The 141,442-nt window shown below is 37.4% G+C and overlaps 3 protein-coding genes, 1 long non-coding RNA gene and 1 other non-coding gene across 7 annotated transcripts; 2 read left to right on the top strand and 3 right to left on the bottom strand.

The window, feature by feature from the left end:
* Positions 1-626: 626 nt before the first annotated feature.
* LOC134657740 (MIP18 family protein galla-1) lies at positions 627-4,323 on the bottom strand. 2 transcript variants are annotated; one of them, XM_063513313.1, is made up of 3 exons: positions 4,093-4,323; positions 3,748-4,011; positions 1,948-2,196 (listed from the first exon to the last, which is right to left on the bottom strand). In XM_063513313.1, exons 1-3 carry the CDS (start codon positions 4,235-4,237, stop codon positions 2,099-2,101), a joined length of 507 nt encoding a protein of 168 aa, XP_063369383.1. In that variant the 5' UTR covers positions 4,238-4,323; the 3' UTR covers positions 1,948-2,098. The 2 variants fall into 2 exon arrangements, with proteins under 2 accessions (XP_063369377.1, XP_063369383.1); XM_063513307.1 differs by lacking the exon at positions 4,093-4,323 and having other exon boundaries at positions 627-2,196; positions 3,748-3,889.
* Positions 4,324-6,394: 2,071 nt separating this feature from the next.
* LOC134657756 (small ribosomal subunit protein uS17) lies at positions 6,395-9,639 on the bottom strand. Of its 2 annotated transcripts, none has more exons than XM_063513331.1 (4): positions 9,561-9,639; positions 8,592-8,708; positions 6,943-7,148; positions 6,395-6,539 (listed from the first exon to the last, which is right to left on the bottom strand). In XM_063513331.1, exons 1-4 carry the CDS (start codon positions 9,570-9,572, stop codon positions 6,416-6,418), a joined length of 459 nt encoding a protein of 152 aa, XP_063369401.1. In that variant the 5' UTR covers positions 9,573-9,639; the 3' UTR covers positions 6,395-6,415. The 2 variants fall into 2 exon arrangements, with proteins under 2 accessions (XP_063369401.1, XP_063369394.1); XM_063513324.1 differs by lacking the exon at positions 8,592-8,708 and adding an exon at positions 8,755-8,883 and having other exon boundaries at positions 9,561-9,601.
* A 502-nt stretch (positions 9,640-10,141) lies between these two features.
* LOC134658783 (S phase cyclin A-associated protein in the endoplasmic reticulum) lies at positions 10,142-78,230 on the top strand. The gene is made up of 21 exons (XM_063514428.1): positions 10,142-10,307; positions 11,680-11,846; positions 11,955-14,669; positions 15,440-15,611; positions 16,303-16,378; positions 16,553-16,655; positions 17,271-17,360; positions 17,865-18,023; positions 19,095-19,265; positions 26,581-26,742; positions 28,056-28,183; positions 29,333-29,921; positions 31,877-31,986; positions 32,832-32,952; positions 37,627-37,760; positions 63,945-64,074; positions 64,476-64,661; positions 73,356-73,464; positions 74,559-74,656; positions 76,589-76,750; positions 78,103-78,230. Exons 1-21 carry the CDS (start codon positions 10,223-10,225, stop codon positions 78,199-78,201), a joined length of 5,766 nt encoding a protein of 1,921 aa, XP_063370498.1. The 5' UTR covers positions 10,142-10,222; the 3' UTR covers positions 78,202-78,230.
* On the bottom strand, positions 26,222-26,294 carry Trnak-cuu (transfer RNA lysine (anticodon CUU)). The gene has a single exon. It is a non-coding gene; the product is annotated as a tRNA-Lys (tRNA).
* On the top strand, positions 40,943-41,785 carry LOC134658831 (uncharacterized). The gene is made up of 2 exons (XR_010097743.1): positions 40,943-41,468; positions 41,697-41,785. It is a non-coding gene; the product is annotated as an uncharacterized LOC134658831 (long non-coding RNA).
* Positions 78,231-141,442: the final 63,212 nt, after the last annotated feature.

Raw genomic sequence — 141,442 nt, forward strand, 5'->3', positions numbered from 1 at the left:
ATGGTATAGCAGGCGACCATCAGACGACTGAGTACATATGATAAAAATGGTTTCATAATAAAATAACTATACCTATGTATAGAACGTTTTCCAGCAAAAAAAGGCAATTAGCCGGGTCCACAGAGCGAGCATACGCGCGAGGCAATTTCCTCGCGTACAAATGTTCACAAAACGGCCAGTGTAGACGTGCCTCGCCCGAGCCATTGATAAAATGAAATATCAAAATCTTTCTGTGTTAGATACAACCCATTATTATTTTCTTTTATATATTCATGTTCAGTTGTCAGTCCCTTGTTTTTGCTAGAATAAGTTCTAGGTATAAAAATAACATTTGACGGAATTACATTGGCCAGCAATTAAAATATGGACAAGTATTTACTACCAAATTACTGCAATCTAATTTACATATTGATATAATAATAACATTTAACTATAGCAGTAAACCAGTACATATATAATTCATTATTTACATAAAAAGTTACCAATAAATTACATTATATGAAATTCAAAGGCTTGAAAAAACATAAAAAGTGTAACAGGGCAGTTAGCCCAAATTTTTTAAGTGAATTAAAATTAACAGAAAAAAAGATTTAGTTTTCGGACTTTTTTCTATTTCATGTTATAAAAAACAAATGCAGTTCTTGAATTTTATATATATTTTAACCTTTACAGCAGACTGCAACTGTTACACACTCATTATTTTTGCTACCTTGTTATTCACATCAAGTAATTTATACCTGGCTTAACATTAAAACCTTTATAGTAACCATTCAATATCAGTCTTTTCCCATCACCAATGTTCCCTAGTTCCCACTCCATTCTGCCGAACGACACATCTCAGCTAAAAGATCGTCAAACTCTTGCACGGAACTCTCATACAATTCCAAGTCTTTAGATAAATCATCATTGGTTTCAATATTTTCCTTAACCGATTCAGAGCTCTTAATAGAGGCCAACTCATCAGCTAACTTCAAGTGAGGAGCATTAAAGAAATCTTTGTAAAACTCCGCTAAATCTCTAATGGGGTGGTTGTCAGCGAAAGGAAATTGAAGCAATTTCAATGGGGGCTCTGTTTCGCTTCTGAAACCGGCAAATTTTCTAGGAGGCATCTCAAAAGATGTTGGACTCTTTGAGAGAATAGTTGTGTCCAAGTCCTGTGTGCTCTTTGATTCTATGGGGTATACTTTAGGGGGCGTTTTGACTCTGGGCCTCTCCCTCTGCCTAAACCTGGGGATAGGCATCTTTTTAAAGAACTCCTCTATAGCTCTCTGAATAACTTCTTCATCAACAAAAGCAGCTAACCGTAATGGTTTATTCAGGTCCACTTGTTTTAATGGCTTGTATTCTTTGTCTTTCTGTTCTTTTTTCTTTTTGCACTCAAATATTACGTGCTTAGGACTCAGTTCAAAGTGATCACTCTTTAAAAGTAAGGTCTTACTCTTATCTGTTCGATTGGGTGATATTGAGAAGTTGGTTCTGTAAGCAACGGAAAAACATAGGCCTCCTAGAGGAGTTTTAAGAGTTCCAGCTTGGATGTTTTTCACAGAATCTCCTAATGATTTAACTTTAGGTTCTCCATTATATACCCTGTAGAATATAGTGAAAGATTCCATTCGTTGTTTTCGTGATAAATGATAGGCTGGCGTTATCCTTGTGATAGTTATTAAGGACTTTAAAAGTATGCCCATTCGGAAATAAACAGTGTTCATTGCTTTGAGAGAAGTATCAAATTGTGTCTCATCAAGTCCCAAAGTCCACAGTTCCAGTACCATTTCATCACCATCTTCAGTTTGCACTGATATTTCAACATGCAACTGTGATCGTATGGTTTCCAGTACTCTGTCAGATGGCAGAGCATTTTTCGTAGCTTGGTTGACTTCTGGCGAGTCTGGTATTTGGAGATTGAACCAATCAGAGTCCGAAGTTAGTGGCTTACTGGTCAGCTCAATTTTTACTCCTTTCCTAGATTCTACTATGACCTGAACGCCTTTATAGGCGAGGAATCTAGTGAACTTAGTAAATTCGTTCTTGTCACTGAGGTTTGAGAATGCTGCGTCCGGTGCCATGGTAACTACTCTAAAGTTTTTCTAGTAAACTTCTATTCTTCGTCTGCGATACAGTTCTCAACAAGGTTCCTTAAATTTGGATTCTCCATTGCGGCCGCAATACGCTCCTTGTCGTTGATCTGTTTGTTGACTGAAACAAGAAAAAAATTCTTGTTAATTAAAGGTATAATCCCAATAAGGCCTAGTTTTTCCTTTGGGTCAAATGGTAGTTATTTTCGTAGTGCCCACACCAATTTTAGGAACTAAGTTGCCAAAGGACCCTGGGCTCCTTTAGAGTGTAACTCGGAAAATGCTAAGATGGTCTAATCAGTGGTAACTATCTCTGTTGAGTCTAGAGGGTGCATTTGGTATGAGTAAATAAATGAATAACATAACAGAGAAAGTGACTCATTGTAATAGAAAAGAAAGTTGAAACATATTCAGTAGCCAATGACACTGCCCTTGTTACAGACAAAATAAATATAATTTGCACGCAAATCAAAGTATTACTCTGTTTGACATTGAAACAACCTCCTCACAAAAGAGACATGGCAATTGGCATTAGGTTTGCCTTTTGTAAACTTTGGTTTGATAGGTACCCAACATACATACTGGAACTGGAACTCATTCATCAACTGGGTTATTTCAGTACATATGATGCTGATGTGCCATCAGAAAGTTTCCAAAGTTGCGAAATATTCACATGGATATTTCAAAACAACTTCTCATATTTTTGGATGGGAATCGAAACTTTCCTTCATTTCTTGTGAAAGTTTTGAGATTTTTTCCAAATAGACTGGCAGCTCGGCAGCATGACCAAGCATTTGATATATTTTAATATATCATCTGTTGACCTAATGAATAAGATAACAATATCATTGTTAGAGGTTTGAAGGTCATGGTGGTAAAACTTAGTATTTTATACATATGGAAGTGTCTAAATTATAAAATATGTCAAACTATATTATAAGACATTTCATTTGTATCTGCAATAAACTTTAAGTAAAAATCTATCTCTAATCTGCCTTAGCCTTTGTTGAGCAGAATGTTTTCCAGCTGATATGAAGATGATCATGTTCAACTACACTTATTTTCATTTTAACTATTTTAATAGATCAAATAGATGCTAGCAAAAACAAAACAATTGTCAAGCTAACATGTGTGAGTTAGTAACTTAGTATAACGTCAAGCTGACTATATGTAAATCACGACTTTATGTTTCTACAACTTATAGCTAATTTGTTTGTAAATATAAAGGTGCCACAATAGGCATGCATACAGTATACAATGTTGTTGCAGTGATTTGAAAGCATACTAAATTAATTTTAAAAAGTTAGAATACTATAAATAAAATTTTATGTTATCTTGTTAATTATCACCACTTGACCTGTTTATCAAACATTTACTGCTGATAAACACAATTTAAGCAAACATTGCAAAATAGTGATAACTTTCATAGTTTACTTAATGGAGTATAGCACTTAACAATGTCAACATAAAGGTAATGGCAACGAAAATAACCATATAAAATTGTATGGTTTGTAAAATCTATTCAGACATTATTTTGATTAATATTGAAATGTTTTGAATGTGAGATATATGTGAGATATGAAAGAAATTATAGTCTAATAGATATGAGTTTTAAGTGCCACAGGAAATAAATATATAGCAATGAGCGATCTGACCCGAAGATTGTACTTACTTTCATCTTCAGTTGTATGTGCGCCTTTTTTGATATAAATATCCAGTTTCACGGGATGGTGCAGCGACCGCAGGATCTTAATCCTTATACACAGTCCTATGAGGGTCGCCAAAGAGCAGTGAGGCACTGTCGGATTGTATTCAACGCGAATAACAGGCACTTTGTCTTCCGTTGGGTCCTTCACAAAAATCCCTTCTTCGTAAACAACCTTCAAGTCTTCAAGCGTATTTGGCTTCTCGGGGTCTCGTATGGTCCGCAAAAAGTCTAAAAACACCACAGTTCAGTTAAATAATCACGTGAAATAACAAACAGTCTAATATCCGCATATACTTCATACAAACAAACCATAAATTGTCTCTCTCAAGTCATTCTCGTCATTGTATCCGAGCTCTTGTAAACTTGCACTTTTGTCCATATAAGCTGGCTTAGCAAGCTCCACTGGTGGTTTCTGTGTGTTATTTAAAGAGAGTTTGGAAAAAAACGATATCATATCGTTTGTGTTTTGTATTTAATTTATACCTTCTCTATTATGCACAAGTCGGACATGTTTGTGTTGTCAGGCGCAAAGTGCAGGTATCCATAGACAAGCTACTTTTTTCTATGATATGTTAGGGATTTAAGGAGCTTCTAGGCGGTACAATCAAATTGACAATGTCATGGTAGGGGAGCTCAAGCGAGGATTTTTTGTACTTACTCGACATCGAGCGTGTCAGTAAGTGATATTTTGCTACCCTTGGAGCAAAGAGTAGTATAATATATATATGAGAGTGCCATGCCTTGGAGTCTACCTTAACCACTTTTAGCCGTATATGTTGGTCCGTTATGTACGGCGGACCATCTTACACACGATCGAACGTGGGCCGGACCCAAAGAGTAGTATAATATATATATGAGACCGCATCAAGGTCGCAGTTTGATGTGGCCGTCTGTACACACTTAAAAAAAAAAGGAACGTAAAAATGACATTGTTTATGGTTCCTAGTTATTCTACTCGCTGGCAGATGGCGCTATTTACAATTTTTTTTATCAAATCATTATTAAATACATGGCGATGGCGGAGCGCAAGCGATTGTCACCTTGGCTTCATAGAGAAATGAAGACAAGAGTGCTCACTCCATACATCAGTTCAGACTATTAATTTCAGTGTCTACATCTAGCATCGAGTAGCGGAACTATCAGTACTGCTACTTGACAATAGATGTAGCGCCGACCGGAAAGTCTTATCTGAACAACATAAGACTTTCCGGTCGGTGCTACATCTATTGTCAAGTAGCAGTACTGATAGTTCCGCTACTCGATGCTAATAGTCTTTTTGTTACTAAAACTGATGTATGGAGTGAGCACTCTATGTATTTTTTTCTCTATGCCTTGGCTAGGCCGCCAGCGCGTAGAATTTCCTCCGAAATTAGTGCCGACCGACTGTACCATGCATGAGCTTAAATATATCAACCTACTAAGTGTTCAATTCTTGAATTTTATGGCTAGGATGCCGCTAAGCCATATCTTTTAGAACAAAACTAGAGACAGCTATAACCTATGCTGCTGGTGCCATCTATAAAAACCTAGACAGTTGCAAACTCTATTATTAATGCTAGTTTTGATACACAATTAGTTAGCAAGAAATATAAAAACTACGCGAAAGCAGGTGCTGAATAATCATAATTATTTAAAAAAAAAACAACGGGTTGCACTCAGGGAGTGCCGGCAGAAGTGAAAACTCAATCACTTTTAAGCACATCACTGTTAGTACTCGAGTTATATTAATACCAGTTAGAGCGAAACTCACTAGATGGCATTTAAATCAATAAAGAAAAACTCAATGACATTGAAGTATTGAAGTTAAAAAAAAATGAAATTGAAATTTAAGTTTTTCGATCAGGTCACGTGTCCGTCTTACGGTCACGTGACACATGTTACGAGTTTAACATTTTTTCCCAATCACAAAAAGTGCACAGCGCCGCTAAAGAAGTTTTCACTTCAATAAATCTTTACAAAACTTGAGTTTGTTCGTTGGCCTTCAGCAAACCGTCCTCACCGAATGATTGCATCCGTTGCCGCCACGCTCCGGATCGTCGGCGAACGCTCAACCATCCAGACAGAACCAATGAAAGCCCTTCATTCTCGTTCATTGGCTTGGTGTGTATGCGGCCAAATTAAGCACATAAAATAATAAGACCCGGTTTACACTTTGATCAGTGTTAAGTGCGAATTCGGTATCGTCTTGGGTTGTCCCATTCGTTTTTCGTCAAGTTCTTAAATTAGTCCTATTCTGCTTTCGTCTCCCATTCTACATTCGACACAATCGTCGGTGGCTTTCAATGTAGAATGCGTGACGAAAGTAGAATAGGACTAATTTAAGAACGCATCAGTCTCTGAACAAGACGTCATAGTGCCGCGCCTCCTAGAACGTCATAAACCAAAATAATCAAGACGAAAAACGAAACGACCCAAGACGATACCGCGAATTCATAATTTCATACATTTACTACTTGGCAATAGTAGCAAATGTATATATCCACACTTAATCAATGTGTACATTGGCTATAAGGGCCTGTTTATACATCGATTGATGTTGTGTGAGTTCATACAGTATAAATACGCTCCTGTTTAACACTAATCAATGCAAAAAGAAAATAAAGACTGAAAATACTTAATAAGTAACTTTATTTTAAAACTTTCTGAAGGATTTCTTGGAGCCCTTGCCCTTCGAGACCTTCAGCACGTTGAACCTCACGGTTTTGGACAGAGGTCTGCACTCGCCGATCGTGACAATGTCTCCGAGTTCCACGTCTCTGTAATTGAATAATTTCTTTGATAAGATTTGTCATTAAACATTTGCAAGACAAGTATTAATCTGAGAAATCAGAATTGGGTTAAAACACGATCATCGTCAATTGGTTATTCAGAAGACCGTCGTGTGAGTATCATCATTTGAGTACCAAAAGTATCCATTTTTATAAATACATACCTACTCCAGATACCAGCTATTATGGATTTTAAAAGTAGATAAATCTGCTGTCTGACAGCTACATTAAGATTCTCAGCTACTTTGAAGACTCAGAATTGAATTTGTCATATTTACACATTTTACATGTTGTACATGATGTTACTACCATTAGTCACTCCACATTGAAGTAGAGGAATATGTCAACTATACAATATGTAATTGTTATTTAAAAAGACATTCTAACTCACCTGAAGCAAGGTGACAGATGGACTGACATATTCCTGTGCCTCTTCTCGAAACGGTTGTACTTGGGGAGGTAATGCAGGTAGTCGCGGCGGATGACGATGGTGCGTTGCATCTTCATCTTCTGGACCACGCCAGTAAGGATACGGCCACGGATGGACACATTGCCAGTGAAAGGACATTTCTTGTCAATGTAGGTTCCCTCAATGGCCTGCGAACATAAGTAAAGGATTAAGTCAATAACTAATGTCAGGTAATGATTTTCTTCCACCACATAATGAATATTGGGTTAATATTGAAATAAAAATATGGATTATCGATACAGATGCGAGATGGAAAAATAGGAAGTTGTAAATCAACATTTAAAAAAATGTTCTACTTGGGCTGTTTGAAAGCATGTATCTTTTAGTTATTTAGTATTAAATATATCAATGGACTGTGTAATCAGAGGTTGGGTTAGAAACACGATTTTCATCAGGTGTTGATCAGAAGACCGTCGTGGGGTATCATCATTTTACACAGTCCCAAAAGTTTTATTAATTTCATTAACAGGATTAAATACTTCATTAATTATTTGTTAATTGGTGACAGTTTTGGGTTAGTAGAGTGATATATAGTTGCTCAAACCAATTTGCGAGTAAATAAGAACAAAAAAAACTATACTCATTGTTTTATTTTGGGTGCTAGTACCAGTGTAAGACATAAATAGTATGATTCTCTCTGTCTATATTTGAAATGAGACAGTCCTTTGACAAACTATATTAGTATAAGTACAAGCAAATTTATAAGAGACCTTTTTTGATTAATAACTTGCAGTTGATTGGTTGTAAATTGTTATTAAGAAGTTAAATGACCCATAACATAAGTGACATGTAATAAGGTGTTTGCTATAAGCATAGAGAAATGAGTAAGACAAGAGTGCTCACTCCATAAATCAGTTCAGACTATTAATTTCAGTGTCTATATCTAGCATCGAGTAGCGGAACTATCAGTACTGCTACTTGACAATAGATGTAGCAGTACTGATAGTTCCGCTACTTGACGCTAGATGCTAATAGTCTTTTTAGTGCTAAAACTGATGTATGGAGTGAGCACTCTATGTATTTTTTTCTCTATGGCTATAAGTAATTCATCCCACAAAGTAAAATAACATATTCAATATACATATGTTACCAGTTAGTTATACCAATAAATAATGGTTTTCAATATTTAGTTATATTATGAAACATGCTAGGTTAGTCCATTTAACCACAATTTTAACATGTTAACTGTCCCAATCCGTATTGTTAATCTTGGGGCTTTATAGGGCACGGACAGTGCACATGTTAATATTGTTGATGAGATAAAACCAATGAAAATATTATTCTTTACATTAACAGTTTCATTACATGTGCCATTCGGCAGCGAACAATTATTTCATGACACGAAAGGCGTGCCTTACGCCATAAAATATGATGACACGCCTGTCGTGCCATTCACACCGAATCGGTTAAATACATAGATAACAAAGTTATAACATTAGGATACCAGCTGTTAAATTGTTAAGAAAGCCATTCCCACACATCATATATGAGCAAAATGTCATGATTCCCTGTATATGAACCGTTGATAAGCCACCACCAGCGAGCACCAGAGACTGAAAAAAGAGCCAAACCTCACGGGGAGTCTTGAAGCCTAACCCAACATTCTTGGAATGCCGCATGTCCTTCTTCTTCAGCCCCCCCTTGCGGTTGAGGAAGACCGTAGCCTGTTTCTGAAACGCTTTCTCTGTCTACGAAAGAAAAAACACACATTAGCGGGCACACTACATGCGTTACCTCTCGGGGCGTCTTGAACCCAAGCCCCACATCTTTGTGGTATCTCAGAGGCTTGCGACTCCTCTTCACGCCGATGCCCTTTTTACGGTTCAAGAAAACCGTTGGTTGCTTTTGGAATGAACGTTCCGTCTGCAATTTTTAATTTACATTGTACATGTTCATTGCTATCATCTTAGTATAATAACGCATATTATTAGCTAGAAGCAAGAGCTGATGTACTTATCAGAACAATCTTATAATCCGTTATTATAATAAGGTAACATTAAATTTATTCAACTACTACATGTACTAACTACGGAAACGCCACTTAGATAATTTTGGAGTACAATAACATAACCTCATCTTTTGAGACTACTATCTGTTACCAAGGGATTACTTCTTTTTCGATAAGTCTTAGATAAAAATGCAGATACAACAACATGTAGGTAATTTAACTGCAATTTAAAAATATAATGTGGATTTGTGACTTGTGATGTGATAGTAGATTCACATCATTTAACTAACCTATAAGGATACATCACGATTAAAAATGATTGGCGTTATAATACAACTAGGCAATAAAATTAATACAAAAGTAAGGGTAAACTGGGAAGTATCAATTATAAAGTATTTTTTGCTCATAAAACCGGTCAAAAATCGATTCCCACGTGGATGAACACAATATGCACATTATCACTTCTAACACTTTCATTTTTCACAGTTATTTATTTGAAACGTGTTTGCACAACATTGATACATATTCTGGTAGTAAAAGTCTATAATTTCCAAGGAAAATTTATGATTTTCCCCAGAAAACCAGAACGTACCTGATCCGCCATCTTGCTTGACAACGAAAAGAAGGGTGATGTTGCTATAATACAATACTTGAAAAAGATTATAATATAGTTGCCAGTATTGTTAATCCCTGATTGAAAAAAGAATTATAGTTTGTCAAAGGACTGTCTCATTTCATACAAAGACAGAGAGAATCATACTATCTTTGTCTTACACTAGTACTATCACTCAAAAGAAAAGGATAAAACTATAGTTTGTCAAAGGACTGTCTTATTTCAAACATAGACAGTGAGAATCATACTATCTTTGTCTTACACTACTACTATCACTCAAAAGAAAAGGATGAGTATAGTTTTTTTGTTCTTATTTACTGACAATTTGGTTTGACCAACTATAGATATGATCGTGCTCACAAAATTACTTTTTTTGTGGAACTTGGTATAACTGGCAACATTTATAAACTAAACTGTCAAACGGGAATTGTTATGAAAATACCCATCGTTTTTGGTAATTCGAATAAAAACTGGAAATCCTTAAATAATCTGTAACCGCAATTACTTTTTTATACTTTTTATAACTACTGACGATTGCATAAAACTTATGGAATGTGCCCTTAAGCAAGGAAATCATGATCTTAGTATTGCCTTTTTGTTTTTGTTTTCTTCGATTAAACAGTGTTTCTTATTAGTTTAACATGGAAGAAGTGAGGCAATTGGTACAGGAAGAAGGCAGAGAAGCAAGGAATCTCGTAGCTTTTCACGTGGCAGTCGATACACCCAGTAAGTTTCTAATAAACCATCATTCTTTTGTTAGTTCTCAGCTTGAAGTTTGGCTACCTACTTGTAGTTTGCCGTGGGCGTAGGTAACACTTGTATTATAAAACGTTTTAGGAAATGCCATTTTGTAATGTCACGTGTATTGGTAAACATTATCATTTACATTATAATTTGCTTGCTATTTAACCTCTATAAGAATTACCTACACTGATTCTATGCCCTAATATCAAGCTTCAGTGAACATGACATATACTTCCATAAAAGAGATAATAAAAATGTCTGAATTTGACTGAACCATACTGCCTTTTTCCTCCATGGCCGTAACATGGTTGGTTCACTTCATAAAACTGTTTAAAATTGATTTAGGTATTCTAAAAACAACCGTGCATCTGCCTTCATAGAGTTCACATTTATTTTTATCTAGTATTCATGACTCAACATCTTTTCTTAAAATTAGTGAATAATGTTTATTTGATGTTATCCAGTAAACAGAGCATAATGCCATACAGTAAATTGTTTTTATTATATTATACTATAGTAAATTTTTAAGTTAATTCTTGCTACATGGCTTGCAATAGTTGCAATATGTGATTATGTAAAGTTATTTGGAGCTGGGGCTCTGTTGATTGATAAAGGCTAAAATATCAAAGCTAAAATAAGCCATCTGTAGTTGTATGAACGCTTAAAAGGTTTCAAACTCAAACAAAATGTTTAATTTGTTAAAAAATGGGTAGTAGGTCAAATAAATATCAAGTACTCCAGTTTTAACTGTAGGAGATATATTTAAATAATACCGGAGTGATCATGACAGCAAAAATGTAATTAAGATTATTGCAATGTGTAGACTGTAGTGTGCCTTTTTGCTATTCAATTACTTATATGATAAGTGTGATCAAAACATTATTACTCAATGTTGTCTTAATAGATATTTAGAATACCAATTCATATTTAATACAGCTGTGTGCATTATAATACAAGTAGACAATAAAAAAAATTATATTGGGGGAAACCATACTTTAGAAGTTTAGATCAATCATATTGAAACATTTTTAATCTGCTGCATTAATTTACCCTTCAAGTGTTAGACATTACTTTATATTTGTTGGAATTTGACTTTCTGCCAATTACATAAATTTCAATTAGACATTTCCGCTGCAGGAGTTTTCAAACAAAGGTTTAACATTATTCAATCCATAAAGTACAGCAATTATGCCATAGTGTTTACATCATGTCAAAGGGATAGTAATAAAATCACATCATCTTTATTTGTGACACTCCACGGGTAATGGGTACCTTATGGCGGTTGGCGCTTTACGTCGTCTAAAATGTATAAAGAAAAAGTTTGAATTGTGAATTTGACGTAACCGTGTTGCAGCCGCCCGTTTCGCCCGTAAACCTCCGCGCTCTACTCTCCCACCGCCCCGACGCGCTCCACCTCGGCCCGCCGCTTCGCGTCTCCGCTCGGCTTCAGCCGGACGCGACAAGCGCTCGGAGCTGCGTGCGAGATATTGGGCGCTATTGTTTGGAGACCTGCAACGAGCGGTAAGCTCCCTGGGATCGGTTCTAAGATTTCTTTGAAGATGTTAATTAGACCATGATATTCAAAACACAAATACCTAACATTGTTGCGAAATTTTCGTTTTTTCACAGGTTGGAGAAATATATAATACAGTAGAAGCTCACGAAAACCTAAATGAGTGCCAAGAAGTTATATTAGTGCTAGAAAATTATACAAGAGACTTTAAAGCCTTAGGAGAGTGGTTTCGACTGAAATGGGAGTATGATAATACTCCTCCTCCTCAAAGGCCTCAGAGTTTAGCTTGGGAGATACGAAAGACAGATTTTGTCCGCCCGGAATCAAGACGTGCTCATTCTGTTAAAAGTTCTCCATCTGTGTCAGGCAAAAATAGTCCTTGCCTTTCTGGACATAATACTCCAAGTGGCAAAAATAGCCCAAACCTAACTGGCAAAGCCAGTCCCAGTAGCGGCAAGATAAGCCCTAGAGTTTCCTCAGGACATGCAACTAGCCCTAAAGCTAATATTGAGTTCTTTAGCAATAAAATAGCAGCAGCTTCTAAAGTTACTACTAATACTAAAACTGAACTAAAACAAGAAATAAAACTAACAGATATTAAAGAGAAAGACGTTATATATGTTGAAAAACAAATGCCGGTCTTGCAGGTTCAAAACGAAAAGGCCGAGAAACTGGAACCGCTCGTAGTTGAAATAGGCAAAGCAAAACAATGTTCAAATGTTTCACCTAAACCAGTAGTTGTAAAATCTTCCAAAAATAAAGCTGTACCCGATAATGCCAAGAAAGTGCCTAATAAAGAGTTGTCTACACAAGCTAAGGCTACTAAAGCTTCATTAGATGCCATGGAGAATGATTTTCTCAGCAAGCAGTTGGTCAATAATAAAGTCAAAAATGATAATCTTATCAACCAAGATATAGATGCGCAAACAGAAAGAGTAATAAATGAAACTGTTGAGTCTAATATTACAGATAAACTGATTGCTAACGAGAAAATCAATGGTGCAGTCAACCCAGACTCAACGAAAAATAATGATGAAGTTGTTCACAAAAAAACAATAAATGACGTTATTGTAAAAAGTCTGTCAGTAACTGGCTCTGAAAATAAAGTTGCAATCGATGCCGTTACTGATAACGGATCTCCAACGAAATCGGAAGATAATTTTGCAGATGTTTCCAATGAAAGTTCGACAAAATCAATTGAAGAAAAGCACGATAAAGCTGACGAACTTCCTAAAAAAGAAGCAATAAAAAAAGAGGAAGTGGTGTCTAATCCAAGTGGGATGGAAAATAATACGGCAAATACCCAAGAAGTTAAAGATGCTATATTGGTTGAAAAAAAAGTTAATGATGTAGACTCCCAAGACTGTCCAGAAGTGAAAGATACTGTAAAAAATAAGGACGAGCTCAAGGATGATAAGGATTTTAAAAAACCTGAGCCGAAAGTTGATACAAAGACCTTTGTAAGACCTGCTTATTCACAAGCAGCTGCTAAACCTAAAGCAAATACTGCCAAAATAGAAATAAAAACGCTTGCAAGATCTACACCTTTAGCTAGAAGTAAAACTGTTGTAGAAATTAGACCAAATACAGCTTCTAAAACACAAAAAATATGTCCAAAGAGAAATCAAGCGAGCAAGTGTAGCTACCCATTTAATTTGACCACTGGTCGGACCAGTCTCTTTGATGCTTCGTCCAACGTCGTGAATAAAAATACCGTCCCTAAAAAAATAGTAAATAAAAATGTCCAAATGGGTTCAGGTGACTCGAAGTTTAATCAGCCCAAGGTAGAAGTGAAAAAACGTCCATTAAGGCCTACGAGTCTAAAAGTTAACGAAAAGTTAGATAAAAAAGAAAAGTCAACCTGTGCACTTGAAAACATTAAAGATTGCGAGGAATATAGTAGTTCTGATACTATTGTTACACAAATTGATAGGTCACGTCTAGAATCGAGTGAGAGCTTACGAACTCTAGTCCCAGATGATTTAGAACTAATTCACGATGCAGCTAACTCAGTAGAAGTGCTTAACATAGATAGCAATAAGCATGACAATGATGGCTGGCTTACTGTGAAATCTAGGCGTTTGAGTCGCGAATCGAAGAAACAGTGTAAATCACATTGGTCTAATAGATTCCATCAGCCTTCTGCAACTACCAGCCTGCCTACATTAAACATGATAGAGTCTCCTAAACAAGAAGTCAAGCCTATAATTAACGCAACAGCTGCTAATAAGGTAGACAGAGCTAAATCTGAGCAGCCTCAAATAGTCAAACCTGAAAAGGTTGTTACCGTATCTTCTAAGAATAGGGTTGACAGTAAAACCAAAACGAATTTAGCCATGATTAGACAGAAATCAGATGTCACTGGTTTAAAGAGATCAGCTCGAAGCAAAGCACTCTCCAAGAAAGCGGAAAAAGTCAAAGACACGCCTAAAGATTCCGAATCGTCTGAACTGACTAAGAACCGCCTGCATTCCTCATTAGAAAGTCTGACCACGGGTTTAGCCAGGTCCCAAGAGAGTACTGAAGAAGTGTTTGACTTTGACAAATGGAAGGCAGAATTTAGATCTACCTTTAAGTACCTCGAAGATGACGACCAGATGCCGAATCATAACGAGATATTAAAATCAGCTGATCCATCGGAAATGTCAGAGATCGCAGCGATGACGTCCCAAATTGAGGAAAACGAGAAGAAGATTAGTTGGGCGTTGGATTTCCAATCTGATGTAGACCAGAGGAAACTGTGCGAGGAAGAAGACCTGTTGAATCGTCAGATAATGGAGTTACAGCAAGTGTCGGACATAGACTTGGATACCGAGACGGATGATACTGAGGTGAGCAATTTTAAGTACTACATTAATATACAAGGTGTCCCAAGAAGTAGTGATATACTGAAGCTGGGAGGTAGAGGACCTAAAGGGCTATCTGAATCACCCCCATGTATGTTCCGCGATTTTTCGTATTTTCGGAGTTATGATTTTTTTTAATTTTTCACCTATCGCCGAGTACGATGAGATTTTTATTTATGGTGACGTCAATTATTGCGGTAGATGCTTGATTTGTTTTGTGTGCTAAGCTGATAGATAGGCCAATTCAGTATGGTAACATTTACTATCGTTAGATCTTTGAATGGAATTAAAAAAAAAATTAATGCCAAGAAAGATAAAATTACCCAGTATGTTTTATTTTTTTAAGCGCCCTTGAAGTTGTGAACATACTGGGTAATTTTATCTTTCTTGGCATTAATTTTTTTTTAAATTCCATTCAAAGATCTAACGATAGTAAATGTTACCATACTGAATTGGCCTATCTATCAGCTTAGCACACAAAAAAAATCAAGCATCTACCGCAATAATTGAAGTCACCATAAATAAAAATCTCATCGTACTCGGCGATAGGTGAAAAATTAAAAAAAATCATAACTCCGAAAATACGAAAAATCGCGGAACATACATGGGGGTGATTCAGATAGCCCTTTAGGTCCTCTACCTCCCAGCTTCAGTATATGACTACTTCTTGGGACACCTTGTATTTTCAGCACCTAAAGAATTAAGGGATTGGTTGGTTTCCTTTTTGATTAATATTTGTTGTCTATGTTACCAAGACGGACGCGGAGATTCTCTGTGAAGACGTGACGGCACTGGCGGCACCTGAAAACCTCGGTGCACTGGCGGCCAGCCTTGAAGATCAGTATGAGACGGCCTTAGCGGGGATGTCCTGGGCAGAGCGCGTCGACACGCTGGTCGTTTTAGAGGCGCTCGTTGCTAGGGACCCAGGTATGTTGAAATTGTCTCTTTATATTTCTACATCTTGGATTTGTCCTGGTAAGGGTGACAAATACCTACAAAGTTGCACCTGAAAACCTGGGTGCACTGGCGGCCAGCCTTGAAGATCAGTATGAGACGGCCTTAGCGGGGATGTCCTGGGCAGAGCGCGTCGACACGCTGGTCGTTTTAGAGGCGCTCGTTGCTAGGGACCCAGGTATGTTGAAATTGTCTCTTTATATTTCTACATCTTGGATTTGTCCTGGTAAGGGTGACAAATACCTACAAAGTTGCACCTGAAAACCTGGGTGCACTGGCGGCCAGCCTTGAAGATCAGTATGAGACGGCCTTAGCGGGGATGTCCTGGGCCGAGCGCGTCGACACGCTGGTCGTTTTAGAGGCACTCGTTGCTAGGGACCCAGGTATGTTGAAATTGTCTCTTTATATTTCTACATCTTGGATTTGTCCTGTGCAAGGGTGACAAATACCTACAAAGTTGCGATATTTGATAGAGATCAAGAACAAAAAATCAAAGAGCTGTCGACGGTTATGAACAAAAAATCTATTTGTTTCTCATATCAAGCTCCCAGGTTTATATTTCGTATACGTTAACCTGACTTTTGAAATACGCTTGCTTTAGTATCTTTAGTTGAATGACAAGAGAATGATCACACTAAAACTCGTCTTAAAACGTTAATGGCAGGTCGGGCTCAGCAACTTCATGCCAAACTCTCACAAGGAATCAAAAGACGTGGTAGCTTTCAGGATGCGCTAAGAAGGTAAACCATATTTTTACATTTGATAATTTCATGTTCAATTTACGTCCACAAATCACATAAAGGATTTCTCTATCGTATCATTCAACATTAGTAGAGTAAAAAGACATTTCAAGTTTCATCACTCATCACATTGGTCTTTTGCTGTCCAAATACATCTGTTCGTTAATTTTTCAGGCTCCAAGCTAAACAGGCGCGTGCTGAACGACAAAGATTGGAATACCAAACAGAGAGGGCTAAGAAAATACACCTACTGCTGGCCAGAGTTGAAGAAGTTAAGGTACAGACTGCGGTTTAAAATAATAATGTACAGCGCTAACGCAATTTGTTGTTCATGTACTCGTAGAATAATTCTTTGAGGTCTATAATGCTCTGGTTTCCTAGGATAGCGGTGCCGTCATATAGCGGCCGTCTCCATACAAATACTACGACATCCATATTTAGCCGTATTATTTAGTATGGAGACGGCCGCTATATGACGGCACCGCTATCCTAGGAAAACCGATCTTAAGTTACACGGAATTGCGTGCAACAAGCTGCGGCACGTATTAAGCAATAGCATAGAGATTTACTTATTTAAGTAAGACAAGAGTGCTCACTCCATACATCAGTTACTATTAATTTCAGTGTCTACATCTAGCATCGAGTAGCGGAACTATCAGTACTGCTACTTGACAATAGATGTAGCACCGACCGGAAAGTCTTGTCTCAACAGCATAAGACTTTCCGGTCGGTGCTACATCTATTGTCAAGTAGCAGTACTGATAGTTCCGCTACTCGATGCTAGATGCTAATAGTCTTTTTGGTACTAAAACGGATGTATGGAGTGAGCACTCTATGTATTTTTTTCTCTATGGCAATAGTAAATAATATATTAAATATGCTTATCTTGCAGGTAGCTAAGAATCAGCTGATTGAGGAGAAGCGTCTAAGAATGGAACGCCGACTGCAAAAGGCGACAGAAAACCGGGATCAACATTTAAAAGTAAGCTAAAGTACTTTTTTTGGGATATCTCTTGTTATTGTATAACAGTTAAAATACTTTTATATTTAGGTACAGTGGGTCAAGAAAGTGGTCTACCAGTTTTGACAAAAGTTTCTGCGAGATCTAACGATCGCTAAGGTTGACAATGAGACAATGACGTACAGTTGACGTACGTGTGTCGACCTTGTTGTCTCATGACGTTCAAACGAACCTCAACCGTAGGGTGGTAGACCACTTTCTTGGCCCACTGTACTTAGTGTATTTAAAAAGAAATAAATCAATTCGAATTAACCCTCGCCACCGGTGCTAAGCAAATTACTCGGCATGACACTTTTGAAGAAAAACGATATCACTTTTAAGGCATCGTTGCTTTTGTACCATCGCTCACACTGTTAACTGACAGTTCGTAAACCCTATTACAAAAGGCATACGGTCCACCGATGGACACTTAAGAGTGTTGTTGTTTGTACAACAGAGTAATAAACTACCATGTTTTACGTTCAGGATATCGTCCGCAAAGCGCACGACGAGGAAGAGAAATTGCGAGAGATTGCATTCATCAAGCAGCTAGAAGCGGAGAACAGAAGACACGAGTTCCTGGACCAATGTCGGACACACACCACTCGTCTCAGGCGGGTGAGGCGCGACCGGCTTAATAAACTGGTAAGTTCTAGTCTAAGGCAGCTGCCCGGTTATGCTGTCTGTCTGTCTGTTACCGCTTCACGCTTTAACCGCTGGACCGAAATAGATAACAACATTTATTGAGAGTTTAATGGAAAAAGACATGGGATAGATTTGTTCAATCATCATCATCATTCAACGCAGGGAAGTTGCGGGCAGAGTTAAGATCGGTTTTCCTAGGATAGCGGTGCCGTCATATAGCGGCTGTCTCCATACTAAATAATACGGCTAAATATGGATGTCGTAGTATTTGTATGGAGACGGCCGCTATATGACGGCACCGCTATCGGAGGAAACCAAAGCTTTAGCCATATTTACCGCACATGAAACGTAAGGCGTAGATTTAGATTCCGTGAGAATATAAGAGATGGTAGTGTCATATCATCTACAAGCGTCCAATACTGGACAAAGAACTTCGGCCTTCCCAGTCGGGCGCTGCACTCGTGCTTGAGATTTTTCATACCACCTATTCGGAAAAGAGCTTTTTCTTCCCTGTTAGGAGGGATCAAAGTGGCACTTTTCCTCCCTGCTAGGAGTCAAAAGTAACACTTCTGTTCTAGCACACTATTTTTAATTTTTTATGCATATTATATTTTTAGCTTAAATAATCTGTTCAAGCATCAGATTGTGTCAACACTAAGATTTTTTATTTTCCTCATAGTTGATGTGAAAAGCAGTATCTGTCACACGGTATCAAAATTATTTCGTCTTGGGCGTTAACACTTGAATCCCTCTTTACGCTCAGGATTCTATTGTAGAATCCATAGCTCCATTCAGGATTCAATGTACGCCCTTGACGGAAATATATCATTTTGATCCCTTGTAACACAAACTACTATTGACTAGATCAACGTTCCATCTTATTGGGAGCTTGGGAGCCTTCTCTTTGCCGCCGTAAGCTCTACGAGCAATGTGCCTCGCTCATTGTCACTTGAACTCTGAGTTACATTGATGACCTTGGTGACTAACGACTAACGCAATATGAGGATTATTATTTAACTTTGATTTGATTTTGTTTATTATGTTTGTAATGTAATATTTAAAAATTCACAGGAGCAAAAAGCAGCACGCGAGGCTGCCGTCGGCGCTAGAAGGCAGGCCCTTGAAGCAGAGAGACAGCGACACGTGCAGACCTTGTTAGAGCGTAGGAGGGAGCGAGACAGACGCGTCGATGGCCTGCGAGAGATGAAAAGGCAGGAGAGGGACATTGCGGCGAGAGAGAAGGTACGATTCAATATTTAAGGGTCCGTTACACCAAACCGCCTGTCACCGTTAAAGCCTTCGCAAAATGTTATTGTATGGGAATTTTCATAGTTCTCTGCCGAGTGATGTTGATCAGTCTGTCAAATGTGGTTGGTGCAACTGGCCCTTAAATGTCAGCATTGTGTAAATTCTGTCATAACGAATTTAGAATATTAAAGTTAGAGTCTGTGCGGAAAGAGAAGAGTCGTGGGATTTGAGGGCGCGCCAGTGCTATTTTATGGTTTATGCTATGCTGACAACACTGGTCACGTGATTATAGTACGACACTAAAGGTCACGGTACTTGAATCCCTTTCGTTCCGGTTTTTTGCCACGGCTTACTAAACGGAGCCTGGTGGTGGTGTCCGCTCGTCAACTCAATCCTCTGATTTAGCGCAGGCACTAGTTTTCTTTTTAAAACACACTCTTGTTTTTATGTTTCAGATACTAAAAAGTGACAGTGCGATTGACAAAACTGCTAAAACTAGTTAAAAATCTGCCCAATACAACTGTCATTTTAGTACCAAACAAGATAGAGTCTCATTTATGTACTGCCTAATCTGTGCAGTCCAACAGTTATTTTAATACAAAACCGGGTAGATCGGGTAGAAATTGTGCAATAGAACTGGGATATAAAAATAGTGCATAATTAGGTAGGCCTTATTGGGATATGTCCAGTTCTCTCATTTTGCGATATTTTGCTTCACCGTAAAGTCACTGCTAAATATGAAATATAATGTTGTAACTAACAGAACCTAGTAAACGAACTTACAAATAAAGAAATATATTATTAGAAAAAGTTGTATTCTTTGTAATCGAAGTCGAAGTGAATTAAAATATTCATCTGAGTTGGATGTGCTTGAATCCGGCACGTAGATTACAAATTCTTGCATATCACCTACATAGTGGTCTTTCATTCTGTTATGTATGTAGGTAGTTGTAGGAAAGGTTTTGACAGTTAGTTATTAAATGATCATCTACTGAACCACACCTAGTCTTTTATTTATCACTGGCGACGGGCTGGTAAAATACAGTTTTTTCGAAGTATTTCGCGTGTGAAAGTATGACAACCATCGGCAAGTTAAGTGCATTCGACATAAGTAATGGAAATTGGCGAGTATATGTGGACAGAGTGGAAATGTATTTCAAGGTTAACTCGACCGCAGACGACATGAAGCTACCGGTATTGATTTCGGCCATCGGTGATGCAGCATATGAGTTAATGGTAACCCTATGTAGCCCTAAAAAACCAGGGGAGTTAACATATGCAGAGGTTGTGAAAATAATGGAAAATCATCTCCAACCACCGACATCTGTGTTGGCAGAACGTTTTCGCTTCCGCCAATGTCGTCAGGGCAAAGGTCAGGCAGTAAAGGATTACGTAGCGGAGTTAAAGAAATTATCTCGCTATTGTGATTTTAAAACGACACTTAACGACAATTTGCGCGATCAATTTGCATGCGGGGTGAGTAACGATTTATTTCGGCAAAGATTATTTACCGAATCGAAATTAGACTTCGAGAAAGCTGTGTCTATCGCATCGAACCTTGAGGCGGCAGAAAGGGATGCACTAGCGGTGGAGTCTAGCGGGGGCGCGGGGACGTCGGCGGAGGGGGTGCATCATGCAAGTGCCAGCACAGCCAAGCCTAGTACAGCGCAATTTGGGAGCGCCTCGCGACAACAAAATCAACAAAACATGAGTGCAGTTCATTTTAAAAACGGGTGCACGGCGTGCGGGGACCGTTATCATAACTTTACGGAATGCAGATTCCAGAGTTTCGTGTGTAGTAGGTGTGGGAAGATGGGTCATTTAAGGCGCGTTTGCCCAAACCCGATGGAGCAATTCGGTGGGCCGGCGGGTAGGCGGCGAGATGGCGCTTCCACTGGCCGGGGCGCGCGGTCGCGGTGGCCGCGCGGGCGCAGCGGAGGCCCACGCCGGAGTGCTAATGCATATTGGCTACAGAACAACGATTATCAATCTACGGAGGAGGTGGACGAGTGCTCCGAGGACGAGTGCATTAATCTGATGTCCTTAGCAGATTACAAACCGGTGAGCATAGCGATCAGTGTAAATAATGTTCGTCTTATAATGGAAATTGACTCGGGGAGCGCTATATCGTGTGTTAGTGACAAAGTGTATGAGAATTTGTTCCAGTCCGTACCGTTACGTAGTTGTGATATAGTCTTAACATTATATAATTATGGTAAGATTAGACCCTTGGGCTATATTACTGTACCAGTGGAGTGTAATAATATTAGAAAGAATCTCGATTTGTATGTCATCAGGGGCGGGAACAGGACAAATTTGTTGGGCCGGCAGTGGATGGCACATTTAGGGTTACGGGCCGAAGTGCCTTTGCCATTAAACTTTGTAGAATCGGGAACGGAAAATGAAATTGTGAACGATATTTTTTGCAGGCATAAAGAGTTGTTTGACGGGGGCCTGGGTCGGTTCACGGGCGGGACGGCGACGCTGCGGGTGCGGCCGGGCGCCGCCGCTGTGTTCCACCGCGCGCGCCCGCTGCCCTACGCGCTCCGGGAGCGCGTCGACGCGGAGCTGGACTCCATGTTGAGCACCGGTGTCATCGAGCCTGTTGATGCCTCCGACTGGGCCACGCCACTCGTTCCCATACGTAAGCCTGACGGCAGCTTACGCCTTTGTGCCGATTACAAGGTAACATTGAACAAAGTTTTATTGGTCGACAAATATCCCGTTCCGAGAATAGAAGATGTGTTTAGTAGCCTCAGTGGTAGTACATATTTTACAAAACTAGATCTTTCACTAGCATATTCTCAAGTGTTATTAGATGATGAATGAAAGAAATATACGGTCATTAACACGCACCGGGGGTTATTCACATATAATAGGTTGGTTTTTGGCTTAGCTTCCAGTCCAGGTATTTTTCAAAGGTTGATGAGTAACCTTCTACAGGGTATTGATAACATTGTCGTGTTCTACGATGATATTTTGATTACGGGGAGTAACTTAAAGCAACATTTAGCAACGGTAAATACAGTTCTAGCTAGGTTGCAGGGGCATGGTTTAAAATTAAAAAAGGAAAAATGTGTATTTTTACAAGAAAAGGTTACGTATTTGGGGTATGTTATCGACAAAAGTGGTGTAAGTGTTGACAAATCTAAAATAAAACCGATCTTGGAAATGCCGTACCCTAGTAATGTCAGTGAACTCCGATCGTTTTTAGGCATGGTTAATTTTTATGCTAAGTTCGTCAAGCATCTCAGTAATTATTTGGCGCCACTTCATGCGTTGTTACAAAAACAGGAGATGGCAGTGGGGTGAACAACAGATTATAGCGTTTAATAGGGTAAAGAGTATGTTGTCAAGTGCAGAAGTGCTCGCGCACTACGACCCCGCGTCAGAGGTGGTGGTCACAAGTGACGCTAGTTCCTTCGCAGTAGGTGCCATTTTGGCTCAGCGTTACCCCGATGGCTCCGAGCGTCCTTTAGCATACGCGTCGCGCGCGCTCACTGCGGCTGAGCGCAATTATAGCCAAATTCATAAAGAGGCGTTATCAATCTATTTTGCGGTAAAACGTTTTCACCAATACTTATATGGTAGGCGTTTTTCTTTGCGAACAGATCATAAGCCCCTGGTTAGTATTTTTGGGCCAAATGTAGGCGTACCAAGTATGACGGCCAGTAGATTACAAAGATGGGCTTTATGCTTGTCGGCGTACGATTTCGACATAGAATACGTCAAATCAGAGCAAAACGTGGCGGATGTCTTATCACGACTTATTAAGGCGCATAAAGTAAGTGAAGTGGAGAATGAGAAAAGGGAGCCAGAACAAACTTATCTCCACTTTGCTTCCGACGCCCTGCTATTAGATTACAAAGTGCTAAAGAATGAAACTAAAAAAGATCCATTACTGTCTCGCGTAACAAGTTTTATTTTAGATGGGTGGCCAGATTCCGTAGAAATAGAACAATTGAAACCATATTTCAATCGTAGGAAGGAACTTTATTTAGAACTGGGATGCATCATGTGGGGACACCGAGTGGTAATACCGGGGGGCTGCCAAGAAAAGGTTATTAGGGAACTGCATGAAACTCATATGGGAGTCGTAAAGACCAAGTCATTAGCGAGAAGTTATGCCTGGTTTCCGGGCATGGATGAAGAGATCGAGCGGACGTGCGGTGCGTGCACCGTGTGCGCGGCGACGGCCAGTGCACCGCCGGCGCAGGCCCCGCGCGTCTGGCCCTGGCCGGAACGCCCATGGACCAGGTTACATCTAGATTTTTTAGGGCCCCTCGCAGGAGTTATGTACCTAGTAATAGTAGATGCTTGTTCTAAGTGGATCGAGGCTATCAAAATGACGAGTACCACTGCGGCCGCTGTCATCGCTAAGTTGCGAGAAATCTGGGCTAGGTTTGGTATACCTAAGCAGGTAGTATCAGATAATGGACCCCCCTTTTCGAGTCACGAATTCCAATTATTCATTAAAAGTAACGGCGTGGAGCATATATTTACAGCCCCATACCACCCTTCGTCTAACGGAGCTGCGGAGGGCGCTGTAAAAATATGTAAACACGTTTTGCTTAAGGCACAAAAACAGCAACTCGATGCGGAAGTAGCTCTGAGTAGATTCCTTTTAATTTATAGAAATACAATACATAGTATGACGGGGGACAGTCCTGCCAACATTTTACAAGGTAGAAGTTTACGCACACGACTGGATTGTTTAAAACCGGAGAGAGGGGCGCACGCGCGCGCAGCGCAGGCGCGGCAACAACGCGTTGCTGGCGGTGCGCACCGGGGTTTTCAGGCGGGTGACATGATTTGGTACAGAAATTACAGTTCGAGGAATGCGGACAAGTGGCTCGAAGGAGTTATTAAAGAAAATTAGGGTAGCTCTGATTACGCGGTAGAAACTATTACGGGCGAAATTGTTCATCGTCATGTCGACCAAATAAAACGGCGTTCGAGAAATACTTTGTTACTTTTCCCGTGTGACGGGGCACAGTCGGGGGCCGCAGGTCCGAGCAGTCCGGGCGAGCGCGGTGGCGCGAGCGGGGCCGAAATTTTACCGCCCGAACCGACTCCGAGGTATCAGCCCCCTAGAAATCGAAATCCTCCAATCAGATATGGGTTCGAGGAAGTATTTTTGTTTAACTAGATTAATTTCATTTTCTTTTCCGTAGTTAAGTTACTTTAAGGATTGTATGGAATACTTGCCATTGTAAATCTTTTTTTATATAGGTACTGCTAATTATTGGGTACATTTAAGTGTGGATGCCTAACATTGTTAGATTATGCATATATAGACTAATATTCGCAAGTTGGAATGTATGTAGCTGTTAACATTTAATTTTAAGATTATGCTGGTTACATTCCTAAATCTTATTTTGGTTGTAGCGTACCTACCGAGTAAAATTAATTTTAAAGACAACTTACTTACTCTCATTAAATGAAATAAATGTAGTAGGTACCTATGCAATTTTATAAAAAAAAAGCATTGTTATTGTGTACTTGTTAGTATAATACTCAGAAATATATGTATACTGTCTTTCAGTTTAAGATAATTAATATTTTTAAGTTTCTTTTTTTTTTTCTCTTCCTGTATTTTATTTGCACTAAAAGATTTTTTTTGTAAGATTTAGGTCAGACGATACATATCACGAAAGATTTTTAAGGTGTACAGCGAGGTAAACAAGTCGTGCGAAGGATAGTGGTAGTATTTGTTTTAAAATATACTAACGTGAATGTACCTATTGGGACTGACCATCATTAAATAAACTTATTAGAAAGTCAATCGTTTATAAGTATTGTTATACTGTCTACAAATTTCTATAAAATAACGTTGGAGGTGTTATGTATGTAGGTAGTTGTAGGAAAGGTTTTGACAGTTAGTTATTAAATGATCATCTACTGAACCACACCTAGTCTTTTATTTATCACATTCGAGATACCGTAGGTACTTTTACTCAATCCTGAAAAAAAAATTACATAAATATACATAAAATGGCAAGTATCAAGACTATTTGTCAGTTATTTTAAAGATCATGAATGACCTGCATATTTATGAAAATGAATATATTTTGAGTGAATATACTTACCGATTATGTACCGGAGACAAGTTACTTAGAGGGCTTATTAAATAGCTAATTATTTAATATTAAATACAACATCAATACCCGTGAATGGCGGAAATACGTTCCGCGACTTTTTGTAAGTCGATAGTCGGCTTTTAGCCGTTTTCTTCCCGCTGACAAAACCGAACAATGTTAAATATAATTTACAGTACATATGGGGCTACTTTTCCGCACTAGTGCGTAAAATAGCACTTTTCGTGCGTATGTCGAGACTTTAAAGTGCCATATGTACTGTAAAACGTTGTTCGATACACATGCGAATAGGTAATTCGCAACTCGCGTCGATTTAAAACACTCCCTTCGGTCGTGTTTTAATTTATCGCCACTCGTTTCGAATTTCCTCTTTTTCGCACTTGTATCGAAAATAACTATTTCCTTGTGGTTTTATGTACGGTTTTATCGTGTTTTCAAAATATTATATACATAAAACTGATAAAACTTGCGGTTTTTGCTAATAAAAATATACAATGACAGAAGTTTGTTTACTTTTTACAAGACAGGTGTCAAAGGTTTGATTGCCATATAAAATTGAAAATGTTAGTTCCCGTTTCTGCCACGACTCTTCTCTTTCCGCACAGACTCTACTGCGGTTTTCGTCTACTTACTTTTGCTTTAGTCGTGACCTAATTTTGGTACTAAATAAATTTCTGCCATACAATTCATTTTAAAAATTACACTTCATTGTTGCCGACTGTACTTGTTACCAGATTAGGTTGTAAAACACCTATCACTTTTTACATCAATCATGAAAGTAGGTATATCGCGTAATGTACAAAAAAGAAAAAAAATACAGAACCTTTGCGTAATTTTATTTCAAAAAGATTTCGCCCAACGTGGGGCTCGAACCCACGACCCTGAGATTAAGAGTCTCATGCTCTACCGACTGAGCTAGCCGGGCTGTGGGAGCTCCGGCGAAATTACGTAACACCTTCTTTCAGTTATTATTATCTATGCCTGTTGTGTTTTTTTTGGCAAGGTGACAATGCTCACAACAAAGGCCGGTTCTTACTCGATATAGAGGTTTTTTTGGGACAAACAATAACAAACTTAATGGTGTGATTTTAAAGTTACAAGTTCAATGGCAATGTGTAAATGTAAAACAGACCAACTGTGAACTGTGATATGGTTGTACTGAAGTATTTTTTTTTAAATATTTATTTGAGTTTTTTTTATTTGCTTTACAGGCGGAAGGTGTAAAGTCCCGTCTATCAGCCTTAGCCGCCGCTGCCGAGCTGGAAGCAGACGCCTTGAGGTCCAGGATACGGGACAAGCAAGATGCCAGTCAGCAGAGATTGGAGTCGCACCTACAAGCTATCAGAGAGAAGGCTACGGGACCTAGGCAGCCGGTATGAATGTTATTCTATTGTATTTTAAAAGGCGGAAGGTGTAAATCCCGTCTATCAGCCTTAGTCGCCGCTGCAGAGCTGGAAGTTTTTGGATAAAGAGTCATCCGACTCTAATTTCTATGTTTAAAAAAAAAAGAGCTTGAAGCAGAGGCCTTGAGGTCTACATTAGCGGCGAGGCACGTTTTTTAGGGTTCCGTAGCCAAATGGCAAAAAACGGAACCCTTATAGATTCGTCATGTCTGTCTGTCTGTCTGCCTGTCTGTCTGTCCGTCCGTATGTCACAGCCACTTTTCTCCGAAACTATAAGAACTATACTGTTGAAACTTGGTAAGTAGATGTATTCTGTGAACCGCATTAAGATTTTTACACAAAAATAGAAAAAAAACAATAAATTTTGGGGGTTCCCCATACTTAGAACTGAAACTCAAAAAATGTTTTTTCATCAAACCCATACGTGTGGGGTATCTATGGTTAGGTCTTTAAAAATGATATTGAGGTTTCTAATATATTTTTTTTCTAAACTGAATAGTTTGCGCGAGAGACACTTCCAAAGTGGTAAAATGTGCCCCCCCCCTGTAACTTCTAAAATAAGAGAATGATAAAACTAAAAAAAATATATGATGTACATTACCATGTAAACTTCCACCGAAAATTGGTTTGAACGAGATCTAGCAAGTAGTTTTTTTTAATACGTCATAAATCGCCTAAATACGGAACCCTTCATGGGCGAGTCCGACTCGCACTTGGCCGCTTTTTATGGAGATGTAGTCATTGTTTATGGTTCCGTGAATATAAAAATGTACTGATTATGATCCTATGTAATAGCCCCCCTACTTTATAGATGAAAACAGACTAAAAGTTCCCAAGTTTATCGCATACATTAAGCATGAAATTATTATTTTTTGACATTTTTTGTATAGTTTGTAGCTTTCTAATAGACCCCGAAGGCTAATCCTATTGTCTATTGTTAAGAAAAACCGCTCGTGCCACGTGCCACAACCACCTGCAAAAAAAATCGGTACTTCGGTTACTGAGTGCCGGCGAGTCGAACGCTACAGAACCACTCTAAAATGTGTCATCGAGATGCGTAACAAAGGCGCGTTATCGGAGAGCGCACCTACGCTGGTTTTTTGAGCGTTGGACTAGCCCGCGCTCAGGTGCCAAATAGAATAATTAGGACCCTTTTTTGCAGGTAAGTAGCACGTGCGGTTTTACTGAACAATAGACAATAGGATTAGCCTTCGGGGTCTATTAGAAAGCTACAAACTATACGTTTGTTTTTGTATGGATAAAACATTAAGATGTAATTTCAGACGACATCAGAGAGCCAGGACAACGACCTGGATGAAGCGGTGCGGCTCGAGCAGGAGCGGAAAGAGAGGGACAAGATAAAGGCGCTCAAGAAAAAGGCGAGAAAGGTCAAGCAGAAGCTTTTAGCCTCGTAAGTTAATTTTGACGGAGTGGTGGCCGCTTACCACTGACAATCCAACCTCTAGACTGAGCTTAGGCCAATTCTTTCATGACACCGATGCTGCCAAAAATACGGGGGTGCGGGGGGACGAGGTGAGCGAATCCCGTGCCGTGATTGGTCCGTTCAAAGACACGGACCAATCACGGCACGGGATTGACTCGAAGATGGAGTAACGCTACCGTATGTGTGGCAGAGGGGGTAGCGCGACTATGCTATGTCTAGAGGTTGGATTGTCTGCGCCGCTTACAGACGAGAGGAGTGCCTGGCGTCCGTTGGCTCGTTGGGTGGACGATATTCGGAAGATTGCGGGTCACTTCTGGATGAAATTGGCTCAGAACCGGGATAAGTGGCGTACTCGAAGAGAGGCCTATGCTCAGCAGTGGGCGATAAACGGCTGATATGATGATGATGATGATGAAGTGAATTTTGAGAAAAGTAACTTGTGTATGTCACTGAATCATTGTTTTGGAAATAAAAATAGACACAGATTATTAAATAGCGTGCCATCCACTATGGGGTTTTTTTAAATGCAAGGTTCGATTCTACCAACAAAACTGAGCTACTTTTATTATGGCATCAATCACGAAATTGCAAAAAAAAGTGAGAGCTAACATAGAAAATATCGACATCTGACGAACCAAAATGTGTGAAAAGCTAATGTTTTTTTTCATTTCATTTAAAGTTGAAGACACGTTGTATTATGGATTAGTTGTACATATTAGTAGTTTGCATTGTGCTAGTGTCAGTATTGTACAGAACGAACACGAATTCCGAAAACCAATTCGAATCCAGTGTTAGAACAGTATTTTACCGATGCTGTAAAAAAGCATAAATACAGACCTACAATTTATTTAATTACACAAACGGGTCTACCGCGATATATTTTCATTGTTTTTACCTTTAATTCCGACGTTCCGTGACCACAGCTGGTGCAACTCAGCTGAAACGTCGAAATTAAAGGTAAAAACAATGAAATTATATCGCGGTAGACCCGTTTGTGTAATTAAATATGTGTACAAAACGCGAGAGTTTAAAGTGTTATAGACCTACAATTTGTTAGGTTTTATGTTATGTTTGTACAAAGTTATCGATTTTACATTCTCATGTTCTTTTTCGCAGTGGAAACGATCAATCGGCCAGCGAGCTCCGCATACCCATCGACGCTTTCCTGTATCCCGCCGTCAACAAAATGTACAAGGTCTTCCAGCAAATCAACAACATTCTCTCACCGCTGCTGGTCGATAACGACGAACAGAAAACAGAAAAACGTGAAACAAACACTAAAGTAAATGAAACAGATGTCAAACAAACAAACAAGACAGAGATTAAAGTCAATGGAGATGTCTCTAAAGACGAAAAAACGGCTGAACAACCGGAAATCAAAGTAAATGGCGATGACGCTAAAGAAGCTGTCGAAAAAAAGAAATCTAAAAAGAAAAAGAACGTAGACAAGCAAGAATCATCGGAAAATAATAACAACAATAATATTGCCACAGAAGTAATAGAAGTTAAAGAAGGTAAAAAGAGCAAAAAGAAAAAGAGGGATGATAAAGCGAAACTGAAGAAGACTGAGAGTATTTGCAGCTCGCTCAGTGACATGAGCAAGACCAGTGATAAGAATGAGAGGAAGAATAAAGTGTCGTTGGACACAATGCATCTAGAGAGGTTGCTAAATGAACTACACAGGATTTTGGACAAATCGGATAAGGTAACTGAAATTAGATTTGATAACATGTTCTTTTGAAGAAACATTTAAATCCTCTTATATTAGAACTATTTGCTTTAAATATCGTCACATATGCGTGACGCTGTTTTTTTCTACAAAGTGAAAGTAGCTTAAAAATACCTACTTTCAAGATAATACGTACTTACAGACCGTAGTGCATAATTATATTCCATCGTATTTTCACGGAAACGTACGAAAGTGTCTTGCTATTTCAGTCAGTCTCGGTACAAATAGCATGACAAATACTAGCGATGTGACGAGTCCACTTTTTTTCAATTCGAATCATTCGAATTGATTCGGCCGCTGATTCGAATTCAAAATCGAGTTGACTCGACTCGACGATTCGTGTGGTTCGCGACAAGGTCACAGGCACAGGCGCGGAGCGAGTTGAGACGGCGAGTTACGCGGCAGTTGTTGTAAAAAGAACCTTCAGGGCACGGAATTAAGGTTTATTTTTGAATGGCCATACTAGCAGTGAACTCGAGTTGGGATACGAACGTTTATGAGAAAATACGATGGACACCAATTATGCACTACATCTGTACGTACTTTTAAGAGAATCGCCCGGAGAAAAGTGACAGATGTGAACAAATTCAGCCTCTAAATGTGTTCCTACGTACAGCATGTAAAGTTGCCGTCATTAGAACTTGCGAACTATGTAAACAAACAATGTAACTTTGTTTTGTGACAGTTTCTCCTTGAATTTTCACACTACCCCATCAAACACAATTCAAACTATACACATATACACTATTGAAACGGTCCGTTCCGTAAAATACATAAATATATAACTGTATCTTGGATATTTAATTAAAAGTTTAAAATGGTTTCATAAGTTAGGTTATTAGGACCAGATGGAATGACGTTTTTGTTTCTTTTAAATTCTACAATTGTCTATGATGGGTAGTGTTGTGACTAAAGTTTGTGATATAAACCCGTTACACACTACCCAACTCACGCTCTGTACCTACCGCCGCGGTTGTAAAATACATCAATACATCATTCTTAAGTACCAATTTGTCTTCTGATCGTGATTAAACAAATTAAAAATAAGTAACTACTTGTTTTTTAATTTTGGTATTTTATTACTCGATATGGTTCGACATTAGTAAAGTAGTACGTAAGAGTCTTGCCCATCACTAGTAAATTCATCATTCAGAGACAATTTCAATATGGCGGTTTGTTTACATAGTTCGCAAGTTCTAATGACGGCGAGTTTAGTATTATAAAGCTTTGGATTCCTCCGAAAACGGTGCCGTCATATGACGGCCGTCATATAGCGGCAGCAAAAGACGGCCGTCTTTACGGTGGCGACATGTGGAAAGTACCACGGCGTCATAACACACCGTCATCCACCAAGGTCAAAGCGGCAAATTTGAAAAATGTAGGCGCGATGGGATAACGTCCCATAGAAAATTTGAATTTCGCGCCTTTTCCTACCGACAAGATTTGCTTGATCATCTATAATTTACTTGGAGGATGAAATATCATCAGAAGAGGAAAATAATCGTAGTACGGAATCATTTATTCAAATCTCGTGTCATTTATTCAAAATGGCGTCACCGCTATCTAATAAAACGTTCACGAAACTATCGACAAGGTCATGACGGCCGTCATCTTACGTTACGTTGACAATCAACGTAACGTAACGCCGTCTAGGAAACCGCGCCATCTTGTTTACATGGACAACGTTCTAGTGACGTCAGTCAACGCTATATAGCGGCCGTAATATGACGGCACCGTTTTCGGAGGAATCCAAAGCTTAAGCGTCTTGAGTAGCTCAGTTGCCATTTATCTGAGCGGCCAAGGTGTTCACAAATATCTGGACATAGCCTCTATTTTCAAGAAGTTAATGTGCATGTTCAGATTATCTTTCCAGCGCCTTGGCAGCTTCGATATTTGATGGTGACTAATTGGTGTGACATTTTTGTTGGCAGCAAGCACCAGACAAGGCCTTGTTCAAGAAGCTGCACGGGCTGAAGGCGCTGGAACAGCTGCTGGCCCTGGCGGCCGAGAGAGAAGACCTAGCCAATCAAATCACTTCCAAGTTAGTATAAAACAGACTAAACACTAGCCCTAAAGGGATTTCACCACTACATAGTATAAAACAAAGTCGCTTCCCGCTGTCTGTATGTATGATTATAGATCTTTAAAATTACTAAACAGATTTTGATGCGGTTTTTTTTATAGATAGAGTGATTCAAAAGGAAGGTTTATGTATAATTTGTTTACAAATAAATGAATGATCTTAAAAAAGGTTTCTTCATATTATTGTTCCTAGTCACAAAAATTGGCTTGTTAATTATTAACAAGCCTTGGGACCATTGTATTTTCACGTAAACTTACGTACGAATGTGTCATGCTATTTCAGTCAGTCTCAGTACAAAAGAGCACTGATATTGACTGAGGTAGCATGACAAATACGAACGTTTCCGTGAAAATACGATGTCACCTTTGTCATCACCTTTAAAACTACTTTTTGAAAGGTAATTTTAGAGTGCTTTAAGTATTAGATGTCAGAAAGAAGTACCTAGTTGAAAAATGCCAGTTAAAAACCAGCCAATAAAGTAACAACTGCTGATTTTTTTAGCTCTTGCACTTCAAACGAATTGCCAGTACATACATATAATAATCGGCAATTTTTTTAGCTCTCGTACTTTGCGCATATCCCTTCAATTAGCGCCATCTTTAATGACAAATTGGCAGTTTTTTAACACCCTTAATCCACGCGAAGCGCAGCGCAGCTTAGTAATCACTCAATCGGACAAATGAATATGTTCTACCTAAACATCAAGGTTTAAAGTGCAGAAAATCTACGTATTACGAGAAAATATGCCAATAAAGTTGTATGAAATTCAGGCAGAACCACCTTAATGAGATTCTTGTACCCAGGTGCCTGTCCACGGCTGTGACTATATCGACGCGCGGCGCCGCGACGGACCCAGAGAGCGCACGTAACCTTTTGACTTCCAACGCTTCCGTCCACGTAGTCAAGCTGTTGGCCAACCAAATGGTAAGTGCAAACGAAATAGGTTAAGGTCAACCGAGGTAAATGCGTCTTTTAAAGATTTCTTCTAAAACGGAACATTTTAGAACTATCGCAACCCTCTATGTTTGAAGTGTCACTGTCACTGAACTTTTAATGCAGACGGCTATAATAGTTATAATATGTTGCGTTACGAAGATATCTTCAAATGACGCATTACCTCAGACGCATTTACCTCGGTTGACCTTACTACAATAAGCTGAGGGCACGCGTAACTTTTAATGGGTCACGTCACGAAACAAGTTGAAATGCACTGGTGTAAAAGGATTTATATCATGTCGTGCAAAATATCTGACATTAGCAATGTACCTATTTTAACTTCTTTTACTTCTTTTACACACTTATTTTAACTTCACTTGGAATAAAATAAACATTGTAATAAAATCTTGCAACTTGCAAATTTATTTTAACCTACGTGAAATAATAGCCCTATCGTTTTGATACTTTGTAAGTGCATATGTACCTACCTATATTATAATGACAAATATCTGGAAGACCGAGCTTTGCTCGAAAACATATAAAAACTCAAAAATGCGCGTTTTCCCAGAGATAAGAAATTTTGGCAGAAACTTATTATTTCCTATTTAGTTTTTACTACACTCTTTCTATGTTTCTATTAGGTAATGTGTATGAACATGAACTATTGGGGGAAAGCACCAGATTCTCGTTTTAAAAACTAGAACATTGACACAAATGTCAAGTTATTAGTTATTAGTTCCGATTTAAGCCGCAAATTGGCAGTACAATTATATCCATCGGTGTACATTATATCCACTGATACTGCCATCTGGCGGCTACTGCTGTTACGATGAAGCGCGTTTATGTTTCTATTTTATCAACATAAGCGCCATCTATACCTCCGTATTTGGTTAATAGGTATGTCAACTTTATGTAATAGGTGGCGTACCATGTTTCGTAAGTTAAAACCCGACATAATAATTAACTAACTAGTGGCTCTGTGAGCTGTAGACCTCGCGAGCATAGCTTATTGGGCACGATGACAGCGCCACACAGCGGTTTGATCAATCAACAATACAAAGATTTTAATTTATTTAAGTGAAAAAAAAAATACAAAAAGTTATGTCTTACTGGAGATCGAACCCAGACTTTCTGTGTGCAAACAAAAAAAGCGATTGTTTACAAAATGCGCCATGATAGTTCTTAGCTAAGCTGACGAAATTCGGCTACTCATTCTCGAGTACAAACTAAATATCTAAATACCGCCTAAACCAACAATACAATTTTTCTGCATTTTTTGTCATTTACTATGTAAATATGTCTCAAAAAGAAAATACTCTTATGATATCGATACGACTATTTGTTTAAGCGCGAGGTATCACAACTCCTCCATTTTTGAAAATTTCCAAAAACGGGATCGACAAAATTTTTTTATTTACTCATAGAATCTGGTCACAAGAATCGGTTGAGAATTGTGACCTGTAGAGGAGAACATCCGGACATACAAAAGCAAAATGCCCGAGTCAAAACGTAGACCTTCGCTACGCTTCGGTCAATAAAATAAGTGCCTCTAAATGCCACTAGTGCTAAAAATGCGTCACATTCTATGTGAAATGAGAGCCAAGTTCAATATTAAGAATATGTGTCGTTGTTGACTCGCCGACAAAAGAATTGAGATCTATATGGGTGCCAAGTTCTGTGCTGTGTAGAAAATCCTGAAATTATAAAGGATTTGTCTTGGCTTTTTCGGTACGTCTTGCGACCTCCTTGTCTTGTCGTGCCTGGAAAGAGACTATTTGGCCCAGGTAAACTATAAAGCTTACTATAAAATGTGACGTTTTTTTTCTAATCTTATAATATCTTTTTGGCTGTAATTAGTAGGAATTGGGTTCTAAAGCAATAAAACGTATTTCAGATTCAGCTATAAAACTATACTTTATTGTTATATCCATATTCCCTTTCCAACTTTTTCTATCACAGTGAAAGGGGTACCAAACATTACATGGTCGATTAGGTTTGATGTCCGCCCATTCTGACGGAGTCAACCTTTGCAAAGTTTCGCAATCTCCTTATGGACTTGATTGGGTTTAGGTTTACGACATCTGATCTTTAAAAGGGTTGAACACTGTTGACAAGCTTCTTCCTGTTTTTGTGACGAGCAAACTACCTACAGTTTTCAATAACTTATTGATTATTTTTATCTTTATGAACTATGACCCAAAATAATTTTTGGGCACATCATTGGCAAAATTTTGGTGCTTATTACGATTTTAAAGAACAGGCGAAAAATGTTTAGAGGGTAATTGGCTCCTAAGAGAAAATCTGGTCTACAGTTGGAATAATATTAGGCCTCTGTATCAGGCGGATTTGTCTTTTTTTTTTAATTTACGGTTATGCAGAAAACTTCATTGCATTTTTTCGTAATCAGCTACAATTAAAATCGTTGAAAGCGCAACAACATGAAAGATCTTGTTTTTGAAACAATCTAGGTCTTCTATAGCCTCCAGCTGCACATAGACCTAAAAATTATTGTGATTTGGATCTTTCTTCTTACAAATCAATATAGCATTTGTGTTGGTAGGTTTGTTGACGGCCAGAGAGCAGGAACCGTGACTATTGGCATACGTGTAATTTCACTAGTGCGGGAAAGTAGCACCATATACTGTAAACTTCTTTCCTTAATAAAAGGGTGTATTAACACCCGTAACGTATGTTCACGGCATTCGCCATTTTATTTGGTTTTCCTTTTTTCGTTTGTGATGGAATTCAAATTAACAAAATACGGTGCATGGTCCGACATGGACTTGGCCGGTTTTTAATAATCATTTGGCGTGTTCAGATTCTAAAATGTTCATAAAATATCTGAGACACATTTTACTTAAATCCTCTTTTTCATCCGTGACCAAAGTATTATATATTTTATAGTAAAATGCGGAACATTAATTTCCTTTTGAAAATAAATACACATAATCGGCTGTTCAAACAAGTAACATGTGATAAACAGTTTTAAAAATTGAAACTTTCTGAAATGTATAAAGCATGTAGGTACCAACTTAATGTTCTGTTTAAAAAATCAATTGCTATACTAATTAACGTATACTTTCCGTCATACTTTGTATATTGTAACGGGTTTCTCAATAAACTTGGTTTAATTAAATGAGAAAGCAGGACGATTAATGTAAGAGGTTCTGTCATTTGGAAGTTAAACAAATATGACAGTTGTTTGCGTTTATAAAGTAATATGACTTTGGGAATTGGAAATCTTTTGCCTCCTATTTTTAAAAGAGAAAAATATTGCCATTTTATCTTAATTACGGTGAAATAGTACTTTAATTTCTGATTTTTCAATGGTATTGTTAATAAGGTTAAGGTTGATTTTCAAACATTAGTTTCTGCTCATTTCCTTGAGTGTAAGAGCATTGCATGATGGCATGCCAAAAAGTCTGGAAACAAGTGCTGTTACTTTGATTAACTATATTTTAAAAACGTTACTTTTAAATCGATATGTTAAAAAGAAATGTTGAAACACGATCCAATAACTATTACCGTGACACCGATGGGATTACATTATAAATTCTATGTAATCCCATCTGAAGACGATTGTAATAGCCTATTGCTCTTTAAAAATAATGTAGAAATGTATATGTCGGCGGCCGATCGTAAGATCAGGCATATCGTGAAATTCCTAGGCATATCGTGAAAACCTAACGAACCTATCCTACCTATATATTGGTTTAATGTCACTATCGTCAAAACATTACACAGGAACATTACGATCTACCTGATCTTACGATCGGCCGCCGACATATATATTAGATAATTACACGAATTAACAGATTAACGTGATGTTAATTTGTATTTAACAGTCACAGTTCTCTGACCACCTGTAAACCCTGTTGCAAATGTTGCAATGAAATGTTTGAGGCCTACCTACTGGTCAGCTAAGTGTGTGTGTGAATCTAAACCTTACACAATAGATAATAATGAAGTATGTGGAGTGCTACTGTTCACCAATAATGCAGTCTATTTTTGTTATAAGTAAAAAAAAACATGCCGAGGATTTCTATGCAGTGCTGCGACAAGGCACTAAAGTGTACAGCGTATTTCCAGGCCAACTGTGCATCGACCGCCAAACGAAACTTTATGTGTAATTAAAAGCTTATAATAACTCGCCGACGTTAATTGAACGTTATCTGCGACGCCATCTTTGAATTGTCGAATATTTTTGTTTTATTTCCCCTGAATCATTTACTTTACGAGGGTTTGCTGAGATTGCAATCTCTGTTCATTTGCAATGTAATAGTTGTATCCAACAGCTAAGTAAACGCTCTTAGCGTTTAAAAAATAAAGTATAATTTAAATTTGATCCGAATTTGTAACTGTTGAGAAACGACCGAATTTGTTATCGAAATAGTCCTTTCACTTTTTACATTCGCAGTGGCAATAAACGGTACCGAAGTCCATGCAGTATGTATTTTTGAACATTTGGTCCATTTTTAAAACCAGAAAGTTAACCATGTTTACGAAATTTCATGTTGGATCCCGCCCGGAGATGAAGCTCTGATATTTTGTAGTTTTGTTGTCTAACAAAAATTCTCGGCTCCTATTATGATGGCACATGCAATTTGGACTTTACCTCGAAAACAATATGTAATTTTTTTTAAAGAGTTATCTTATTTGCAGGAGAAAGACCTCTCCGATCCCCGGGAGATGGAGCTGGCGTGTCTTCTACTGGACTGGTTGTCGGTGGCCCTGGACTCCGTGACGCAGATCGTCTCGACACCGGCCACTTGGGCGAGGGCTCACATGCTAGTCAGGTTAGTGTGGTGCGCACCCCGCCTTGGGAGCTGGACGCAGGGGTGCTGGCGGACAGGTACCGGCTGAGGGCGGAAGCCAGGGGGCGTGGGGAGCTCCCAGACGCGGAGGAGGCCGAGAGGGTGATGCGGGGAGCCGCGGAGCGCCTGCGAGAGAGATGGAGGGAGGCCTTGGAGGATAGCCACTATGGAACCCGAACCATAGGGGCTATTCTGCCGATAATGGACGAGTGGGTGGATCGGGGCAAGGGGGCCCTGACATATAGGGTGACGCAGGTGGTGTCCGGACACGGCTGTTTTGGACACTACCTGCACAAAATACAGAGGGAGCCGGGGCCTCAGTGCCACGAATGTGGCGCGGCGGATGACACGGCTCAGCACACTCTGGAGGAGTGTAATCGCTGGGCCGTGGAAAGAGCTTCCCTCAGGGCAGCGACGGGGGTGGCGGACCTCTCGCTACACAGCATAATAGCGGCGATGCTGGGTAGCGAGAGGAAATGGGAAGCGGCGGCCTCCTTCTGCGAAGAGGTTATGTCGCAGAAGGAGGAGGCGGAAAGGGAGCGAGAAGCGGCTGCTGACGCGCTTCCTCTTCGACGCAGGCGGCAGGGTCGAAGGCGAAGGGCATATGCTCGCCTCGAGCCCTAGTGGGGCCGGCGGGTACCGAACCTGCATTGCACGGCCCCACACACGTCGTAGGGGTGGGGATCAAGCGTTTCTGATCCCCCCCCTGCATTGTGAGGGTGCCCTGGCGATAAGCCGGGGCTGCCGGAGGGCGCCGTGGTGGTATGATATCGATCCCAGTGTGCCCTCACGAACGGCAAAGAGGATGAAACGCCGGAGTGGGTTTAGTGGGTAGGGCCAATTTCTCCCCCCCTCTCGCCAAGAGAGGGACAAGGAGCGGCGAGTCCCACACACCGTGCGTAAATGCATTCCGTCAAAAAAAAAAAAAAAAAAGGTTAGTGTGGTGCACAAGATACCTCGTAGACCCTCGGGAGATGGAGCTGGCATGTCTCCTACTGGACTGGTTGTCGGTGGCCCTTGACTCCTTGACGCACAACTTCTCGCCACCTGTCACATGGGCAAGGGCTCACATGCTTGTGAGGTTAGTGGTGCAGGAGAAATATCCCAATCTTCGGGATCTGGCGTGTTTCCTGCTGTTCTGACTAACTTAGACTAACTCTGGCCCGACTCGGTCTCGTAGATCGTCTACGCATGGGCCCACGGGCAAGGAATCTTTACATTATGCTTGGCAGGCGTATTATGCATGGATAAAAATAGAAGGATACTTCATTATCACGATGTCACGTAGACAAATATTATGGCCATAATATCCGTACAGGTCTACAGGTTTCTCATACAGTTTGGCGCGAAATTCCTGGTTTAAAACCCCGTTTCATGCAAGGTTACTGAAGTCTCAGATTGAATTCGATTGAATTTATTGGAAGATTTCATTAATTATAGACCGTAAACCGTAACGTCATTTTGGCAACAATTTAACGCAAATTGCAAACCTAACTTAGGCACAAACTACTGTCCGTGTCAATTAACAATCAAGTAAGCTCTAATACGCACTTAGGTAGCTTTTGTGTCACTTTTCGGGCTGAATTATGTATGTACAATTAGCATCAGAAAAAACGGAGCGAACTAAGTGATTGATCTTTATTTGCCTTTGTTTTTTGAACAATAAATTCGTTCCAAGATTAGTTTGAACGCCTCGCTCGCTAAGCTACTAAATGTACAGCGCCCTTAAATTAATTTTTCACTAGTATATAAAGATGCTGTGTTACACACATTGACATCTCAACACAACCTACAAAGCAACTCCCTCCGCCAACTCTCGTGCGCAGTCGGGTAAATATTGACACAGTTGGATGTGACGCTTCCTTCCTACCCTACACTAGAGGCCCACTTAAAAAGTGCTGTTATTATTATTGTATAGAATTTATTGATACTAATACATATAATCTTGTCGTGTCATCTCAGTACGAGTCATCGCTAAGTCTTTATTATTTACTGAAACGGAGCTTAATCGCATATTTATAAACACACTTGAAAAATACCTCTGACGTTTCGAGCGCACATTGCACTTTTGAATGAGAGGTCCACATCAACAATTCACCATCTTCTATTCGAACTTCGAACCACCGACCGGCATTTTCGTCTTTGGAAAAAAGTAAAAAAAAATTGAAACTTGAATCGGTATATGTAAGTCACCTGAAATAATATCTGACAGAATTCTTAAGATGCTTATATTGATGAAATTACTTTGAAGGACAATCAATCTAACCATCTAACCTTCCAACATAGAGGACATATATTCGGCCTTGTTAATGTATTTAATCGGACCGATTCGAACAATGCTTACAAGAAGTCACAGCGGTACGATATTGTGTCAAAAGTGACATTTCTTCAACCAAAAAGCGTCACTTTTGACACTGACTGATCGGTATCGTACTGCTTTGACTTCTTATAAGCATTGTTCGAATCGTACCGAATATCAAACTTGCAAAAATTAGTTACTATATGTATGTTTAGTAATAAGTAAATACATATTTCTGTCATCTCAATAACGCTCCAAAGCATCTAAAATCTAATAGAAGCGTATAATAATATTATGACGAGTTCTTTGCGTCATTCGGTTAGCGTAATGAAATTTGCGACGCACTTAGAGGGCGCGCGGCGTGTGGACATTGTAGGTAAGAGGCTGGGGTGGTAGGCGCATTGAAAAAATGGTGCCTTTAGGAGGCTCGTTTTAGTCGTAATATAAACAAATATAATAAAACATTTGAAAAACTGCCTCAATGTACGATTAAAATCAGAAGTAGCTATATGTGAGGTGTTCTTAATGATCTACACACATTCTTACTTTAATGAAGTTGTGTTCAGATGGTTTTGATTTTTGAACACCTCGGCTTTATAATAGTAGTGTATGTGACTGCTACATAATGCCTAATTATGTACAGTTACATACATACACTGCTTTATCTACATACATAGGTATTATAAGCTTTATTATAACTATTATAAGTCACGACTGCCATTGCGGCATTTGATCACATACTCGTACTCAATAAAACGTCATCTCGACTGATACTAGAAATGTGTTCATATTAAATTCCTTTCTTTTCAGAGATGTTCGAAGTTTGAATGTCATTATTTAATCGACATCAACGTTATTAATAGGTAACAGTTTCACAGATAATTAGGATTGTTCATTTTTTTTTTAATGTTCTATTTCGAAAACCATTTCGAGATATGAGGTTTTCAAACAGTTTCCGACATTTGCTGCGATATAATAATTGAGGATTGAAGATATTTCAACAAATATCCTTATGACCTTAGTTTGACCTTTCTCCTGGGCTGAATGTAAAGTCATCGCATAATAAAAGTTATCGAACCATAGTAAATAAATCCGTCACTCACGTAATTGTCAAAGTTATCATTGTCATCAATTGTCATAATTTAATTTTTCAGTTAAACCGCTCTTGGTTTGTTACGATTTGATTTATAACTGATACCTAAACTGTAGATTTGATTGCTTAATATAAATCAAAAACCTTGTTCCTACGTGTGGGAATGATTCACAAAAATAATAGTTCGAATCCGCGAGGACCTACTTACGACGTGAAAGATGGTGTCGTGAAGTAAACATGGAATACCTACCTACCTACTTCAAGTTTAACATAGTATTGCTGTGAGGATCACGTCGATGTAAGTATTAATTAATATTATTTACTACAATTATTTAAAAGCTCACTTTGTTAGTAGGGTCGTGGGGACCTATTTATTTTCTGTGGTAATGTAGCCAGAGTATCTAAAGGCAAACCGTTAAACAGAGATGGTGCCTACTAGAAAGAATGAATACACAAGAATACATGGTCATACTCAAAATGCAGCCTGAAACTGCTTATTTGAACAGATATAATTTCTAATTTCCAGGTACATGTTGCAGTTCAAGCTGCTGATATCATGGTGGACAAGACTTAAGTGAATAAAGATCTGTGAATAATAAAACATGTTTTTGTTTATCTACTTTTTTATTAATTTAGGAAATATGTGTTGCCCATAAAAGAGCAACTATACGTAAATGTTGAAACGAACATCCAAAATGCTCAAGTTTGTTCTGGGCCCAAGTGCCTTAACAAATCGATGATCTCCTTTGTACATTACATATCACACAGCCGTATCTAAATAGGAATCACACGATGACCTGAAATAATAGAATATAATTAGCTAAATTAGCATGTACCTAATCCAATATCCAAACAATGGTGACAAGCCGGTAGAAAGTATCCACTGGGTGTTAAGCGACCTTAGCAATGGACGCTTGTAACAATTTTAAGAATCCAATCTCCTTAAAAATAGAATCAGTGAAAAAATATATGATGTAACTTACATTTTCTATTTTTGTTCCCCTGATTTCAGCCAACTTATGGTTGGAGTTGGATGCTATAATGGATACATATATTTCAATAAAACGTAAGTTATATTATATAACTTAGGCAGATTTCTGGAATCAGCTTTCACAAATTTAGCGTATTTTGAAATTATTGATTCAGGGATTCAAATGAAACGAGTATTCGAGACGACATTATTTATAAAAACGCGTGACACTGACATTGTCGACAGTTGACAATTACAATCAATTGACAATGACAACTATTTTTTAATGCTTGTTGTTGCTTGTGCTTTATCCAATCAGCCACGACATGTAATTTACGAGAAGTCGTATCTCATATTTTCAATAAATTATAAATATTCAACCGAGCCACGAATTACTAAATCATTCAAATTGGTATCTTAAATTAACCTATATTTTCAGAAAATAAAATAAAAATGGGGGTCTAAAAAAAATGAACAATCCTAATTTGTTGATTTTGTTGAAACCAAACAGTTTATGCTAGCCGTAATTTGCGGTTTTTGAACGCATCATAGAGGGTTTATGATATTTGTGAAGATGTAGATAAAATAAGTAAATGTTTACTATGTGCCATTTTTAAGGGGCCTGTCTAATTCACCCTATCAAATCAACTAACTGATCCGTTTAATATGTTGTCAAAACATGACATTTTAAGTCAACCAAATAAGCACCAGCTTTTCACGATAATTTCTATTGTTCATAGAATCACCCCTAACACTAACAGGTGTTGGCACTAGAACAATGGGAAACCAACACCGAGCACATCATGATTAATTAAAAATACTAAACAAAACTGCCCCTGCAGTGCATTCTGCAAGAGCAGGCTCAGGGGCTTCCCCTCGGGAGGTCGCGAGCCCTACAGATTTACTAACCCAGTACATTATTAGGCCTAATAGATATAGCAGTAAACTTTCGGAATTAATATAGGTAAACCAGTCATAACCTAATTAGTCTAATTACTGATCAGTTCCTAACGTTAGGCATTGGAAAAAAAATGTGAAGAAATCCAATGGCGATAATAATCCCCTGTTTTTGCAATATCAAAGTGCCGCTTACGCTGTTTTCGGTGGTCTTAGAACACTCGACTGTATCTTCTGAGTGTCACGAAGAGCCGTAATTATCCTTTCGAAAAATCACATGTGGTTTGCGAGCCGCTGTTTACCGCCTTACGTTTATACATTGAAAAACATTCATAAACTTTACTGTCCTCGCGCGTCAGAGGAGGCCTGTGCCCAGCAGTGGGACGTTTTCGGTAAACTATAAATGCAAAATGAGCTCTGAATGATTTTCTGCTTGTTTTTGTCACTCAAAGTTAAGTTTATTGAAAGTGAAACTATACTGTTTTATGTTATTTTCAATATCCAGCGCGAGCAATATCGTAATTGACTTGCATGTGCCTCATGTGCGTCGCGTGACTGTATTTTCTATTTACATGTCTTCAAAAACCCGTGTTTTTCTATTAGGTACAATTTCTAGCAATCATCCTTTTCAGTTACAGACTGTTTTTTTAGGGTGTATTATTTGCGTTGTGCATAGTAATTGTACTATACTAACTTGGATGCTTGTAATGTAACAATTAACATAACACGCCAAATCTGTAATACATTAAAATCTCACGAATGTCATGTATATCATAATTTATTCGACCGTAACGTTCTATTAAATCAACCCTTCGGATGAGACAGTGATAAATCTCTCTAATTCTCGTCTGCGATCTCTCGTTTATTTTAATCAAACTAACGCTATGCGATTAAATCGATAATCACTTGTAATCTACCCGCTATCGATGTCACATGGCCCCAATTCACTCGGTCATAGATTAATAGCAATAGACTCGAAATTTTAGGGGAACCAATTATCAATGTAAAGCCTGACCAGTAATATAGTCAAGAGGGAGCTGTTATTCTCATGTAGGGTGACAGTTCAGTATAGTATGAAAAAATTAGTTCCAGTAAAATTGTGCAACATGGCGCGTGATCATATATTCCTGGTCAGGCTTTAAAAACGTACTTATTAGTGGTTTCACAGACAGACTATAAATACAAAATTTGACCCCTATCGGCGAAAATTAGTTTCGCAAAAACTTTAGTTTTTAAATTTATATAGTTTTGGTTTGTGTCAAAATTATGGGTATTCTAACAGGAACAATAAAGACAAATTAAAAGCTACTTCTATTAATGACAGTTATGTTTACGACCTTAAGTTAGTTAATTGATTGCTTCTCGTGCGCACGCCATCTTAACATAATTACCATTTTTTGTTTTTCTAATACCTTAAACTTTTTATAACGTAAATTTATTTATACAACTAAGAAGGGGCTACAATTTATAGTTTTTTTTATACTTATAAATGAAGGTTTATTTTACCTAAAACTAACTTGCTATTTCGCGCGAGACATTCTGTAATGTGCCTAATCTCTGACAGAGAAAGGGGCTGAACGCGTCCCATATGGACACAATAGAGTGTCGCTCGCACATGTTCTGACATCGAGTGTGTTGTGATAGAACAATTGGGTAGAAAGCATGCACTTTCGTTGAATCTACTCGCCTAAAAGAGTGATTGGACACCGCACATTTATAGCCGCGCGTATACGCTATTTTTAATGAGGCATCTTACAATTTACTGAATCAAGATTGTATTAACTTGAGGAAAAATGTTTTTCCTTTTAGTTTTTTTCTGGTTTAATTTCATTAATTCTTAAATTCAAGGACAATATGTCTATCTAATCATGGAAAGTAGGTTAGTATGTTAAAAATGTTAGAATAGTCATCTTGTATAGTTTCATTTAGTAAGTAGTCGTATTCTAATCTGTTCTGATTTTCAATAGAGTTCTTTAAAAACTTAATTATCCTTTGTCCATCATAGTTCTAAATGTTTGAATAAAAATTTAAAAAGAAAACGGAATTGATAAAAGTATACTGTATGATGAGAATCGTTTTGTAAAATAATAGCACTGGGAAACATGTTACGTATGCTTATGTTCTTATAGCCTGTGACTTTTGATTTTCTATAAACCCATCAAATCCGTACAGGCGATCTCTCATCCATTAGCAATCAAAGACACTCCACCTCGAGGACCATCGTTCCACAATCAACTCCTCTTCAAACGGAATTAAACACTAGCTATCCCGTGTAGGGCTCTTACACTGAAAGTACGAATGGTGGCGTACAGTCGATGTCAAATGTACCTATACATTTTTGGCCTTATCACAATGGAATAAAGTGCATAAAAGTTAACATATCTTTGATGTCTATTTCACGAAGACTTGCTGTGAAGAGTATTGAGCTTGTGGCATTTTGCTGACTGAAACAAAGGTATTTAGATAATTAAATAGGTATGCAATTTTCCTTATTTGCGAAAAGTGTTTATGATAGACCCGTGAGTATGCGCGTTACATAACTGAATATTGATTTAGCCTTATAAATAAAATTTATCCGGATGCCACGCTATGTCAAGAGTTATTTCTCTATTTTTGCAAAATTATCCCTCGAAACTTGAGTAGAGAAAGTATTTTATGCACTTAATGTGGCACATTAATTGGGACTTAAGGATTTCGACGTAGACAAACATATATTCTATCCGTGAAGAATTTAAAGATACATCTAAATAACCTCGGGAAATGAGAAAATGTAGAAATATGCACATTATATAGTTATAGTTTTGTTATAACTTCCAGGGCCCGGGAATATTACGAGCCACTTTGACTTGAGAGCCACAGAACCGCATTGAAGCCCCACTTCAAATCAAATTATATCCTAGCTTCGATTCCAGTTCTAGGGCACTCGATAATGCTATTATGCACTCTAAAATATGCTACGGTTGCAGTTTAGGTATTTGAGAACATGAAAGTTCCCTCAATAACTGAGTTAACTGACGGTCCGGTGCGGTTCCCCTTTCGCCATACAACTCCTGAGTAGACGTGTGCGCCGATTAAAAAATGATCGGCGGCGGCGTTTGCCGAAAAATCGGCGGCGGCGGCGTGTTTTCGGCGTGAAATCGGCGTGACCTTGACTTTCAGGTTTCTTAAGGAAAATCATTAATTTGTTATTTTTCTTGGTAATTTTATCAATCCAGGTTGCTGGTCAATGAACTACGTATTGTTTTGAATAGACTGGGAGTAAAATAGAGTTTGTAAATGAATATAGCATAGCTATAATAACGTAAATTTCTCTAGTAACTGGCTTGCATTAAGGGGTTACCTGATCCCAATGACCTTCGATCCGATCGGTAACTCTCAATATTCTCATGATTTCATTGGCTTATTTCGACAATAGTAGCACAGTGTGTTACAAGAAATAGCATCGAGTGACATGATAATATTGTTTTACCCATTTACAGCTTGCACATTTCCGCTGGGAAAGCATTTGCGCTTTTCGCCAGATTAACAGTGAATCCACAGTGTTGTCACTCTGTCTCTCTCTTCTCGACATTTTTGGCACACGACTTTTATTTTGGAAAGTCAGGGTCTCGAGAATTTTCGCACATCAATGTTCTCACTGTTCTCAGATTTTGCTTGACTCCACTACATGAGCCCTGTTTACGTTGCCTAGTTAATTGTAAGTCTTTTTATGATGGAGCATTCTACCTTCGTATGTGAGGCAATGTGAATTCCCAATTAACATGAACAAATCCTACTTCATAATTACAAATACAAATACAAATACAAATAATTTATTGAGAAAAGTATAGTACAGTGGTTGCTCTTAAAGACTAAGAATTTATAAAAACAAGTGATTTACAAATGCCTGAACTAGGATTCCCTGTGTTTCAGGCAGCGAAGGACAATATTAACTATTTATTAATTATTCACTTAATTATAAACTATAAGTAGTACACAATATAAGTCTTATTACCTAAACAAAAAAGTAGGTTCTTAAGTATTAAATATCAGAATACAGTAGGCAGTAGGTAATAATCGCTCCCTCATCTTTCTTGAATACTTAGGATTACTCAGTTACTTTACTTGGTGTGTCAAATAGTTTATGCAACTTGGCTATTCTGTTTTATTTAATTAATAACTGTAACATATATTATACAAAAAATCCATATTGTAAGCCAAATACCAACTCGGAATAGCTAATTAACAACATTCAAGGTCACGCCGATTTCACGCCGATCATTTATCGGCGGCGGCGGCGTGGCAAAAAAGGCCGGCGGCGGCGGCGCGCCGGCGCGGCGCACACGTCTACTCCTGAGTAGTCTTTTTTTAGATATTGTATACAATTTTGGTAGCCTAATCGAATTAATTCTGAGTTTAGATGTTAATAAACGAGTTTCTGAAAAGTTAATATGTTCGTAATAAAATACATTAGAAAGGCAAACACATTAGGTACATAATTAAGAAATTTAGGCGTAAAAATGAGAAAAAATGCACTAGCCATTTGATAACAAATTCGAGTTTCTTAAAATAACATATTATACCTACCTATTATAAAACCTAAATAATCTATAAATATTTTAGGTTAAATCATATTATTAAAACAAAATAACTAAAACATTTATGTTATAGCAGGCTTAAATTAATTTATTGGACCTCTAATAAATTGACCTCCCATTTGCCTACGACATTCACTCAGTAATTAGACAGCATGTCGCCGTCCGGCTCCGCCCACCGATTGCAAAATTAAAAAGTCGATGTAATTCTAAAATGAAAAGGACCCTGGCTTTAATACGCCCCTGTTTCGGGTTCCATTGGCAGCGGACCGATGAGCGACAGCGGAAGCGTCTAAAGGTGGGATCAGACGGTTCATTTTTTTGTTCATTTTCTAGTTTCATTATTCATCTTTCACTCAAAGTGACACGTCTGAACACATAATAAACCAAAAGTGAAAAATATATTCATTAGTGAAAGAATCCAACAATGTTTCAAAGTTTGTACTACGAAAATTAGTCGATTGGTCTGGATTTGGTGAAATCAAATGGATACCAGAGAATATTATAGTAGAAAAAATCTAGGTCTTTTGCCCAGGAGAATATGGGGATGACCGTCTATAAGGTAAAACCGTCTCCAAGCTTTTTTGTGGGTTTTAACTCTTGAGTTTGTACACAGAAGTCCGCTTACAGAAGGTCTCTTACAGACTGTGAGAGAGTTCTTGCCTTATGACGATGACGATCTTACAAAAAATATGACAGTCTTTTTCACATTGACCTTATATTAATTTAGACGGACACTTATCCCGCGCGTTGTCGCTGACAATGAGCCCTCGCATTACCGCCAGTAATATCACGAGGACATTTTTAATTCATTAAAATGGCGGGGGCTCGATGATTATTTGATATTCGGAGTCAATATTTGTTTTTTATTAGCGCCGACGTTTGCCACGCATCTGGACATTTGTGTGATCCTCTGTTGACTGCTGCTTTTTATTTTTACTCTTATTCATAATTTCTAACAACAACATTTCACGAGTGTGATATACGTGGGAATTATGGCCTCTGTAGGTATATTGCCGGTGACGACTGTTTCATCTGTTTGGTCTCCATTTTACGAACATAAAGCTAAAATTGTACAAGTCTTAAATAGGTACTCAACAATATGAATAATTAATACTGATCAAAAGGACAATGGGAGGTTTTTGTTGTTATTTTTTCTTTATAAAGCTCTCAGTAGGAGGTCCTGTGCGTCGGGCGTTATACACCTCATACATAAGTTTAACCACCAAAGTGGCCTTTAATCTTATTATTAGATACTCATCACGAAACTCGTAAACATTGTCTGTGTAAAATTATCATATCAAATTGTAAAACACGTTGTTGTCGTCACGCAATAAACAAAAGCATGCGTCAGAATTAATATCAAGTCTTAACTATTCCTTAAATAATATTTATTTTATTCAATACGCTTAAAAGGGTCACCCCTACGCGTAGGGGTGCCCTCGCATTCAATTTGTGTTTTGTCAATGATGCGCGCTCGATTTAATGGCAGGTGACGTTTATCGCTCTGGCTCGCCCCTATAGCAGTAGCCCTGCTAACTGTATAGGGATGGCACATGTGATAAATGTGGGTGTTGTGTTACGAGATGTACAGTGTTTGTTTTGAATATATCATTGTCTGTGACGTGTTATTTGGGTTAGTGTATTAAAATGTAATTTAGTCCTTTTTTTCAAGTGGGGTTGGTTTAGTTTAGATTTAAAAAAATACACGTAATACAACAAATTACAATTTGTATTTTTATAAATTGAATAAAAACTGCTATGCTTATACAATAATAGCTTATTTAATACACATACATTATTAATATTATTATTAAAAATAAAGACTAGGTTATTAAATTGGACATCTAAATGTGGTACGATTTAACTGACGATGGCGATGGCGGTGCATTATAGGATTATAGCCGCCTCTCCCTCTTAATTTTTACAAGTTGACTATATTTTATTACTTACTCTACTTCTAATGTTTCAATAGCATTTATCACTTTCCTAACCGAACATATGCGACGAGCAGAACTTTATCACATAACAATACAATGCCTTACGGCTGATTACTTGCTAAATCCGCCTTAATGCAATTCGTAACTCACCAAGTTAAATTTGCTGACGGTGAAACGGGAAACAAACTTCGATCATGCTGATTTTAGGTCTGTAGGAGAATGGTGATAGTTAACTTTGTTTTATTAAAATATTACTATAGATGTAGTACAGTGCATAATTGTTTTCCTTCGTATTTTTTCGGAAACGTTCGTATTTGTCTGATCTGAAACTATAAAATACAGAAACGATGAGCCTACCCTGTAACCTCGTGCCCAAAAAATATTGCACTATTTTTTTTTAATAACCTCTATGACGAGGCAAGTACTGTTGGTACCTACCCCTTCTCCTAAGAAAAGCGTTTGAATACACGTGATGGCTGAATTTTTTACATAGATCATACCTATATGTGTCTGGCTCTAATATTTTGTGTCCGAATCTTAGATGTGTTCCATCACTTAGGGATGTCTAGAATGTATTATAGTACCTACCTAAAGCAGACTTATTATTACAGAGCTTACTAAGTCACATGTGTGACTGGATTGATTATAATTAGTGTAATATTGTACCCTGCTATCTACTTATTAATCTTATTCTGCGACCAGCACTCAGGCAACTTAAAAAAGTTTTTGCTCTTACAGCGCCATATGCGGGTAGTGGCTGTGAAATTGAATCAAAACACACTCTAGTGGAGAGACGTAATAAAAAGTGCATCGTTAATAGACGACGGTCCATTTGGCCCGACGCTCCCCTTGATTGTGACGTCATATTTGCGAGCTTTATTCTGATTGATCATATATTTATGGCATGTGTTGTTATTATAATATTGCAAAGTACTTATTACACGCCGCAGATTTTATGTGCCGATGCTGATAACTTTATGAATTAATCCATTATATTTGTTAAACTACATTTTAGAAGTGTACTATTAGTCGAATGTGCTCAGAGACGAAAAAAGTCAACGACGGCGTTGCATGAACAAGAGATTTCCTTTGGCAGGATTGGTCCTTAGGACCCAAGGATGGATTTAAGAAGTGGAGCCACCCAGGTTTTTAAGCGTCTGCGACGTCTGAGGTTAATAATTCTTTAAGTTTAGGTTCTAAGTCAAGTTTAGTATCATTTTCAACTAAATCAAAGATGTAGACATAGATTTCATCCAAATTGGTTCAGCGGTTATTGAATCCCCATACAAATTTCCACCTCCCTTTTCACACCCTTAAGGGATTATTTTTGATATTAAAAGTATCCTATACCAAATTTCAACTAAAATGGTTCAGCAGTTTAAGCGTGAAGAGGAATTTAAAAAAAAAGTATTTTTTTCATATTTTATGGGTTTTTACTTCGGAATGGTGTCATTATGATATCATAAATGAATTCGGCATCCCCTATTTATACAACCCCCCCCCTAAAAATGTACATCAAAAATCTCGGTGGCTCCACTTCTTAAATCCATACTTGGGTCCTAAGCCACCAATCCTGCCAAAAGAAATCTCTTGTTCATGCAACGCCGTCGTTTAGGGCTTTCACTCTCGACTATATAGATTACAAGAGTGATAAATGTAAAGAGTCTACTATTTTTCTCTAGGAAATACAGGTTTAAATTCTGAATATGATTTTCTTTATTCATTCTTTATTTATTAATTCGCAATAAATCGCATTTGGTCGCATGTGATGTGATACTTCAATCGTAAAAGCGTAGCGTGATAGATTGGTTAATTAAATGAATAATGAAATAACTGGAATGTTGTCAATTACTATTAATAGCACAAGTGAACATTTTAAATTATAGGAGCACCAGCAGAAATAGGTAAAAGTTCAATGTTAGAAAATTTGTGTTAAAAACAGATGCCCTACAATTCTCAATTTTCTCATTCATTCGTTTCTAATTATCTATCACCCAAACCATATCAGTTTCAACACCAATTTAAATTTATTACATTAAAAAAAAACCGTCACAATTTAGCCATCAAAACTGTCACGCGTCGAGTCGCGTGCCGTGACGGCAATCCTCTCGGGTAGGGACTTCGATCCCGGCCAAAATCCCAAGCGAGAAATATAGCAGTTTTAATGTCCGTTAGAATTGGAGTCTTTTCCTCAATGGTGTTAAGTCGACTTCTCCATAACGGAGCGAGTTCCTTTTGGACTGGATAGAAAATATAGAAATCCCTAGCGATGACAATAACACGTGGCCGAACTTTGCCCATGTTCTTCTGTAAAAGTGACTAATATTATGAATTTGAGTTTTAAATGCGTGGGGTAGAGCTGCATATTCAATGTCACTGTGTGCCAAATTTGCGATTCGTACAATGTTTCGATATACATGTTTATTCAGATTTGGGTCCTAGGTATGAAATATAAAGTCGAGTTTTCCATGACTTCAAATCTTTAGTATGGTTTTGCGGTTGTTAAAATAGTGTGGGGGTTTTATGTCAACGTGTTAAGGGCAGTTTTTGAATAGGCATTGGTTTTTAGTTAGATTCGCTGTTAGTGTTAATTTTGGCAATAATAGAGACACGCGTCTGATAATTGAGCCAATGTAAATTGTTGGTTTTCTGTAATTTTATTTGGGTTTTGAATTTAATTGCCTATGTTCTTGAGATTCGCGTCACGTATATCCATTCCATTCGTTTTTGTGGTAAGTTCTAGTTATCACTTCTAACGGGGTGATATGGTTTTACATGTCTCGGGTTCTTCATTTAAATCTTATTTTTAAAGTGTCCCATTCATTGCCTCCAAGTATGCGTGGTTTACGGTTAATACACCTCGCAACAGACCTGGCCCTGTGGCACCTTAAGCCTGGTAACACTTAGGTCAATCCAGGACAATTGACATGCACCGCCGTTCATATGTATTAATACAGTTTTTCAAGGATTTGTGCTACGGCTAACTTCCGGCTTACGACTTAAACAAGATAAAATATAAGTAAAAATGATAATTCTAACTCCACATAAAAAAAGACCATTATTAGAAGGGTGGACCCGACGTCAGTTATATGTCATAATTATTTAATTCCACTGCGCAAAATTACCGTTATGGTCGCGTGCCGCAAATGTGGTTTCTGTGTATACTCCGGGGACAGGGTTCGATTACCGGCCCTTGACGTGTCGTCATGGCGCTGTCATGGGTATTGGAAGGGTAGAGCAACGCTTTTTGTGCAGTCTTGCCTAGGATAGAGCAATAATAGGCCTGATTGTGGAACAATGGAGAATTAAGTTGGGAATCACAGTTGTGTTTTATTTTCATTGATTTGCTCTACTTTTTAAATGTCGGCATACGTACGAGTACTTTAAAGTTATATAAAACCACATATACAGGACGGGATATGCAGATATTTTACAGAACATAGGCCAAACTTTCCCCAATTTTAAAGTTTATGAATTCACAATATCTACCAGGAACAAGGCAAGCAAGTTCAGCAAGTCAGTGTCCTAAGATGTAGATTTAACTTTATTTTTCTGTGTCTATTTTAACCTATTCATTGTTCTTAAATACTTATCTGTACTAATATTATAAATATGTATCATAAAAGCTCTGTCTGTCTGTTGGTGTTACCTCTTCAGCTCTTCACGCATAAAACGCGGAACCGACGTAAATCAAATTTGATATGAGGATAGTTTGAGTCCCGGGAAAGGATATAGGATAGCTTTTATCTCGAAAGTCAGCCCTTATATATTTAAGGGGGTGAATAGGGGAGGAGGAATTTACTATGGAAGAGGGAGGGATATGGAAGTAGTTATTCTACGCAGAGGAAATCGCAGATGGAAGCTAGTTAAATATACATACATATATATTTATGCTTGACGTTGTAACATTGAAATTGTATAGCAGAATTCTGATGTATATTCCCGTACGCGAAGGATCATTTGCTATGAAATTCTACGATATCCACTCACTCATATAAAGCTCCAAATCAGATGTTAATAATTTCACCCCCAATTGGGTACAAGTGACAAGTGCTGGGTCTCCCACGGCCGGGACTGAACCGCATCTGGTTACTCGCACGGCACTTACTCTAGGTTTAAGACGAGATGACAGATTTACTGATAATATGTATATGTAAACAGGCTAGCTTTAATAACTAGTTTAAATATGTACGTTTGCATTGTTTTACTCTTGGGTGCTTTTGTGACCTTGAGAACTTGTTGATTGAACTGTTTATCGTATTTGTTTTAGTGCGAGGATCTATGATTGTATGTAATGTATGTATGTACATAAATTACGTACTCGTAATACATATGCCTATTTTTGGTCGGCTTTAATTTTATTTTGGTACATAGATGTCTACTACTTTATTTTCTGTGTTTGAGTCGTAGATCAAGTTTCAATAAACACTTCGCATGCTTCTACCCGTCGAATTTATTTAGGTGGTGTTGAGGCATTCTACGTAGAACGTATGTGTGTATTTTAGCTTTTAGGTTTTGCAATTTGTTTGTAGGTTACCTGTATGATCTCGTCATAAAAGATTTTGCGTTTTGTGTTGGTCAACTTTATATGGCACAGTAATGCTCATGCTTGTGTGTAATTCTGGCACTCACTTAAAAGCATTTGTCAAGGGTCCGGGAATCAAACCCAGGGCCGCGTGAACGCCACCTGGACGGTCTCACAGCACTTAGCGCCGGGACCCCTCCTGCAATCCGTGTAATTGTAGCTACGGATGTCGCCTTTATATTAGGGAATTTGGTGAAACATTTGTGAGGACATGTTTTGAAGACATTTTTGATTGTTGCATGGTGAAGGCAGCTAATAAACAGTAACTAGCTGGGCATTCATAGAACTGTGTTTCCACTTTCCACCAGATTGCCAGTTTTTAGTCGACTGCTGAAGAACGGTTATTTAAAATAAGGAATATTAGGATAGAGCACATCATCCTGTAGTTAATGGTTTTAAAAATAAGCTGAATTGCCTCTAACGTTTGTATCCTACTAGTCATATCGGGAGGTGCTAGATCTGGGCCCTAGGACATTTATTTTAAACTATAACATTACATGTAAAATCATTTATTGAATTGCGATACATACGAAAAGTCTACTTTTTGACTCTTTAGTCGAAAGTTATTAGATATTAATAAATTTATATTTATGGCATAACAAAGAGCCTAACAATACGACCAAAGAATGAAGATATTCCACAAATATGTCCATATGTTATTGACGCTTAATCTTTAGATTGCGTTCTTACAAGTTAGCCAAATCGGGCCTCAGAGGATTGAATTGTTATGGCTAAAATCCCGCCTTCCACGGCAGATTACAATCATCGTGTACCTAAATCATTCTCGTAAAGCCACCACAGAGGCGCCCCGCGGGGCTCCCCGGCGCGCTGTTGTGCCCACACACTGCCCACTGCTTTATTTCCATTACTAGTAGGATATGCACACAAAAGAGAGGCGGCATTGTGTTCTTCAGTGCAAACTAGCCATCGAACTAAGTACCGCTTTAGTCGTGGACATTTTAAGTTTGCCACTTCTTTTAAAGTCGCTGATTGCAGACCCAAAACCAAAAGATTATATTTTGGTGGTAAGTGCCAGACTTACCGGAGGATTTCAAACTGACTTTCTTGGCTTTCGCGAAAAGCACAGAATTATCATATCAGATCAGTCTCGTTAGTCTTCCTACTATCTGTTCTAAATGAGTGGATCTAATTTATGTTGTTATTTTGTCCCGTAAAAGCCAACAGGCAACCACGGTATCGAGGTAAGTACAAGAAAAAGTTGATTGTCTCAGATATACTCGCAATCCCAACTGGACGCCCCGCCGCCGCCGCACGCACCGCCCGCTGTGTTTTTATGCCACCGCACTGCCCATTGGCTGTGGGCCGATTATGATGTTATGATTATTTTATCGACATATTTATGTATTATACCAACCTACGAGTATAATATTATTTTATCTACATCAATGCAAATCAAATCTTTCAACCGTTTATGTATAAAATCTTAACATACTTTAGGTATTTACCACCAATTTATTTTACATGATGTGAATTTTGACGCATTTAATTTTTCTATCATTTGTGCATTTTATTGCACATGTGTCATAGTTCATGATCCCGGCAATCACGATCTTGACCAGAAATGAAAAATAAATGTAATAAAAGTTAAACAAACTGTTCAACCACCTAATGCATACTCGTAATCCGAGCCATACCAAGCACATAATACGATAATTTTATTTTTTATCCAATAATCGAATCGGACAATCGAAAACAATCCTAAACATCGTGATAATTCATACGTCTAAGCTTTCGCGACAACCGTGAATAGGGTACTTTAGAGGGGTTAGATAGAGATGAACTTACGTTGACTTACCCGAGTGAAAAGGAGAAGGAAGCTGAGTGCATCGACAGATTGCCGCGCACATGTCGCGTTGCGATGCTCTTTTTTGCTAACTTTATAGGGAGGGATGTATTGATACTTTTTTTCTTTTAGTATCGCTCGAAACTCAAAAACACTTGACATAGTATGATCAAATTAATTAATCGTTGATAAAATTTAGTTTTTGTAAAATATGTACATAACATAACAAATACAGGTAGGGTGTGCATGTGCTGCACAGTGCACACCCTACCTGTATTTGTTTTGTTCCATTTTTAACCGACTTCCAAATCTAAAAGGAGGAGGTTATCAATTCGGTTGTATGTTTTTTTTATTATTTTTTTATTTTTTTTATTTTTTTTATTTTTTTTATTTTTTTTTATTTTTTTTATTATTTTTTATGTTTGTTACTCCATATCTCCGTCATTACTGGACCGATTTTGAATTTTTTTTTGATTGTATGTATGCATACAGATTGGTCCCGTTTCTGTCAAAACCCAGTTCTGATGATGGGATCCATGAGTAATCGAGGGAACTCCTCAAATCTTAAAGGCATACATATAGTGATTTTTGTGTTTTTATCAACAAATCAAGCATATACATTTAAAAAAGTGACATTTGATGAAGTGGAACTGCTGATGATGATCAGAACGGAACTCTTCAACGACGCATAGTACACGTTTGACGATTTGTCCTCTTCGTTATGTTTGTTAAGCAAGTTAAGTTTTTAAGCCACATTTTTGTCAAGCTCGAGTTCTGATGATGGGATCCATGAGGAATCGAGGGAACTCCTCAAATCTTAAAGGCATGCATATAGAGATTTTTGTATTTTCATCAAAAAATTAAGCATTTTCATTAAAAACTGTCGCATTTGATGCAGTGGAACTGCTGATGATGATCATAACGGAACTCTTCAACGACGCATAGCTCGCATTTGGCGATTTGTCCTTTTCGTTATGTTTGTTAAGCAAGTTAGGTTTTTAGGCACATTTATGTCAATCTCAAGTCCTGAACATGGGATCCATGAGAAATCGAGGGAACTCCTCAAATCTTAAAGGCATACGTATAGAATTTTATATATTTTCATCAGAAAATCAAGCATTTACATTACAAACTGTGGCATTTGATGAAGCGGAACTGCTGATGATGATCAGAACAGAACTCTTCAACGACGCATAGTACACGTTTTGTGATTCTGAATTTCGATTTTGACTTGGACTGGGCCCCGGACTCCGGACACGGACCCGGACCTTGATCCGGAAAACCACTATGATACCTAAACTAAACAAACCACTATGATTACCATAAAATGTATACATATTACCAAACTAGCTGTTGCCCGCGACTTCGTACGCGTGGATTTGTATATTGGTGGTTATGGTAATATATTCTACATTAGCTTAGAACATTATGCAGCAAGAGATTGCGGTAGGACGGTTAATCATTTGTTAATTATTAATATTATACAACGCATGAGACTTGTCTTTCACAACCTACGAAGTTTCAAGCCCCTAACTGAATAAAATTTTCCTCGATATAATCCCTCTAAACCCCCGTAGAAGATTTTCATGTCCTCTATTTAATAAAACCTAACTACCTAACTACCTATTTACGAAGTTTGAAGTTCCTAGCTTTAAATAAAATTTGAACCCTATACAAACTTTCAACTCCTTTTTAACCATTTTAGGGGATGAATTTTTTAAAAGCTGAAATTATTTTTCTTGTATTCTAATAATATGCCTTTATACAACGATTCAAGTCCCGCACTCAAAAAAATGTTTGGCCTCCATACAAATTTTCAACCCCTTTTTCACCACCTCGGGGGATGAATTATCAAAATCTCTGAAATTAGTTTTCTTATCTTTTGATAAAATACATTTTTACGAAGTTTCAAGTTTGTAGCTTTAAATAAAATTTGAACCCTATACAAACTTTCAACCCCCTTTCGACCCTTTAAGATATGAATTTTTATAAACGCTGAAATTACTTTTCTCGTATTTTAATAATATACCATTTTACAAAGATTCAAGCCCCGCACTCACAAAAATGTTTGATCTCCATACAAAATTTTAACCCTTTTTCACCACCTTGAGGGATGAATTTCCAAAAACACTAAATGAGTTTTCTTGTCTTTTAATAAAATACCTTTTTACGAAGTCTCGAGTTCCTAGCTTAAAATAAAATTTGAACCCCATACAAATTTTCAACCCCTTTTTAACCCTTTTAAAGGATGATTTTTTAAAAACGCTGAAATTACTTTTCTAGTATTCTAATAATATGCCTTTGCACAAAGATTCAAGCCCCGCACTCACAAAAATGTTTGATCTCGATACAAACTTTCAACCCCTTTTTCACCACTTTGAGATATGAATTTTCTAAAACGCTGAAATTAGTTTATTGCCCGTTTAAAATAATTCCTTTTTACAAAGTTTCAAGTTCCAAGCTTAAAATAAAATTTGAACCCCATACAAACTTACAACCTCTTTTTAACCCTGTTAGGGGATGAATTTTACAAAACGCTGAAATAACTTTTCCTGTCTTCTAATAATATCCCCAAATAGAAAGATTCAAGTCGCGCGTTCGAAAAAATGTTTGATATCCATACAAAATTTCAACCCCTTTTTCACCACTTTAGGGGATGAATTTTCAAAAACGCTGAAATTAGTTTTCTTGTATCTTAGTTTAATACCTTTTTGCAAATTTTTAAGTTCCTAGCTTAAAATAAAATTTGCACATAAGACGAAATTTCACCCTGTTTTTAACCCCCTTAGGGGTTGAATTTCCAAAAACGTTGCAATTACTTTTTTTGTAATCGGCTATTATGCCTTTCTAAGAAGTTTCAAAGCATTTGTAATGGATTCAAACTTTCAACCCCTTTTTAACCCTGTTAGGGGATGAATTTTCAAAAACGCTGAAATTACTTTTCCCGTCTTATAATAATATCCCCATATACAAAGTTTCAAGTCTAACACTCACAAAAATATCTGATCTCCATACAAACTTTCAACCCCTTTTTCACCACCTTGGGGGATGAATTTTCGAAAACGCAGAAATTCGTTTTCTTGTTTTTTAATATAGTACATTTTTACAAAGTTTCAAATTCCTAGCTTAAAATAAAACTTGCACCCCATACAACCTTTCATCCCCTTTTTAACCCCCTTAGGGGTTGAATTTTTCAAAATCGTTTCTTATCTCTTGTACACTTTATAAATTCAACCTAGTGTGCAAATTTCAACTTTCTAGCTTTTGTAGTTTCGGCTCTGCGTTGATGAATCAGTCAGTCAGTCAGTCAGGACACTTGCATTTATATATATAGATAAAGTATAAGCGCCGTTAAGTGGGTCCAGGCTAGTAGTTAGAGAAGTCGGTTTTTTCTATTAAAGATTATTACATATACCTACTGTCGGTTTTTTTCTATTAAAGATTATATGCTATCTGTTTCCCGTTTTAATACTTGTAGGTAATTTACCAATATTCTAGAAAAAACCTTAAATACTCGTAAGTACATTGAATACCTCCTGTCGTTTAGAAACATGCGTTTATTTATAGATTGCGATCATTTTATCGATAATATTTGGAAAACATCCCTATTCAAGCTGAGAGCGTAAGTGAAAGGGGAGCCGCGGGCGAACTGCAGCACTTGTTTGTGCGATTTAATTTCATTTATCAACGAATTACTTACTGAGAGAGAATTACTTAGCCGGATTACCCCGCCCTCCTCTGCACTATGTAAATATGGCGCTTTTGATCTGTACTCACTCTAAATGTATTTTAAGTTTTTTTTAGGCGAAGCGTTGACGCAAAGTTATTACTCAAGCTATGTGTCTTGAACTTGAAGATATGTGTACTTTCTTACATACCTAAAATCATCTATACGAATGTGGTTGACTTATCTTAGTGAGTAATGCTTAAGAATTCCTACCTTAAGAATTCATCAATCTATTTCAACATTAATACGGAATTGTAAGAATAAAAAACAATAGTAAACACCAATTTAAATAATAATATTATATTTATTCTATTTTTCAATCAACTGCAACCCCTCCCGCCCGAAATAATCCAAGGGCTTGAATTTGTTTAAAATACATTTGCATATTTATTTGCGTACATTAAAATGCAATATAGGTACCTATTTGATGTCTCAATGTATTATAACGTTAGGGATTTTCGCCTGATGTATTTCAACTACGTAAGGGCGTATGTTAGATGATAACTATGGTTTTTTCGTCCTTTTAGAAAAGTATTTTTGACGCGTGGATGATTTTATGGTCGTTTATGCCGTTTAGTTTATGGATTAAACACTTGTTGCCTTCGCTCACATATTGAATTGATGCATATGGATATTAGAATTTGACAGTTCTAGCGTGTGCGACGGTAAAATTTTATACTAGTTAATACATATCATTATTGTATCCTGTCTTAAAATAATATTAACAATTGTTTCTTAGCTTTCGCGCTTTTAAAAATTGCATTATTTCTAACGTTGAAATAATGCATGCAATCCAAATTGATAACTAATAATTTTATGTAGCAATCTAGCTGCTGAAAACGGGAAGGTCACTATAGTTATATGTAGTCTGTTTATGTTTATGAAGTTCATACTGTCTGTTGAAAGTAAGCGCTCATCTGTATCTTGAATAGAAAATGTATCGTGTAGGTAGTACTATAAAGTAAAAAAATACAGACTACAGTAGTTCCTTAGTGTTCAGTCTTAATTGAATATAATGTGTATGTTCAATATAGATAGATAACCCAATAATGTACTAATTCTGTCAGAAAAGTAAAATTTGGACCTAGACAATTCTCAGAAAACTATATAAGGTTGAAAATCACTACAATAAATTTAATGTTGACATAAGTACCGTCTGAACAAAATATGCGGGCAAAAAATATGTCCTATAATTATAAATTTAATAATGTATTAATTATTACTTAAAAGAAACCACAAGTAAGTTAGAGAGAGTATATGTAATAGCCTTGACGATATATCAAACATTTATAGAATTTGAGTATCACAAAAATAAATACCCAAAGTGCATACAATAAAACAACACTCAAATACGAAATTGAAAAAGGAAATGTTAAATCAGAGCTCACTGAAATTAAAATTATTTCACTCACGACGAAATTAACATACCTTACTTTTAAGATGCCACAACAATTTTACCGTTTAACCAATATAGCGTGGTCTCCTCGCGCTGAGAATTAGGAATGTAATTATTCTCGTTCCTGTAGTGATCGAGTACGTAGAAGGATCATGTTAATTTGGGCGTTTTAGTCTTCAAAGAGTATCAAACACGACACAATGTCGTTAATGGGAAAGCATATTTCACGTTGAAAGGCGCCGAAAAGCGCATGCGCTCGTTTATCTAACTGAAATTAAGGGGAACATTTTAAATGCAACTTGAGTGCTCGCGTCACAGTGTTGCCATGTGATGTGTGCTTTCTTCAATGTTATAAAATTTTAAATAATTTTTACTTGTTGGTGGCTGCATTTATACACCAATTAAATAAAAATCATTACCATTATTCTCATAATGAAACTACTTATACTTTTATTGATTCTATATTTTTTGTGGGAACTCAAAACAAGTCGTAAAAATATATATTCCTTATATGGAGTCAAAAATATACTAGAGGGTCTTAATGTGTATGAAAACCAGTCCTTAAACTTGCCTATCAGTTTGTGGGAAGCTTGTTATTATATCTACAAAGCCTTGAAACTCGAAACCCTTTTATAATTATTAAATATTTCTCATTCTGTTATGATACATGTTTAGCCCTGTTCGTTAATATATTTGGCAGTCAGCATCTTTGTAGAGGTGTATATCAGACTGATCATGAGTAAAAATATTCAATTTACCATTATCTTAACAGTGGCATTGGCAACCCTAAACAAAATAGATGCGCGGGCGCCGCTCGTAAGCTCGCGTTCCATTAGCGCGTTTGAATTTAGACCGCGGCGTGATTGGCTCTCGTGAATCATTATGACATTCTACAGCATAAGGTCACATGTTAATGCTAACTAACAAGATATGGGACTCTTCAACTGACTCAGCAGCATTGGAGCCTAAATACAGGGTGGCAAGTAGATTTTTTAAAGTTAACACGATGTTTTAAGGTTCTATTTATTTATTGCTTGTGTCTCCTGTTTTTTTTTGCGAATACTGCTTTGTTAGTTTGTGCATTATCGGTTAATTCGTTTTTATTATCAGTTAACTAATATTTACCTCAGAACATGAAATACGTAGCTACTTATACAATTTAACTTCTCTTCTTTGTCTTACTTATTGTCTACACAAAGTGTAGAAAAAGGCAGTTATGCTAGCTGGTTTATTCGACTTGTTGAATTAAATCAAACTTAAATATACGAACAAGAGTTCCTACTACATTATCTATAAATTGTACATTTTCGCACAGCCTGTATACTAGTGTAGGTATACCCACAAAGGAGATGTGTTGGATGGCACGCGTGCTGAGTTCTGACATGAGGTTACATACAAACAAGCGTGCAAAACGACGGCGATTCAAATCTTCCGGCGCAGCTGTTCAGACTGAGTACAATATATGGCTTACCGCTAAATCAAGAGGAGAAGGAAAATTGTTGACGTGAAATGAAAATCCGGAATAATTTTATCGAACACTTTGTTCTTGTTGAAATTCCTTTCGATATCATCGTCTGAAAGGCAGAAGTCCCCGATAACACTGACCGTAATTTAGTCCGTGTTGTACTAAAATGACCTTTACCAAGCACCGAATATTTAAGATTATTTTATCTTAACCCGTCACCGAAACTCGGACCTCCGGATCAACCAAATTATCGAAACACGTGATACAAACTTACTGTGTGTGGATTTAAAATCGAGTGTTCTTTGTTTTATCGGCTTGTATACGGTGGTAAAGGTTGGGTGACGAATCAGACGCCAGCATTTTCGAATTCCATCTTTGAATTGTTCACGTTCCAATGGCGCCAGGTTTTTGTTTTGTTTTTTGTCTGTATTTATAGCCGGCCATTACAGTATGGGAATCGGCCTGTACCTAGTAAAAAAAAAGTCAAAAAGGTTGAAATATTAAAAATAAAAAACAAACTGAAGAAATATCGCGTTTCAGTTACTTATTCAAAAAAGTACAAGACGATCACAAATCTGCTAATAAAGATTTAATTATACAGTTCAATAAACCTTCATTCATAATTTTTATTACTTTTAAAATATCAACAGCAACCCCTTTTATTCAAGGTCGTTTTTTGAACGAACGTGTCGGCTTGTTTTAATTGTGTTGACTGTACTGGTACAATCAGCAAATATTGACACAAATTATAATTGGATCCGGGGTTGAAGATGCTTACATCGCATAGCTCTTTTTAATTTCTGGTCTGATTGTTTGCACACCGGTATAAATTGTTAGTAAAACTTTGGAAACCCCTTACGTTTTTTCAATAACTCATTTTTGTTACATAAATTTAAGGCGAATGGAACGTCGCTAATTAGGTTGTATTATCACCATGTCATGATAAGATGATTGGGGAATCGTTAGTATGGGATTTCTCTGTATATTTCTAACATGTTGAAGCAAATACCTAAACATTTTTTTACCAGGACAATTTCAGTAGGTAGTTATAATAAAGCCACACGATTTAAAATTTACATATAATAACGGGTTGTTGTTGTTCATTTGTCCCCCGGCCAAGCTTACCGCAGAGTTGTCCGCAACCAAAACAACGCTGTTTACTTTCCATTCTGGATTCGTGTGGTGTGCATTAAAGGTAGCCTACTTATACCTATGTAGTGTAAGTAGGCTTTTTTAGAATAACTCTACTAACAAAAGTTGTGTCGACTTCAATTATATGAAATGCGTAGGTAGAATAGGTAGCGTAATATTTGTAAAATTACAATTATTAATATTTGTAAACTGAAAAAAAAAGGTTTTGCTGCTTGTTGCAAGAAGTTACAGTAGAACAGTTGGTAACTCAGAGCCTTGTTCCAGCTACCTCTGCCTGAGTGGCGTGGCCCGCGCGGACACCGTGGAAGAGGTTCACGACGGGCTCCACACGCTGCTCACCGTCTGCTGCATGCTGTGCAAGCCACGCGTAGAAGACGTCAATAATATTAATAATGTAAGTAGTTAAGTGCCTAATGCTAATGACTGAGGGTCTTTACTATTCCGCTATTCTTCGGCTCTAATCGTTCTCTTCCGAGGTGACTTACAAGCGAGTTCAGTGAAACATTTGGAAACTTTTTAAGACTTTGGAATTAAAATACCATAACCATAAATGCTTTTCATGATGGCAACTAGAAATCAACATATGTAGATTAACGTGCGTAGATATAAAGATTACAAAGATATATGTATATTAGTAAGCTTTAGTTGTAAAACATATTTTCTCCAATACAACAGAAAAATATAAGTATAGAAACTGATTTTAAATGAGGATTTGTCATTTAAGTGTAGATCAGGAGATTTTATCATCAAACAATTTTAATTTGTATTTTTTTCATATAATTCTTTTTTGTACAGAGTCCAGAGCGGTTAGCAGCAGCTCAGTCTCTCCACGTAGCCCTCGGGCGAGGCTTGTGCGGGGCGCGCGCCGACTTTTGCGCGCTCTTTAGTGGCGCGGAGGTGGTCGCGCGAGACTTCGTACGCGCCGCCAGGACCGGCCATTTGCTGCGGGTGATGGCCGAGCTGGATCATCAGCTGGTGCAGGTAACTTCAATAGAACAACAATATTAACTGCATACATATTTAGCACTTCGCCAAGGATTCTAGAGAAGCCAAATCATATGGATCATATGAATCTTTTGCTCTAAAAAGTCTAAAATGACAAATTAATGTATCGTTCTAACGCCTAATCTAAACCATCGAGATGACATATGGTATATTCTCAATATGACTTATTTGCGGTTGCGATCCTACTGCACCGACGAGCTCCACACAGATAAAAGTCAACGTATGCAGCTCGCATCTGCTGACCGGTCCTTAATTAACGCCGTATCGTTGACGTGTTTGCGCAGTAAACAGCGCTACCGTGCCCGAGACAGACCAAATAATCAAACGACTGACGCTGATTGTACCGTCCACAAATAAAAACGTAATAATTAGCTGCGTGTAAACGTGCGGACTAAACCGTACTTAATAAGACCACTGGACGGCTATTTATAAACCTCACCGAGTTGTATTGTAGACTGACCAGTGTAAGAATGCGCATGCTCACGAAACTAAGCTTCAAATTATTTGTGAAGAGATAGGTACTTTTGTTTTAAGCAAATTTGATTAAGATAGTGCGCGCTACTTAGTCGCATAATGTCGATGTCGATTAATTAGGCGCTTGTGCTATGGATCTGAGCCAATCAAACAGCTTCCTTGCGTTTGTATATCAAACATCTAATAATGCATTTTATAAACTGGTTATATCAAATTATATTATATTTCCCACGAGGAAAAGGTGACGGTATATGCGTTTAGACTGAGAGGTTGTTTGTGTGAAATTGTGTGGTTGTGCTGAATGAATGTTCTCAATTGTGAAGAGTCATATGTCATATCATATTTTAATAGTTGCAGTTTTTTGAAACTCCAGCGTTGGTTTATAGATCGGACCTAACTCTAAGTCTAATCCTTATTGATACAATGAACGTATTCGTTAGGTACTTATTTTTTATTATATGTTTACGTTATAATTATTTCTATGGACATGGAGCGTTTTAAATTTACAATTTAAACCGGGTCACTTTTTTCATTATTTACTTATTCAGCGCACTTATTTAATACATACAAGTCAATACCGATGGCGTAGGTATAGGAAAAATCTCGTACAGTCGGCAAACTAATTTGCGTCGTGATTGGCTTAACAAAGTTACCGCTCGGGAGTCGATCAATTTAAAACAGAGTAGCAAGGAGCCAATTTATATTGACTGCCCTAGTGCTGGGCGATATACCTCACATTTTATATTTCAATAGGTAATTGTTACGACATTTAATTCTACTAGTTTATGGTTAAATTTATAAAAATAACTCATGTTTACGAACAACAAAAGCTTTTTAAAGCTAGTTTTACAAAAAAAATTGATAGACATTTGATCCAAAATCCATAAATTAAAACCATAAACATAAAATAAATTTCACATAAATGGGGAAGTTATTATGATTTTTCTATTTTTACGAAATATCTTTTGTCATAGTTTTCGGGTGACTGATTGAGCAGAAATTTTCGCTCTTAAAGTGAAAATGCAGCATGCATGTTATGTAGCAACAGGGGGCCCGATTTGGATTTTGAAATAGACATCTATTAGATATCTTTTAGGGTGAAGTCACATCTATCAGCATCGAATCGCATTTTTAACCGACTTCCAAATCTAAAAGGAGGAGGTTACCAATTCGGTTGTATGTTTTTTTTTATTTTTTTTATTATTTTTTTTATATTTTTTTTATATTTTTTTTATATTTTTTTTATATTTTTTTTATATTTTTTTTATATTTTTTTTATGTTTGTTACTCCATATCTCCGTCATTACTGGACCGATTTTGAAAAATTTTTTTTTGATTGTATGTATATGCATACAGATTGGTCCCGTTTTTGTCAAAACCCAGTTCTGATGATGGGATCCATGAGGAATCGAGGGAACTCCTCAAATCTTAAAGGCATACATATAGTGATTTTTGTGTTTTTATCAACAAATCATATATACATTTAAAAAAGTGACATTTGATGAAGTGGAACTGCTGATGATGATCAGAACGGAACTCTTCAACGACGCATAGTACACGTTTGACGATTTGTCCTCTTCGTTATGTTTGTTAAGCAAGTTAAGTTTTTAAGCCACATTTTTGTCAAGCTCGAGTTCTGATGATGGGATCCATGAGGAATCGAGGGAACTCCTCAAATCTTAAAGGCATGCATATAGAGATTTTTGTATTTTCATCAAAAAATTAAGCATTTTCATTAAAAACTGTCGCATTTGATGCAGTGGAACTGCTGATGATGATCATAACGGAACTCTTCAACGACGCATAGCTCGCATTTGGCGATTTGTCCTTTTCGTTATGTTTGTTAAGCAAGTTAGGTTTTTAGGCACATTTATGTCAATCTCAAGTCATGAACATGGGATCCATGAGGAATTGAGGGAACTCCTCAAATCTTAAAGGCATACGTATATAATTTTATATATTTTCATCAGAAAATCAAGCATTTACATTACAAACTGTGGCATTTGATGAAGCGGAACTGCTGATGATGATCAGAACAGAACTCTTCAACGACGCATAGTACACGTTTTGTGATTCTGAATTTCGATTTTGACTTGGACTGGGCCCGCCTCGGCCGGACTCGGACCCGTACTCGGACTCGGACCCGTACTCGGACTCGGACACGGATCCGGACACGGACCCGGACCTTGATCCGGAAAACCACTATGATACCTAAACTAAACAAACCACTATGATTACCATAAAATGTATACATATTACCAAATAAAGTATAAGCGCCGTTAAGTGGGTCCAGGCTAGTAGTTAGAGAAGTCGGTTTTTTCTATTAAAGATTATGTAATACAAAAATGCAATTTTGTATGAAGATGCGTCCGCATTCATACAGCCTTTCGCATCGATTCAGCTTCAGCATTAAATGCGTATAAGTGTAGCTTCCATTTAACATACTGAAGAATGCTCATTCATGATAAAGCATGAGAACGGGGATGCTTGCGAATGAGAAAGGCAATGCAAATGAAAGGGGGAGGCGTGCGGGCGGGCGACCGCGTCATTATCACAACGTGTCCATCTAGCAAAGTGCACTAGTTTGTTTACTTGCAATAATTACAATATATGCATAAAAATGGACGAGGAAAAATTGATTTTGCTGGTGCAAAAATATCCTTGCCTTTATGACATGGCTTCAGCAAAATATATAGAGATTATGAAGAGCATGCGATATGCGAGCATACTTTAGCAGATAAAAGCATGCGATAGCATACTTTTGCAGTTAAAAGCATGCGACAGCATACTCTATCAGATAAAACCATGCGATAGCATACTTTAGCAGATAAAAGCATGCAATAGCACCCTTTAGCAGCTGAAAACATGTAACAGCATACTTTAACTTGCGATGCGTATAGTGTGTCCAAATCATCCAGCTAAATGCGATTCGATGCTGATAGATGTGACTTCACCCTTAGACATCACCAAGATACGGTAACGATATGTTTAAGATCTAACCTGTCAAATTAGAAATTTGCGCGATTCTGGAGATACTCCTCATACGTCTTTAGATTTTTAATTAGACAGCCGCATCCACGGGTATGTAATAGTATAGTTTTTGTTTACGATGGCCACAAAGATGAACAAAATAAACATAAAATACACACGGAAACATCAGTCCGTACTTAGCTACCGTCGCCATCCCTAAAGTTTGCACAGACTACCGCAAACATATTACCGCTCGCTGCTCTGTTTGCGAAACCGGACCTTCCTCAAATACGGCGCGCTGCACGTTTTTACGGAGCCGACTGTATCGAAAGGGATTGGATGTTTTACTCACGGGGAGAGTCACAAGTGGGCTTTTGTACTGACGGATGTAGACTGGCAATCTATAAATTGCGATATGTACTTTTTTCTACACAGAACAGAGTATAGTACACATGCACGTATTTTTATTTTTAGCAAAAAGGATCTTTAACCAAAACCAGTTATTGCACTTATAAAGGCACGAGGGTTTGCGCAACGGATCCGAAACGTATGGGAAGATCCGCGGATCCGGATCCAGATCCTGCGATCAAATGCCGGTTAAACTAATTGGTGTGTGTACACATCGCTAAATAACAGGATTTAATAATCAATAAGACATAAATAATACTGTACAAAGTGCATGGTTAGTAAAGCTCGGGTGGTCAAGTAGTTGAGAAGTTGGTACCAGTCAAGAAAAGCTAAAGGTATTAAACCAGTTAGATATAATTACAACTATTACAAGGTCCGATTATTGTCGATACGTAGGTACGAGGGGTGTTCAAAATATTCTCGGTATGAGAATGAAAACAAACAAGTACGAAAAGTTTGATATTTTTATTTTTCAATATACTCCCCCCCTATGTTCATACACTTAAAAGATCGATCAATTATTTTTTTTAATCCCTCGTAAAAATATTTTTTATCTTTCGTGTAAAAATGCTCCTCCACTGCCGCCTTCAATGCTTCATCGTCAGAAAATTTATTTCCACGCAGATCCTTTTTAAGATTGGGGAGCAAAAAGAAGTCGCTGAGGGCTAAGTCCGGACTATACGGTGGGTGAGTAACAGTTTTAAACCCACATTCAACAATAGCTGCCTTGGCAATATGAGCAGTATGGACGGGGGCGTTGTCATGCAGAAGCAGAATACCTTTGGTTAACTTTCCTCGCCTCTTTTCTTTAATTACATCCTTTAATTGACGTAGAATGTTAGCGTAGTACTGTCCTGTGATATTTACACCTTTTTCTTTATAATCGATTAGTAATACTCCTTCACAATCCCAAAATATCGTGGCCATGACCTTGCCAGCTGAAGGGATGACCTTGAACTTCTTGGGATGAGCTGAACCCTTAATGTGCCACTGCATGGACTCTTGTTTACTCTCTGGGTCATAATGATGAACCCAGGTTTCATCTCCAGTAACTATTCTTTGCAGCACCTCATCAGGATTTTCACCGCACAGGTCAATAAAATCGGAACAACAAGCTACACGCATGTCTTTTTGAAGCCGAGTCAGCATTCGCGGAACCCATCTTGCACTTACTTTTGACATATTAAGATGGTCATGTATAATATCATGTACGGTACCAATAGAGAGATTGGTTACTTGTGCTATAGATTTTACCTTCACTTGACCATCTTCCAATATAAGTTTTTCCACTTTATCAATATTTTCTTGTGAAGTAGCTACTACAGGCCGGCCAGGTCTAGGGTCATCTTCAATACTCTCCCTTCCGCGTTTAAACTCGCTTGACCACTTTTGAATGGTAGATAAAGAAGGAGCAGACTCACGGTAAACACAATCCATTTCCTCTTTTATGGTTTTTTGATTTTTACCCTGTTTTGTCAAGAATTTTATCACGCATCGATGTTCTAATTTAGTTAACATTGTCAATTCGCACATGATGTTCATGTTTGTTCAGCAATTGCAGAAAAACAAAAGACCATCTCGGTTCGAATTATACTTATTTTTAATGTCAATGAATAAACCTTAGCGGCCAGTAACGAAAGAAATTTTAGAAGAGGTCGTAAGATATCAATACCGAGAATATTTTGAACGCCCCTCGTAGGCATACAGTTTTTTTTCCTACATTTTAGCTGCGTCAGTTCTTAACTTCTTCAATCTTCATTGTCGATCTTCATTGGGCTTTCTTGCATGAAACACATATCCACATGAGACACCCCTCTCGGGTGGCCATCTTTATTTCCCTCGCAAACAGCGGTGCCCTCTGCCGTGTTTGATCAGTATTATTGTCTGTGGTAATTGTTTGTTTATGCGTTTGCAGCGTGTATCTGTGGTAAGGTAATGAGATACGGGGGGCGCATGAAGTTACTATGACTCAGAGTATCAATTGACCGGTCGAGCGTTTTAATTCTACGACATTTTAATGATAACGTGGTAGTTATGTGATTTAGAACCCAGAAACTGCTGGAACCTTTTGCTACGTTTTGCCCAATGGCTTGCTAGCCTTCAATTTGTTTTGGTATTAAAGAATTTTATAATATTTTAAAATCATCATGTATCGATTGTTGAGCTCTCACGCACATGATCCGAGTGGATTATCTAACTGTGTAGGTACGATATATCTAAGCTTGGTACAGTATTAATCCGTAATCCCACAGTTGTCACATCCTATCATACTTCTCTGTCCACCGCCTCACATTCAACGGGTTGTTCAATAGGCACGCGACACATTTCTATAAAAGCGTAGCGTTCACGCGTATTCGGTATAATTGGTGATTCTGCAGCAAGAAAATAATAGGTAATCAGTGTACCGATCGCTATTAAATCATAATATACCTACGGGTTACAATTCTCAAGCCTTAAACTCACCATCGGCGAACGCAATGATACTCCAAGCCAATCCATTAGTCCGGTATCGATTGCGATGGCCGAACCGCGGCGGGACCGCCTATTATACCTACCTTCTGTTGCCTGCCGACCTAGTGGCTAGCTGTAGCTATACTGTGCTTGTTGAACGATGTGTTCTAAGCAAAGTCTCTAAAAGCGCGGTTTGACGGGAAATTAAAGGCTTTCTGGCTAGTCAAAGCTTTCCGTTCCTTATAGATACATTGGTCTTGTTTACAGTTGCGCACAGGCTTCTAACAATTCTTGATTGATTGATTCGTCAGTACGATGTTGCTACAGGCTTAATTAAGCGTCATATCAACTAACTATTATGATTATGATCAATTGTAATGGATTATCATAATGAAATTAGCTCATGTTATGTTACTGTTTGCTCGAGGAGCGTTACTGACGTATCAATTTTAAGCAACTAATTATAAAATGCGAATTAAAAAAATATAACGTTTTTGTTAAACCTAATCAGCCCCTTACCTTGTCAACCCTCAGTCCAGGGACATCACACTCGTATTTCCCAATACTTCTTGTAAGTGCAGAGGCGGTTGAAGTTAAACTCTTCGCCACCTTACCCGATAATATAATGCGTAATCCCGATGAGCCTCCCTGGGAACTAACAATTTTCAAACACCATATCAAAAACATTACAATCACTCATAGCCAATTTGGGCCCCCACAACATCTGCGGCCGGCGTAATAAACTTATAATTGTGTTTAATGCGTATGCGTACCCCGCAAACGAGCGCGCACCGGGCCTCTAGACATCAAAGTTTCTGCGGGGAATCGAACCAGGGCCCTTGGGAGTAGCAACTAGATACGCCGGTGGAGATTTTTGTTTGATGTTTGCTGTATTGTTTGCTTTGTGTTGGATGGGTTTGTTTGGAAAAGTGAATTAAATAAAGGAAATAATGTTGATTAAGTGTTTAATTACAAAGTCGGGTTTTAGGGAGTGATTGTGGTATGGTATTTTTTGCATGATTGTTGTCATACCGTCAAAGACAACTATAATTAAAAATTCTATGATAAGAATTACAAGAAGGATAAAAAAGATTCTTCTATTAAGTGATAAATGAAAAGTCCGTCCATATCCAAGCACCTTCTGGGCAGGCTCGCTCCATCGTAGGCCACGTCTTAGCCTCGGCTAGTCTGTGGCCATGAGTAAGCCCATTTATAATATAAAAAAACTGTTCAAATTGTAGTACTTACCAAGTACTTACATACTTATGTTGCCGTTATACTGATTAAATAAATAAAGGAAAACAAATATTTTTAAAATTTGCCGTAGACGTGCACGGTGCACGGCTTAAACCGACTCTTTCCTTAAACTAAGCCATAGAGGTAAAAATACATAGATTGCTTACTCCATACATCCGTTTTGGTACCAAAAAGACTATTATTTTCATAGTCTACATCTAGCATCGAGCAGCGGAACTATCAGTACTGCTACTTGACAATAGATGTAGCACCAACCGGAAAGTCTTATGTTGTTGAGCATAAGACTACCAAAACTGTACCAAAACTGATGTATGGAGTGAGCACTCTTGTAGTACTATATTTCTCTATGACTAAGTATAACTTGACCAAAAGTTGTGGAGTCGGATCGCGTGCCACTAAATCAGTTACACGAAGCAAGTTAAGTAGTTTGCAGACCCCAACGGAATCTGGTTGCGTGAGGGACGCCAGTTACAAAGGTAACATGCTTCACGGGACTCGTCTCTGATTTCCGGACTGATTTTCTGTTTCTGACGGATAAATGGCTCCTCCACTGGTTGGGATACTGGATACATTGTATTTATAAAGTACAAATAACAATAAATTCTTTTTTTTGGGCAGTCGTGTAAAAATATTGATAGGTCAATGTGTTAATGTGTTTGCTAAAATCTTGCCATCTTTTCCGTAGGAAAAGGGTGTTACTCAGCATCCCTTATTAGGTAGTGTTCACTAGCCTCGTCTAGATTACGAGTACTTGAAGTTTACAGGAAACTGTCAGTTGAGAAATATTCTAAAGTTTTTAAAACGGGGTGTACATATTTACAATGTATAGATAGGTACTTGTTTTGGCGAGTTCCCTATATTTCAGTACCATTTTGTTTTCAAAACGCTACGAGTAATTCCACACAACATATGTTGATCCAAAGTATAGAAACATTGACTTTTAGTAATATACATTCATCATCAGTATCAATCATCATATATACATATACATCAGTATAATCAGCCACGTCGTCGAACACAACGAACACACAATTGTGTAAGCAGTCTCTGTCGTGTCGCTTTTGACAGACGAATGTAAGCTGTACCTAACCATAAACATTGCGTGCGCAGGAGTCGTTCATGGAAGGCGGGTGGGGCCTGGAGTTCCGTGCCGCGGTGCACCGCCTGCTCACCCAGCATGCGCCCAGCGAGAAGGAGGCACCGAGGACTAACCCTTGCTGTGAGTTTACTGTCATCCTGGCCATACGTAGCTGGAAAACGTTTTAAGTTTAATTTGCGAGCCTACCACAAATTTCCCGGTTCTGCCAGCGGAGTTTTTGAAACATCGTAGCGCTTTTTTTAGATCACAATACGGTTGAACATTTTAATTAGCAAACTTGAAGCCAATCACTAGTAGTTTCATCGATTCGAAATCTGATTTCTTGACTTTGGCTCTACAGAAAAAAAACACGAACGTGTTAGTATAGAATAAACCGCACCAAGAAAATTGGAACAATTTTGCACAAAAGCTAAAAATATGAAAATTGCTTCTTGCGAAATATGAAAGTTTGATCAATAAAACATATTTTTGATCGTACTCAACGATTGCTTTTCTTTTGTTAAAACTTACAAAAAAATAAAATTCTAAAACATGATATTTGCGATTCCGGGCACGCACAGTCATCTCGCTCACGCTTACGCTCAATGAGAGTGACAGAAGAACCTGAACCCACGGGGCCTTAAGAATGAGTACCTAGGTACTATGTTGCTTACTGATGGTTTTCCCATCAACTGAACTCAACTCAAACATTTATTTAGCAAATAGATACGCCCACGATAAGCCACAAGGGCACTTTTACACGATATGCATTTTGAATAAGTACAAATCAACAAAAATAAATTATTAACAAATTTCAATGAAATGTTATAATTATTAATTACTTAGAGATGTATACTCTAAATCTCGAATTACACAAAAATAAATAAATAAGTATTCATTAAATAACAAACAAACAAATACTATAAAATCTGAAATTGTGACACATTCAACAGACGGCTTCATAACGAAAACGTCCGTTGAAAATTCACCTGCTGGCTGCTAGCTATAATAAAGGACATGCAAAATATCTAACACTACTATACTATCCTTATATCCATTATGAGAGTTGTATATCATAAACCCACATTATATCTTGATAAAAACAAAATGTTAAGGCCATATAGGGAAAAATATTGCTTTGGGAGTGGGAGTTGAACGCCTTATCCTACAGATCGGCTCACATAATTCTCTGTATGTTACTTGCTTATAATGTGTTTTTGTCTTGTTTAATGTAGTGCAACAACCCAAGTTGGACGAGGCGCTGGCGGAAAACATGGTGATTGACCTGGTCGTTCTCATCGGGTTCCTGGTCGTGAACAACCCACTGCTGCAGGTCAGTGCCGTGGTTCATAGTGACACTCGTAGCTATTTTTTTATATCAGATTAGAAATTTTATAACCTCAAAAGTAGTGGTACTTAACTCTTGGGGTTCTTTAGGGTTCCTATGATATATAATATTGGGGTACAGTATATAGTTATCCGTGCCGTAATCGGCAAAGGCGACCCTAGCTATAATTGCGAGCGTGAGCTCTGATATGGCTGGCAAAGCCGAACTTACTTTTAAAAACTCTATCGCAGGTGGGGCAGTAAAGTTGACCAGAATTATTGTACGTATAATTATAGGAGGGTTTCGGCCGGGATTTACGTATCTGACGTTTCGCATCAAGATCAGTGAGATGAGCGTCTTCAAAGTTCTTTACGCTCAACTTAACGCGAGAACGCCATTCTGGCCGCTGAGAAGCAAGCTCCTCCCATTTGTCAGGTGGTATACCATATATTTCAGTGCATAAATAGTTACTTAGATTTGATTTTGAAGGAAAAAGTTAGCCGTTATTTCTATTACCCATTTTCTCAGCAAAATTAAACAAATATTCAAGAAACGTAGAAGTGTGGCCGTTTGTCGTTCCCATGCGGGCGACACCTGTGAGACACCTGTATTACATATACCTTACGTTTCCTTATTAGCATCCATTCATCGACTCAACTGCTATGGATTTTTAATTGGCCGCAGAAATTAACATCCATTTATAATTAACTAGTGTACCGTTGAGCTATAAATTTGTTAGTACACTTTAAAATACAACAGTGATCATTGCAAAGACCTTAAGTCGTGTGTTTAAGAGTTACATTCGAACGGCGGACTAATCATATTTCTTTTAACACGGTCGGTGTAATGGCCCCCAATTCCGATCGGGTACCTTATCTTATTATATATTCGTAATGGAATAATGAACATCTGAATATTTAACGCAATTTTAGCTGTTGTTTGATAGGTACTAATAACATAGTATTGTCCCAAGAATATCTAAATATGTTAAATTTGGAGATATTATGTAGAAATGAGATTTATCGGTTATTCTATGTTATAATGCTTAAAAGTAATTAAAATGCTGTATTTCTTCATAACTAAAATGCAGTTTCCTCGAATGCGAATTTACGGATGTCGTAAAGCTGTAACGCTTGCTTTTATATTGTCGGTTGTGAAAAGTTTCAAATACCAACACTGCCAGATGCCAGACATAACAAACCTACATGAAGTTTTCTTAAGTATGTATTAGTTTATTATATTTCTGTTCCTGCAAGTTTAAGGACATTATTAGTGAGAAATGCCCACAATGGTACGAGTCAAACGACATCCTGGAGCGATTAGGGTTCAAATAACGGTTAATGTACAATTTTGGTGTTTAATTGGATGAATGGGTGAATATTTACTGGATTTAGATCAGATTGGCGCAAATCTTTTGGCATACATTTCTAAGTTACAATCAAGAGCAATAAAAGTTGGTAACTTTTTTATCAAATTGGCACGCAAAGAGTCGCGATAGGTACCTACATCAAGTTTAACCTGTTGTGCTGTTGAATTGTGTCGTAGTTCTCACGGGGTCAGGTGTCCATTATTGGCCTGCGCAGGCCATAAAGCATGCGTGGACGCATCGGCACACAGGTGTGACAGGAAGACGTTCGCTGTCGTGAGGGATGTTTTAATCGTGTAATAGGGGATGACTTGTAATTTAGATATAAAACAATTGACAACTGGATGTCTAGTGGGTTCACCGGTGATTAGGTATAACGAAATATAGGTATAGTGTAAGTCACTCGCGCGACATGTTTCGGAGAGCCTAGGTCTCCTTTCTCAAGCATTAACAGTAAAACAAGTGAGTCTAAACCGTAAAATTATTCAATGTTAGCATGTCTCACAACAGTTTAAATTCGAGCCTTAGTGACCTTAGTGTAAGGTGGTATTATAGTGAAGATTTATTATCAGGAGACGGTCTGCTCGGGCTGGAGCGTGGTCCGCATGCTGTGCACGCTGCCGGCCAACTGGCTGGTGTCGAGCGAGCACTCGGCCGCGCTGCTGCCCACGCTGGCGGCGCTGGCGGCGCACCCGCCCGCCGCCGCCGTCATCCGCGCTGACCTAAGCCTGGAGGTGAGGGCACTGTTTGGACTAGTCTTTATAAGTCTCTTTGAAATATGTAGCCTGTGTCAAGTCAATTCTCTATCAAACATGCGGTGAAGACTTCCATAGACCTCTTGCGATCAAATAAGGTAAACGTACTAGTGACATGACACCCTGCTGTCACCTCTATTGACAATGACTTATATTTCAAGATGACATGTAGGTACAGTCGCATGTTTTAATTTATGACCCACTTTTGTACCTTGTCACAGTGAAAAAACATGCGACTGTACTGGGACCGCGTCGAGCACCAGTACATTTACCTTATATTTATTTGTTATATGCAAAGTGCGGGGTGGAAAAGTGATGATTTATGTACCCGTTTGTCAACAAGTGAAATTTCGTGTCAAATTATAAAACTACATATTTGACATACATGTTAATTAATGTCGACTGTCCCAAGTAATGCGGCTCATAGGTATCTGCCTTGCGGCGCCACAGTGATGCACATGTAATACAAACCAAACCAAGATATGAACTTTAAAAACCTCCAACTTGTTAGTTATCTACCTGTTCTAAGAACCATCATTCATGTTGAATCGCTTTCACCCACAAGTTTACTTCTTTACGTCAGTGGCACTTACAGCACTTACGTGGAAGTTAATTTGTTGAAATAAGTTTCCCCATAAGTTCGGGTGCAGCTGGGCGAAACTTCAGTAATTGTGTTGTCGCAGATGTAGACCCAATTTGTAGCTCTGAATATTTGATGCACCTCTTAAGTGCTCGCTTGTTTATGGTCATTGGGGCAATACGCTAGATTGGCTAATTTTACTTTTAGAGGGTTATTATCTATTAGCTACTGGTGTTTTCTGGATGTTTTGAGGATGATATATGAAAAGGTGATGAGTAGATATTTTAGATTTTTTTTTAATTATTATCGTAATGACCCAGGCAAATTAAGGGTTTTACCGCGGAATGAGAGATAATAAGCTGCAAGCTGGCATACACCTTCATTATAGCGTTCTAAAGGCTCTCCAAAGTTATATAAAATCTCATGTGCGCGTCGGAAAACCCATTATATCTATTTTGAACTTTTATTGATATTCCAAGTTAAAAACAGAATACCTAACTATTTCTGGAGTTCAAGAGGATTTTGCTTTTGAGGACCTTTCAATCTAATTAGAACCTTTCATGAACCAAATAGAGTAGCATTTCTTTAGTTCTATTGCTTTTTCCAACAAATGAAATTCATTACAATTTACTTATACAACAGGGTTCAAATTAAACATAGGAAATATTTGTCGAAATATATTTTATGAAACTACCGACGTTCATTTTTCTTATACCTAGGAAGCAAGAGATTCATACATCATTTATTTCAGATGCTGCAGAACTACTTGGAGAGCGAAGATGCTCAGAAACTGAAGCTAGTCCACCTCATCAAGCTGGGCCGCGCCAGGAAACCGCCTGGTAAGAAATAAAAGAGGAAGCACATTGCCGCGTACTTACGTATGCAAACATTCGCTTCATGTACATGTAGGTAATCTACGTTTGAACTTTGAACAGCAGGCGATTTAAGAGTCCGTGTACTATATTGCGTTGATTTCGCTTAACTTTATTTTGTGATAGCCACCACCAATACCACTTTTGTTGTGATAGAACCATACCTACGAGCATTTTATGGTTTCATACCTGACGGTTGCCAACGAAACATCTACTGTGCAGCAGCATTGTCAGTATCCAATTTAAATTGAGAATAATTTAGACAAATTGGAAAACTTCATGGTGACCACAATTTTGGTATTTGTAAATATATGTATCAAGTCTTGTATCAAATCCGAGATACCAACTGAATGTGTATTTAATGTCTTTAAATTCTTGACTTTGTTTTGTAGTTACATCACCAGGAAAAATAACGACCCACACCTATAGAAACGGATTAATCGCGTTGTAATTTAAAAATACATCCCAATACGTTTCATACTCTTTACAGCGTTCGTGGTCAACGGGTGATTTAATCCGGTTCCATAGTTTATTTCATAAATAATTATCGGGTTACCGAAGACAATATTAATTACCCACAGGTTACTTCAAATATATGTATAATGTATATGTGATGGGGTTAATATTAAAATTCAACATAAAAGGAAAGGAACATAAAAATAAATTAATTAAACATTAAAAAACACGACTGCAGTTTAAAATCGAACTGAAAAGCTAAAAATAATTTTTAGTTATGTTAGGTACTCAACTTAATGAATGTAAAATACAATATAAGTGTTCAGTCCGGGTCATAAACAGCAAACGGAAAAGTTTAGGCTCATTTAGGATCGTGACTGTACCTGCATATTTTATTTCTATTGCAGTCGGGGACCTTGATATATTGAAATTTTCCCATTCACAGGTCCCCGACTGCAATCGAAATAAAATATACAGGTACAGTCACGATCCTAAATGAGCCTAAACTTTTCCGTTTGCTGTTTATGACCCGGACTGAACACTTATATTGTATTTTACATTCATTAAGTTGAGTACCTAACATAACTAAAAATTATTTTTAGCTTTTCAGTTCGATTTTAAACTGCAGTCGTGTTTTTTAATGTTTAATTAATTTATTTTATTTTATACATTTTAGTGACCATACAAACCAACCACATTTTTTATGATTTAAGGAAATTTAGTTGCTTGAAGGAGCTTTCATCATGTTGATCTTTGATATGTTAGCATAAAACGTGCTTAAAAACCTAAATAGCTCGGACCCAAAAACCAGACGTATTTAAAAGTGCTATGGCTTAATATCTCTGTAACTACATAATTATTTCCTATTAGTTGGCTTTCGGCCTTCGCAATTAAGATACTTGGGGAAGCTGCAGAATGCGTGCACCTTTCTTACGCTCCGGGCCTTCGGCCCTACGCGAAGCTCGGCCTTCGGCCTTCGCAATTAAGATACTTGGGGAAGCTGCAGAAAACATGCACCTTTCTTACGCTCCGGGCCTTCGGCCCTACGCGAAGCTCGGCCTTCGGCCTTCGCAATTAAGATACTTGGGGAAGCTGCAGAAAACATGCACCTTTCTTACGCTCCGGGCCTTCGGCCCTACGCGAAGCTCGGCCTTCGGCCTTCGTGATTGAGAAACTTGGGGAAGTTACATAAAGGGTGCACCTTTCTTACGCTCCAGGTCTTCGGCCCTACGCGAAGCTCGGCCTTCGGCCGTCGCAATTAAGATACTTGGGGAAGCTGCAGAAAGCATGCACCTTTCTTACGCTCCGGGCCTTCGGCCCTACGCGAAGCTCGGCCTTCGGCCTCGCGATTGAGAAACTTGGGGAAGTTACATAAAGCGTGCACCTTTCTTACGCTCCGGGTCTTCGGCCCTACGCGAAGCTCGGCTTTCGGCCTTCGCAATTAAGATACTTGGGAAAGCTGCAAAAACCGTGCACCTTTCTTACTCTCCGGGCCTTTGACCCTACGCGAAGCTCGGCCTTCAGCCTTCGCAAATAAGGAACTTGGGGAAGCTGCAAAAACCATGCACCTTTCTTACGCTCCGGGCCTTCGGCCCTACGCGAAGCTCGGCCTTCGGCCTTCTCGATTGGGACACTTGGGGAAGCTACAGAGAGCGTGCACCTTTCTTACGCTCCGGGCCTTCGGCCCTACGCGAAGCTCGGCCTTCGGCCTTCGCGATTGGGAATCTTGGGGAAGCTACAGAGAGTGTGCACCTTGCTTACGCTCTGGGCCTTCGGCCCTACGCGAAGCTCGGCCTTCGGCTTTCGCAATTGAGTTATTGGGGAAGCTGCAAAAACCGTGCACCTTTCTTACGCTCCGGACCTTCGACCCTACGCGAAGCTCGGCCTTCGGCCTTCGCAATTAAGATACTTTGGGAAGTTACAGGAAGCACGCACCTGCCTTACGCTTCGGACCGTCGGCCATATGCGGAGTTCGGCCTTCGGCCTTCGTAATTAAAATACTCTGGTAAGTTGCAGGAAGAGCCCATCTATCTCAAGCTCCCAGTTTTTGCCCCCTACGCGGAGCTCGGCCTTCGTAATTAATATTCTTGGGAAATTTGGAAGCGCGCACCGAGCCTGTCTTATGCTCCGGGCCTTCAACCCTACGCGGAACTCGGCTTTCGACCTTTGCAATTTGAATACTCGGGGAAGTTGCAGGAAGAGCCCATCTGCCGTACGCTCCGGGCCGTCATCCCTACGTAGAGCTCGGCCTTCGGTCTGACACTTTTACACCTTGTTCCGTCAAAGTGGGTGCAGAGTTATATCTGAAGACGGACTCTACAATCTCAGACTCTCTACAAAGAACTTTTACACTTTTCTATTCGTTTAGCGCAATTTAGAACATATTGGCTTGGTTTCAAAACAAGTAAAATATGATTAATATAATACCTACCTATGTATAATTTTTTTTATGATCAGCGGTCAAGCCACTTCCTTTGAATATCCCAACAATAGGATAATATTTGGTTTTATAAGATTAGCTTTTCTTAACATATTTTGTGAATTCTTACTTTCTCGAAATTAGACTTAAACCCTCATATTGTATATATATTATTGATCGTCTTTCAAAGCGCTTCATTTTGATGCCCTACTCGATGGGTTTGCAAGATATTTTTTTATACATGTTTCGCAATATGGCGTATTTAGTCCGCCATATTGTTTTTATAATGACGTCATATAGCCTATGTCACTCGGGATGACGTAAGGATTCTAATGATACATCATACATCTAAATCGGTTCAGGCATTTAGCTGCTAGGGTGGAACAAAGAAACTTACATACCCACAAACATGAACGCTGAAAACAATACACTCCTTTTTTTGGGCAGTCGTGTAAAAATACTAAGGGCATATTTCCACATTCATTATTATTAAGTGCGAGTTCATACATTTGCCACTAAACGCAAGTAGTAAATGTAGAAACCCGTACTTAACACTCAATCAATGTGTAAATAGGCCCTAACGCATTTATTAAAAAGTGTTACTCGTTACATTACACACATTAGCATAGGAAGCATCGCTCAGTCGCTAATTATGTATGTATATGTGTATTGGACTTTTTACCGAGCTAGGATATTGACCGATTCACAATATTCGTACTAATTTCTGTTTTTCTACTCGTATGCAATCTACGTAAGAATATGATATGTTAAAAAAACTTCTATTTTTTCTGTTAAATAAGTTGTTGAAGGTTGTAACGATCAACTTAATTCCTCAACTGAATGTGATACCTATTTACTTGTAAATAAAAGGACAACATCTGTTTAACTGGAGTAAAACTATAAAATGCTTTGCCGACGATAAAAAATATCTGTACAAAAGTACTTATAATTAGATACTGATGATTTATGATGTTTTTGGTTGTAGATTTATAGTGCCAAATATACGAGCACTTTTACTGAGCACAAGGCAAGGTTGTTAATTTCGCAACATTTATATTAATGCTTGCATTTACCCAATAAAGTTACTGTGAAAATTTTAACTATATATTGCTTGAGTCAGGCGGAATGTGAGTAAATGTCTTGTGTTGTACTGATAGATACCGCCATAGAATACAGTTACTTTGGAGTAAATGAGAATCAAATGAATGTCCCTCCCTTAACGGCTTAACTTTACCTACTAGCCAATCAGTTTCATCTCATGGTTGATACTTCTTACTCTTCACTGTTTTATTATATCATCAATACAATATTTAAAATTAATTGTTAAGACATAGAATCTTAGTGAAATGTTACTTTTGTACCCATGTAATGTAAATAATTTATGAACTCTACGAAATAATCAAGCCTTTTGGTCGATTATGGCCTAAAGCTAAGGTCTAATAAATTTACTTGTCAAATTATTATTCGACAATGTAAAATGTACGAAAATAGGTACAAAATTACTGATTTTATTATAACGACGTCATCAGTTATTTGTCCCCCCTGATTTTTTAAAAGTACGGTTGACATTTTTGTATTTAGATCTCATATTTTTTTATTAAAACAAAACGGAAGCGGTTCTTATTTAAAACTGTTTAGACGACAACTGTTTCGCTCACTTTTATAGTCGCTATTGGCGACATGATCAATTGAGTAAAACCGTTGTCGTCTAAACAGTTTGAAATATATGTCTCGCGAAAGTTTAATCTCGACGGTTCTTATTTAGTTGAAGATGAAGAATGCCTTTCGAAATGATAAGAATTTAATAATATTGACTGCTAGCTGCTGTGCCTTGGGGAGTTCCAAATTTAAATGTAAATTGCGAGTAATTGTAGGTACCGTAAACTGTAACAATAAGTAGGTATTCGATAATTTTGGGAATGCTGTGATAAAAGTGGAGAAAAGGATTACTTAAATTGGTTTAACGTTTCATTGTGAATAGAAACTTAACAAAAATGTATTGTTAACATAAAAGCTTAAAAAGGCTTAAGCCGATCCAATATATAAAATATTTTTCTATATTATTTTCACTTTTATTTTAGTTGTTTAATTTTGTGATAAATTTCTTATTACTAAAACTGTGATTTAAGTATATTTTTCGTAATTATACTCTTACTCAAATTAATATTTTTATTGTAGTCTGTAATGTCACGATGTGTTCTAGTGATCCAATGTATTTTATCTGTGATTTCTTTTCATTAGATGTAGTAACTTCTCCGAGTGAAACTTTTCCTGTGTACTTCAGTGGCAAATAAATATTTGTGTAAAATTAAAATGTTTTATTTAAATGCATCTGCCAAGGACCGACACAAATCACGGTCCTCTAATTACTTAACTAAACAACTTTCCTGTCCTGTTAAAAGTAGTCTTGTGATCAAGCCGTCTCCAGTTAAAATATGTATAGTATAGTGTTAGAAGGTCGACTGCTTTGTGTTATCGGTGTAGAACACGCTTACACCAACGGTGGTTCTGCGACAGATGCGGCCGAATTGAGTCGTCAGCCTACTATAAAAGTAAATAGGTAAGTAGGTACTTTAAGTAACTAAATAAAAAATATTTAATAAATACAGGGCCAGTCTTACACAAATTGGCCTAATCCCACAGTAAGTTCAATAAGGCTTGTGTTATATTGTAATAGATAGATATACATAATTACATATTTATATTATGATACTTTTATACATAGAAAACGTCACTCAAACTCAGGAACATAACATCTGTGATAAAACACACATATAAACGCTCAGGATTCGGAGTCGGGACCTCCAGCTTTGTAGGCAGGGTCATTATCGATATAGACTAGACTAGGAGGCCGTTAAAAATTACTAGTTTTAATAATTACATAGGTATATGTACCGATTTAAAAATGCAGACTTATTTAAAGCACCATATTTTTATCAATAATAAACCCAGATTTTCTTTAAAAATAATTTCCTACGAGTATTACAGCATTAGGGACACATGGGTGAGCCGCAATGTCGGAGCGGTGGCAGTTTTGAGAAGCGATCGCATGGAAAATCATTTCCGATGGAGACGAATGGCGGTTTTCTAAATGCATTTTTCCTTTTCGAAGTACAATTTAAAAAGCTTACAATGGGTGATTTTTGATCTATGATGATGCATTGTAAAAGAAACTTAATAATTTTCGAATTTAAACTTTGTAAACTGAGTACCTTGAAATGTCCCTCTGCTCCCCACTGGATAATAATTATGCTCCAACTGGTTTCATATATGTTAACTATATCATAACCTCATTCATGTGTTACAAAATGATATGTGACGTCCCACGGATAAAGGTACCTTATGGCCGTTGGCGCTTACGCTATTATTAACGCCGCTCCGCCGCCGCGCGCTATTATTATTGCGGCGCTATGCGACGTAAGCGCCAAGTGCGATAAGGTACCTTTTGCCGTGGAACGTCACATATAGATAGTAATGATGGTCTTTTTTATAATATAATAATTTTTAAATTTAAATTACATTTTGAATTTGAAGCAAAGTATAGGCATAATTTACTGTAACGAAGAAGTGAGCATACACGACAGACATATTTATGGTACAACATGATAAAAAAGGTATAGATTAAACATACGTGATTTGTAATAAAAGAGATACACTAAAGAAGTTAACTTATTTCATCGTAAGAATACTTTTTTTTTGATAAATTCGTTGCTGATCCCTTTGTAAATTTTGAGACATCTTGTGTAGCCTGTGTAGGTACCTCATATGCAGGTAAGGTGAGAATACGAATTGTCTTTGGTAATAGAATCGTGTCTGGTCATGGGAACGTTGTCCAGTCGTGACTAGTGCCTGTTCTATTGGCTATTTATAGATCTGTCTAGATATTAGATGCATATGGAGGGCGAAAGGCGAGCTCTAAAAAATAGTACGTCAACCCAGCACTAATGGAGGATAGCGAAGCGGTGGAGTCGCGGTGAATTTCACAATCCCTTAATTTAATGTAATGTAGTGTAGGTCAAGAAATTAAGTAAAATAAATTATTTATATTCTATACTAAAGCCACTCTTGCAAGTTGGTCCGCATACAAGAGCATATTAATGAATTTGTTGACATTGACCAATTTAAGTAGTAATTTAGTAGTAGACGAATTAACGAAAATAGCGAATCAGGGAAAATTACTAGTAGAAAACAAACGAAGGGGCATAGCGGTGGTTAGCGGGGTTATATGCACATCAAATTGTGTCAAAATATTTTATTTAATGTACAGTGTACAGCAAGGAAATTGTACGTTTGTATGAAAAGTAGATTTCGCGCAGTCGTCCACTTTCGTCTTAAGTAAACTAAAAACACACTTAAAATTATAATAAGCGAAACCTAAAATTTTAAAAATTACGCACATGACTATACCGAAAATGACAGATACGAGTCAAAGGAATTGACCAATTAGGAAAATTGACGAATTAACGTAAAAACCAGGGAAAATGACCAGTATAGTACACTAACTCTTATACCTAAAGTTGGCCCTGACTATGGCTGTTAAAAGTACTATGTATATACTTTTCTCAAAATAATTAAAACATTATTTCTATAATCGGATGTCTCTAGGTCGGTCTTTGTGCTATCGAAATGGCTGGTGTGACTCGGCCTTGTACTCGTATAACATGAACTACTGATTTCATGCGGTATTGAACCACGCTCACTAATAATAATATTTTTATTTCCTTTATTTCATTTGGGTCTTAGGTTAGGGTTTTACAATGTGAGTATAAAAGTACAATACCAAAACACTTACAAAACATTACAAATAATTTTATAGATAGATAGATAAACCATTTATTAGCTTGCCACAATACACACATTTATTATTATTGTTTATTATTTTTTAGTTAACGCGTAACGTAAGTAAAGCAGCCGAACACTTACGTTACGTATAGACGTATTGCTATACAGGGTGCTTCCTGTAACAGGAGCAATAAATTAAACTGTAGGCTGTACTCCTCAAACTGACCAACATTTGTTCAGCAACTTTTGAAAATAACTCATGTTTTGATTTTTATTACACTTTAAAGTTTATTCTAAGACGCAATGTATTGCAAATTTTGTTATATTTAAAGCGTGACAAGCAACGTCAAACACACTGATGTCAGCGTATATTGAAGGCAATATTTATTTTGTATGAAAAAGAGGAAGTGTAAAGGATTCATAATTTTTAAAAGTTGCTGAACAAATCTTGGTCAGTTTGAGGAGTACAGCCTTTAGTTTAATTTATTGCTCCTGTTACAGGAAGCACCCTGTATATACCTACTATTTAGGTACTATATATAACTACTATCATGCTTTTATATACCTACTACGGGTAATAATAATTCGAGAGCAGAAGAATCTCATAGCAGAACTTAGGTGTAGCGGCTGAGGACCACGGATATCAAGAACGCTATATAGTACAGTCGACTACAAAGAGATGTATCCACTTTTTCACTTTATTACAATGCAGTAAGGTGAAAAAGTGGATACATCTCTTTATAGTCGACTGTACAAGGCTTCCGGCGGCAGGCGCCGCGAGAAACATGCGATGCAAAGTATGGACATCGCGCGGGGTTTTACCTTTTTTCTAAATCACTCTGAAAATACATTTCTGTTTTTCTATCGAGCCAGCTTTAACATTTTTCATCATTAGTTTCCGTGTACATTTTTTCATGGCATTTGCCCTTGATTAAATTGATTAAAACGTACAAAAATTTAATATAAAAAACTACAATTTTGTGTCACCCCCCTCTAAATATCAGATCAATAGATTATACACAAGAGACATAGGTTGTTGGTTCTCTTTCGGCGCACCCGTTCGTGGCACACCGTTCTAAAAGCTTTCTGTGGCAGACGTGCACATTACGCGTTAGTCTATTTTCCACTAGACACCGATATGTTTGATGGCTAAATATCACTATAAACATAAAATATTTTTCTGTCAAAACATTTTAGGTAGGTAGGTTATATTTGGCGTTGGTAATAATAAAAATAACATTCTACATGACATTAAAGCTCTCTAAAAGGCCTCTACGTGTTGGATCTATATCCCCACGCAAGCCTTACAAAAGACCGGGATTGATAGGCCCGTGAAATCCAAAACATAGATGATTATGACATAGTGCTACGTCGTAGGGTTATATATCCATGTTTTACGCTGCTATCAGCGTAACGTGGATTTTACTACTTATTTACTATTACTTACTGTTTTACTTATTTTACTATTTATTTGTATTTGGGTAAGATTGTTGAGAAATAATACGTATACGAATATGTGAAACGTAGTTACCTATGGCTATTTCTTTGAAACGGAAGTTTTTACGTTTTCTTACACAAATCAGTAGGTAAGTAAGTAAATATTGGCGTGCATTACTTGATTTTTATCGCCATATGTCAAACAATAGCCTCAAAATTGGTCAAAGATCTGTGATAGCACCCCATCATGACGCGGCCAATGATTTTATTACTGTATCATCTAATTACTAGGAACTCATGTAGATTCCTATCAGCAACACATGGCGTGGCGATTCGAGGGGTAGATTACACCGCCACATATAGGAGCCCCTTACCCGGGTTGTATCGGCGGGAAACATGGGCCTTCTTATGTTAGTTGAGGATCTACCACTTTTATAGACTTGTCAATCAATCTCACATACCTACGTATCATGAAAAATCTGTTCTTTAAAAATTCAGCGTGTAGTATGATTATCGCCATTTTACAGGAATCCGTCATCATCAGTACCTACTAAAATTTATCAACAGTATTAATTAATAAATAAGTCTTTCTCGCTAAAAAAACGTTAGAATAAAAAGGCGGACTTTACTCCATAGCACATTCTCCAGCAGCTTTTCATCTTATCCCTTCTGATAACTGATAAACTGACCCCGGTCTAGGAATCCGAAATTTGATGCCCTGATGGATGTCCAACATGGCTGCCGATATCCCAACCCGCTATGCTAAAGCATCAAAATGATCTTGATGCTAATGATTTTTCAAGTTTTCAGTGTAGTGTAAAACTTCCCAATTATCGCAATAATCGGACATGTATTGTCGTTTGTCGACCACCAGGTGACTCCGAACAGCAGTCATTATCGCCTATCGCGTGCGGGCCTCCCCCTGTAATTAACTAGATGGAGCCCTCGGCCTCGGATGCGCCCCACGGTGAGTAACGCGGGCGCGGTCAAAGCATTGACTTTTTGATTCCTAACATTCTGATATTTTAATAATTTCGGTAGATTTCCACGTGTCGCTATGTCGGCGTACACTGCAGAAAATGTCGTCTTCTCTGTACAAGATAATACAGACTTTATCAGCTTTTCAGTACTAGCTACTAATTAACCTATCTAATAAGTAACTTCTTCGCAGAAGTAGGAAGGAATAAGTACATACTAGCATTGGTATCCTAGCTAAGTAAACCCGAACCTCAACTTACGTAACAAAGGTGCACCTATCTGCCTAACTGAACCTGCGTGTCGAGGCAGCTGCTTTACTGATTACCAGTTCCGTTAACAACAAATTTTCAATCAGTTTTTGAATAACAAGGAAACAAAAACATATTAGGTTAGTGGGTTAAGATAAACTAATGGGACAAGGGGAAATTGTATAATAAATAGCTTTAACTTAAACATACTGAAGGACTTTCCTCATACGATTTCGCATCCCAAGCAAAATCAAGTATTTTTCTCTTACGCCACTTGACTTTACCTATTAAATTGCTATCTACTTTTATAACATACTTAATTATTATAACACAGTGTGTACCTAACACACAAACGTATTGTATAGGTATGAAAAATAGCATCTGCCAAAACGACTCCAAGGATCATCTGTTCAAAGAGAAACATGATACAAGGCAGATCCCACGCCGCGCCGAGTGTCTCGCACACAGAGGTGCTTGGGTCACCCCGCCCCGTTCGAGATACTTGTAGGTAGGTATGTTTACAGTTGCTCTACTACGACCCAGACGAAACGGTTAATATCATACTGCATGACGACAATTATATCATTAACATCTATCCATTAGGTACATCTATACCTATTTCATGGGAAATGGGAATAAAAATAAATAATACTCGTACCTATACAAATAATGTAATTCCATTGTGAGAGCTGAAGCAGCTTAGAAGTTGGCACTATAAATTCTTACTAGTCCATCCTAGGCTGGATAACTAATTAGCAGAGATCGGACAGATTGGCGTCGTTGCTCGCAATATAATGTGGACATGACTCCAAATTTGATTAAATAATTCATCATAAAATTATTTTAATTAATTTTTTACCCGAGATTTAATTTTGTCCCCTAGTCAATAAATAAGTAGCACTTAAATATATTTTTGATATAAAAAAATGAGTCCCTTCAGAAAATTTGGAATAAATAGGTACCTACTGATTATTTTTTTAATAAAGTTACATTATAAGAAATCTTTGTGTTATTTATTGATTAGGAATCAAAATTAAACCTCAGGTAAGAAATTAATTAAATGATTAATTATTTAATCAATTTTGGAGTCATGTCCACATTCTTGCGAGCAAATCGAGCAATGACGCAAATTTGTCCGATCTCTGCTAATTAGTAAAATCGAAATGATATTACGATCATCTGTACCTGAATGGATTAGACACTTGGACTGAAGTAGGTACCTACACAAAAGCAAAATATTGTAAGCAACTTCATTAGTGGACTGAGAACTCGTGATCATCTTAAGAGAACCAGTGCAAGAACCAAGTACAATCTGATAAATAAATAAGTCTATACTGGTTACATTAACTGATCCGTCTGAGTTAATTACTCGCATTAGGTATGCCCCGGAAAACGATGAGAAAAATAAAACTGGCGATGCTGCCAAACTACATGACTTCAGACAAGAGCTTATCTAAACAGAGCTCAGTCGTCCATTTACGTCCTTTGTAACGGAGGGAACACGGAGATTACCGCCGAAGGCGCGGCCGGCCGGGTGCGGCCGGGGTGCAACGCGACGCGAGTCTAATTGACGGTGCGTCGGGTTAACGTGCTTTGTTCGCCGTATTGGATACTAATTTGTGGTAACAGACTGTTTTCCATCACGCACATGTATGAACTCGGCATTCGTTAAAATTAAACTGTCCTCTAATTTACTATTAGAATTATTCGATTGAAAACATAGTTAATAACCGTATTTAATATTATAAATATTATTATTGTACGAGTATATTGGCTAAATCTATACAAACAGTTACGCCCGTCACAAAATCATTAACATAATTTCATAACCGTAGGGACATATATATTACTGTATAGCGACATGTCCTTTCATATCCTCTAACAAAATTTGGCTGGACCCTCAACCCACCTAATCCTAGCGAAAAGGCTAAAAATTTCATGCATCCACATGTCCCAGTGCTTAGCGCCCCCGCTAATGGTACATTTGCACCCTCCCGAAGGACCAACGGTGAGGGGGAGGCGGGGACGGGGAGGTAAAAGCATATTTATGTTAGTTTCTGATTGACGATGATGGCTTCCCCTTGGTTAGAGTCGGGGCGGGCTCATAGCGCCGAGACGGTACATTGTACAAATAATCCTAGTCATGTTGATATAAAATAAATTAATTAAACATTAAAAAACACGACTGCAGTTTAAAATCGAACTGAAAAGCTAAAAATAATTTTTAGTTATGTTAGGTACTCAACTTAATGAATGTAAAATACAATATAAGTGTTCAGTCCGGGTCATAAACAGCAAACGGAAAAGTTTAGGCTCATTTAGGATCGTGACTGTACCTGCATATTTTATTTCTATTGCAGTCGGGGACCTTGATATATTGAAATTTTCCCATTCACAGGTCCCCGACTGCAATCGAAATAAAATATACAGGTACAGTCACGATCCTAAATGAGCCTAAACTTTTCCGTTTGCTGTTTATGACCCGGACTGAACACTTATATTGTATTTTACATTCATTAAGTTGAGTACCTAACATAACTAAAAATTATTTTTAGCTTTTCAGTTCGATTTTAAACTGCAGTCGTGTTTTTTAATGTTTAATTAATTTATTTTATTTTATACATTTTAGTGACCATACAAACCAACCACATTTTTTATGATTTAAGGAAATTTAGTTGCTTGAAGGAGCTTTCATCATGTTGATCTTTGATATGTTAGCATAAAACGTGCTTAAAAACCTAAATAGCTCGGACCCAAAAACCAGACGTATTTAAAAGTGCTATGGCTTAATATCTCTGTAACTACATAATTATTTCCTATTAGTTGGCTTTCGGCCTTCGCAATTAAGATACTTGGGGAAGCTGCAGAATGCGTGCACCTTTCTTACGCTCCGGGCCTTCGGCCCTACGCGAAGCTCGGCCTTCGGCCTTCGCAATTAAGATACTTGGGGAAGCTGCAGAAAACATGCACCTTTCTTACGCTCCGGGCCTTCGGCCCTACGCGAAGCTCGGCCTTCGGCCTTCGTGATTGAGAAACTTGGGGAAGTTACATAAAGGGTGCACCTTTCTTACGCTCCAGGTCTTCGGCCCTACGCGAAGCTCGGCCTTCGGCCGTCGCAATTAAGATACTTGGGGAAGCTGCAGAAAGCATGCACCTTTCTTACGCTCCGGGCCTTCGGCCCTACGCGAAGCTCGGCCTTCGGCCTCGCGATTGAGAAACTTGGGGAAGTTACATAAAGCGTGCACCTTTCTTACGCTCCGGGTCTTCGGCCCTACGCGAAGCTCGGCTTTCGGCCTTCGCAATTAAGATACTTGGGAAAGCTGCAAAAACCGTGCACCTTTCTTACTCTCCGGGCCTTTGACCCTACGCGAAGCTCGGCCTTCAGCCTTCGCAAATAAGGAACTTGGGGAAGCTGCAAAAACCATGCACCTTTCTTACGCTCCGGGCCTTCGGCCCTACGCGAAGCTCGGCCTTCGGCCTTCTCGATTGGGACACTTGGGGAAGCTACAGAGAGCGTGCACCTTTCTTACGCTCCGGGCCTTCGGCCCTACGCGAAGCTCGGCCTTCGGCCTTCGCGATTGGGAATCTTGGGGAAGCTACAGAGAGTGTGCACCTTGCTTACGCTCTGGGCCTTCGGCCCTACGCGAAGCTCGGCCTTCGGCTTTCGCAATTGAGTTATTGGGGAAGCTGCAAAAACCGTGCACCTTTCTTACGCTCCGGACCTTCGACCCTACGCGAAGCTCGGCCTTCGGCCTTCGCAATTAAGATACTTTGGGAAGTTACAGGAAGCACGCACCTGCCTTACGCTTCGGACCGTCGGCCATATGCGGAGTTCGGCCTTCGGCCTTCGTAATTAAAATACTCTGGTAAGTTGCAGGAAGAGCCCATCTATCTCAAGCTCCCAGTTTTTGCCCCCTACGCGGAGCTCGGCCTTCGTAATTAATATTCTTGGGAAATTTGGAAGCGCGCACCGAGCCTGTCTTATGCTCCGGGCCTTCAACCCTACGCGGAACTCGGCTTTCGACCTTTGCAATTTGAATACTCGGGGAAGTTGCAGGAAGAGCCCATCTGCCGTACGCTCCGGGCCGTCATCCCTACGTAGAGCTCGGCCTTCGGTCTGACACTTTTACACCTTGTTCCGTCAAAGTGGGTGCAGAGTTATATCTGAAGACGGACTCTACAATCTCAGACTCTCTACAAAGAACTTTTACACTTTTCTATTCGTTTAGCGCAATTTAGAACATATTGGCTTGGTTTCAAAACAAGTAAAATATGATTAATATAATACCTACCTATGTATAATTTTTTTTATGATCAGCGGTCAAGCCACTTCCTTTGAATATCCCAACAATAGGATAATATTTGGTTTTATAAGATTAGCTTTTCTTAACATATTTTGTGAATTCTTACTTTCTCGAAATTAGACTTAAACCCTCATATTGTATATATATTATTGATCGTCTTTCAAAGCGCTTCATTTTGATGCCCTACTCGATGGGTTTGCAAGATATTTTTTTATACATGTTTCGCAATATGGCGTATTTAGTCCGCCATATTGTTTTTATAATGACGTCATATAGCCTATGTCACTCGGGATGACGTAAGGATTCTAATGATACATCATACATCTAAATCGGTTCAGGCATTTAGCTGCTAGAGTGGAACAAAGAAACTTACATACCCACAAACATGAACGCTGAAAACAATACACTCCTTTTTTTGGGCAGTCGTGTAAAAATGATAATGCACGGAAATTCAATCTGCGCGTAGGTAAACCTAATGAGAGACAATGAGAGTTATTATTGTTTTCTATGTTAAGTGTTGTTGTTTCTTCAACTATAATAAATAATAATATACGTAACCTACTTTAGAAAAATTTAACCCACACTAATTTGTCAATATTTCTCTAGAACTTAAGGTACCTACTTATTTTTGTTACTATGTTATGTTTTATATAAAGGTATTACTCAGTCACGTGGTGCGCCGTAGCAGGACTACGTCTACGTTGAATTTTGAATTTCCACGTCACGGTTCGGCGCAAGCGACCGGCAGCTTACGCACTTAACGCACTGCTCTCGCAGATTTTCCAGCGGCACCCAGCAACGGGGACACCGCTCTTCTCGTACAGACATAACTGTAAGGACGTTGTTGTACACATTCTCCATAGGTATATGTATACTCGTATATCCATATACGAGTATAATTTCACAATCCTGCACAGTGTGCTCATATATTAGAAAATACATTCACCGCTGATACCTACTTATAGTCTGCCCGCTTTTCTAAGATCAAGTGCGCCATAGTAAATCTATGACGATCTTGATTTTAGAAATCGGACAGGTTATACCTGTAGACTTTAAAATTTAACTACTACCTGTCTACCTACCTATGTTTTGATAGATTAAGTAGATACTTAGAATAAATTTAAAAGTGGAAAAATTACTGACTTTGGTGAGATTTGAACTCACGGCCTCTGGATCGATACCGCCAGGGGCCGTTAGTTGGAGTCTCACCCAAGATAGTATTTTTTCCACTTTTAAATTTATTCTAAGCTTAATAGCATCGTTCGCAGACGTTTCTGCTTGTTAAAAATATAAATAAATAGATACAATTATATTACATAGGTACACAATTTGTAGATAAAAACATCTAATTCGGATACATTTATTAGGTTAGGACAGTTACGTCAAGTTATCTACCTATTGGTTGTTTACCTTTACTTCAAATATTTTTTCCCCACTGCTGCAAGATACCTACGATAATTAAATTATTCTAAGTAAGTTTATGACATAAAAGACTTGTTTTTTATGATATCATTATTTTACTTACCTAGGTTAATTATTTATTCAAAAAAATGTATGACTTATGCATATGCAAGTCATAAATGGTGAAAGATATTCTCCTATTCCTTTGAACCCATATAGGTTTTAACCATTTATCACTCAAAGTAACTAGGTAGCATTATGTACCAAAATCGCCTCCAATCTTCCAGTACTTAGGAGTAATTGCTTATTAACCCTTCCCTGCCATAGCACGAAATGGGTTGGCCTGGGGCCTATTCGGGATACGGCCCGGCTGCCGGATTGTATGACTATTAGCTAATTGCTCGGTTGCCAACGAAACGTTTTAGAATGATGAATGTACTAAATAAACAATATCTACCTACCTATTCATTATATAGGTACTGATTGCTGTTATCTAATCTCTAGTCCGACTAGTTTGAAGCCCATTCAACGAGAAAATGTTTTCACTCTCATTGAAAAGTATCACAAACAACAACAGCAGTTGTAGTTGTTGCTGCATTTGTCAACAGCCAGATAAACAATATACAACTGAAAATAAATATTAGACATATTATATATATGCTTTCGTGATTTTTTATTGATTACAAGATTAAAAGACAAATTACTAGCTTGCTATATTTACCAATAATATCTGGGAGACCGAGCTTTGCTCAGAAAACATATAAAAACTCAAAAATGCGCGTTTTCCCAGAGATAAAACCTAGCTAGATCGATTTTTTGCCCCCGAAAACCCCCATAAAGCATATTTCATCGAAATCGTTAGAGCCGTTCCCGAGATCCCCGAAATATATATACATATAAATATATAAATAAATATGCAAGAATTGCACGTTTAAAGGTATTAGAATATTGATAATGAGTGGTAATGATAATGCATTAACTTCGTCGTAGTGCCTGTGCTATTCCTCTAATATTTATAGGAAATTCAGTAATGACGCGTATGCATTAGCATAACGAGCGCGTGTTATTAGTGGCTCCGAGTCAAAGTCATTTGTCAGTCTGTCTGTCCGTCCATCATTAACGCATTACCTATACATTTGTATTACCTATTGGACGATTGATGTATGACCCAGTTCAATTTAAATAAAATGTATTTGCCCTCTTTTTCATTATTAATAATACTTATTGTTCATCGGTCAAACATTTGTAAACGTGATGGGCTGATGGGTGATAGTAATGACGAATTTTATTAATTAAAAACTTTCCTAAAGATCGTAGGTAGGTACATTGTCATTTCAAGTTATTGTTTCGATTGACATAAAAATAAAAAAAAAATAGCGACTTGTCGAATAAACATTAAAAAAGAAAGAAAATCATTTATTTAACGCCACAACACAAAGAAAAATAAGACAAAGACATAAAAAACATGATACCGCTTTATCAATGCTAACTCATCTGCTTTCAGAATAATGTTCGCTCTCCTATTCCTATGAATAAATATAAGTTTAAATATATATTTTTTATATGGCTTTCCCCTCTTGTGGGTCAGGAGGTATTTTGCCAATGACGACGTTTTTAGACGTACCACGCATAAATATATTTATACTCGTCTTGGCGGGCACTACCGTGCCTTCAGTTAAAGAATATTTTTTCGAGGGCTGGGCGGTCAAACCCGATAAATCAAAATATTTTAGTAATCAAATAAGAATTCTTACGCATGTCACATATATAGTTGTAATTAAAAAAAAAACCCTTTAACCCTACCTACTTATCGGGTTTGACCACCCACTACTCGATTTGGTAAAGGTTATTATTATACAAAATAACCTTAAAAATGTAGAGATATATCGTAAATATGTATTTACACAAATGGCCCGTTACAATTTTGCACCTGCAACTAACGAAAACATAAACACCTACTTAAGTAGGTAGGTATATTAATTATTAAGTTTCTTCGCCAACATTGAAACGTAAAAAAGTGAATGTGACATTTATATGTAACTTATGGTATGGTATAGTCGACGCGGTACCAGTACATGTCATCTTGAAACTTAAGTTATTGTCAATAGAGGTGACAGCAGGGTGCCATCTATTGGGCATTAGCATGTCGAGCACTAGTACGTTTACCTTAATACTTTATTATATTAATAGTCGTAGTCCTTAGTTGAAAAAAAGTAGGGTATGAAAAAAAAACCTACAACCCTGTCAAAAATTGAAAAAAAAAAGCATCCGATCTTAGGCGACCCTACCTTATGTTTTATTATTTAAGTACCTACTGCGGAATGGAGTATCGAGACAAACCATTCTGGTTTAACGATGCTTTTGGATCTAAATTTGTATGTAATTGTGATTTATCTCTAATAAATAAAAAAATAATAAGAGAAATAGTACATATAGTTCCGTGAGCAATAAGCATAAAAATGTAAAAATAATACTTAGGTAAGTACTTCGTTGAGCCATTATCACAGCGAAATCATAATGGTCACCTTATTTCGCCATTTTGAACTTATAACATTTTCGCCATTTTGAACATTTTGCAAAACAAACGAAACGACGAAAACAAATCTATGTACCTAACTATATCGAACCTGCTTACAAAATTTCACTAGAATCGATTGAAAAATTCAATAGAAGAAGAACAGCCGGACAAACGAAAGCATTTATCCCCAAACTGAAATGGAGACCTTCGCTTTCGCTCAGTCAATATGTGCCATCAGTAGGGTTTGCATGACGGATCCGAAATGTATGGGAAGATCCGCGGATCCGGATCTAGATCCGGATAATTTCATACATTCCGGATCCGGATTGCAAACCCTATAGCCATCAGACATATTATGATATCTAATAAAGTTAGTTTAGTGGAGACTTTAAGAGCTCCGGCATATTAACTGCAGATCCAGGCCGACCTCAGGCCCTCAAATTCGCATTTATATGATCCCACTACAGCGCGATATTGTTTTAAACGGGCCCCGGCTGAGGGCCGGATATGAGCCGCATTTCAATGATATTGCTTCCGTGCCAGCGCCGGCCAAACACTTCAGAAGGTATTAGAATATTGAGCGAGGTTCCAATTCTGATGCGACAGTGTAGTTTAGCATTTCGAATTGTTCTATGTTCCTACGTAGTAACACGACATGCGGGACAATTTGGACTAAAAGCGAGTGAGTGACTGTTAGGCGCTATAGGAGTAGTTAAACAATACCTAAAGAAACTCAAATACATACAAACATGAACCCTCAAAACAATAGGTACACTCCTTTTTTGGGCAGTCGTGTACAAATATGATCGTGCTCATAACTTACGGGAATCGAGGTTTACAGTTTAACAAAAACTTTACGTCTCAATTCCCTGAGCTGTACCTATCTATACAAAGTACAATTATCAAGATGTTCATAAGGGACGAAATAACAAAACTGCCTAAGATGCCGTGTGCAACTTGTACCTACGACAATGTTCAATAATTTTCTTTTTATTTAAATAAACTTACGTTGCAGACTTGTCAGACAGCCTAGGTCGTCTATCCTATCTAAGTATGAATAAGTATTTCCACCGGCGTGTTAAATACTTTCTCGCATCACTTGTCGCTGCTGTCTCGTCGGGGTTGCCTGCGCTCGATCCAAACTTAAGCCCCCCGAATAAAAACAAGGGACAACTTGACAAGAACAGGGAAACGTGTAGAATACCTACCACTATTAAATAAGACTCCACACTCCACATCATTATTTAAATCCTACCTATTACCAAAATAATATTATGAATATTATACACTGTACAATTTAGAGATCCTTTTCATTTTAATATGGTTTTTGTGTGAAAAATTGAAATGATTTTCATATTCGACATGTAGGCGGCCCATCGTTAAATCCGCCAGATTAAGAAACTCCTAGGAGTCCTAGGCATATCATGAAACGCCTAACACACAACTTTACAAGCCTTATTGAGCTTACTGTGGGACTAGGTTGATTTGTGTAAGATTGTTCAATATTTATTTATTTAAAGTAGAAAACCAAAAAGTATACTAAAACTATCTGTCAGTTACAAACTAAAGGTAACAGGGAATCACATCGTCAGTTCTACGAATACGCATCTAAAGCGGGTGCTGTTCCGATGCGATCCATTAAGAGGATTAAAAGCGCCTACTCGCAGCACCGCGCCGAACAACCAATACAACAAGCCTGCCTATACCTACCTACTTTTTAGGGTAAGTCAAATAGGTAGCTAAAGGTTTGGATCAATGTTTCTAATAAAGACACTGATAAAGTAATATCCACCAATAACACATGCATCTTAAATAATGCCTTGATATGTACTTTTAGCATTATTTAACCTTTTGGACGCCAATGACCGATATATACGCACCGCAGGTCCAACGCCAAAGACGCATTAATGGGTCATAGACCACAGATCAACATAAACCTAGGTGCATATGCATAAAGTTCAATTTCAGTTTTGACACTTCGGTGACGTGGCGTCTGAGAGACAGCTTTTGTGTTTGACACGGCGTCGAAAAGGTAAGATGCGTGAGTTTTTTGTTTAACCGCGTGTGACCAAACGCCAACCCGATTGAACTTTAAAGCCAATATAGACATACTATACATAGAAAGGAATCCTTTCCCAACTTAGGGAAAAATCTTACAGAAAACCGCAGATAAATGAGTTACTTACACTCCCCCTATTTGTGACAAGAATTACTTACTTTGTGAGATACGACGTACCCCAAACTTATATTACTTTGGAGTTTTTGGTAGCCATTGGAGCTGATGAGATCCCTGAATGTCCTGTATAGCTACTAAAACTTATAAGTAGCACATCATTTTTCGGTATAAAAAAAGTACTTTTGACTTGCTCATAAACTTATTATATCATAATTTTTATGGCTGATAGATGAGCATGTGGCGTCATATGGTACATCGCATGCGCACACGCGTCATTGCTCGCACGCGCGGGGGCTCAGCTCCCGCCCATTAACGAGTAATCTAGTCTAGTCCGTGCCGGGTAATTAAACTGCTTGTTTCATGTTACATGTACAGCGAGATGCAAAACTGCATGGACACAGTATAAATGAATAAACTGTACGACCTAGATGCCAGTTCATTTCAAACAGTTTCATGCCATCAAAGTGAGAATAGTGACTATTATTTATTTATATATTGAGGAGATAACACAGAAATCATACCTGGGGTGAATTTTTCGTTCATTTCTTATGTCCGTCTCATTCTGTGTTCGTCACTCATTCTTTATTCGTCTCGATCGCTATATGTCCCTATCGTCTTAAGTACAATTATGTAACCTGTCTCTTTCTTAACAAGTCTTTTTCGTTTTTCGTCACGGTCTTCCTAGGACTCATTCTTTCTTATTCCCTTTCGATTTTTGTCTCATTCACTTATTCGTCTCATTTTTTTCATGCATTCGTTATTAGTCACATTCGTGATTAGTCTCATTCATTTTCAGTCTAATTCTAAGTTCGTTACATTCGTTTTGCGTCTCGTTTTCTTAGTTTTTGTGGCTGCGGAATTAAAAAATTTGCGTTTCAAAAATCATGGCCAACATCAAGATGTTTTATTGTAAACGAATACCATGACGATTATTGACGGCATATCAAAATCTATGAATGCAGTTATTCTTATTTTTTCATATGAAATAATGTTTATCTTGAGAAAAATTAACTATCTTAAGTCCCAGACCCTTCAGGGCCCTCATTTTTTTCCGTTCTGTATATGTACGGGACATATAAACTTCAATTTGTTTATGAATTCCGATCCGGAGGACATATGAATGAACGTGCCCAAAAAAGAACGGAACGAGTTACCATTAAAGACAAAAAAAGAGTGAGACGAATAACGAAAGTGACTAAAGATAAAGTGCGAATGATACCAAAAAAGAGAGACACAAACAAAGACATAGTCCTAGGAAGACCGTGACGAAAAACGAAAAAGACTTGTTAAGAAAGAGACAGGTTACATAATTGTACTTAAGACGATAGGGACATATAGCGATCGAGACGAATAAAGAATGAGTGACGAACACAGAATGAGACGGACATAAGAAATGAACGAAAAACGAATGGGACGAATTACGCTGATACCAACAAAACTTAAAATAACATAACATAAATGTCCTTAAATACAGATGCTTCCATATACCTAGGTATATTGTTTTAAAAGAGACCAAGTTGTTCTTTAACTCCAGTCCATCGTATAACAGGTATTGATATCCGAGCAAGCGAAATATTTGAAAAGTGGAATTTCGAGCGTTGCGAGGGTTTCAAAGGGACGAGGGATAAACAAAATTTCCAACCGAGAGAAGCACAAAATTTTTCACTTCATGAACATGAGGAAAATACTAACTGCAACACATTAAAAATATTATTTATCATTCAAGATCATCGCTTAAAGTTAATAGTCAATTACCTACACCAGCCAACATGAGGAATCTACTCAATATTTGCATTATATTACTTGTGGATAAAATGCAACTATCTCATCAGTTTTTGAATGTGGTGTGGTGAAAAAATATTTACTGTTGGATATGAAAGAAGAATAAAGGACTTTTAGACATCGTTTGATTAATTGATTATCTAAACTATGCAAAGTTATGTTGATAGATTGTGTTTGTTTGCTTACATCTATATATATAAATGCACGTGTCCTGACTGATTGACTGACTGACTGACTGACTGACTGACTCATCAACGCAGAGCCGAAACTACAAATGCTAGAAAGTTGAAATTTGGACACTAGGTTGCATTTATAAAATGTATAAGAGCTAAGAAGCGATTTTGAGAAATTCAACCCCTAAGGGGGTTAAAAAGGGGATGAAAGTTTGTATGGGGTTCAAGTTTTATTTTAAGCTAGGAATTTGAAACTTTGTAAAAATGTATTATATTAAAAAACAAGAAAACTAATTTCAGCGTTTTCGAAAATTCATCCCCCAAGGTGGTGAAAAAGGGGTTGAAAGTTTGTATGGAGATCAAATATTTTTGTGAGTGTGGGACTTGAAACTTTGTATATGGGGATATTATTATAAGACAGGAAAAGTGATTTCAGCGTTTTTGAAAATTCATCCCCTAACAGGGTTAAAAAGGGGTTGAAAGTTTGAATCCATTACATATGCTTTGAAACTTCTTAGAAAGGCATAATAGCCGATTACAAAAAAAAGTAATTGCGACGTTTTAGGAAATTCAACCCCTAAGGGGGTAAAAAAGGGGATGAAACTTTGTCCTGCGGTGCAAATTTTATTTTAAGAAAGGACTTTGAAACTTTGTAAAAATGTATTACATTAAAAAACAAGAAAACTAATTTCTGCGTTTTCGAAAATTCATCCCCCAAGGTGGTGAAAAAGGGGTTGAAAGTTTGTATGGAGATCAAATATTTTTTGTGAGTGTGGAACTTGAAACTTTGTATATGGGGAAATTATTATAAGACAGAAAAAGTAATTTCAGCGTTTTTGAAAATTCATCCCCTAACAGGGTTAAAAAGGGGTTGAAAATTTGAATCCATTACAAATGCTTTGAAACTTCTTAGAAAGGCATAATAGCCGATTACAAAAAAAAGTAATTGCGACGTTTTAGGAAATTCAACCCCTAAGGGGGTGAAATAGGGGTTGAAAGTCTGTATGGAGATCAAATATTTTTGTGAGTGTGGGACTTGAAACTTTGTATATGGGGATATTATTATAAGACAGGAAAAATAATTTCAGCGTTTTTGAAAATTCATCCCCTAACAGGGTTAAAAAGGGATTGAAAGTTTGAATCCATTAAAAATGCTTTGAAACTTCTTAGAAAGGCATAATAGCCGAACACAAAAAAAGTAATTGCGTTGTTTTAGAAAATTCAACCCCTAAGGGGGTAAAAAAGGAGATGAAACTTTGTCCTGGGGTGTAAATTTTATTTTAAGGTAGGAATTTGAAACTTTGTAAAAATGTATTATATTAAAAAACAAGAAAACTAATTTCTGCGTTTTCGAAAATTCATCCCCTAAGGTGGTGAAAAAGGGGTTGAAAGTTTGTATGTAGATCAAATATTTTTGACAGTGTGGGACTTGAAACTTTATATATGGGGATATTATTATATAACAGGAAAAGTAATTTCAGCGTTTTTGAAAATTCATCCCCTAACAGGGTTAAAAAGGGATTGAAAGTTTGAATCCATTACAAATGCTTTGAAACTTCTTAGAAAGGCATAATAGCCGATTACAAAAAAAAATAAGTGCGACGTTTTAGGAAATTCAACCCCTAAGGGGGTAAAAAAGGGAATAAAACTTTATCATGGGGTGAAAATTATATTTTAAGCTAGGACCTTGAAACTTCGTAAAAAGGTATTAAATTAAAAAAAAGAAAACTAAATTCAGCGTTTAAAAAAAAATCATTCCCCAAGGTGGTGAAAAAGGGGTTGAAAGTTTGTACGGAGACCAAATATTTTTGAGAGTGCGGGACTTGAATCTTTGTATAAAGCCATATTATTAGAACTCAAGAAAAGTAATTTCAACGTTTTTAAAAATTTGTCCCTTAAAAGGGTTGAAAAGGGGTTGAAAGATTGTATAGGGTTTAAATTTAATTTTAAGCTACGAATTTGTAACTTCGTACAAAGTTATTTCATTAAAAGAGAAGAAAACTAATTTCAGCGTTTTTTTTAATTCAATATTTAAGGTGTGAAAAAGGGGTTGAAAATTTGTCTGGAGGTCAAAATTTTTTTTTAAGTGCGGGACTTGAATCTTTATATAATGACATACTATTAGAATACGAGAAAAGTAATTTCAGCGTTTTTAAAAATTCATCCCCTATAAGGGTCCAAAAGGGGTTGAAAGTTTGTATAGGGTTCAAATTTTATTTAAAGTTAGGAACTTGAAACTTCGTAAAAAGGTATTTTATTAAAAAATAAGAAAACCTATTCAGCGTTTTTAAAAATTCATCCCCCGGGGAGGTGAAAAAGGGGTTGAAAGAGTGTATGAAGATCAAATATTTTTGCGAGTGCGGGACTTGAATCTTTGTATAAAGTCAGTCAGTCGCGCGCGCGCATCGGTTCGTACGGTAGTTTCGCTCGCATAATTCATTGCCCAAGGTGGTGAAAGGGGGTTGAAAATTTGTATGGAACCCAAATATTTATTTGAGTGCGGGACTTGAAACGTTGTATAAAGGCATAATTATTAGAATACAACTAAAGTAATTTCAGCGTATTTAAAAATTCATCCCCTAAAGGTTTAAACAGGGGTTGAGAGTTGGTAGAGGGTTCAAATTTTATTTAAAGCTAGGAACTTCTAACGTCGTAAATAGGTGGTTAGGTAGCAGGTTTTATTAAACAGTGGACTTGAAAATCTTCTGGGGGTTGAGAGAGATTATATCGAGAACAATTTTATTCAGTTAGGGGCTTGAAACTTCGTAGCCAGGTTGTGAAAGACAAATCTCATGCGTTGTATAATAATTAACAAATGATTAACCGTCCCTACTGCTATCTTTTGCTGCCTAATGTTCTAAGCTAATGTAGAATTTATAACCACTAATATACAAATCCACGCGTACGAAGTCGCGGGCAACAGCTAGTATTAGCATAAACAATTCATTCAAATATACGACACCACATGGTAAACATCATAGCACAGTTATAAATAGGATTTGCCTGAATAAATTAGGAAAATCTCGTCTTTCATCGCAGCTAAATATGCCTACCAATGGGTACTGCATATCAACTTCCCACATTATGACATTAGCGAGTATATAAATGGACATATATGTAGGTACCTACATAGTTGTACAAATTCCCCTACTTTTAACACCGCGAAATTGAAAGAGCTCATCTCGCTGTCTAGTCGAAGACCCTAAGTAGGTACCTATAAACCAGCAAACTACCAAGTTAATGAATAAAAATCAATAACAATCACTTAACTCCCAGCTGGGCACCCTCCAGGATTCCAGGTCAGCGCGCAGATTGCGCGGGCGACGCGTCGCTGATCACCCCACGCACTCGAGCGTGATGGTGTCAGCAAATATGGCACTAATGCTGCTGCCGAATGTTGTGCGACATTTATGCGTTGTGAGATTGTTTATTGACCGTAAGTATTAACATTGATTAAAAGAAAAAAATCGGCCAAGTGCGAGTCGGACTCGCGCACGGAGGGTTCCGCACCATCAACAAAGAATAGAGCAAAACAAGCAAAAAAACGGTCACCCATCCAAGTACTGACCCCGCCCGACGTTTCTTAACTTCGGTCAAAAATCACGTTTGTTGTATGGGAGCCCCACTTAAATCTTTATTTTATTCTGTTTTAAGTATTTGTTATTATAGCGGCAACAGAAATACATCATCTGTGAAAATTTCAACTGTCTAGCTATCACGGTTCGTGAGATACAGCCTGGTGACAGACAGACGGACGGACAGCGGAGTCTTAGTAATAGGGTCCCGTTTTTACCCTTTGGGTACGGAACCCTAAAAACAAAGATACCTGAGGCCCGTTACTCAAAAGCTTGTAACTTGTAATATATATGTCGGCAGCCGATTGTAAGATCGGGCATATCGTGAAATTCCTAGGCATATCGTGAAACGTGAAAATCTTTGACCCGTTCCCTGAGTCGACGGAGCCCCGCTACGCGGGGCTCCTATTTCTGGGTAGTTTGCCCTTCGGGCATCTAAAGCAACGTAACGAACCTATCCTACCTATATCGTCAAAACATTATTACACAGGGACATTACGATCTGTCTGATCTTACGATCGGCCGCCGACATATACAAGCGGATATCACTTTTTAACAGCTTTTGTTAGAAAGAGGACTTCCACTTGTATTACAAGTTACAAGCTTTTGAGAAACGGGCCCCTGTACTGTATATTACTTATCTCCCTTAAAATAATGTATAGGAGGTCTATGTAAGTGCTAAACTGCCAACAACATATATATTTTAAAGGAAGAATTCCTTTTTCTCGAACTAAAAATCCTACCTCACGTAGGTAGGACTGCCAACTGCCGTTTCCCTTTTCTTCCCAAAGCATCTTTGTATTACATACCGACATCGACATAAGTAGCTAAACTAACACGCCTGTAAAAAATGTCGGTACCGACCGACTCAAAAAGTATCGCGTCATAACGCGATATGGTCCTATTTTGAGACAGTCAAGTGGCAAAGTGTAGCGCCTGGCGGTTTTCTTTCATGTCGGCAGCAGGCAGCACCAAACACTCCAGTCTTCTGAAGAGCGCGGATGCTGCGTAGCGCAGTAGCACTATAATCGTAATAAAGATGTAATACCAGATTAGAGTGGTAGCTAAGACGAGTTCGCATATATTTCCTTTTTATACGTGAATTCAAACGTGATTTAATTTAGATACATTTATAGTATATTTTAATTTGGTTATACTATACAGGGTGCTTCCTGTAACAGGAGCAATAAATTAAACTGTAGGCTGTACTCCTCAAACTGACCAACATTTGTTCAGCAACTTTTGAAAATAACTCATGTTTTGATTTTTAGGGTTCCGTACCCAAAGGGTAAAAACGGGACCCTATTACTAAGACTCCGCTGTCCGTCCGTCCGTCCGTCCGTCCGTCCGTCCGTCCGTCCGTCCGTCCCTCTGTCACCCGGCTGTATCTCACGAACCGTGATAGCTAGACAGTTGAAATTTTCACAGATGATGTATTTCTGTTGCCGCTATAACAACAAATACTAAAAACAGAATAAAATAAAGATTTAAGTGGGGCTCCCATACAACAAACGTGATTTTTGGCCGAAGTTAAGCAACATCGGGCGGGGTCAGTACTTGGATGGGTGACCGTTTTTTTGCTTGTTTTGCTTTATTTTTTGTTGATGGTGCGGAACCCTCCGTGCGCGAGTCCGACTCGCACTTGGCCGGTTTTATTACACTTTTAAGTTTATTCTAAGACGCAATGTATTGCAAATTTTGTTATGTGTTTAAAGCATGACAAGCAACGTCAAACACACTGATGTCAGCGTACATTGAAGGCAATATTTATTTTGTATGAAAAAGAGGAAGTCTAAAGAATTCATAATTTTTAAAAGTTGCTGAACATAGGTTGGTCAGTTTGAGGAGTATGGCCTTTAGTTTAATTTATTGCTCCTGTTACAGGAAGCACCCTGTATATTGTTGTTAAGCAGACGTCTGACATTTAGCTCGAATTTAATTCGGGAGTAAAATCCTGTTGTAAGAGTCGCTTAAGTTTGGTATTGGTTTTTCAGTGCCTTAGTTGTTTATCTACCTAAGTTTAAATTATTAATGAACAATGCGTATTTAATTGATGTGCTAAACGAAATAATTAATAAGTGTTCGTAGACAACTTATTTACATAATCTGCCCATGTAGCCTGCCTAACAGTCACTAGATCTCCGCTGAACATTGGTCCTTCGAGCCGGATATGAATGAAACAGCGACGTATCGATATATATAGCTATACTTACTTACTCTCCAATCAAAAATCTGTCGAAACTCATATCATCATCGTTCACGCCTAGCTACTCCTATTGTAATATCCAATATTGTCCCATGAGCGAGAACAATTGCGAACAATCGGGAATATTGGAGTACAATTGGGAATCATTGGAGCGGCCGTTGTCATCAAGGTAGACAATGGCAAGGGTTGCAACAATGAACGGTAATCTGCGGATTCTTGATTAGTTGCCATTTAGACTTCATAGGAATGTATGGGATATAATGTCATAAAGTGTTGTAAGTGTGTGTGTGTCATAATTCCAAACAGCAGATAGTTTATTTTGCCGTTCAACAAATTCTTATGACTGCATATGAAGACATAGATTTAGGTGTTGGGTACGATGAGTATTTGTTAGTGTTAGAAATTTAGAATAGTATGAACGCAAGCCCCTACCAATAATGCCTGAGCAATGTCTCGCACTCGTTTATATAGGCTACTAAACATATAGGCGCTCTCTCTCTGTGTGCCTACATGTTGCCGCGTCACCATCAAAGTACTTGTAATTTTGATTTTCTTTTAATATATTCGTTAAAGTCTACTCTGCTTGTGTTATTTATTTCATCAGGTTATGGGCCTCTCCCTACCTGTTAAAGTTAGTTTCGAGAAATATTAAGTGATTAAAGTAAAATAAAGTAATAAAATCTCGGGAACTTAACCTCAAAAGTCGAGTTTAGTTTCGGTCGCCGGAGTTTATTTTTTCAGCTTTTCAGCATATAAGTTGTAAAAGATGGCATCAAACAGTCATATGATGGCCATAGAAAAGCTCACAGGCCGTGACAACTGGACAAGTTGGAGTTTCGCCGTCAAAGCCTATCTTCAACATGAGGAACTTTGGAACTGTGTTGAAGGTACAGATACAGATGCTAAGAAAGACTTAAAGGCAAAATCAAAGCTTATACTCTTAGTGGATCCCATGTTATATGTTCATATACAAGAGGCAAATTCAGCGAAAGAGGTATGGGACAATTTAACACAAGCATTTCAAGACTCAGGTTTGCTACGGAAAGTTGGTTTATTAAAAGACTTGATAAATACAACCTTAGAAAACAGTAGTAGCATAGAAGATTATGTGAATAAATTAATGTCTTCAGCGCACAAGTTGCGAAATATATCATTTGAAGTAGATGATGAGTGGCTCGGGACACTGATGTTAGCAGGCTTGCCGGATGTTTACAAGCCTATGATAATGGGAATAGAGAGTTCCGGTGTGAAAATTAGTGCAGACTTGATAAAAACAAAGCTCTTGCAAGAGGTGACAAGAACTGACACTACCGCTAGTACCGCTTTCTACACAAACTCCAAAAATAAATATTCCAAAAGTAATCAGTCTCCGTCTCAGACTAAACCTAAGGGTCCGCGTTGTTTTACATGCAACAAGTACGGGCATTTGAGCAAGAATTGTTGGCACAAGAAGAATAAATCAGATGCTAAAAATAATAAAGATAATTGTGGTTTCATCGCTGCATTTTCAGCCATGCAGTCAAATAATGATATGAACTGGTATGTGGACACTGGGTGTTCACATCATTCAACACCGCACCGAGAATGGTTGGAAAATGTAAGAAATCCGCCTATTAAAAGCATAACAATTGCTAACAACCAACAATTAGATGTAGAATGTTGTGGCGATTTATCAATACAGGTACCAGACAAAAATGGAGGAAGTAATGCAATTCTGGTGAGAGAAGTATTATTTGTACCTGAAATGGCTACTAATTTGTTATCTGTGGGTATGATAATTAAAGCTGGCTGTAAAATTGATTTTCATAAAAAAGGCTGTGACATAAAAAACCAGACCGGGCAAATAGTAGCTACTTGCACTGAAATGAACAATACCTATAAGCTTAATGTTTTTAATAAGGAAGTTAAGGCGATGACAGCTACGACAGCGACAGATACCTACTTAATGCATCAGAGAATGGGGCATTTGAATTTTAATGATGTTGATAAAATACCAAACTGTGCTACCGGTGTTCAATTAGTACAGCAGTCTGAAAGTTGTGTAACATGTGTTTCATGCTTAGAAGGAAAGCAAACAAGACAACCATTTCCAAGCAGTGGCTCCCGGGCAAAAGAGTTGCTAGAGCTAATCCATAGTGATGTATGTGGTCCGCTACAAACCGCATCAGTTGGAGGTTGCAGGTACTTTACAACTTTTATTGATGATTATTCAAGGAAAGTTTTTGTGTATTTTATCAAGAGTAAAGCCGAGGTATTCGATAAATTTTTAGAATTTAAATGTCGTGTAGAAAATGAGTTGAATAAAAAGATAAAGATGGTGCGCAGTGACAATGGGAAAGAATATGTAAATAAAAACTTTGATGTTTATTTGAAGAAAAATGGCATAATGCACCTAACATCCACTCCATACACACCCGAACAGAATGGGATGTCGGAACGTATGAACCGAACGCTTATTGAACGTGCTAAATGTATGATCTTAAATGCTGGTTTACAGAATGACCTGTGGGCTGAGGCAGTGGCGACTGCGGCGTATATTGTAAATCGCTCGCCAACTCGTGCACTTGCCTACATCACACCTGAAGAAGTATGGACCGGAAATAAACCAGATTTGAGCCATATGAGAATATTTGGATGCAAGGCAATGGTGCATGTACCAAAAGAAAAACGACAGAAACTGGATGCAAAATCAAGTGAGTTTATTTTTGTTGGTTATTCGGAATGTACTAAAGGGTACCGGTTTATGGATCCTAAAACCAAGAAAATAATCATGAGTAGAGATGTCGTATTTCTCGAATCAAGTGTTAAGCGAAATATAGTTCCTGCCACGCCTGAAAACTCTGAAACAAAAACAAAACAGGTTAGAAACATAAATTTGAAAAGTAAAGTAAAAAATGTAAAGAAAAATGTGATATACTTACCTTTAACGGAACAGCCTGAAGTGAGGTCTGAAGATGATGATGAAGATGATAATGATGATGATGACGAAGACACTACACTGGAAACTTCAGATACACCAAGCTCAAGTTCTACTGTGTGTGATTGTCTTACAGACGTTCCAACTACACCGAGGACTCCGATAGAGCCCGAATCATCAAGCTCAAGTCCTATAGTAGATGAAGATCCCACAGATGAAACATTCTTACCTGATAATAATGAGAGCTTTCATACTCCTCAGTCGTACAAAGAAAAACTCCGCCCACGCCGTGACAAGCAGGGTACCGATTTAAAACCGACTTCTTACATGTGCATGAACGCTGAGTCAACACCAAGTCTGCTAAACAGCGATCCTCAGAGCCTTGAAGAGGCTCTTAAAGATGATAAGGCGACAGAGTGGATAAAAGCGATGCATGAAGAATATCAATCGTTAATAAAAAATAATACCTGGTCTCTAGTGGATAAACCGGCTGGTAAAAAAGTTATTCCATGCAAATGGGTGTATAAAACAAAAATGAACGAAAATGGAGATATAACACGTTATAAAGCCAGGCTTGTTATTAAAGGTTATAAACAGACAAAAGGAATTGACTACCATGAGATCTATGCACCTGTTGTAAGATACTCCTCTGTTAGATATCTCATTGGATTAGCTGCAAAATATCATCTAAAAATACATCAAATGGACGCTGTTACAGCGTTTCTTCAGGGCGATGTTGAAGAAGAAATATATATGTCTCCGCCACCTTATTTTGAACAAGGAAATAAAGTATGTTGTTTAAACAAAGCCATCTATGGGCTAAAGCAAGCAAGTAGACAATGGAACAAGAAATTAAACAGTGTTTTATTGGAAATTGGGTTAGTCAGATCAAAGGTGGACCCATGTATCTACTATAGAATATTAAACAAAGAAGATATATTTTTTGTAACTGTATATGTGGATGACTTGCTATGCTTGTTCAACAATGACAGCACTGCTAATATGATCAAAGAAAAATTGAAAGAAAAGTTTCATATGAAGGATATGGGAAGAGCGACCCAATGTATTGGTTTCAAGATCACCGAAAACAAAAATAAAGAAATATCACTTGACCAATCTATTTATATAGAGAAAATTTTAAGTCGGTTTGGAATGTTGGATAGTAAACCAGTATGGACTCCAAGTGAAGCAAATATACAGTTGAAGAAAGCTGAAAGTAGTGAAGAGATACTGGCTGACATACCTTATCATGAGGCCGTTGGGTGCTTATTGTATTTGTCTCAAGGGACAAGACCCGACATAGCATATATTGTCAATTCATTGAGTAGATTCAATAACCAGCCGACTGCTCAACACTGGACAACACTGAAGAGGGTCCTAAGATATTTGAAGGCTACAATCGATTACAAACTAACCTTCAATGGTAATAATGAAAATATTACTGGTTACTGCGATGCTGATTGGGCCGGTAACACTGAAGACCGAAGATCGTGTACTGGGTACACATTTATTTTTCAGGGTGCCGCCATAAGTTGGTGTTCCAAACGTCAACCAACTATTGCTCTATCAACTGCTGAAGCCGAGTACATGTCGTTATCTACAGCTGTACAAGAGGCACTCTGGTTAAAGCAATTACAAGATGAATTTTGGCCAGAGCTTTCACAATTACCAATAACTATATTTTGTGATAACCAAAGTGCAATTAGCATTTCAGGTACCGAGGCATTCCGTGCTAGAAGTAAACACATAGATGTCCGGTATCACTTTGTGAGAGAGAAGATAGCCACCAAACAAATTGTGGTTAAGTACATGAAGTCTCAAGAAATGGTGGCTGACGTATTGACAAAGGCTTTGCATCAACCAAAACACAAGGCCTTCACCGAATCAATGGGTTTGCGTTCAGTGGAGGATGTTAGAAATTTAGAATAGTATGAACGCAAGCCCCTACCAATAATGCCTGAGCAATGTCTCGCACTCGTTTATATAGGCTACTAAACATATAGGCGCTCTCTCTCTGTGTGCCTACATGTTGCCGCGTCACCATCAAAGTACTTGTAATTTTGATTTTCTTTTAATATATTCGTTAAAGTCTACTCTGCTTGTGTTATTTATTTCATCAGTTAGGTATTAGGTACTTACATCTAGCGATTACTATTGGTTAGATTTATATGAGCTCATACAGAGTAAATTATTAGGCATCAGTATCTATAGGTTATGTAGTAATTAGGTAATCTAGGTGTAACAGAAAGGACATTTCAACTCTACTACTCGCTAACTGATTACGAGTATAGGTACTTACTTAATGTTTTAACAGACTTCAAAATGTTCGGATTTTTTTTATGAATTCAATGTTGGTATCATGGGGTCATCCCATCATCAGATCCCGACCTGATCACAAAGACCTCATGAAACCAACAATAGGTAGGTACACACCATAATAATGTAGTACCAATCTCAGGTCAGAACAATATAATTTTCCTGTTCACGTCACTTTTATATCGCGTCCAAAAACAGCTGTGTTACACAAGCGCACAGCGGCTAAATATACGCGGTATTTGTGGACCACTCCAGGCGGGCTTATCTCGGCGCTAGGGATGCCGGGATATCCGGATTTTTTACACTTTCATATTTCGAAAGCTATTAAAATTGTTTTTAGTAATGTTGAACGCAAAACTTCTATCTGGTTTAAAATACGTTGCTACTTTTATAAACTAACATACTAGTGACGCGAAGGAGTACCTAATTATAATAAAAAGAGGTTGCTTAATTAAAAAAATAAAAACCGTGAGTTATGCGATTATGAGAGCATAATACACACTTATTTATTACCTACGAATATCTCTTTAGAAGTGGTATCCTGGTGGGTATATTTATTTCTTAATTAGTTTCTGCCTGCGACTTTGTCTGCGTCGATGATGATTATGATCGATAAAAATACTCTATGTCCTTCTCCGGGGCTCAAACGACCTATCTCATTAGTATCAGTGTAGATCGATTTTTTAGTAAATAATTTTGCAGTTATTCTCTTGCCGTTTTAATCAGGCGGCACGGCGCTAATGCCATACAGATCCGAACCTAAAAACGTCTCATTTTTTAAAGAGGAGTTGGCAGCCCTGCTCGCTTTGGCGCCGGCGCCGCTTTGAACCGCGTGGGAATGCGCGGGAGTCGAGTGCTTATTGATTGCGTTTCCGTTCAACATCACCCTCATTTCCATCGCTTACGGCCTAATCTACACCGGCGATCCATTACGAGTTGACCTATAGATCCGTAACAGTTCTGCGTCATGTAAGATCGCCATTGCATTGGCTTGTCGGAAACGATAGCACGATATGCGATGAGTATATAAGGTCATGTTGTGGTAGCATATAACTGCCTGGCGCCGCCACTTAAATGGAATTTTACAATGGTGATATGAACTTAATCGTTAAAAAACAAAAATTTGCGAGAGCCTATGTAGATCTTTCAGATAATTTTAACTAAATAACTCCCGTGACCCGTGAGACTTGAACATACCATTATTCGGCGATTAATAATTACGTGAGTAACCCTTTTAAAATAATTTTAATCTCTTGTATACAGGGTGTCCCAAGAAGTAGTGATATACTGAAGCTGGGAGGTAGAGGACCTAGAGGGCTATCTGAATCACCCCCATGTATGTTCCGCGATTTTTCGTATTTTCGGAGTTATGATTTATTTTAATTTTTCACCTATCGCCGAGTACGATGAGATTTTTATTTATGGTGACGTGAATTATTGCGGTAGATGCTTGATTTTTTTTGTGTGCTACGCTGATAGACAGGCCAATTCAGTATGGTAAAATTTACTATCGTTAGATCTTTGAATGGAATAAAAAAAAATTAATGCCAAGAAAGATAAAATTACCCAGTATGTTCAAAACTTCAAGGGCGCTTAGAAAAATAAAATATACTGGGTAATTTTATCTTTCTTGGCATTAAATTTTTTTTTAATTCCATTCAGAGATCTAACGATAGTAAATGTTACCATACTGAATTGGCCTATCTATCAGCTTAGCACACAAAAAAAATCAAGCATCTACCGCAATAATTCACGTCACCATAAATAAAAATCTCATCGTACTCGGCGATAGGTGAAAAATTAAAAAAAATCATAACTCCGAAAATACGAAAAATCGCGGAACATATATGGGGGTGATTCAGATAGCCCTCTAGGTCCTCTACCTCCCAGCTTCAGTATATCACTACTTCTTGGGACACCCTGTATAAGTTTTGTAAATCCACAAGCCATTTTAAACATGAATATAGCTGTACATGTATATTTTATCTATGTATAAATTTTTCTATCAAACATCGTCATCCTACACGTCATCGTTATTCTACAAAATAGGTTTACTTTATAAAATTACCCCAATCATTGGGCCTAATGTTGAGGCCAATTTGACCCATAAGAACTCAAATGATAGACCGCAAACTATAATTTAAAACGTAATAAAATAAGACATTTTAGATAGTATCTACCGCAACAATGTGATGACACCGTCAATCGACTTTAAACCATAACAAAAAGGTTTAAGATTGAAATTGTCATGGAATTAAAAAGAGAAAAAAATGAAAATATTATGACACGCCATTGTCCAAAACCAAGGCCAATTTATCAAAAGAGCTATCTCACCGTAAAATGACAGCAAATTCATAAAAGGTCCGGACCACGCCCTCCTTCTTGGCGGCGGCGGGCTTCGCTGTGATTGGTCGGGAAGGCATCGCGTGCGCATTACTTTAATCTCATTGTAAAATAATGCACATTCCATATTTATTAGGAGAATGTAGCTAGAACAACGATAACCCATACCATGGGCTAGTAAAGAAAATACTGGACTGCTCCGTCCAGCGTCAAATACTTATTTAACATGAAGTAACCTATCATGAGCCTTCCTGAAAAATACTGTATCTTAATATAAATAAAACAATAATATATGTAGGTACTTAGTTTAAAAATAAATACACTCTTAAGCACGGTTTACTTGTTAAAATTTCGTCACTTGTTATTAGATAAAAATAATAAAGTGTAGACACGTGCTAATGTATGGATGAAAGATTTATATCTTTGGTAAGTAGATCCATCGTCGGTCCACTATAATGTATTGTATCGATTTAGAGATTGTGTATTGGCATTCCGTTTGCGTAAACATCTCTGCGAATTTAATATAAAACCCATTATACAATTTATTTTCATAACATATTGAATACTGCTATACTGTTAAACTAAAACTAGGTATATTTAGATTTGATATATGTCTTTAGTGGTGTGGCGAAAAGTCAGGGTGAAATAGGAATTAGGCTGCATGTGAGAAAATGTAATTTGTATTTTATTAAAATGTTTTATTAAGGCTCCGCAGGTCCGTGTTCTTCTCTCACTCTCACTGAGCTAAGCGAGATGGATGTGAAGTTAGTAAGTTTACTGCAAACCATGGTATGTATATGTCGCAGGGAAATGATCAAAACAGAGATTTGAACAAATCTCTAAGGGATATGATCAAATCACGCAGGATGTTAAAATGGCGAATCCATATCATCATTTCCCTAGAAAAATTCAGTCATTTGACCAAATCACTGACTCTGTTTAGTGAAAAGACAAAATCGGTCAATAAACGCGAAACGCTTTTTCATTTCACTAGATTTGTTTAGGAATTTGACAAAATCCCTAACCACGGCAGTAAGTTGACGAAACGAACTTAAAAAGTCAACTAGTTTTATCATTTCGCTAAACAGGTTTAGTGAAATGATAAAGTCTCAACTGGAAGATGGTATATGGTGATTTGATTAAATCACTGAACGGTTTAGTGGAATGACGAAAGCAAGTACAGAATACAACAGTTTACTCCACAGTTAAGCGATTTGATCAAATCTCTGACTAGATTAAGTGAAATTTTTTGAAATTATGATGCCGGCAGATGTACCGATTTGGTACAGATAATTTTTAATACCTATTTAAAACAATCCCCGGTACATTACTTCCATCTACTCAATGGACCTCTGTCTACCTTAGCGACGTCCACCAACACGCTTGATTTGATTAGCAACTCTTTAAATTTGTGCAGAGAAGTCTATCATTTTTTCAGCCGATATTTTCAAAAAATTTCACTTAATCTAGTCAGAGATTTGATCAAATCGCTTAACTGTGGAGTAAACTGTTGTATTCTGTACTTGCTTTCGTCATTTCACTAAACCGTTCAGAGATTTAATCAAATCACCATATATATACCATCTTCCAGTTGAGACTTTATCATTTCACTAAACCTGTTTAGCGAAATGATAAAACTAGTTGACTTTTTAAGTTCGTTTCGTCAACTTACTGTCGTGGTTAGGGATTTTGTCAAATTCCTAAACAAATCTAGTGAAATGAAAAAGCGTTTCGCGTTTATTGGCCGATTTTGTCTTTTCACTAAACAGAGTTAGTGATTTGGTCAAATGACTGAATTTTTCTAGGGAAATGATGATATGGATTCGCCATTTTAACATCCTGCGTGATTTGATCATATCCCTTAGAGATTTGTTCAAATCTCTGTTTTGATCATTTCCCTGCTACATATAGATGTTACAAAATATAGAATGTTTCACATGGACCCCGGCGGGGTGCAGCGTGTAGCAATTATTTTTATAACTGTGTGCGTGCTCGGGACCGCGGATATCATGTTTTTGAATTCTAATTTGGTGTAAGTACCTAAGTTAAAACAAGTAATCGATGAATTCCCTCAAAAATAAAATTGCCCATTTTTAGAAGCATTTTTCATATCATCAGCTTTTGTGTATAAATTGTAACAAATTTTTAAGTGCGTTTTAGGGTAACATATCTCAACTTAGAAATAATTGTTTCTGTAAAGTCTCTCTTTCTTAGCTATAGGTACACGGTACACAGTATATTGCCTAAGGCATAAGTATCTACAGTATACGTTGTACATATACATATAAAGAAATATTTATGACATATTGATAATTTTTCATAACGCAGAGCCATATCGGAAAGCTTTTAACCCGCGTACCCTAAAAATCGCCTGTCAAAACATTGTCGGCGCATCAAAGAGGGTGCGCCTTTAAACTTCCCCGGGGTGAGTTGCAGAACCGAACCACTCACCAGTCACCGACCAACGTGTATTTAACCAGCAAATGGATGGATCTTTGAGTGATGGCTAATTTTAGCTTTAAAAGTAGTTTAAAAGCCGGATGATGTCATTTTGAGGTACCTACACGTGTAAAATATAGGCTGTGGGCTCCGGCTTCGGTTCAGGTTTTGCATATTATGCAGCAGGTAAGAAGTAGTAAATAATAATGAAAAGGATAATTGTAATACATATATCAAAAAATTATTAGATTCGTTTCAGTTATCGCAACGGCATATAATATTTCTACTCCTAACAGTTTAAAATCCAAAATATCCAGAGTTAAACCCCAAACATCTAGGTACTAGTCTCCCAAGACACTGCCTGTATGTAGATAGGTAGAAATCTACATACATATTATAATCAAATCCCATGAGAACATAGGAGCCAATCGCGATCCGAGTATGCTACACAATCACACATCTCTGAATCACGAAACGAAATTAAAAAAAGAAACTTCTCAAACAATAGGCCGATGAACAAAAACAAAATGCAAAAAGTAACTGGTCGATAAAGAAACAAAACGCAAAAGTAAGTAACTGGCTGAAATAAAACAATGGCCGTTCGAAAACATTCGAATTTCAAAGTAGGAGCCGCCATTGGCCACAATGGCGTTCAAATGTCAGATGTGACAGGTGATAAAATTGTTACGTCAAATTTAAAAACCCGACAAGAGAGAGTCTGAGTTTTCTATACACCTATTGAATGTTAACAAATTTATATTTTAATGTTATAGCAGAAAATGCGGAAAATAGAAAATAGGGAGTGGCTAACTCCTGAATTAAAATAATCAGGTCATCAATATTTGAGTTGTTAACTTTGCATGATTTGGATTTTTAAGATATTAGTAGAGTCCGATGGAATTTGCAATGACAAAGTGAACTCTCGGGATGTCATTATAAATATCAAAGTTCTATGAAAATATGACATTTATAATGACACTCTCTGTCTTTGTTCTGTTCAAGTCGGTGCAAAGTTAACTTAGGCAGACATATATATTTACTAACCTACTCTTTTGCACTATAGTTCGTTTTTTTAGCATTAGAAATAAGGTAAACAATCTTGATGTGTCCTTTAATTGAAAAACACATTTTAAAAATAAGTTACGGCAAATATGTAACAATTATGAATCTAATACGATCATTTATATTCTTCTGCTTTCATAAGTAATAGTTTTTGATTTTTAAAAAGCGTTTTTCAATTAAAAGACATGTCAAGATCGCTTATCTTCTTGCAAGTTCTTTCTAATGCTAAAAAAAACGAACTATACCATTGCTAAATTGAATACCTAATTCTATGAAACAAGTAAATTTTGCAACTAACTGCTAATATGGCGATATGGCCGGTTTATCGTAGATGCTGCGGTACCCTAAAAATGATTTGGATTATACGAAAATATTCTTTTACTTTCAACAAAGGACAGGAGTTTTCTAATGTTGATAACATCGGTCCGGCACGGCAGCTTCCTTTAGTAATGATTTAATAGGTAATGGATAACAAAGAATGACGCTTTTGTGTGAATTAAGATCGGCTAAGTTCAAGTTATAGATTTCTATAACTTGATCGTATTACTTCTAATTTATATTTAATTTGTAAAATGAGACTTTCCACAATAACATGTTAATATTAGAGAGAGAGAGATAAATTTATTTTAGAGAAAATGCTTTTAATAAATTTGAACCCTGAACCTTCTTACTTACCTCTTTATTTAAAATATTACCTACCTATTTGAAATACATATTTGAAAACTAAAAAAAATATTTAAACTTTGACAATAGTGTTTGAACGCATGTAATAATTAATAATACTCGTAGATAGTTCGTATAATGTGTTAAAATTAAAAAAGTTTCAAAACAATTTTCATTAATTCAGTATCGAGTAGATTCGCAACGCACTTGAGCAGAGGTCGTGAGAACTCAATTACTGAGCATATTGTGCACAACCCTAGCTGAATTGTGTCGGGGAAGTTGCTCTACCTACGGTGTCTTGAATGTTACGACCTTCGACTTAGGTCGATAACGGTCATGTTACCACAGATACATTAGGCAACAAACGCTGACCAATTGGGTTTTAAGGTGACTAGAAAACCAATGCACTAGGTTAGTTTATAATTGTACGCCCGAAATGGGCAAGCTGATGGACTTTTGTGATATATATAAGACCTATGTACCAGCTTTGACAATAAAGAAATCTTATCTTATCCAAATGACACATTACAAGAAACGTCATTCAAAATTAGGTAGGTACCTACTATAAAATATTCATTCACGCGATTTAAGTCTTAAAACACACCTAATTCATACTGGATAGGTACATATAATATATCTGATGAGGATATTAAAAATCGCCTCGCCTAGAAGTAGAGTATATTATCAACAGGACTAACCGTGTCGAATCCGTGTCGGATGAAAACAGGGAAGGCGCGGCGTGGGAACGACACCGTGACGGATCCGCGCGTGCGACAGTCCTAATGAACCCATACAACCAATCAGACCATGCAACTATATACCAACAGCGAATCCGATGTTTTTTTTTAATGTTTATCAGCCGAAACTGTACCACCAATATATCACTAATGTTTTGAAATTGATACAACATACTGACTAGGTAATCAAATTGCCTTTACTTCACTTATCATGCCTTGGACAGTTATTTACTTCTGCAACTTTTTTTTCAAATCTGTCAAACTGAAAAATTGTGATAAATCCAGTTGCTGTTCAAATTGGCATAATATTGAGCATAGGTAATGACACTAAATGACGATATACTTACTTTAACCTACTTTACGACACCCATACCTCAAGGTTTACAATGTCACCATCTGTCAAAAATAATGTGGAATTGCGCTCCACAAAAAACACATTAAACATCAAGGTAGCCAGCTTCACGTTTCGACCTTAATTTGTCAGTGTGTTGATTTCATAAGAGCATAAATATCCACGTTTACCCAAGTGCTATAAGTAATGATCTACCTAATGACATTATTGCGTACCTGTTCCTATATAGATTCCACTACTTAACTCTGGTAGGTAAATACAAGGCGATATTATTTCAATTCGGTCGCGAAGGCTTTTAAGGAAATTGTCACCGGCACGCCCCCCTTGCGGTACACTTCAGGCCACTACCATACGACGTAAATATACATACTACTATAGTAAAAAACTAAATTCGTTCGACTTTATTCTTCCAGTAAATCCAGGTCTAATATTTTGTTGTGTACAAGGTAGGTACTAGGTACAAGTAACATTTAACGGACGTTAGAATCTAACGTTGTTAAGCAAAAATGTCTCAACCCATTCATTTTGCAATAAGACGTCTCCAAAAAAATGACGCTTAAAATTTGCTATACCTACAGCATTCATCATTGATGGCATATGATAGTGAGATGTGTGCCTGGCATAACGTAAGTACCCAATTCATTGTCCCGCAGTGTACCGCAGGGTAGTCTACAATTTGAACCAATTACTGCATTATGTGCCGGCTATATATATCACATAATAGCTCGACCCAGTTCAGAACTCTACATAGAGCGAATAGTAAGAGCTTTATTGGTACCAATAACTAAGTTTATGGAGCAAGCAATAAGCAAGGATATTACCTACGAAGTTATACTGATACTGCTTTGTCTGCTATAGGTACTAAAGCTAGGTACTTTGCTTTTTGCTTTATTATATTAGATACCTACATAATCATGTGCATTAGTATGTATTTCTATTTTTTATAAACATAAAAATAAATAGATCTAATTAAAGTAGTAGTGCTCTAGTGCTACCCCTGAAAACAAGCTGGTCAACCAAATCTTGTCAGTAAAAAAAGGCGCGAAATTCAAATTTTCTATGGGACGATGTCCCTTCGCGCCTACATTTTTCAAATTTGCTGCCTTTTTCTACTGTCAAGATCTGGTTGACCAAGTAAATATACTTATTAATTAATTGAAGATGTATTTTAATGGCAGGGCTTCGAACTTTGCCGCCTTGGGTAGGTAAGCCGCAGATTCACTGTATTGCCTTTTTTGTTTCAAGATTTTAAATATAAGATATTGTACTCGTATCAAATTGAAGTTATTGAAGACAAGTCGGCAGGAATCGTATGTTATTAATGAACTTTCCACTACTGATATCTATATTTATTTGAGCATGGTGAAGTAGGTACTTGCGTACCACGGTATAATACTTAGGCGTTCTTTTCTTGAAAATTGCTGTACAATACAAGTGTACGTATTGTCCCTATACTTGTAGTTACTTAGTCGGAGTAGGTGGAAAGAGGAAAATGACAATTTAAAAGGAATAATGAGAAAGTAATAAATAGGATAGTCTTACGACACTTAATCGAGGTTACATTTATTTACATCCCTAAAAGCTTACACAGTAAAATTACACTTACCTAATTGCTAAATTAAAATGTTTTACGGTGCTAAAAGAAATAAGCGAGTTTACAGGCCAACTTTACCTACCTAATCGTGTATGTATGTTCAGTTGTGTAGTAATTAGTAATGTCCCTCAATGTCCTATTGTTCCAAGTGTAGGTCACTCCGCCCGCCCGACCGCGACTCAATGCTTTAACAAATCCGGACTTAAAGTAACTTCTCGTGTAGTAAGTGTATATTAGGTAGCCAAGGGAAAATTACAACATGAGAACATCGTTTGTCTATTGTTTTGTACGGCCGCGGCAAAGAAGCTAAAAGCACAATGGGCGCTGAGCAAAATAGGCACGTCATCGGGAACTCGGTAGAAGGAAAGTCTGACCGGGAATAGGATTATACTTTATTTTCGGATATTATGTTCTTTGACTATCTATATGTATATTCTAATATCTGGAAGGTCAATTGGAAAAACGAAAACACAATTAAATTAAATTCAACAAAATTACCTCTAGCTAAATAAAAATATAGTGCTATAAACTAATTTATCTCAAAGACAATATGGACATCTATTTCCAAAATTAGGACATTAATTAAAATGGAAACTTAGAAAATGTTAAAATGTGGTATAGAACACCATCTGTACGGCTACCATCAGTTTGGCACTGACATGAACGCCGTCGAGAACGTAATTTACTTTCTATACATCTCGCTCGTACTCGCATATTAGTGCAAACGAGATGTATAGAAAGTAAATTACGTTCTTGAAAGCGTTTATGTCAGTTTTGACACTGTCAGTTACTCATGGTACGGGCTCTGTGCAAGATATAGTTTACCTCGAGCTAGATTCTCACTTGATCGAAATATATTTTTACGATACTCTAATAAGTCTAATACCTACTCGAGTCGAATTCCGAACTCGCTTCTATCTCTCTGGTTATGCTTACTAATCTACTTACGGCACCGAATACAAAAACAACCGTGACCGGGGGTGGTCGGTGTGTGATCAGCCTAATCCCCCTTCATGATCCGTGTGTTGCCGCCCTAAGAGGGTGGATTTTAAAATATCTTACCACTGCTGATGCGTACGGAATTAAGTAGATGATATAGGTAGATAGGTTTAGGATCTTTCATGGTAGGTAAGTATTTTGGTTTTGAATATTGCCTATAGATATTTCAATATACAGAAGAAATAACAAACATCTGATAAACTTAGACAATACAAAACCTTTAAGTTAAAGGTAAAAAAAATTGCCGGGATCACTGTCACCGTATTGCCTCTCTGAATGTCTATACTTATTCGCTATGCACATTCGCAAATTGCGGGCATCTGTCTCTGTCACTCTTATTACGCCTTCATTGGAGTAAAAGAGAAAAATCCCCGCAATTTGCGAATTTCAGTTTTCGCCGAATTTAGGTATTTACATATATCTATCTATCTATCTATCTATATAGCGTTTTATTCCGATCCTTGGGTACAACGGTTATTAAGTCGATTTTATTATTTTTACTACAACATGTCCCGCAGTTCGGTGTGCCTCTTGGCATAGGCCTCCTTCTCCACTGTACTCTGTCCTCTGCAACTCTGGACCAGTAAGGCCCCAGGGTTAAGCGGATTTCATCTACCCATCTTGTTTTTGGATGTTTTTGTTTTCTACTTCCGTCTCTTGGGTGCCATAGGGTGACTTGTTTGCTCCATTTATTTAATTTGCATCTCAGCATGTGTCCTGCCCACCCCCACTTTAGATGGTCTATCCGACTTAATATGTCCATAACCTTGGTTTTTCTTCTTATCGCCGAGTTTGAGATTTTGTCCTTTAGCTTAATTCCTAGGATACTTCTCTCCATTGCCCTTTGACATTTTGCCAATTTTTCTCTATCCTTGATAGTAAGTGACCATGTCATACATATATAGTATATATGTATAGTATATAGTATAATTCGATGTCGATTGTTTGTTAAAAAGCTTTTCAAATTGATACTAGATTTATTTACTCATTTATGTGTAAAGTTTTCCGCACGATCGAAGACGCGACTCAAACTAGAAAATAACTTAATATTCAGTTAAACATTAACATTAGCAATATTTCAATAATCTTAAGCCCCTCTGTTCGCTCACATCCAATTTCCCTAATGCGGCATGCGGTTTCTACATGCAATTTTCCATGCGGCCGCCGCATGAAACATTCATGAGATAATCTCGTACACGCCAAATGTTATTGATGTGCATTGATTCTGGGGTTCGTAATCGACACTGTCGATTAGCAAACATGACAATCGTACCGGTGTACCTCTTCGCTTCGCCGTATGGCTATGTTGGAAAGTTTTTTTTAACTAAGTACTTAGCTATTAGAATTTTACACATTTTCTAGGTAGCTGTTTGCGCATAATGCATTTCAACAAGCTTCATACTCGTAGCTGACATGTGAATGTAGATGAACAAACTCGTAGTTTCGAAGATGCCATCTGTGTAGTTTACTAGCAGATGTAGCTACACGAACGAATCGTATCAAGCTATTTTTTAACTTTTTAGCATTTAACTGCAAATAATGCTACAAGGAAATATCCGTAACAACCACGGAATATAGTATTTTCTGTGGTAAAACCAAACATGAGATCCTAATACATTCACACCCAGTCCGAACGCTCGCGGCTGTGTCCTAGAAAGTGCCTAATCCTTGACAATACTTATTAACACCATAATCGATAGTAATAATACATTAAAATTTTAAAACCTTAAGACCGCAAGTCAAACACGTTGCACCTGTTCCAACAAATGTTCGCTAAAGTTTAACCACGATTACTATAATCATAAGAATGGCTGTAATGTTGTTTGTTTATGGACTCACATTGGCTACTGTGGATATTGCGAGGGGAAGGTTTACTATTCAATTTATAAGTTTTGCGCCGTGGGAGATTGTTATCGGTGCATTTGTAATTAAATACTATTAGTCGACATCTAAAACATAAGTGTTTATAACTTAATATCTGGGTGACCGAGCTTCGCTCGGAAAACATATAAAAACTCGAAAATGGGCGTTTTCCCAGAGATAAGACCTAGCTAGATCGATTTTTCGCCCCCGAAAACCCCCATATAGCAAATTTCATAGAAATCGTTAGAGCCGTTTCCGAGATCCCCGAAATATATATATATATATATAAATAAACAAGAATTGCTCGTTTAAAGGTATTAGATTAGATAGATAGATAGATATACCTAGTCATACAAAATTTTGCAAACAAAAAATATGCCATTGTAAAGGTAATTAAACGTACTTTCAATTGATATCATTCTTAATTAGGTAGTGCCAATACCCTAAGATCTAGACCCACATAAGTCCTATTTGTGAAAAGAGTAAATTTTTTTCTACAGCGAATGTATGAGAATTGTAAGGGGAAAATTCAACGGGCTGGTGGTGGAAACGGCACCACCTTTCAGCCCGGCAACATCGAGTTTCTTGAAGCCTGGGAGCATCAGAAGTCAAACTGCGGTCTAACAATTATATAGTGTGGAAAGATAAGTCGGGCCCTGGAGGGAAACTACCTTAAATCCTTAAGCTGGCTCATTTTACTTAATGGAGACATTCCTTTATTTTTAAAAAGAAACAAAACTGCATTCAAAGTATTTTTCTTTTTTTCTTCGATTTGGCTTGTCTAAAAAAATCTTGAGTACTAAATATTACATTTTATGGATATTTTGTACGACAGACGAGTTTAAAACCTAATGTTTCTTGGAGAAATGTTATCATTAACATTAACTGTATCGACTAGTAGAATAAAATTGCGAGATTTTATTTTTTTGAATTTTTAGTCGGTTCGAGGCCCGGGCGAGGCAAGCGAGTTTTAGAAAATCTTTGAATGCAGTTTTGTTTCTTTTTAAAAATAAATGAATGTCTCCTTTAAGTAAAATGAGCCAGCTTAAGGATTTAAGGTAGTTTCCAGGGCCCGACTTATCTTTCCACACTGTATATGCACACGACACAGTTCTAGAGATCCTGGTCTAGAAATATTTACCTGAAATAATATTTTATTTTCCATCATTAAAAAACGTAAACGATAAACAGAAAAAAAACATGACGGGATAATACTTCCCACATTCGTAATAGCAACCGGAAGTGCTCGCGAATCCATCAGTCATCCGGTAGTCGCCATTTTGTTGCGGAGCCGGATTAATGGCATGGTGGATAACAATGAGCCCATGGGACGTGCGCTGAAAATTGACAACGTTTTGGGAAATCCAAGATTAGGTACACTTAGTATGAAGCGTCTGTAAAGATTGCGCAAAGTTGGTTTAGCTTTTATATGGGCCATGGGTAGTCAGAAAAGTTCTTCCGGAGTTTAATGAAGACTAGCACATTTTTTTGTAGGTAATAACCGCTGCCGAACTCTACCTTGAACACATGCCCTTGGCTTTGTATTTTGACCGAAATAATCGTGCCGTAGCGTAGGTACGCATCGTCTGATGTTAGTAGGTAAGTATGTCGAATTCGCTTAACTTTCTGTTGCTATATTAAAATATTTTCTCGTCTTGTTTTAGTTTGTAAATCATATTTCTGCTGTAATGCAGACTATAGGCCGGTTACTAAACTTTAAATTGTTCGAGAGCATCACATTATATCCTACAGTATATTTGTGTTTGGAATATAATAGAACACTATTTTGTGAATGTATGTGTAAAGTAATCTCTAAAAAATATATTGAGATTTTTGGAAAAAAAAATTTTAAAAATTTAGTTTTTAAAAAGATGTAAACATAAAATTCTACAGTAGCGATTTTTTGTTCAAAAGGCATAACTAAATATTTTACACTGTAAGTAAAATATGCACCACTTTTTTAGTGGTGCATACGTCACGAGCAATAAAAATGTTTGAAATAAATAATTACAATACAACATTAATTAAACACTTGGTGATTTTCTATATTGTTACGCCAATTATTCTACTCAATCTAATAAAATAAAAAACCAGGGGATTTTATTTTTACTATTTTTTAAACAATTATAACGTATTTTACCCCACGCGCATTAATTCTACAGTATATTTTTTTAATGCACCATACAGCCTGTAATTAATGTTATCACAACGTCAAAGAATCTCCTATTAATACAATGAGCTTTTGTCACAATTGTAAAAATGGCTATTGTTAAATTATTTAAATGATCGGCGCGGGGCGGGAGGGGAAGCGATGGCGATACCTCAAGGCCGCACGGCCGCAAAGCAACGGATTGGATAGGATGAAGGTATCTTAGGGCGGTTACAGAGTAGCGTTTTATACGAGCGTACGCGTACAGTCACCAGCAATTAAATGTCTGCTAGTGCACGAAAATACTAACGACCTTTTTTCCTACGTCCAGTTGACCTAAGTTTAAAATGTATAAATTGCGAAACTTGTAACGACATGTGTCCCACGTTTAGCTGACCTAAGTTTAAAAAGTCTACCGTACCGCGAAGAAATTCAAAGGTGTATGTGAAGTCCCTAATCCGCATTGGGCTAGCGTGGGGACTGCCGTACGAAACTGATAATTTTATTTAACATCACGATTTTTGGTCCTTCATGAACTGTCAAAAGTGACGTTTCTTCAAATAAAAACGTCACTTTTGACACTTGTATGGATGGGATATGTCAGTGTCAAACAAGTGACTAAAGTGACGTTTTTTTTTAGAAACGTCACTTGACACTTGTATGGATGGGATATGTCAGGGTCAAACAAGTGAGAAAGGTGTCGTGTTTTTAAGAAACGTCACTCTTGACACTTGTATGGATGGGATATGTCAGTGTCAAACAAGTGACAAAAGTGGCGTTTTTGAAGAAACGTCACTCTTGACACTTGTATGAATGGGATATGTCAGTGTCAAACAAGTGAGAAAAGTGACGTTTGTTTTTAAGAAACGTCACTTTTGACACTTGTATGGATGGGATATGTCGGTGTCAAACAAGTGACAAAAGTGACTTTTTTTTTAAAGAAACGTCACTTTTGACATGTATGGATGGGATATGTCAGTGTCAAACAAGTGACAAAAGTGACTTTTTTATTTAAAGAAACGTCACTTTTGACATGTATGGATGGGCTATGTCAGTGTCAAACAAGTGACAAAAGTGACGTTTTTGAAGAAACGTCACTCTTGACACTTGTATGGATGGGATATGTCAGGGTCAAACAAGTGAGAAAAGTGACGTTTGTTTTTAAGAAACGTCACTTTTGACACTTGTATGGATGGGATATGTCAGTGTCAAACAAGTGACAAAAGTGACTTTTTTATTTAAAGAAACGTCACTTTTGACATGTATGGATGGGCTATGTCAGTGTCAAACAAGTGACAAAAGTGACGTTTTTGAAGAAACGTCACTCTTGACACTTGTATGGATGGGATATGTCAGGGTCAAACAAGTAAGAAAAGTGACGTTTGTTTTTAAGAAACGTCACTTGTATGGATGGGATATGTCGGTGTCAAACAAGTGACAAAAGTGACTTTTTTTAAAGAAACGTCACTTTTGACATGTAAGGATGGGATATGTCAGTGTCAAACAAGTGACAAAAGTGACTTTTTTATTTAAAGAAACGTCACTTTTGACATGTATGGATGGGCTATGTCAGTGTCAAACAAGTGACAAAAGTGACGTTTTTTTTTAAGAATCGTCACTTTTGACACTTGTTGACACTGATATATCCCATCCATACAAGTGTCAATAGTGGCGTTTCATAAAAAACGTCACTTTTGTCACACGAAAATACTAACGACCTTTTTTCCTACGTCCAGTTGACCTAAGTTTAAAATGTATAAATTGCGAAACTTGTAACGACATGTGTCCCACGTTTAGCTTACCTAAGTTTAAAAAGTCTACCGTACCGCGAAGAAATACAAAGGTGTATGTGAAGTCCCCAACCGCATTGGGCTAGCGTGGGGACTACCGTACGAAACTGATAATTGTATTTAACATCACGATTTTTGGTCGTTCATGAACTGTCAAAAGTGACGTTTCTTCAAATAAAAACGTCACTTTTGACACTTGTATGGATGGGATATGTCAGTGTCAAACAAGTGACTAAAGTGACGTTTTTTTTAGAAACGTCACTTGACACTTGTATGGATGGGATATGTCAGGGTCAAACAAGTGAGAAAGGTGACGTGTTTTTAAGAAACGTCACTCTTGACACTTGTATGGATGGGATATGTCAGTGTCAAACAAGTGACAAAAGTGACTTTTTTTAAAGAAACGTCACTTTTGACAAGTATGGATGGGCTATGTCAGTGTCAAACAAGTGACAAAAGTGGCGTTTTTGAAGAAACGTCACTCTTGACACTTGTATGGATGGGATATGTCAGTGTCAAACAAGTGAGAAAAGTGACGTTTGTTTTTAAGAAACGTCACTTTTGACACTTGTATGGATGGGATATGTCGGTGTCAAACAAGTGACAAAAGTGACTTTTTTTTAAAGAAACGTCACTTTTGACATGTATGGATGGGATATGTCAGTGTCAAACAAGTGACAAAAGTGACTTTTTTATTTAAAGAAACGTCACTTTTGACATGTATGGATGGGCTATGTCAGTGTCAAACAAGTGACAAAAGTGACGTTTTTGAAGAAACGTCACTCTTGACACTTGTATGGATGGGATATGTCAGGGTCAAACAAGTGAGAAAAGTGACGTTTGTTTTTAAGAAACGTCACTTTTGACACTTGTATGGATGGGATATGTCGGTGTCAAACAAGTGACAAAAGTGACTTTTTTTTAAAGAAACGTCACTTTTGACATGTATGGATGGGATATGTCAGTGTCACACAAGTGACAAAAGTGACTTTTCTATTTAAAGAAACGTCACTTTTGACATGTATGGATGGGCTATGTCAGTGTCAAACAAGTGGCAAAAGTGACGTTTTTTTTAAGAATCGTCACTTTTGACACTTGTTGACACTGATATATCCGATCCATATCGTTTCTATAACTAACATTTGACATATCTCAACTGACCTAAGTTTAAAATGTATAAATTGCGAAATTTCTAACGACATGTGTCCCACGTTTAGCTAACCTAAGTTTAAAAAGTCTAGTGTACCGCGAAGACATTCAAAGGTGTATGTGAAGTCCCCAATCCGCACTGGGCTAGCGTGGGAACTACCGTACGAAACTGATAATTTTATTTAATATCACGATTTTTGGTCGTTCATGAACTATCAAAAGTGACGTTTCTTCAAACAAAAACGTCACTTTTGACACTTGTACGGATGGGATATGTCAGTGTCAAATAAGTAACTAAAGTGACGTTTCTTCAAAAACGTTACTTTTGACATGTATGGATGGGCTATGTCAGTGTCAAACAAGTGACAAAAGTGACGTTTTTGAAGAAACGTCACTCTTGACACTTGTATGGATGGGATATGTCAGGGTCAAACAAGTGAAAATGTGACGTTTTTTTAAGAAACGTCACTCTTGACACTTGTATGGATGGGATATGTCAGGGTCAAACAAGTGAGAAAGCTGAAAGTTTTTTAAGGAACGTCACTAATACACTTGTATGGATGGGATTGTCGGTGTCAAACAAGTGACAAAAGTGACGTTTTTTATGAAACGTCACTATTGACACTTGTATGGATGGGATTGTCGGTGTCAAACAAGTGACAAAAGTGACGTTTTTTATGAAACGTCACTATTGACACTTGTATGGATGGGATATGTCAGTGTCAAACAAGTGACTAAAGTGACGTTTTTTTTTAGAAACGTTACTCTTGACACTTGTATGGATGGGCTATGTCAGTGTCAAACAAGTGACAAAAGTGACGTTTTTGTAGGAACGTCACTCTTGGCACTTGTATGGATGGGATATGTCAGTGACAAAAGTGACTTTTTTTAAAGAAACGTCACTTTTGACATATGGATGGGCTATGTCAGTGTCAAACAAGTGACAAGAGTGACGTTTTTTATGAAACTTCACTATTGACATGTATGGATTGGATATGTCAGGGTCAAACAAGTGAAAATGTGACTTTTTTTTAAGAAACGTCACTCTTGACACTTGTATGGATGGGATATGTCAGTGTCAAAAAAGTGACAAAAGTGACTTTTTTTTAAAGAAACGTCACTTTTGACATGTATGGATGGGCTATGTTAGTGTCAAACAAGTGACAAAAGTGACGTTTTTGAAGAAACGTCACTCTTGACACTTGTATGGATGGGATATGTCAGGGTCAAACAAGTGAGAAAGCTGAAATTTTTTTAAGAAACGTCACTAATACACTTGTATGGATGGGATTGTCGGTGTCAAACAAGTGACAAAAGTGACGTTTTTTACAAACGTCACTATTGACACTTGTATGGATGGGATATGTCAGTGTCAAACAAGTGACTAAAGTGACGTTTTTTTTTAGAAACGTTACTCTTGACACTTGTATGGATGGGCTATGTCAGTGTCAAACAAGTGACAAAAGTGACGTTTTTGAAGAAACGTCACTTTTGACATGTATGGATGGGCTATGGCAGTGTCAAACAAGTCACAAAAGTGACGTTTTTTAGAAACGTCACTCTCGACACTTGTATGGATGGGCTATGTCAGTGTCAAACAAGTGACAAAAGTGACGTTTTTGAAGAAACGTCACTTTTGACATGTATGGATGGGCTATGGCAGTGTCAAACAAGTGACAAAAGTGACGTTTTTGAAGGAACGTCACTCTTGACACTTGTATGGATGGGATATGTCAGGGTCAAACAAGTGAGAAAGGTGACTTTTTTTTTTGATATTGACTTTCAAAGTATTGTCATTAGGCTTTTTGAACGTAGCTATTTTAAGCGTAGCAATTTTAAAAGTATTGGTCTCAAGTTATTTGTTATTTATTTTGATTTCTCGCAAAGCACTTGTTATTATTCCAATATTTTTTTGATAACACGTGTTAAATAAACAGATAATTGTAGAAATATAAAATTTTCGAGTGTAGGATGAATAAACATATTTTTTAAGCATAAAATAAAAAATAAAAAATCATAATAAATAGATCTCACGGTATCCGAGTGGTGCAAATTTCCATATCAATTGAGATTAATATTATGACCTAATCATCAAATTTTCGAATTGTGTAGGAATTTTTAAGTTACATTTATATCGATTATTTAAAAAATAACTATAGATTGAGCTTACTGTACACAGCTCACAGGAAACTCTCGGGATTTCTTTGTTATTAATCATGAACTAACTTAAGACATATAATTGATACATTATCCCGACTGTATGACTTAGTCTGTATAGTGTTCTAGATATTGACCCTAGGGTCATTAATTTCATGAAGAGCTCAATTACGGTACTCGAGATAATCGTATCGTGGGCATCTGTAAACCCTAAATATTGATTAGAAAAAGCTTTCGAGACTGTACGAATTAATGCAAGCAAAATTTTTTCTTCCCCCGCCTACTAGTATTTTTTAATTGATTATACCTAATTGTAGTACCCATCCCGATATTGTTATGTATATTCGAGAGTTGCGATAAACTGTTCTCGACTGACTCTGATAACTCGAATTCGGCTTCAACGGAGATATATGTACGGTACGTACATATACCTAACCACCTACCTATATTACAAATATGGTCATTCAGCAATAAAGTTAAAATCATTTAGTAAATAGCTGGCCACGCATTGAACCATCACATGGATCCACTACGAAGCCACAACAGAGTACCCAATTCATCAACTTATTGTAAACTTTTCCAAAATTTCCGTCGCCAAAACAATAGTGGCCATTTGGAGCACGCGCCGCGCACGCGCTGCCACGCGGCAACATGGCGCTCTGCCATTACTTTGACAAACTTATCACATCCCCCAACCACGGCACTATACTCTCTATGCCAAACTACACTTTACTATAGTTTTATGGCTAGTTAAATTTTTTGGCACCGCTTTTAGTAAGTTTGTGGATTTATCCATTACAATGTTTTGTGTTGATTAGATTAATGTTTTTTTTCTCTTAGGAAACAGTCGAGGAAGTAAGGGTTAGGTTAGGATTCTTTTTATAGTTTTTAGTACAATATGCGACGATAATGTTTCCGTTGCGGTTCAATTGGTGGCTAATTTCGAGTAAAGGGAGGGTAATTTATCTTGGTGCTTGCGATATGATATTAAATTTATGCTAAAGAGGGTCAAGTGTGCATTTTATTAATATTCTGGAGTCAACTAAAAACTGATAGGAGAGCATTTTTTACTTATAAGTTTTGTTTTATTTTAGTTTTAATTTTAACGTTAAGTTTCTTTTTTTCTCCGTTTTGTTTGTTATTAATAAATATTTGTCCTAGATTTTACAGGATATCTATTAAAAACTGATAAGTACATATATGAACAACATGAATGCTAGCCACTGCTAAACTCAAATTTGATGAGATTTACAAAAAAAAAATACACTACAATTTGTAGATATATTTAAAAAGAAAGTAGCCAAGGATCCACCCTAGCGGCACTCCCCTATTCATCCACGTAACTTGTAATCAACGGCGCGGGTGTGAATGCCAAACACGAGGGAGCTTTCCCATAACGATAATGCTTCCAAAAATAACAAAAAACACACTTTTGTATGCATTTTGCGTTTAATCAGAGGACAATCACGGAAATTATTTGTGTCAATAATTACACGTCGTGATTTGTCCGATAGCCGATGACTTTTGGATGCACTTTGGTGATTATTTTTGATTAGTGAGGGGTGGACGGGTGGTTTATGTCATTTCCTGTTACCTACCTAGTTGCGTTTTGTTGAAACATATTGTCATGGCGTACCTACATTTAATAAGTAGGTAGCAGAGAATATGTTGTAAAACGTTAACCATTTAGGTATTTGTACAGCAGTAACTATATAATTAGGTATTTACTTATAATCAATACCAGGAAACTAGTCGGCCACGACACGATTCAAATTTTCTTTGTTTATATTGTTTTGTACCTCAGGTACCTACCTATGTCACCTGTGTGAGGTGCGCAATGATTTTTGTAGGTAGGTACCTATTTAATCCTTCACTCCACTAGTTAATTATAAAAACAATCAGAAATGATTATTAACAATATTTAGGTTCTAAGCTACGCGAAGTGCTTTAAACAAAGTCCATCCTACACGATCCCATATGGTATAGTTAGCATTCATGCATGACGAGTGAATGTGTGCCTCACTACATCGCGCCCCCACCGGGGGCGAGTGACTGACACCTAAAAGAAATCTCTTTCAATCAATGTATGAATATTAATTATATTATCATTATTATTAACACAATTCGGAAATATGCGGACAATAGAGCTGTACTTTTCTCTTTTAATGATGAAATAATAGAAGGGGTTGATTTTTTGTTGATGCAAATAATGCGAGTCTTTTTTGTGTCTGTCAGTGTTGAGGTATGAATAAAATATCTATTGAAAAAGTCTCCATTGTATAAATATACTTGTGTAAATATACAAATATGAAATATTGATTAATATGTGAAATTAACATATTAAAGATACAAACTCTAAGGTACTTATTTATTCTTGTAAGATTAAAATGGACTAATTAATTAAGAAAAAAGTTATATTTGTGCCTTCCTGCTAAAACTACTTCTAATATTGAATGTCCCCACATTGGGTGAACTCAAAAAAAGCTAAAGGGTTTAAAAATCGCTTGAAAAGGTTATCCAGGACATACCTACTTACTAAATGTATGTATGTACATATTTAAATTCCAGATTTCCAAAATAATAATTCAAGAAGAATAGTGAGAATTTAAGAATACTGATACCTGACTCCACCGTCGTCAAACTTGTGGAGAAAAATGTAGTTTTGTGGAACTTCGTTATTATATGTTTGTTTTATTCTAAGAAGGAAATAATAAAAAAGGTTTCTTTTTACTGAAATTCTTTTATTTTTGCATCGAAAAGTAAACACGCCGGAAATGAAGTCTAATGAGCTTAGCTAGAACGTGGCAGTCTAACTAAGGCCAGACCACATATCACATTTATTAATAAGACCAAGCTTTGAATATGTACCTATGTATCATAATAAAAAGTAGTGCAAATTAAAATAAATGATACCCCACAAAGTGCTGGTCATGGCAAATGCGCGCACCGGTAAAAAGTATAAAACTTATAAATGAAAATAAATGATGTTTGATCTAGTTACGAACGTCATCGTCATGCTGTGTATGGATCGGGAGATACCGTGGAATGGGGTTACTTTGAATCCTGGGTTTACTTTGATAAAAACTTTAATTCATGTTCAAACTCGAATATTACGCTTTCTGAACGCAGCCTGTGGATTGTTTTTTTACGGTTGGCATGATTGAACGTCACTGTCAGTTAGTGATTTGTGTCCGTGGGATCAAGCATGTCGATCAATAGGAAAAAAATTAAAATATGCAAGTATCAGTTTTGTGTACTTTTAATAGCCTGTATAACTTCTAATGTACAATGTTCTATATAGCAAATACATAAATTTGATGTAATCTATTGAATCGGGCATGTATAGGCCTATAACATCGATTCTTGTTGCAAATCATAATCATGGCGGCCATTTTAGTATCTCGGTTTTTGTGGCATGGGGTGTCATTGATCGCCTATAAGGGTTTACTTTGCCGACATATAGTTTTTTTATATTATTTAGATGTTGAAGGTTTTTTAACTGATTTTTGTATTATTGTCTTAGAATAATGCCTGATCATATAGGAACTACTCTGAAAAAGTTTTAAACCGGGCTGTGACAGAAGTGGTCGAAGGCCTGTCGATACGCCAAGCATCCGTACATCATCGTATTGTTATTACATATTGTTAATAAATTTTGATAGATTTTTATTTTTCAATTATGCTTCTTACCTTAAATAAGTAAAATATAAGACTATTTTGCAATACAGTTGATTTTTTCTAAGCTAACCTTTTTTCTCTTTGTCAAAGTAACCCAGTAACAAGTAAAGGCAATAAAATCCTTATAAATCCTAAACCTGCGAACGGATTTTTTTGTAATGTTTTGAAGTTTTAGTCCCTATAGGGGTTACTATCGAATTCCGTCGAAAAAAAGGGGGGTATCAAAGTGACCCCAAATTAAGTTTAAAGTTGATCACCACTTTAGAATTTTTTTTCAAAGGACACATTAGTATTTAAATAAATATTATTGGTGAAATCGATAGAGGGGCAAAAACCGATCTTGTCATTTTTTAAATTTATTTTTAGATTGCATATTCGGGGAGATAAATAAATATTAATTTTGAAATTGATCAAAGTAACTCCATTCCACGGTACAAGGGGCCTTTGAGTTGGAATACACGCGAATTTGCTACCTACCTACATTGTTTAGTTCTCGATGTCTAAGATTTACTTCCATAATAATATATGACATTTAAATAAGTATGAAATAGATTTACCTTCATTCGAGGTTATTTATAACTACCCTCTGCCCGCATACCTACCTACCGTCATGAAACTGCGTTGAGAATCAAACATCCAAATACTCCAAGACCAAACATAGTTACAAACTTTCACATTTTATGCATATTTATTATTAGTAGGATTCTTGTTAGCAAGTGTTTACCTAATAAGATTAAGTTGAGGTTTCGGATCCGATATCGGGTCAAATAAAACGTACAGTATTTACGAGAATGACGAACAATTCTCAGTTCCTCACTTGAGGGCCATCAGATGAGCTCAAAATATATTAAACCAAATATATGGGTCAATAAGCGAGATGCTAAGCCAAGTCAAATTAATAAAAATGTTGTAAAACTCTCAATCGTTACTAGAGCGATATCAGGACCCAATTAGGAATCCAGTCGGCGCAGGTAGGATTTATGCGTGCGATAAGTGTCGCCGCAGCGGAATGTCCGTCCGTCTGTCCGTCACGGTCGCGGGGACACGTCGCCGAACCTATCAGACCTCTGCGATAATGTACCTAAAGGATAAACAATCGACATCATTGTAAAAGTTTATACTCATACACATATTATACTCACTACGTTCACGTACTGTTTAAAGAACTAAGAAAAAGATCATACCACTGTGTATATCAGGCAGAAAATGCTACGTCAGTGTTACTATGTATGTAGTAGTATTTTAGTAGTAATACTCGACCACCTAAACATTTCCGAATCTGCCCTTTGGTATGCCTTGGTATGGTATGATTCTTATACCAATTCTACCTGTTTATTTAGAATATTTTGCGCTCTTTTATTCGTCCATATTTATTTCAGAAAATAAAAAGAGACAAATAGGAACATTAATATTCGTTGAAAAAACAATTACAGGTAATATATGGGGTACTTAAATTCAATAGGCTGTGTCATTTTTTTCTGAACTATTGAAGTTTTAACATCCGTTAGACTTTGAGAATGTTGCCATTTTTTTTACTGTCTGCTCTCGACTCGACCTCCGAGCCTCTACCGAAATAGATGTAACCGTCGCGTGTTCGTAATATACGAGGGCCGGCGACGGACCATGTGCCGAACCATCTGGGTTTGAGGACTTGATAAGTTTTTGCCGCAAAACTGAAAGTACGACACAAAAACTTTTTTACGTAGCTCCGGAAAAATATGTCGTCGCAGTATGTTTTTGAATAAGTACGGAATGGAATTTATCCCGTGTTGAGGGAGTTCCCTGGCATTTCAGAAGTCAAAAAGTTTTATTTGCTGTTTGCATGCTAACTGTGATAACGCAGCACACACCACACAGACATATGGCAAAAACAGCACACAGCAGCGAAACATCAAATACGAAAAATATACAAAGTTGAACCTGTATTATCGCCATATGTCTCTAAGTAGCGATATCGATAGGCTAATGCAAGCTTTCACGCTGGCACACAATCGAATTACTCTATCTGATAACGTATCAAATCCACTTGTTAAAAGGGATATAGGATAATGACACCGCATACAGTTTGTTCATCATACTGTCACGCGTTAGCTTAGAAAAACGAGTATTTTATGATGCTTTTCATTTCAACATAAGACAACGGTGCAAGTGTTATTTGAAACGTCAAACTTCTATGAAATTATGACGTTTACTTAACACTTGCACCGTCTGGGCTATCAAACTCACTGCCAATTTAGCTTGGTCTGAACCATCTTTTTTTACTGGACGTAACGTTTTAGGCCCATTTGTGAAAAGTATTGAAGGCAACAGAGAAGAGTGTAACTTTTATCGAAATTACCGAACAAATATGTATTTATTATATTAACTTCCTATCTATGTATTTGTGGCGCATGGGCATATGTTAAGATAAGTTACAACAAAAAGCTATTCAATAAAGCCTAACCTAAATACAAAAATATATCCAAAACAGTCCATAAATTCAGTGTATTACGTAGACAAAGCACTCGAAGCGAGATAAGGACATGTTTACAAAACGCTGCCCTATCGCTAGCATTACCGTCGATCACTGTGTACGCGGCCTTATCAACGCAACCGCTATACTTATGCACCGGCTTTACACAAACGTGGACTTACTATATGTGGAGCAAGGGTGGTAATGAGCCACTCACAAACCTTGTGGCTATCGAGTCATTTATGTAGTTCGATTTCATGTTTCAGCAGAGTTAAACAAATTAAAACTTTATGTGGTGTGAGCAAGAAGCGGTGGTGGGTGTAGCAGTAACTTTGCAGAAGTGATGATGAACTACTAGGTGGGTGATAGGAACTGAAACTTTTATCAGAACTTAGGTGGTGGCCAAGGAACCGTTATTTTTGTCTTGGTATTGTAATTTGTCGAAAGTTCTTTAAACATCGGAATAATCTTGCCATTTCTATGTGTGAACAATAAGCTATTATTTATCTACCACAACACAACGTTGCGGCGTCTTCCAGATATTATAATTAATATTTTTTCAATCGTAAATCGTTCCCAGTCATATGCCCCTTAAAAATCTTAAAATAGAGCTTCATTGTTAGTCTCAAGTGCATGCACATGACATGCGGTGTTCTATGTACATCTGTAGTTATAGAATGTTCAACTACAAATTTATTTTAATCCCTACTGGATTTTACGAAAAAGTTTAATAAATAAGGATTATATAGGTACTACCATTTCTTATGATACCTACATTTAGAAAGTTATATAACAAAATGAGACAAAAAAACATAAAATAAGAATGTATTCGAATATACCTAACAAGAAGTTCCTGCCACAATGATTGCACGTTTCGCGTCACTATAAAAATTCGCGGCACGAACAGAATGTACCGAAAAGAGCAGCGATTACCACTTGCCCTTACAATGGGGTAGACAGGATTAAAAGTATGGAAGGACCTTTGTGCCATTCCTGTTTGCAGCTTTGAAAGTTCTCCGGTATGACAGGCATACGAATTTCGACTTTATATTCCGGTGTTAGGGTTACGTATTGGGTGATTTTTTTTATAAACTTGTATAGTAAATTGGTGTCATAGTACTTCAGTAGTTACACACTGAGTACAAAGATATTTGTGAAAATGTGCTGATTTTGGGTCCTTGGGATTAAGAAATGAAACATTTTTTCACTAAACTTATAGTTAAGAAATGTTACGATTTAAAAAAAAAAAGAATAAAGGACTGTATTTGAATTTCAAAGTAGGTAAGGTCAAATTTTAAATTATTTATCGGAATACATGATTTGGATCCTTAATACTCGTTATAAACTAAGGTGAGCAATATAGCATGTGGCAATCGTGTCGTTACCCGTAGACGGTAACGACACGATTTATCGTCACGACGAAGCAGGGGACCATAGGTATATGAGAATTTATGCAGTTGCTTTTATATTGGTTCCCTGCGTCTTCGTGACTCCTGACGTCGTGACGATAAACCGTGTCGTTACCGTTGTCGACCACGATAAAAAAACAGCCCATTCTAATCCTGCAGACATTACAGGATGGACGTAACTAAGTGACGATAACTGTGTCCTGTGTCACTGGACACTCTGGAAAGTCACTAAAATTGTTTATTACGTCGTATCGAAGTAATCAAATAAAAAAAAACACCCTGCCTCTGCCTCTCTAGTTACCTAACATCGGCTTAACACATGATGCATGTGAGAGGGCCTACTACGGGGCTAAAAATTCCTCAGTAAAACTTGGTTTCACTGCTACTTATAGCTAAGGTGGTTATAACTGGTAGTATCTATTGGCTTTTACAGAGCCAGAAAATGTTACCAGATAAATAGAAATGGAACAGATCTTCAATTCCATTCAATCAATATTCTCATGGGTCTACTTAGGCACGCTTTAAATTCCTAAATACTGAAAAATTATAGGGAACAATTCTCAAATGAAGTGCTAATGTTTTAAAGTCATATTATGTTCACCTATTTAGGTAAAACTAGGATAGGTACGAGTAAGCATGGTATCCAGGACGTTATAATCTCAATGTTCAGGACAAAAATGGAACGTAATGTTTGACCGCTAGAAGGCGCTTTTTATGTTTCTTGCACAAACAAGGTGCACATTCCGATACTCGGCATGGTAGGAATTACTTGAGACGTGAACAAAACAAAGACTTTACAAAGAAATGTTAATATGTTTGCAAACACCGCCCACCGCATGCACGAACGGACTCCGACCAACAATGAGGACACATTAACAAAACCGAACACACTCTAATACCTTCATGACGCAATGTACGCTTCATCGATTTAACACGATTTCAATAAGCTACCGTACAAAAAATTAAAAGAGCAAGTGACAAAAAGACCAACTTATTCATAAAAAAACGGATCGTGATAAAACATATTAGGTGACCGACAAAGGTATGACAAAGCTTTTGAAAAAGGTAAGAAGATTATAAAGGTTTTGTGATAGACGCGTTTAACACATCGCTAGGCGCCGAATCTGTTATCAGAAGTTCAGATCGGAGCTATAATAATGGGGATTTATACCTTTATTGAAAAGCGAAGCTCTCTACGCCGATGCATCTCTATGCCGATGCAGCACAATTCTATCTACTCATCAATTTGCTTATCATTAATTTTCATACGATTTTTATAAAGAAATTAAATATCAAGCGCACCAAATAGTCAATGAAAGAAATTAAATGACAGTACCAATTGTAACATATCCCGATTAGTATTGTTATTCGTGGTGTAAGTGTGCAGGTGTAGGGACACACAATTTTAGAAATTTTGGGACAGATGGACAATACCGAAATAAAAGCCATGAACGATCTCAAAAGAGATTTTCTTTATATGTATTATGTACTTCTAAGAACAAAGTCATCTTTGAATAACGTTGTTCTAAACTAGACGATAGTATTAATTTCGGTCAGTTACTAGAATGTTGGAGTGACAAAAACTATCAACGGGGAAATGTACTAATTAGGTTAGCTCCTACTCGGGCCGGGCAATTAAGGAGGTTTACTCGACGAGTGGGTAAGTATCTGTGTGCGCTCTTTGCCCGACATTTTGCTGGTGTCTTTGACTAGTTCTTTGTAACTTTGAAACACGTTATAAGCTACAAATCTAGAAAATACTTCATATTTAAATTAATATAACATTTTAAAATACGCCAATTAAAGAAATAGTTCAAATATTTGATGTATAAATAAAACTTAACTTCCTAGTATAAATTTAAATAACCTAGTCTGTATAAATTTAGATAAATTAAATTACCTAGTTTGAAAAATCAAATATGTCACACTATATTATCGGCAAAACAGAAGTGTCTATATAATTTCAAATACCTATGGCTAGGCAAGTTTTTTGAGATCCGGTTGTACTTAAGCAGTACGGTATTTTGTAATTTTTTTGGTATTTCATTGGAATTTCTAAACAAAGCGATATTATTTAATCTTCACTGTATAACGATGGATTGCTCAGTTTTCTAACATTTTAATTAAGTTTTGTGCCAAACCCCAACATGTTTAACGTCACTGTCAACATTCATGTTGTGGTTGTTGTAATTGAGTTTGGAAGCACTCGGTACCTAACGAATATTCAACTACCCGGTATTTGAACTTTGTTTAATTTAATATCGAAATTGACAATGTGTAAATAATCGTTCATTTTATAAATTTGTTTCGATCCATATATCTCCAGGAAACTTTATATTAAACTCCCAATACATAGTTTTACCTATAGCTACCTAAAAATCATGTCGAGGGCGAAGGGTATAATAGAGTCGTCATGCGGTCCATGGTTCTCGTATTAACACCGCTTGTTTGTTTGTCTGTCTGTTTGTACAGTGCATTACGTGACTTCCAATTGCAGCAGTAGAAGTAGAGCATTTTAAATATTAAATCCATATTTTGTTTTCTTTTACCTAGGTACCTACTTGAATATTCGTGTCTTTCTAAAGTTTCTAATGTCGTCAGACTAAGTTACACAAGTGACCAAAACAACCGAACGTTTTGATTTTTATTTTTATAAAAATAGCTACGATTGATATCAAATCACAAGTATCACAAC

The sequence above is a fragment of the Cydia amplana genome, chromosome 2, assembly GCF_948474715.1.
Source record: "Cydia amplana chromosome 2, ilCydAmpl1.1, whole genome shotgun sequence".
NCBI lineage: Eukaryota > Metazoa > Arthropoda > Insecta > Lepidoptera > Tortricidae > Cydia > Cydia amplana.

Excerpts from the sequence above, each read along its gene's own strand:
- LOC134657740 (XM_063513307.1), bottom strand. The coding sequence starts at position 2,066 with ATGGCACCGGACGCAGCATTCTCAAACCTCAGTGACAAGAACGAATTT.
- LOC134657756 (XM_063513324.1), bottom strand. Across the intron at positions 7,149-8,754 it reads GGTTCAAGACGCCCCGAGAG|GCCATTGAGGGAACCTACAT; the intron begins GTAACGCATGTA and ends TTATGTTCGCAG. Across the intron at positions 6,540-6,942 it reads CATCTGTCACCTTGCTTCAG|AGACGTGGAACTCGGAGACA; the intron begins GTGAGTTAGAAT and ends ATTCAATTACAG.
- LOC134658783 (XM_063514428.1), top strand. The coding sequence starts at position 10,223 with ATGGAAGAAGTGAGGCAATTGGTACAGGAAGAAGGCAGAGAAGCAAGG. Across the intron at positions 19,266-26,580 it reads ACATTGCGGCGAGAGAGAAG|GCGGAAGGTGTAAAGTCCCG; the intron begins GTACGATTCAAT and ends TTTGCTTTACAG. Across the intron at positions 31,987-32,831 it reads GCCAATCAAATCACTTCCAA|GTGCCTGTCCACGGCTGTGA; the intron begins GTTAGTATAAAA and ends TCTTGTACCCAG.